We start from the raw sequence: 105,180 nt of genomic DNA on the forward strand, positions 1-105,180 counted from the left end.
TCGTTGACAGCGAAGTTCTGCACGTCTTTTAGGTCCTCCACAACACCAAAAAGATTTCTGTACTCAAGATTGTTTTGTAATTTCGACCCTGTTTAGTTCAGCATTATTTGAAACAAGTTATAAATTCTTCAAGGAGACAGTAAACAATTACAAATGACATTTTCCAACACACCCACCTGGCACACCTTTTCATGAATACACTCGCTTGTCAGTTTGCACGCAGAACACAGACGTGTGTCTTTGTGTGCGCGCGCGCCTAAGGAGACACAAGTGCACATCCCAGACTCTCTGTAGCACTCAGGCGGCAAATGAAACCTTTCCTTTATAATCAAGGAACTCACTTGTTTTCTTGTTTGACTTATCATCAAGTCTCAACTTCTTATCATCCGTGAATGATTTACAGGAGCTTCGGTGATTTGGTGCCACGGGTTACATAATCAGCTTTATACTACGCTACACTCAGTCTCACTGTGGCTGATGGTGCCAAAATTAAAAGACTAAGTTGAACTTATCGATCACACGAGAGCGAGCAGCATGTGAGCGGTGAGCACGGCGGTATAGTCATTAAGAGAGCGGAGTGCCGGCTTAATGTGATTCCGGCAATAATGTTCATTAAGGAGATGAACAAATTAGTAACGCTCAGTGGGAAGCCCGATCATTGCATGAGGAATCGCAGCCACTTGTCTTGTGTTGCCACCTGATCGTCAAGAAGAGTCCACGGGTGGCGGTGCGCGTCGATAAATCTGTCTATTTATGTGTCCATGAGTGATTCTGCAAATGTCGATAGGAGTGTACGTTGAACTGGATGACTGCTTCATCAGCAGGTGGTTAATTGTCTTGGTGGATGATGGCGACCTGGCAACTGCATGCAGACAGACGGTCCGACAGGACCACGGTGGGACCAAACAGACTGGATTGGGATGTCACACGAGATGACCATTAAAAGCTCAAGAATGGTTTTTGTAGCCGAACCAGACGAGACCGTGAGCCTTTTTGTCAACTCCACTTGTCCCAATCACATGAGAGTTGATGTTTTTACTGCCTATCGTGCTCATTTTGGCACATTTTATCGCACCCAAAATGTCCACATTAGAAGGAACGATGTTGGCAAAAGGAGGCAAAAAAAAATGACCAACACAAGAAGGGGACAAGTGACAAAGAAGCTGGATTTGCCAGTAGGCATACTGAAATAGCATGACAGCATGAGTCATAGTGTGTCAACGCAAAGAGACAGGTAAACACGTATTCTTTTTTTAAGGTAAGATATGATTGCGGCAGGGATGACGTTGCGAGTAGAGAGAGGCATGCGCAGTTAAGTTACACACCGTTTTCAGACGATGCACAGTTTTTGCTTATACAATATACAGCACATCATGCATATAAATAGATACAAGCCGCACAGCGCGCGCCATGAGTAGTCTGCGTGTCTGCCTCACAGTTCTGATGTTGGGGTTCAAATGTCGGCCGTGGTCATCCTGTGTGGAGTAACATGTTCTCTTTCTGCATGTTAGATTCATTGAAATTAGGTTATTATTCAAATGTATCGGTTTTCGTATGTGGTTGCAATTGGATGGGAACCAGTCTTGGGTCTACCCCGCCTCTCGCCCAAAGAGAAAGGCCTTGTTTTTGAAGGTGTAGATCTCACGCCTGCGTCAAGACACCCTCTAGTCTCTGCAAGACTTCTGTTGCTTATTAAAATAGATTGATGTGAAGGGTTTAAACTAGTGAAAGGCTTGCTTAAATAATAATGTCTGTGAATAATGTGTTCTTCTCAATCTGCAATCCTGAGAGAAGGCCGGGCGTAGGGCATTCCATAATCCAAAAATGGTAGCATGTTCAAATCTGAAGAATGTATGATCACTCTTATGCTGGGTTTACATTCCCCAAGTTTCAAAAACCAACAGGTGCATGTTTCTGCAGTGCACAGACAGTAACAACTGTCCCTGAAAAAGTACACGCATTTATGGCTTGTACAAGTTCATAGTTTCTAGATTCCATCATTTTCACCATTAACCTTGTTGAATCTAAAATCCATTTCAGACACGGGTCAAATTTGACCTTGAACAGACTAAAAATAATTCGTAATAAAAATATATGAAGTATGATATTTTTTTGTATATTTTGGGTCTATTCAGGAAGAGTCATGACATTTCAGGGTAAAAATGAATGACTGCACAACAGAACACAACGTATGAGAAAATTGTGAAGGTCGGCACAAAATTCACACCCAAAAAAAAAATCTATAGATAAAATGAATAAAACTAGGGCAGCATGGGACAGTGGTTCGCATATCTGCTCTACAGTTGAGCAGTCTCAGGTTTGAATCTCAGCTCAGACCCTAATGTAGAGAATTTGCATGTACTCTCTGTACTCTGGTTTCCTCCTCCTGCATTCCAGAAACTTTTATGTTTGGTTTACTGAAGACTCAAAATTGTCCAAATCAGACCAGTCCAACCCAAAAGACAATGGATGGATGCATATTAAAACTAAAATGTTAAAAGCAATGAACCACTTCTTTAAATATGTTGAGCAACAATGCAAAAATGGTAGCATGAACAAAGCAGCGTGTAACTGTGGCAGTAGCTTGAAGTGAATCCATATTTGTTATGATATTATGTTCAGAGCTGGGCATTTTACTAAAATTTCCAGGTCCGTTTAATGCCTTCCGTCTGCAGCCGGGGTACACTTCAGCCATCCGTCTATCCACCTTTTAGTCCGACCAGAACAAATAGTAATCGCCTTTAGGCCATTTGCGTTTCCGTGTACAAACTTTGACCAACTTCCACTCCGCCCCCATCTGGGCAATATTTGAAACAAAAGACTCACAATGGCATGGAAGCCTCACTGCGGCTGGACTAAATGGGTCTTTGAGGACCCAGAAGCCGTGGCCGTGTCCAACGGGAAACAGAGACCTCGCCTAAAAAAATGGAGATCCGTCATAGGCGGATAGTCAGACCGGTCCGCCATATAGATGGAATGCCCAGCTCTGGTTATGTTGCTAATTTTAATGTTTGCTCTCTTCACTAAATAGTAGGGCGGGGACGATACACTTTTGTCCCAATCCAATACGGATCCCGAAACTTGGGTTGCGATCCCATACGTATTATGGGATACTTGACTCAATTTAAACGGACAATGAAGTGGGGATCCCCAAAAAATGCAGAACCAGACAAATAGTGTCGATTACAAAAGGTTTTGTATCACAAATAAGGAAATCCGACAAAGCGTGAACATGAAGCGCTGGCAAAACGAAACCAGGAAATATCCATTTCAAACAAAAAACACTTGCAACAAGCAAGGATATTTACAGAACCCAGATCCATCCATCCATTATCTATACCACTTATCCTCACAAGGGTCGCGGGGAGTGCTGGAGCCTATCCCAGCTGTCTTCGGGCAGTAGGCGGGGGACACCCTGAATTGGTTGCCAGCCTATCGCAGGGCACACAGAGACAAACAAACATCCGCACTCACAATCACACCTAGGGGCAATTTAGAGTGTCCAATCAACTTACCATGCATGTTTTTGGAATGTGGGAGGAAACCGGAATACCCGGAGAAAACCCATGCAGGCATGGGGAGAACATGCAAATTCCACACAGGGAGGCCGGGGTCGGGATCGAACCCACGACCTCTGAACTGTGAGGCGGACGTGCTAACCAGTCGCCCACCCTGCCTCTAGACAAAAATCCAATAACACAAAAACGTAAAACGCTCAGTCAAAGTGATTAGGACACTATAATCAAATAAGTAACAAAAATTATAACAAGGAAAACGAGGGTATGAACGAGAACGAGAAGTCTACAAAGTGAGCTTGGGCTGTGAGGCGAACAAGGTCAACAATCCGACAAGGCAGTCTGGAGAACAGCATCATTTTAAACCCCGCTGATTATCATCCGCCACAGGTGCGCAGCTGAAGGGAACGTCCCCCACTCCAGCTGGGCTGCAGCGAGAGTGGGAGAGAGAGAGAGAGACAGAGAGAGCATGAAATCAACACAAAGCCAAACCATGACAATACTTAAATATAAAAGTTTAAATCTTTAAAAAAAACTCAGGCATGTGTTTCCAAAGTTTTTACTTAAAGGGATTAGAGAGCCGAGGCGCTCTATTTTTCAATAACAAGCTCAATTTATGCATTTTTTTTTATCAGGAAAATGATATTAGCTTGCATTTTAACTTTTATCAATTTGTTTTGGAGAAATAAGTATAAAACTAACGAGTCCACAAAAAATGAGCCATATGGCCACACCCCCTCCCCTCCCTCCAGGTCTTGTGTGACGTCACGAGGGGGCGCGATTACATTTTGCCATTCAAAGTCGTTGTAAATAACATGGCTAATATTGTCAAAACAACCCACTCCCCCCCCCAAGATCTTTCTGGCCACATCTTATACTTTAATTTTTCACAACGTTTAAGGAAAAACAACCAATTAGAGACAGAAGACATGGACAATGCGACTTCATTCATTTGCCGTGCACACCTGCTCCCTCACGCTGACCCGTTACATTGGGCTTCATGAAGTTGTCTGAATCGACAGCAGAGTACGCAAAAATCCCATCCCTCATTTGCCAACAAGTGGTACTTGGGACTAGAAGACTTAAAAACAGACTTAGCAACATCAGCTTGTTTATGACTATAAGCACTTTCACAGGCCATTAAAAATGACTACATCTAAATCTTGCTCGCAATTTTAACACTCCAAAATCCCCCTTTAACCAAGGGTGCATGTTAACAGGAGTAACAAACAAAACGCACCCACCAAAAAAACAACAACAAAAAGTCCAAGTGACTAAATAACACAGAGTACACGTCATCTTGAAGTACGATCATCATCATCATCATCATCATCATCATCTTACCAGTTGTGACTGTATTGCTTTGTCAAACCAATATGATGACACCCACACTATGAGCACAGTGTATTTATTTTAAGATGTGCTGCTAAAATCCACATGTGGTGCTTTAGAATTTCTAATCAAGAGGCATGTTCAAGGATTGTCGCTATCTGCTGTGCACTGTTGTTGTTATCACCAGCAGGAAAATGCAACACCCACACAAACTAGGCTGAATAGTGTGAAGGGTGCACGGAGTTATTATTACAATTGAATAGGGAGCAGGAACACCGACAGTTTTAGTGTCAATTCTACTGCAAATCTCTCTCCTCATGTGGGCAAAAGTAGACTTTTACAAGAACCAAGATTAAATAATAATAAAAAAAAAAAGATTTTGAAGGATAAAGCTGGTCTTCTGGTCTGCCCCATCTTCAAAAACATCCAAACGGGAAGGTTGGACTCAATAATAAATTTAGAAAACAGAAAAATAAGTGGTGTGTGCATTCTGTATTTACGGCACCATGCCTCTCTTCGTTCTCTAGCCGCATACCCACACATATTCCCACTTATACACACAGCCTCCAGCAATGTGAGCGTATATGATAGACCCCTATAATCCAATAAATTGTGCTTCTCATGCTAAACCAAGTCAAGTTTGGCACACAGTGAAAGTCCATGGAGACTAAACATCTCAAGTCTTGCTTGCAGGAGGGGGATTTAAACTGTACCATGGAATCATTTGATGACTGTTTAGGGGGTGCGAATATGAGGAACATTCTCATTTTACACAAAACTGCTTTATTTGAATATGATTGACATACTGTGTGTACATCTCTCTCTGAAAATTAAATTGTGAAATGTAGAATTTATAAATGTCGTTTTTGAGTATTTTATTGTCTCTGTGGGAAGCATGTAAAGTTGATCAGACCTGAAATTTTCGGCTCTTTTCGGTGTCAATTGTATATAGTGTTTTATATTAATTTATTGATCAACACTTCGACAGACTTAACTATTTTTTTATGCAAGCAGTTAAAAGGTGAATTTTCTGCAATATGTCCCCTTTTGCGAAAATGGCCAGGCCCCACCAATGTGCGTGCACACGCACTCACACACACGGTCGCGCACACGCACACGCGTGTGTTGGTTGTCCCCGCTCTGAATTGCACTGCAAGTTTGAACAGGACAGAAAAATACATTTACCTAATAAGCTGTCAAAAAGAGAGCAATGAGACAGCGGTACTTGATGTTTTCCCATTTATGATTTTACTGGACTGTGAATTTGAACCACAGACAGCCTGACTCCATTTCACTGAAGACACCCGGTTGTCTATTCATCCATCCATATTCTGTACTGCTTATTGTCACGAGGCGAATACTCACTGACTGATCTCAGTTGACTGGGGGAGAGGTGGGTCACACTCTGAAATGGTCGCCAGGATCAAAGTTTTATGGGTGCTACAGTATGTGGGGGGGATCAGGATCTGTATGCAGAGGTTGGGGTTGTGGGGGGAGTGTCTGTTGGAGGGGAGGGGGGGGGCACTTCCCAGTCCAAAAATACGAAAAAACGTGAATGAAAAGTCTGCATCCATCCATCCATCCATTATCTGAAGCCCTTGTCTTCACGAGGGTCACGGGCGTGCTGGAGCCTATCCCAGCTGTCTTCGGACAGTAGGCGGGGTACACCCTGAACTGGTTGCCAGCCAATCGCAGGGCAGGGGAAGTCTGCAAGTAAAGCAGACCTATAAAGGTTAATTATATGAGGAGCCACAGCACAAGAGAAAATCGACACAAAGCGATATATCGCTTTTTTTTAATGATACAATACCATAAAGGCGATTTCAATCAAATATTTTGACACAGTAACAATAAATGGCTTTTCTGTAAATAAACCGATATTCATTAATGGGGAAGTCAATCCCCCAAAATCTTTACAAGATTATGTTCTATGCAGCCCCATGAGTCGAAACATGGCATACTGAATAACATTGCGTGTGTGGAATATGAGTTAAGCAGTAAAATCCACCCATATTTGTCCATCTCAAGTGGCAGCCATTTTGCCCCACAGCAATATGAGACAGTTGCTCATATTGATGGGACAACACTAAATCCCAAATTTTACCTTAATCGAAGGATAGGTTTGGGAGCAATGTCCTGCCCAAGTTTAATATTTTCGACAAAAAGAGGTGTGGCCACCTTCCCCAGAACCCTGTTTGTGCATATTATGGTAACTTAAGCTTTTGATCTATATTTGCCCCTTGAAATTTACCTTCACATGATCACCTTAACAATATTTTTCATGATGTTAAAAGTTTCAGAGATTTCAGAGTAAATAATTTTGTTTAGCAGCAATAGCGAGTGGAAGTATCCATGCCCTCAGATTTTTAAAGAATATTCAATGACTACCCGATGAATATTGGAAGTTTCCCTGATTTGGTATGCTAAACACAACTCATGACTTAGAAAAGAAACAGATGTAAGAATTTTTAAATTAGAAGCTGTAATCCTCTCCCCCATTTTTTTGTGTTTTATTTCTTTATAATAGTGTGTGTTTTTAATTGTTTCTGTATTGCATTATATTTATTTTTAACCACACACTGGTAAAACAAGTAAATGTAACTTTGTAAATGTAATTTTGAGGCTGGAACGGATTAATTGCATTTCCATATCATTTTGATAGGAAAAATCACCTCGATTTCACTCTAAAAACAGTTGGGTTAAAAATAACACAATTTTGCGTCAACAAAGGACCGATCCACTACTTGGGTCAAGTTGACCCAACTTTCTGGGTTGCTTTCTGCAAAAACAGCCCCCAAAATGGGTAGTTTTGTACAAAACTACCCCAAAAACCGAGCTGGTTTCGTACAAAACATTGCAAGAAGGTGGGTCAAATTTTCCTAATTTTTGGATTGGTCCATTTTTGACCCAACCTTTTGTTATTTTTAACCCAACTGTTTTTAGAGTAGAACGTTTTAAGTTACAAACGGGTTCACGGAACCAATCAAGTTCCTAACTAGAGTTTCCACTGTATAAAGAGCTCTACAAATTTTAGGGGTACTTGGATTCTCTTTAGGCGTGCTTCTGCACCCCTAAGAATGGGGGACACGCCCCTGGTCGTTAGCCAATCGCTGGGCACATAGACAAACGACACACTCGCATACAAGAAAGCCAGGGTAGTCGGAGAATGTGGAATCTCCCTAAATTCTAACCCATTGCTAATTAACCACTCAGACACCATGTTGCCACATTCAGTTACATCAATGATTAAAATAGCAAATGTCGAGAGATAAGAGATTATGCTAATAAGAATAACAATAATCATTGCAAAAATTCAACAATCCATCACATTTGTTTGAAGAAAAACAGGTCTAAGGCAATAACAGGTCTAAGGCAATAAATTCACAATTGGCCTTATTTCAAAAGTCATGGTTAGCTGCTCATATATTTTTGTGTTCATCATTTCTGTCTGAGCGTTGAGGAACACTCACATTATGACCCTTAGTCATATATTCCCTCCAGGACCTGAACATTTCCATTTGGATTAAATGCATTATGTATAACTCATTCCAGCAATGTGTGTTGTTTTTGAAGCTCTGCTGTCATGGACGTGGTTTGCAACATTTCTTGCAAAGCATCATTAAACACGAGACACAAAATGAACAGCAACACGACAGAGGCCGTCAAGCACATGCTGCTGTTTGTCACAAAAGGCTGCACAAACATTATTAGGACCTTAAGTGCAATTTATGCATATCTATGATTGGAAATGTCCAGTTAGAGCAGTGCTTCTCAAAGAATTTTTGTTAGACACCCCACCCCCCACCCCCCACCTCACACTGCCTTATTTTACATACACGTATATAATTTCTGATTCAGAGCTCAAGATACACTTTCTATTGTTGGTCTAAGGAAGATAATTGTGTGTGCCTTGGAGGTGAGACACTCCAAATTAAAATCATCTTTCTAGGCCAAGTATGTGAAAAGCACACAATTTGTTGCATTTAGGATATAGAGTATGTACAAATGTATGAATTACTGAAAGACATTAAGAAGTGTACATGTGCAATTTCGCAGTAATACAGATTATCAACAGAAATGGACCATGCAACCATGGTGAATGCAGTAATAATGATTCAACATGTACGTGGAAAATGACGCTAAAGGGTCACTGCTACAGGAACAGTTGCTATGATTTTGAAATGCGCAAAATGACTGCTCACGGTTTGATTTTCGTGACCAGCGCAAGTCTGGTGCAAGGTGTGATCTAAATCTGCGCAGGGGCAGGCTAGACCTTCACAGATGCACAAAGCTTAGCGCTATTGTTGTCACGAACACAGATGACTTGACTCATTGGCAATCGAAGGGGCTCATCTCATCTTTAAATGCTGTGCACGAGAAGTGCACTGATAGTCCCCGACATGGCAGAAGCATTTCATTTTTTTTGTTCAATAATTTTCAAAATCATGATACTGACTAATTGGCAATTTTACCATAGAGTATTATGCTGATCATCCAAGGAAAAGATGTTTTCCCTTTCAGAGAAGTTTCCTATTTTTCCTTTTCACAAAAAAAAAAATAAGCCAAAGAAAAAGCCCAATGTATGGACTTTTGATGCAATTTTGGTTCCACACCCATACCTGTCAACTCCGTACTGGTTGTACTGAATCTTACAAAAGTTGGAATAATTTGCCCCTACATATCTGTATATAACTTTACACATTACACATTATTTTCAAAAGTAAACATGCTGTTGCGGATATTTGTGACAGCTTGTGTTGGTGTGTCGTGCGCATGCGTGAGGAAGAGCGCGGTAGACCTTTGTCTCCCTCTGACATGTGTTGTTCGGCTACCGGGCTCCCCTTTTTTGACGACGTACGACGGCCGCACCGTTTGGAGAAAGCTCTCCCCTACGTCGCCCGACTACGGTTAACAGGAACGGAAAACACTGATAAAATTGACATTGGCCATATTGATAAGCCATATATGGATGGATGGATTGACGTTTTTCTAGATATTAGTTTTCCATCCAGGGGGAAATGACAATGATGTAACTGTTAAGTGATAGTAAGCACAATTGATTAAAAAAAAAAACAACTAACAACAATGTTGCTTAAATTCTACATTTGTAGGATTGTAAAATACGACCTTTCAGTCAGCCTCAGTTTTCTACTTTGCATAAAGTTTCAAGGAAATGTTTTTCTGCTGTCCACAAATCACTTGACTAAGCGGAGTCCGTTATTCCTGTGATGAGTGCTGAATGAATACATGAATTCACATGAGCATGTCTTCTTCTACTATTTGTGTTTTTTAGACAGTTCAAATGCACACCCTCAACGTCCTGTGCTGATAATAGCATGTTACCAAGTCAAATGTTCGACATTTCCGGGCACGTCTTCAGTAAGCCCTGCAGACTTTGTACGTGCAGCAGACATACTGTGTCAAGCATGCTCAAGCGGACCACAGGACGCCAACAGAAACCATATTGCGTGTAAGATTTTTGATGAATGCATTCATAAATAAACAACCATACAGACAAACAATCCCATTAAATATTTAAAATGTCGATTAAGTCGGGCAAACACAATTGTCATTTCACATGATTTAGCAAGCGATCTACATACTACTATAGAATCCAGCCAAGAGTACATGAAAATGACATTATGATAGACCTATTTACATATTTTGTCTAATGTATTCAACAGGATTTCACATGCAACAATGATGAACTGTTGTATATTATAGCATTTTCTGTACCAAATGGTGAAAAGTTAGCATTGTTCCTGTCTAAAAGTTCTCCACAGTTTGCATCCACTGTCCAAACGACGCAAGTTATGTTAATGGGAGTTTTTACATTGCCTACACAAAGGATAAGGGTTATAGATGGGCTTTCGACATGATATTATACAGTCAAATACATATTCATAAGCCTGCCATTCATCATCTCATCATCTTTGCTCCAAATGATTAGTGTATTCCTGAACACTTTCAGATTAGTGGTGAGTAGAATAGGATATTTGTCAAATGATGCGACAGGCTGTGATGATGATGAGATTAATAATGATCACTTGATGAATTCTAATATACAGCAATTGTAAGGTAATCACTTACAATGCAGTCTCGTAATTTGTTAGTGACACTGCTACCACCCCTTATAAAATTTGTGTTCTATGACCTGACGTGAGATAAAGTGGTAGAAATGAATACTTATTGCAGGTTGCATCAGTATAATGGACAAATTCATTACTAACTAAATAAATAAGGTGGTCGACTAGTCAGGATAAGCGGTATGGATAATGAATGAATGAATGAATGAATGGTCGACTAGTCGACGGTGGTCGACTAGTTCGCGCGTCCATCTCACAGTTCAGAGGTCGTGGGTTTGATCCCGGCTCCGGCCTCCCTGTGTGGAGTTTGCATGTTCTCCCCGTGCCTACGTGGGTTTTCTCCGGGTACTCCGGTTTCCTCCCACATTCCAAAAAGATGCATGATAAGTTTATTGGACTCTCTAAATTGCCCCTAGGTGTGATTGTGAGTGCGGTTGTTTGTTTGTCTCTATGTGGCCTGCGATTGGCTGGCAACCGATTCAGGGTGTCCCCCGCCTACTGCCCGAAGACAGCATGCCCCGCGACCCTTGTGAGGATAAGCGTATCGATAATGGATGGATAAATAAATAAATAAATAAAACCATGAATCCCAGGTTATTTTGCTATCCACTTGTGTTTTTATTTAAGTAGTTAAAATTGCAAATTTGATCTTTGTTTTGATAGTCAATGAGGTTTTAGGTAAATCACATTGGTGCCTTGAGATAGAGTGACCCGACTTAAGGCCGTATCCCTCTGAGCAGCAAAGGTCTGCAAGTGTTGTTTTTTCAACAGGGTTCGCAAAAAGTTGCAAGGATGTTTTCCAGACAATCGCAAACAGTTTTAATGTTTGCAAACAGTTTTTCTTGTTTTTTTAAATTTTTTAAATTAAAAAATTTCTTGGTGGGATGGTGGTGGTAGTTTGTTGAAGTTGGTAGTTGGAAAGGCTAACGGAAGCCCATTTAAAATGACAGTCAGACTGGCCTATAGGCGATTACTATTTGGTCCGGCCGGACAAAATAGCGAATAGACGGATGGCGAATTTTTAGTAAAATGCCAGCTCTGGTGTTAGTCATTTACAGAGTAGAGAATAATGACTTCAAATACAGTTGGGGAAACCAGAGGGACTGCAATGCTCCAAGGCTGTCGTCTCCCTGTGATTTAATGTAGTAGATGTCAATTAAGCATGTATGTGACATTAATTATGCCACTCGAGATGAAAGCGCTGCCTCGGCGCATGCCATTTATTTTCATGTTGATTAAATTGAAGGTCATTTGGTATTGGATTACAAAAATGATGAGTCTCTTCTTCTTGTTAAGGAAGGACATTAGAGTAGCAGTTTAAAGAAAAATGAACTCAAACCCAATAATGCTCATGGGATTGAGTACCCCCCATGCTATGCAAAGTTTTAGACCTGGGCATTCCGGGACGGAGGGATGGACCGTTCCGCCCCCGAGAAGGACGCCCATTTTTGGGACGGCGGGTCTGTCGGGGAGGCGTGACAAGCAAATGTGTTAACATGTCAATGGAGGCATTATGTGCATGTACGTTTGTTATCTGCTCTGAAAAGCCCCCCTAAAAAAAGAGAGACTACGGACCTATTCCTAAATGGTGGGGAGAGGGCAGTATGGACTATCTATTCTCCAAAAAGAACTTAAGGGAAGAAATTTGTTTAATGACACACCACGTTTGTTAATCAGCTACTCTCTTTGCAGTTCGCAAATGTAGCATGGGTTAAATGCTATGTGTGTGTCTAATCTGGAATAGTTTTGTTAACTAACTGTTCACATTTAGTACCTTATCCCTCTGCTTGTGAAGTATGTCCTTGTGTGGGACATCTTTAGACTGTAAAAATCTCTACCAGCATATACATTTAAACGACCCGAAAGTGGATGTTTTCTACTTTGTTTCCTATTGTAACCTTGTGTTATATTTCAATAATTATTTTATAAAAAATGAAAACGTCCTGAGTTAAAACGCAAAACTTTTGCAATGAAATGCAATTTTATTATGTTGCAGCTGAATGTTATCGTGGTTAAACAATTGTAAACAATGCAATCCATTCACGCGGACAGAAAATTAGCCAGCTAATGATCTTTAAATATAGTTTATGAGTGCACAGAGTTTTTTCTTTTTTTTTGCGGCGATGGCGGGGTAGGGCACAGACCGACGGAATGCAAGGACGGAATGCAAGGACGGAATAAGGACGGAGGGACGAGGCCGAAAGGGTACCCAGGTTGCGGACGGAGGACCGGCAAAAAAGGGCCCCCCAGCTCTGAATATTTCTAGATCTTCAAGACAAGTTTGCCCTCTAAATCCGCTCCTATTTGTTCTATCGGCTGGCTCATGCGTCAAGCAGATAAGATTAGGCTGATTTCGATTAATAAAACAATACTAAACATTTGATATCTCTTTGTGCTGGTGATGTATTAATATTTGTGGAAGACACAATGAATTCCATTTTATCGTTGCTTCCTATTTTAAATTTGTCTGGCAGCATATCAGGTTTTAAGATTAATTGGCAAAAGTCAGCATTGCTTCCTTTGCCATTAAACGACACTTGTATAGCAAATTTGCCCATTTTAGTTCCGGTAGTGAAACACTTTACATATCCCGGAATAGAAATATATGCCTGTGTGGAGCATGTTGCTAAGAATAACATTATAATTGTTTTCAAGAAAGTTGCATATGACCTGGAGAGATGAATGAATTTGGCAAATTCATTACAGGCCCGTACGGCCATAATAAAAATTTATGTGGTACCTAGAGTTAATTTTGTAGGTTTACTGATACCGCTTGCTCCCCCAGAGGGCAGTTGGAATAAGTTGCATCAAAATACTAATACCGTACATTTATTTAGAAGGGCAAAAAACTTAAATTAAAAATTCAAACTCTCCAACGAAATAGACAGGACAGAGGGTTATCACTGCCTGATTTTCAGTTCTACTCTTGGGCCTGCCCTACCCTACGCCCTCTCATTGCATGGTTTAATCCCACAGTCAGTGAGTGTTTCATGGAGTATATTCGAAGAACATTTAGTGCAGTGGTTGCTAACCACTCAAAGGCAAAGTGCCAAAATGTTGACTGTGTTATCGCAAAGAGCCGCAGCATAAACATACACTTGGAAGCTTGATTGTCGAATGTAATCCGTTCCATCACCATGTTCAAACGAGCTCTCCACACACACCGTATTGCTCACTTTGTGTAAAACTGAAATTTCCCCTTTCGCTGGCCGAAATTACATTTTCATTAGACAAACCTGCTGTAACAATATCAAAAGCTCATGACTTGGTTGTATCACGGTACTGATGTCACAGTATGACATTTATTGCAATATTGTGTGAAAGCTCACCTTCACCCTAAAAACAGTTGGGTTAAAGGGACACTCGGATGATCTTAACATTAACACTTATATATTAGATTTGCATGTAAAAATGACATCAGTACTAAAGTGCCCCCCCCCCCCAAAAGACTCTATAGTGATTTAAGGTCTATTTGTGATAGATTTACAACATTGTGCCCTTCGGGGGGGTGGTTTATGTTATGTTTTCGGTCTCAGCGATCTCACGGGAGGGAGGCAAGCGTGGTAATATTGCTCGCTTTGTCAGTTCTGTTGTCTAAAACGATCGCCACCAAAATGCAAATGCATTACTGCTCTTGTCCACTTCAACCTGTGAAAGTATAAAAGTGTTCTACACAATACTTTGGATTTATTGACATAAAACGTGATCTCATCATGATCAGCTCCACAAAATCAAAAATAGCATGGCGATCGCTTCTCCACTTACACAGGCTGAAGCGGACAAGAGCATGAATGCGAACACGAACACGGTCATATTTCGGAGCCTGCGTCTTCAGGTCGCGGGGTTGCCTCCCAAGCAGTCGCGTGCGTTGTCTGACACCGCTTGCAGCCACGAGAGTAAAGCGGCATCAGAGTGAGGTAAGACCTCATCGAACACCGGTTGGGGGTCTTGAACGTGCACATTCGACTCCACAGCCGAGTGTGGCCGCATTGGAACGCACCATTTCGGCTGTTACCTTCCATTGGACGGCGTGTTGTCGGTCGAAAAACTGGGGCCATTACTCATCCAAATAAATGTGCACGTCTACCCATTCCCACTTCAGTCTCTGTAAATATCCTGACTGGTGTTTAATGCCTCGCCGGTCCTAATCGTGATCAGCAAAGAAGCAGTGTTTTTTTTGTTTTTTTTTAAGCAAAGAAGCAAGGTACCCTGGTTCCAGCCTATGTAGCTCTGCTGACTTCCACATTTCCTCATTCTCATATAAATCAGCCACGGAGAAGTTAATCCTTTTTATATGTTGAAGTGTGCATTAGTCGGGATGTCCACACAGATTTTGGTGCCAATTGATCGCCGTTTTTGGACTTTATAAGCAATGAAAGTATAATGATTTCCAATTGAGAGTTTGGAATCTGTTCCTCCCGTGACTCCGACCGAACATGGATAGAACGGTAGGGGACCATTGTCTTCATTATCAAGGGGCGTGATTCATGGAGTGACTTATTTCCTAATTTCTCCCAAATGTATTGATAAAATAGAAAATGACAACTCTTTTCATTTTCCCGATCAAAAAAATATATAAAATGAACTTGTTAGTTAAAACATGGCCGTACCGGAACCACCATCCCTTTAAAAATAACAACAATTTTGGGTAAAAAATGGAATGATCCACTAATTGGGTCAATTTTTACAAAATATCCCATTTTGTAAAAAATTACCCATTTTTGGGGTTGTTTTCTGCAAAAACAACCCAAAACGTGGGGTCAAATTGACTCAAGTAGTGGATTGGTCCATTTTTTATCCAAAATAGTGCTATTTTTAACCCAACTGTTTTTCGAGTGCAACACTGCAGTGAACCTCACTGTATTGCTGGAAAGTTCATGGTACACGGTCCCGTCACTAATTTGACGGTATTATATTTCTTATTTTTAGCATTTGAAATGTTATACTGTCTACTTCTTACTACTGGAACTTACTTCATAATAAGTTGGCACTGGTGCTCATGTTGAATTTTTCTTTTGGCATGACAGTCAGTACATATCATTTTATTTCAAGACAGATTCTACTACATGGGTTTTGCAAAGGTCACCATACCGAAATCCGGCCCAGCAGTTTGTAGGTTTCAAATTGTTAAATGTGTTTGAACATTAGTGGCCAAGCAGCTCAACATCCAATAAATGTTATTTATTTGCTAGTCTTTAACACCCTATGGTGTGGCGATAAAGATGAGATAGGCACTTTTGGTCTTTATAGGGCTGCAGCGTCTTATCTTGTTGTATGCTGCAGCTTTTCTCATGCTGTCATCATTCACAGCGAAAGAACGAAGCCCCCAGCAAGGACCTTTCAGAATGTCTGTCACCAGGAGCAATCTTTTATGGGTTCTCTCAAAACCGAACTAGTACAATGTGGTACCAGAAGGAAGGCACTGCAAAGGTAGAAAAGAGGCATGTTTTTGTGGTTATTCAAAAATGCTTCTTTTTTTTCAAAGCCTTCTATATTTTTGAAATTCTGAAGATCTAGTTCTCGTTTGGATCTGGGGGAGCTAGTCTTTCACCTGAAGTCATTTGTGGTAGGCTCCAGCTCCCCGGACCCAAATGAGGACAGAAGAATAGAAAATGAACAGCTTGATAGAAAATATGATTCGAAAGTTGAACAAAAATGTGTCAAGACGGGGCCGATGAGACAAAACAGCATCGCTGAACAATGAAGATTTTTTTTCAACAGTTCGGTCATGTGAGAAGCTGAAAGATGACGACAATATTACAGTACTTGTATCTGCACTTTTGTCCATATTATTTATGGAAAATTATAATTAAAACAATGACCTGTTCGATATCTAAACATTTTATGATGGGATAAATGTGAACCATGGAACAAATGAATTCATATCGTCATAAACTGATAGTGGCCACGGGTCGTTATTTTCCCAACTACCGAAAGTACAATGTGTAAGGCTTGCGTAAGGCTGCAGCAGATGTCCAGTAATTGGTCAACAGCGAATTATAACTATCACAAAAGGGAATGGTCACAAAAGAATTGGGTTACATTAACCATTAATATTTGCTTTTCATTCTTATTTCCCTCAACAATAATGCGTAGCATATTTTTTCCCATGGCGACAAATAATGTGATTATAGACGAGGTCAATATTCAAGTATTATTTGAGGATACCCGGTACTGTATATCTCTTGTTTTATTTTTTTATGGGGAAATCTAAATGACGTTAATGGTGGTGTGTAATTGTGAATGTCCCCTGCGAAAGGCATTACTTTGGTATGATTTCTTTCTAAAGTGCGTTGGTTGGTGATTTAAGGGTCTGATGTGAGTGTGGTATAAAAGAACAGAAGGGATGATCTAGACAGTACGCACTCATCTCCATTTATTTATTTCTTTATTTGCAGTTTTCTCAAGCCACTTCAGCAAGTGCAAATTAAAATACTTTCTATATGACACTTGGTATGGATGTGAGCGTTTAATATTTAATGCTGTAAATATTTTTCTTACTTGTACAGTGAATCACCTGTGAGATATGCCTCTATATTTTATGAAAGGCACAAATTAAAGGCAGTGTTTTATTGCACAGGATCCAGCAAAATTAATAGCCATATATGCTTATAAATCACTCGCGTTTAATTGTTGCGATTTCCCAGGCGTTGGCAGCGGAACTCGAAAAGAATCGTGGGAAGTAAATCACGGGAAAATGAAATCATGAGGTAGCAGTTATCAAGAAAGCAAAGTAATTCCTGTTACATTACACAGGCTGCAGGCACCACATTTGGGTGAGGGGGCATGAGCCTTCCAGTTAGTAAACTTGAAACACTGATCACCTTGCAAATGATTCTCTGATGCGAAATGAACCAAACACGCTGCGGCATCATTTATTGTGGATGGAACATCATTCACTCTAATGATGAGATGTATTACAGCCATACAGTCATAGCTCTTGTTACTAACAATGGCTCTATAAGTAGTATGATTCTGGAATGTTATCAGGAATTTTTAGATCAAAGATGTTCATTAATAGACCAAAAATCACTCCACTGGAAAACATTAACAGAACCTCCAAAGGAGAATTACATGCAGCTTATTTGCTTATTATAACCTTGGGTGCATGTTTTTGGAATGCGGGAGAGAGACAGAGTACATGCATGCAAGTACGGCGGAAAAACATGCAAACACAGGCACAAATTAAAGACAGTGTTTTATTGCACAGGATTCAATAAGCAAAGATTCAAACCCACAACCTCGGGACTGTGTGAGCTAACCACTCGTGTATTCAACCTGTTACAACCGTTCAACTTGGCGTTTTCAGTGCAGTGTCTTTGAATATCGGCGCTGTCCTGTGAAAAATGTCCGTTTTTATTTTTACGTGAATGGGGTTTCTGCATTAGACATACCATTAATGTGAAGATTTTTAAAAATGATGAATTTGGACGTGTGTTTTTCACAGGACAGCGACGATATGCTGTATCGTAGAGGTGAAGGCCAATGCTGAACAGTATACGGAAGAAAAAAATCATTTCCTTTGAGGGTTTACTGGTACTTGTAACAATGTCACTAAAGCATTAGTATTCAAATGAGTTTTACAGGTGACATGGGCGACACAAAAGGTGGCATAACTAAGAAATCCTGTTTTGCCAAAGCAGGACACAGGACACTATATACTTTCATACTTCAGTGACTCTATTTTCAACCAACTTTAATCATTTTAATTTCACAGCTAGGAACTCATTATTTTGACCAGGTAGCTTGAAGGAAGTAAATGTTTGAACATTTAAATTTATACAAGAGTGGCTGCAATTCCACTACTGTCATGGAGAAAATAGGACGTCTTGTCTATCTTGTGAGCTAATTTTGTCCAATTTAAGAATCAGTCATCCTTGGAGAAATCCCCTCCGGTGGATGGTAATATAAAAGCAGCAATGATAAATGCAGTGACCCGTCATAGAATGAAGAAACAGTTCAACTCATAACCTTTTGCAGACATACAAATGTGAAGTTATGTGCAGATTAAACAAACAACATGATACATTCTGTACATACAGCCACAACGTTGTGGTCACTTACAACTTGGTGTAATGATTTCTAAAACGAGAGCAGCACACTGAAAAAAAAAAATGCTGTGTTGAATGAGCTCAATTTTATTTTGTCAAGTGGCTGCACACAATAGAATCATCTGGATTTTTTTAAGTATATATAGTCTACTTAAAAATGTATCTCGATCCAGAGGACTTTATTTCGTGCAACCAGAGGTGTCAAAAGTATGTTCATTACTCAAGTAGAAGTATAGATATTGGGATTTAAAAAGACTTTAGTTGAAGTTGAAGTATCAACTGTAGCTTTTTACTTAAAGCGGAAGTCAACCCAAACATATTTTGTTCAAAAAAATGTTCCCAGCAGGCCCACTAGAAACATGGCATTGTGACAAATATTGCATTTGTGGAATATAAGTTATTGTCTGTCGGGCCGATCCTCTCCAGCTTGGTCAGATCAGGGCACACTGACGCTAACACTTTTAACTGATTATGCGATGTCCGTAAATGTGTAATTGCCATATTGTTTTTTTGTTAACCTGTTGGCTAATATCTAGCCATTCATATAGATTTACATCCTTCACTCCTGCACTAAAGTATAGATACCCCAAATTTCTACTTACAGTAAGCAAGGTAACTAGGTATTTCTACTTTGTTACTGGACACCTCTGCGTGCAACCAATTGACAAAATAAAACTAAATAGTAGTCAGACTTGACCCACAGTAAATTCAACACACCATTTTTTCACTGTAGGAAATGCTCTGCCTTTACAAAGATAATGATCTTTTGTTTTTACACTGCCAAAGAGGTATGAACTAAAAATATTATTATTTGGTTTGTGATGTACTGTACTGCAGCATAGTGAGAGTTGTGTCTGATATTTATTTACTCTGATTTAACTGATTCAAGTAAACAAAATGTTAGACACAGCACTAATTACGATGCAGTCCAGTTCTACACTAATGCAACCCACAACCACAGGGCATTGCAGTACAATAACATTTGATATCGGAAAATTAATACCTCTGTGATTGGCTGGCAACCAGTCCAGGGTTCAACCCGTCTGCCCGTAGTGAACCGGGATAGGCTCCAGCACACCTTCGTGGGCATCAGCAGTATTGAGCACAGTAATGCTGTACTCCGAATTAGTTCACAAGTACGTGCTGCGTGTGTGATAAAAAAAACATTAATGAAGCATTTATTCACTTGCTGTGGCGTTGTGCATGTATTATGTCCCCTGTCCATTACACAGTACTAGAAAAGGAGAAACTGTTGTTTTAAGTTGTTTAAAGTTATTTTCAAGCAAACTTTAAAACCTTTATTATTGCTGCAATCAATTCATGATACTCCCTCTAGCCTGACCTTCTCTCCAGCGGACACACTTGGCACATCATAAAAATGAAAAATAATGCATTGTGTGTGTGTGCACCCATACTTGTATACCAACATGGGGCCAAAAATCAGGACTCTTTTCTCAAGGCCTGGTATTTTTTTTTTCTTCCAGAAATTAAATGTAAAATTCAACAACAGAGTGTGTCTGAGTCATAGCCGGTGTGTTTACAGCATGTTACCTGTGTCCAAAGGGAACCATTCAGTTTGTCTTCACAAAGAAAGATTCCAGACTCCGGCATCACCACAAGAGTTATTCGGTTCTACTGATGACCACTTTGGCTAATATTGCGCTCGGAGTAAATACTGGCACATCTTCATTTTCGTCCCGGGGCAAGTCTAGTTTAACGTGTTTTGGGAAATTGGCAGACTGTGCTGACCATGCTGGGCATTCTGGCGGACCGAGGGTGTTTGCATTTTGACAATTTGGTGACAGAAAATAGACTAAAATAAATAAATAGGCTAAAAGTATGTCTATGATGTGGCGCAAGTGGCGTAACACCATTTTGGTCGAGGGGCAGGCAGAAAGATTCCGACCTTGTTGGACGCGTGTGGAGGATCTCATCGTATTTCATTTGTAAATATGACAACAGCGTGCATCAATCCCTCTGAATCAAAGGTGTCAAAATCAAGGCCCCGGGGACGGATCTGGCCCGCGGCATCATTTTATGTGGCCCGCAAAGGCAAATCATGTGTGTTGACTTGAGATGTTTCTTTCAAATTGTCTTCACTTTTTTCACCACATATGAGATATTGCAAGCATTTGTTACCAATCCCTCCAGAAAAATAAATTGAAAAAAAGTTGAGCAAACTATTTACTGGCTTTTGATTTCAAAACCAGTTATCCATCAATTTGCTGTGTATATGTGTTAATATAAGGCAATCATAAATTTATATGGGTCCACAGTTGTAAAGGCCCTCCAAGGGACACCAAAACTATGATGTGGCCCGCGACAAAAATGAGTTTGACACCCCTGCTCTGAATCATTGTAACCCTGGCACCGTGTCCGGTCACCAGACTGTCAAGTGCGCATATCAAGGGCAATGCCCTCGGTATGCCAGAACGCCCACCTTTGAGCAAAACCCGCAAAGCCCGTATCTCACTGAGTGGCGAAGGTTTGCAAGTGTGTGCTGCACAGGTAGAAATTGGTGTGTTTTTTGTCAGTTTGTTCAGTGTTACACTGATATTCGCAAGACAATGCCAAACCGTTTTAATGGTCGCAAGCAATTTTTTGTTTTTGTCACCATCACGTTTTGAACATGTCGAAAATTATTTGCAACAAGAAAAAGTGTTTGAGACCATGAAAATTGTTGCCGAATGACTTTGCCACCATTTGCGACTTTGAACGAACCCTGATGAAAAAAAACATTCGCTGCATTCACTTGCAGACCTTTGCCACTCAGTGAGATACATGCTTTGAAAGTTGAAATTAGGCTTGCACTGGCACAAAAATCAAGATGCAGACATTTTTGCCTTTGAATGCAGCTGCGCCCTCCGCAAATATGGAGCCATCTGTGTTAAAGCGGAAAACAAATCAAAAACGTTCTTTACAATAAAATATTTTGTGCAGGCCCACTAGTTCAAACACGGCATTCTGATTAATATTGTAGTTGTGGAATGTGAGTTAAGCATTAAAATCCACTCATTTTTGTCCATCTCAGTGGGCAGCCATTTTGCCAGTTGTTGTCAACTGAAAATGACATCACAGTTGCTCGGGGCTCAGGTAACAAGTCACGACCAATCATGACTCAGCTTCAGAAAACAGGTGAGCCGTGGTCTGTTGTTACCTGGGCAACTGCGATTTGTAGAAAGTGGCAAAATGGTTGCCCCATGACATGGCAAAAACGGGTGGATTTTGCTTCTCAACTCATATTTCACGAAAGCAATATTATATAGCCACGCTTAGATTAGTGAACGCTCATAGGACATATTATCATATATATATAAGGAAATATTTTTTTGGGGGGTTGACTTCCCCGTTAGGGAAAAAAAAAGAACATGAGAAGTCAGCAAGAAAAAAGAAAGCAGACTCATATTCAAAGACTCATTTCATAACATCTTTCAAAGACTCATTTCATAACATCTTTTTTAAGAGAAGAGTAATAGAACATCATTTAAAATGGCCTGTACAGTCGACCCTGAAAAAAAAAAAAAGTCGATCCTGGAAAAAAATTTTCTATAATGACTATAATAACTTTATTACTGGAACCTAATTAATCATTTTATTAATAAACAAATAGGCTTCCCAGTGTGTTATATTCTGGTCCTCTTCCATGAGATGAACGATTTCTGAGACATATCTAATGTCGCTATGTAACTTTAGAGTTCACAAAGTTTTATTTCCTTTTAATGGTCACATTGTTGTGCAATATGTACCACATTACCATGACAAGACATTGATTTTAACATGAACAAGACAGCAAAAAAGTTGGTTAAAAGTTATAAATGGCTATTGATTTTTTTTTCACCTCATATAATGGAAAATAAAGCAATGACCATAAAACCTTAAGCTGCATCTTTAATGGGATGTCATCACTGCCATGTTGACTTCATTTTACCTTCTAAATTAGGCTCTAACCTTTGGCAAACACAAGGATAACGTTGCACGGATGCTATGCTCGAAAACGAATGTGCGGTGACAGATGTAAATCAAAATTTCACGCCTGCCAAGTGAGCGCTGGCCTCTCACAGTTCGACTTTATAGGAACACACAGCAAAGCAATCATATTTCTGGACGTTTGCCGGCAGGATTTTTGCAATTCTGTTTTTCCTCGTCCTCTGCTTGTTTTTGCTGTCAGCTCTAAGATGCCTCCGTCAAGTCAAAGACATTCTCCATTTCAGGTAGCTGACAACATACAGACTTTTTTTTCTCCCTTGGTTTTGCACATAGAATGTGGCTGTATTTGTACCTTGTTGTTGCTCAGTCAATACTGTGCACTGCTGCAATATTTCACCCAAACAAATAACCCCGATAATGGTTTGCAAGATGCAGACCACAACTCTCTAATCAGAATTCTTCTCTTGACTACACACAGCACAAAAACATGGGAAAATTGCTTTTCATCAGTCATTATATGACAAATCAAAGAATAATTACAATATTTGTCAAACTCGGATCAACAAATCATTTATACTGTTCTCTGTATTTTCTTTTTGTTTTTCGCATTTGGAAATGTTCCCAATTGGTGTTTGAAAGAAATTCATCACAATCAATGCAAGCAGCAGTCAATTACTAAGCCCCATCAATCAAAAAAAACATTTGGGCTTATGCTGTATGCTGTACCGTCTTCACCAACAAAATGAACACCAAAATGAAAGTTTGACATGCATGACAGCTGGGATGCAAACCACATCTGTAGTAAATTGATTAATTGTACAGTCGGAGAAATCACCTTTTTATAGATTTCACATGCTAGAGCTTCAGTTAATCCTGCCTGAGTCGACGCGTGCCCACTTGTCCCCTTGTGCAGGTCATCTTCAGTGCTCAAGGAAACCTCGAAAGATACACGTGGAAAGACAGCAGCGGAAAAAGACAGATGAAGGCAGATAATGCCTTCCTACTGGCATAACAGACTTGACCCATGGCAACCGCAATCGCCATGGTGCAGGCCTCAATTCTCCTTTTCTTCTTCTTCTTTTTTTTTAATTCTTTATTTTTGGCGTTGTTTCTTTCAAAAGAAGGAGGAAAATTGTCAACCCCTGTCTACACGAACCAGTTTGTTTCAACACCAGTGACCCACATTCCATTAATACTGTTGTCAGTGTTATTAAAGTCAAGAGAGGAGTCACAAAAGAAGATGGAAAATGGGAAAATATGCCATCAATTTTATATGCGCCTTCACATCCCGTGAAATATGTAACTGCAGATAAAAAGCCTGTTTCCTTTCCTTTCCTTCACCAGCTCACGTTTTCACCAACGCTGTTTTTTCTTTAATTACAGTCATATTTGTTAGCAGGTTTCACAGACAATGCATAATCAATAAAACATTAGTCATAACAAATACACAATGATTGATGATTAATTGCACATTGTAATGAGGTACAATACAGCTAATCATAATCATGTTTTGAATTAGTTTTGAATGACGCTTCCATGGAAGTATTTCAACATGTGTAGGTGTAGTTGTAGTTGACAATGACGACGTTGCACGGAATTGCATCATACAAAGAGCTGTTTCTCCTATTTTGGTTGGCTCAAACTGCGGTAACCGAAATCGGAAACACTTTAGTTTGATTCCACCACTGCAAACTAATAACATTTTTATTAGTAGTCTAGTCATACCGTTGTGACTGCTGGATTAAAGGTCTTCATTCAAACCAGACATTTCTTTTGATATGAGCTTCTAACAGTTTTGGATCAGATTTTAATGTAGCTTTAAAAGGGAAGTCAATGCAAACATTTTTTTTCAAGAGTATGTTTTATGCAAGCCCACTCGTTGAAACGGGGCATTCTGATAAATATTGCATTTGTGGGATAAGTGTTAATCCACTCCTTTTTAGCCATCTCTGGGGACAGCCATTTTGTCTTCTGTGGACTGAAAATGACATCACAACTGCTCACAACGACCAATTACGGCTCAGATTCAGAAAACAGGTCAGCCGCAGTTTGCTGCTTAATTTGTATTCCACAAACGCAAAATTAATCAGAACGCCGTGTTTCAACTAGTGGGACTGCTGGGAACATATTCTTGAAAAAAAAATGTGTTTGGGTTGACTTCCAGTTTAAAAGTGATGATTCACTTTGGAGCGAATGAGCATCCTCCATCCATCCTACAGAGGATGAGACGAGTGTGGGTTGGTCTCCCAAATGGATGCGTCACCGATACCTATGACAAAGACTAAAATTAGCCGAGTATTATAACGGACAATAATTATCTGCCTGGAACTCATTCATCAGGGTAGTAAACTCCAACTCTTGACACACACTGTACATATTCAAATACATAAAGATTCTCCCCTGCAACCTGATATTTTACATACATAATTAACATGATATAAACAGGCAAGTAAAAAAAAATGTCCCGGTTGCTTTACAGATGATATAATGACAGTGTGACTAAGGAAAGGGCCAACGTATCGACGGAGCCGACTTGTGTTCAGTTTGTAGATTGGCTCATGCACAGGCAACCTGGTTGACGCTGCCATGCCGCAGCTCCCGTCAGTCTCGGTAATAATGAGCTCCAAAAATATCCCTGCGCTCTGCTCTGTCCACACAGATGTATTTGACTCTCTTGCCGTACGTTTCCTTCCATGCAACGGAGAGGAACATTTCCTGAAGCCGTTTATTCTAAAATCACTTATCTGATGACGGACCTACCCAGCGATGTCGCTTGTAGTCTCAGAAAGCCGAGTCAAACTCTATACTTCGCATTCTATGGAGCCCGAAATGGTGCACGTGCACGGCCTTGCCTCGTTCACCAGCGAATCCATGGTCTCAGAGTTTGAATGGTAGCTCAGATAGTACTCTTGCAACTGTGCGTTAAGGTCCTGCTCCTGTTTCCGGCCTTTTTTCCTGCGCTTGTGTTTGACTGAGTGCTGCTGCAGTTGCCTCATGGTGCTGGGGTAGTGCCTCCATGAGACATAAATAACCAAGAGGATCAATGACACTGACAAAAACAGGGCTACAGCGCCCGCGACGATTTTATGGAAAGCCATATGTTCGAACGGGATCTCTGGGAAGGATGAGGTGGAAGGGTCCGGGGAGGGAGGGGGTGAGGAGCTCACGGTTGTGGGCTTCGCAGTCTGTCTCTCTGTCTTATTGGGCCAGATGGCTGAAGGCAGCGAGGCCTTCACGGGAGACTCACTGTGAGGCAGCTGCGTGACACCATGGGAGAGACGGTGAGATGTGGCGCTCCCAAAGGGGCTCGAGGTCAACGCCATCGAAGCAGTGGTCGTGTTCACGTCAGACATCGTGTCCGCACAGGTGGAATAATTCCCCACAACGTCCACGACCCTCTCTCCCTGCGTAGACTTGGGGCTGCTGCATATCATGCTGATGTCTTTGGCGTCCCTCAAGGTTCTGAGCCATGCCATGAGTGGGCAGATGCTCGGTCTGCAGTCCCAGGCGTTGCCGGCAAGGCCGATGGTGGTCACTGAAGTCCACGCCGCCACGGCTTCCACGGGCACACCCCTGAGCTTGTTGGATTCCAGATTGAGCGTTTGTAAATTTGGCATCGAGTGGAAAACCAAAGGGTCCAACGTCTGGATTTCGTTCCCCGAAAGATCCAGTTTCTGCAATTTAAGCCAGGTCCAAGGTACGCCTTGACTGACGGCTCGTATGCGGTTCCATTGCAAATAAAGAGCCTGCAGGTTGGTGAGGCGCGGGAAAATGTAGAAATTAATCCGAGAAAATTGATTGTGCTCTAAATGAAGCTCTTTGAGGCGAAACAGTCCCAAAAAGGTTGTGCGGGTGAGGCTGCGCAAGCGGTTGTATCCTAAATCCAGAAACTCAAGGCTGCGGCATTCCAGAAAGGTACGGACGACAATCTGTTTTAGTCCGTTGGATCGAAGGTGTAGATTCTGGAGCTTGCGCAGGCCGAACAAATGTCCCGGCTGCAGGGACTGGAGCTTGTTGTAGGATAGATCCAAATTCCGCAGGTTTGGAATGGCACTGAATGTGTTGTTGTGCAAGTGGGCTATTTTATTGGAGCTGATGATGAGTTCTTTGAGCCTCCTCACACCGTGGAAGGCTAAAACATCCACGGCACTAATGGAATTGTGGTCCAAGTAGAGCCAGACAAGCTGGTTGAGATGTGCAAACTGGTAGGGCATCAGCACCAGCAGGTTGTTATAGCGCAGGGACAGACCTTGGCATCCCGTGGTGATATTCTGTGGAATGTCTTGGAAAATGCCCGATTCGCAGTAGACGAGCTTGCCTTCGCAGCGGCAACTGGCGGGGCACATCCTCTCCCCCTTGCTGAGCAGCAGCCACACAGCTGCCTGCACCAGAACACATGAAAACCTCCAGCCCAACATCACAGAACCTGTTGGAGGAGTAAAGTGGGGCACAAGCAATCAAAACAGCGCCTTGCTTTTAGAGAATTTGCGCTCAAAGACATTTGAATAAGTAAAGACAGGAACTTCTTTATCCTTTAAACGCTGGATGTTGAAGTGAGAAAACGTGTGATGTGCAGACCTGCTTCATGAAGAATTTATAACAGCCTGACATTCACTATTTGGAGCTGGTTTGCGCGTGGAAAACAACACCATTCAAATCAATAGCAACCAATGGTTGATATGTAGAAGAAAACGTCACTCAGTTGAATCAGAATAAAAGAACTGTGAGCATATAAAATACGTGTACTGACTTACCCATGGTTTCTGAGGGAAGGAGTAATGCTGTGAAATAAATGGATGAAGAGCATATTAATTTGCCCACAGATGTAAGGAAAACGCAGCTCGTGCAGGATGGGACACACTAAGCACCACCTGTGTCTTCAGCCAGTAGGAGAAACACAGCGGGAAGTTTTAATCCTCCGTGCAGCGTCGCAAATAAAGCAAAACGTAAGGGAGGCGTTGACGTCTGGTGTGAGGTTTGTCGCCGCTTGTTCAGCCTCCAATGTGCAATGCAATCATCATGTGGCGCGCCGATGGAGGGACAAGGAGCCATCTCTCTCTCTCTCTCTCCCTCCCCCTCTCTCTCTCTCTCTCTCTCTCCCTCTCTCCCTCCCTCCCTCTCTCTCTCTCTCTCTCTCTCTCTCTCTCTCTCTCGCTCTCTCACCACATATACCGTTTTGATTTTGTAGAAATCACTTTCCTTTAATGCTCATCACTTTCCTTAACTAATAATGCTTTAATAACATTTTGCATTCGCTTTTCTAGTTTGGTGACAAAAATACAGTAGTCCTTGAGGTATTCTTGTCCTAATAAAAGGGGTCCTCGTTTTACGACGGAGCTGCCTTCCTGTACTGCTGCGGCGACGTAATCGGAATGCGCGATTACCATAACCTAAATGCACTATGGTCATAATTACAAACGTGCATGAAAAACACTTGTCCATAAATATGAACCAATCCAACGAGTAACAGTAGTTTAGCGTACCTTTTTGTGCCGGCCGGATGACAACGTACGTCTTTTTGACAGCTATAAATGTACAGTATTCTAGACTATCGTCACCCAACTAATATAGTCCACGGGCAGTGGCGTAGCCTAATTAATCATATTGGGCCATTAATTGCGCACCGTTTGTAACCTCGGAACTGTGTGTACGTCAGAAGCATCGTAGGGACCCCTGCAGTAGTTCTAATTCACGCTCAGGAAATAATGCATAAGTATGACCTCTAAAGGTAGTCTGTCATATACCATTGAGAATTGAGTTGGCTATGTTTGGAAAAGGTTACATCACAATCGTAAATAAGTTGTATACTAGTTGACAGTAGAAGTACTTTAGGGAAGAGATACAGATGGAGTCCATCGGCCCCGACTGTGTTGAGAGCATGGGGGGGACAGGTCGTGCCGGCGTTGCACCTTAGCTCATAACTTTTTTTGTTTCTTTTTTTAACCGTAGAGAGGGGTAGAATATTGGTAAATGGCTGTATTTACACGAGTTATTTATTTATTTTAATTTAATAAAATGTGTTCAAATTAACAAGGCTACACTCAAAGTCTTCGGATCTCAAATTCACCAATTATCTGGATCACTTCTGAAAGTTAATGAGAAAGTTGTGCGTGTTAGTTGATTGCTCTATCCACTTAAAAGTGATGCTGACAACACATCCATCAGGCTGCACTTTCAGGCACGAGGAGGCATAAATACACAATCATTTAAGCCTGAAGGGATGGGAACCCTGGGAATGGGATCAATTTTAAGAGGCGAGTGAGGGTAAATTTGTGCTAATCGCATGTTTATTTTTCCATATTTGGCTCATTTTGCTCGAAGCTAGAGTTGAGAATTAAAACAGGCAACAATTGTGTACCTGCGTTTGTACTATGTGGTAACAGCGACACCTCGTGTGCAAAATTAAATGTTCTGTTACGGCTGATGCTGATATTCAAAGCAATAAGGGAAGACATCTGAGATTTTTTTTCGATTTTCATCACTTCTATTTTACTTAGTTGCTCTCGTTTTTTTCCCCCAGTAAAGACAGTTCGATTTCAAATCAGTTTTAACTGAATTTGACCAAAGGCGGCACGGTGATCGACTGGTTAGCACATCCGTCTCACAGTTCAGAGGTCGTGGGTTCGATCCCTGTGTGTAGTTTGCACGTTCTCCCCGTGCAGCCAGCAAATTAAGTGTCCACTATTCAGATCACAGGCTCATCACACAGAACTTGAAAATGTAAATATTTCATTGGAACATATAACAGTGAGGCACGTAGCATAGCGGACAGTGTTAGTCCCCTCCAAAAATGTTGAAAAATTCATGTCATTGAGGACACAGAGCATATTAAGTAAAACATGAGCTACCCAGAGCATGTCCGCCTCACAGTTGAGAGGTCGCGGGTTCGATCCCGGCTCCGGCCTCCCTGTGTGGAGTTTGTATGTTCTCCCCGTGCCTGCGTGGGTTTTCTCCGGGTACTCCGGTTTCGTCCCACATTCCAAAAACATGCATGGTAAGTTGATTGGACTCTCTAAATTGCCCCTAGGTGTGATTGTGAGTGCGGATGTTTGTCTCTGTGTGCCCTGCGATTGGCTGTCAACCAATTCTGGGTGTCCCCCGCCTACTACCCTAAGACAGCTGGGATAGGCTCCAGCATGCCCCGCGACCCTTGTGAGGATAAGCGGTATCGATAATGGATGGATGGATGAATTTGACCAAAGACCATTCAATAAAATAGTTGAGCTACAGCCTGGGCAATGGAAAAATCTTTCACCTAACGCGCAAGGACCATGAATGAAAGATTCCCCTCGCCTCGCCTTGCCTTGCCCCTCCACTCCCAAACACAAATGGGTGCATGTTACTTAGTATATAGATATATAGTTGAGTTGAGATGAATGATATTGATATTATAGTCTATAGTCCGTGGGCACATCGACACAGGGATTGGATTGCACACAGGGATTGGATTGGAACTGAATGGCTACTTCGGAACTTTTTTATGTGTTTAAACTTTATTAAATGAATAAAAATATTCAAAAATTTAAAATCTAGTGCTGGAAGGTCTTTACTGGGGCTGCACATATTTCTGACGACACCACCTAGCCCCGGTGTAGCGCTGAGCCTGTCTGCACCACACACACTAGTTACAAAGTATCATAACTTGGCTTAGAATGTACCTGTAATTTAATTTTAATTGATTAATTAATTAATTAATTAACAAACATTTCTTAGTGGATAAGTGTTCCTAGTTTCCCCGTAAGTCTTTATATGCCTTCCTTTTATCCAGGGGCGGAGCCATGAGTGGGCCTGGGTGTGCACAGGCCCACCCAGATTGGCAGAGTGCCCACCCATTGAGATTCATAGAAAAAATCTATCCTTTTAAATTCAAAGTAAATTATTAATACATTATTTTTGAATGTGTGTTTCTTTGTGTTTTTTATTTTATTGAATATTAAGAATGGCATAATTGTGGTTGTCTGAAGAACACAGGAGGATTGTGCTCTGCGAAAGAAATATTCAGGCCCACCCTGATTTTTCTAGGCCCACACATTATCCACGTTCTGGCTCCGCCCCTGCTTTTGCCTCTGCTAGAGTCACTGATGGTGTAGTGGTAAACTTGCCTGACTTGTGTACGGGCAGCTTGGGATCAGTTCCTGCTCAGTGATGGTGTCTGTCTATACCAGGGGTGCCCATTACGTTGATGTGATCGACCGGTCGATCGCAAAGGCATTGTGGGTAGATCGCCAGCCTATCATCCGTCCTCACTACTGTATTGCTACGTTCATGCTACGTTCACACCAACTGCGTTGGGAGCGTTTCTGGCGGCGCGTTTGAATTGGAGTCAATGTAGTTTGCACGGACGAGTGCGGTTGCGTGCGGGGTGGCGCGAATGAGGCGTTTGGAGCGGTGGGACGAAGCGCCAAAAATCCGCCCATTCACTCCATTCGGCTCGTACAAAACAAGTCAACTTTTTTGCCATTTCCCCTTGCGGCAGCCAGTCAGCATCGAGCATTCTACGTCACACACAGCCACACATCGTCCTGTTCACTTGGCGGCTTTTTTTTATTTTTATTTTTTTTTTACAGTTCTTAAACTTTACCAAGAAAGAATAGTGTGCAAAGAAGTTGACTCGTTTTATACACGCCAAATGGAGCGAATGGGCGGATTGTTGTTGCTGCAAATCTGCTTGAGGCTGGCTATCAGCAGCTACTGTCCGGACTATGCGTCCCTGGCTGATTCCATTCAGAGCAAGTCATCAGAGTAAGGTAATTACAAAAAAAAATTGTTGTTGTATTGTGCTATATAGGTTGATGCAGTCATGCAAGGTACACCAGCAGATACGGTACATATAAAAATAATTCTCAATGTATTTATAAATAATGTGTTTTGCATTTTTAGTAGGTGGTAGATCATTTTGACTCGGTCATGTCACAAGTAGCTCTCAGACTGAAAAGGCGTGGGCAGCCCTGGTCTATACCCTGCGACTGGCTGGTGACCAGTTTAGGATGTACTCTGCTTTTTGCCCAAAATCAGTTGGGATAGGCTCCAGAACCTCCCTGTGACCCTGTACGTACAGGATACATGGTGTTGATGAGGACACACACATGTATCTCTGCTTTTAGCCGGCAGCTGGGATAGGCTCCAGCTCACCTGTGACCCAGGTGAGGACAAGAAGTATAGAAAATGGATGGGTGGATGGAATGATGTTATTATCTTTACATTATCAATGCAGTTTGAAAAATTCCTACTTTGTAGGACCAGTTTGGAGAGGCCATTTTCTGCACCACTGAGTCCCATGTGCATAAAGCGAGATCCATTTAGGCATAGTTGGATGAGTTTGGTCTGAAAGCACTTACGAACCCTGACCTCAACCTAACAAACTACAACAAAGGGTGTGCGCAATCTAACCTACAGTATATCCTACTGGATGAATGCCTAAAAATATTGAGCATTTTTTCAGGTGCTATAGGTGTCCCGATACTTGTGTCCATCGTCTATAAGTTTCTTAAAAACCACAGTGGGAGTCAATCTCAGACCAATCTAGCTCCCCTTTGATTCTGAAAGAAGGTGTTCCTTTGTGAATTTCCAGGCAGAAGGACACTGTATCACTTCAAAAAAAAGCTTTCATGATCTTTTTTTTTTTTTATCATTGGCATCTCATCTTTTGTGTGAAAACATCCGAAATTAACTGACTGCGTGCACATAAGAGACTGCTCTGGGGAATTTACAATGCAATCATCTTCAGAGAAGTGATAACCGCTATCTATAACTGCCAATAACAGAAGGCTAAGAGAGCAAAGAAATGCATGACACATCACACTTCTTTGATATGTAGCACAATTAACCTGTTTCAACCCCATTAAGTGAGATCAGGAGGTGAATTCACCTTTGCTAAATGATGTTAATGTAGATGGTCCCAATGTCATAGAGTGGATAGACAGAAGAACCTCTCAAAGTTAATTTTGAATGTGTCTTTGTGCACAGATTTGATTCTGCTGTTCTGGGCTGTCACACTGTCAGTGATACCAAGTGTTATACAAATGGACAGGTACAGTATCCCCTGTTGAGTTCCATTCATGCACTCCTTTGAGGGAGCCTAAAAAAAATAGTCTCCCAAAAAAGGAGAGTTGAGTAAAGTCAAGGCATTCAAATAACTCTACTTTCTCATGAACGAAACAAGAAACCAATGCAAGCAACCCAATGCTTTCGATCAAAATGTCACTAGGATAAAAGTGTAGTCAAGTTATCTAACAAACAAACTCCTACTTTCCAAATGGGGATCCAGTGCTCTGCCAGTTTGTCAGCAGTAGGCTATAGTGCTGTATTTGGTAGGAGGCCATTATAGTTATATCTTTTTACAAAGGTTTCCTTGGATGGCATAATTTCATTGTGACCATATAATGGGGAGAACATAGACAACATACTGTCGCTAAGTATACAAGACGGCAGTCTGTTCATACTAAATAATCAGTCAACACTTGAAAATTGCATTCAGTCATTTAGAACTGTACAAAATCAATTACCAATATAATAATATAATTTATAAGTTGATTGGACTCTCTAAATTGCCCCTAGGTGTGATTGTGAGTGCGGATGTTTGTCTCTGTGTGCCCTGCAATTGGCTGGCAACCAATTCAGGGTGCCCCCCGCCTGGGATTCCAGACAGGAATCCCGGTCTAAAAATGCACTGATACCAGTGCTTTCAGCCAAAAAACAAAAAAAAAAAACAAAAGTTGTCGGTAACAGAGGCAACGCAAGATGGCTGCCCTTTGCCTTCAGCCGTGAGAGTCCCCTGGCAGTCCAGGTTATTATATGTCTGTGGTTCCGGCGCACCCATGCGCCCCTGACACACCTGACAATGTGGTCAGAGAAATTAGACTGTGCTCGGCGTAAAAATGGTTGCGCATTCATTTTTGTGTCAGAACAAGAAGTGTAGTTGAGCGTGTTTGTGAATTTGGTAGACCACGCTGCGCGTCGCAAGATATTCCAGTAGACTTAGGGCATTTTCTGTTACACGCCACGGGCGCACCTGTCACTTTGGTGAGAAAAGTAGACTACATTTCTAATACCAGGTCTAAATGGTGTGGCATAAATCTGACAACAGCATGGGACAGTCCCTTTGAATTATTGTAGAAATCAATTCATTGAACGAATTATAACCCATCCCATTATCTACACCGTTTGTCCTCACAAGGGTCGCGGGCGTGCTGGAGCCTATCCCAGCTGTCATCGGGCAGTAGGCAGGTAACACCCCGAACTGGTTGCCAGCCAATCGCCGTAGCCGGCATCGAACACACGACCTCTGAACTGCGAGGCAGATGTGCTAACCAGTCCATCACCGTGCCGCCCTCGAATTAGAACCATAATCACAAAAATATTTGGATAGCACCACCCTGACCACACAACTATCGGTGGTTCACACACGGGCACACTTTCATGGGTGCCAGGCAGTCTCCAATCCCCCACATCACATGCACAGCCGAATCGAACCTCCACAAGCGGAGATCTTGCTGTTAATCTGTATTTATGCACTTTGCGCGTGCCAATGTCATGCGCGGACTCCCCAGGCCCAGGGGGGCCCGCTTTGAGAAGGACCCCTCTAGACTAATATAACAGTGAAACCCGTCAGTAGTGACACTGTAGCTTGTTTCCATTTTATGTTGCGTTTTGCACAATGCTGTAATTTTTACAGTGCATTGTATGTAAATATATGTTGAACCATTAAATATATAAATATAACAATACATTTCTAGGGCACAAGGAAGTGTTTATTCAGGAGGGTATTGGTTGTTTCACTTTAGATTGAAATGCCAGAGTCAATTATTATCATTTACCCCAAATCCTTCCAGGGTGGAAGTGTGTTTTACTATGCAAGCAAGAAAATGCCAAGTTTTTCCAATGTGGACACAAATAAAGATTCCTTCGACAAATATTGTGTTTAAATGGTATTCAAAGCAGATTTCTCTCATTAGCTTAATCATTTTTGAGTTGCCTCTGGTTCTGGTGCCTCCGCAATATGGCTTCATCATAAGAGATTAAATGCTAATCATAGACTCCCCAAAATAAAACAGAATATGGTACGTATCCAGGACAGGATGATTTTTCAGCTCTCCATCATCAAAAAAGCTCAGGCCTCATTCTCGTCAGTTCCTGGAGTTTGGTCAAGCTGATGTTTGAAGAAGCATAAAAAGCTTTAAGAAGCTGATCACAGAACTGTGGTCAGATTGGGATCAAGTTGAAGGCATCAAGTCCACGGGTTCAAGCAAGATATAGCTTTCTTTGCACCAAAGTCAGAAGAAAGTGAACGCGGCACTCTTTTCCCTCTTATTCTCATTAGGGGCTTAAGGAACAGATGTTTTGGCGCAACCCTCTGTCTCAGAAATGCTTACCTGCTGTTCACACATTTTGTAAGTGTAATGCAGCAGATAATGAGTTTACATATTTAGAAATCAGGTTCAGAGTAAATAAGACCGGCTGCTACAGTGCTTGAAATCCTTTTTTTTTTTTTTTTTTTTTGCTCTAATTATTAGGCTATTTATACAGTTGTGCTCCCTGTTTCTCTGTGAGTCATTACTCTGCAAAAAAAAGCAGGTCCCTGCTTGCTCTATTATTCAGGGCTCAGTCAGTCACAGATAGTCATTAAAGTTTCATGGGAAGCAATTTGGTGGCTGAGTTATTTGCAAAGTGTGGCGAGTGCGTGTGGTGACACTACACTTTGTTTGTTGTGCTAGGAGCTTGTGTTCTTCCCATGCTGCGAGAAGGCAGCAGTGCTCGTCTTTGACAGGGTGAACTTTCCCCTGATAGGCCCTGAAGGAAAATCATCAAAGACAGAGCAATGAGCATGGATTAAGCTCAGGTCACGCAAGGCAAGCAAAACCCCAAAATAACAATTTAGAGCAAATTAGGTTGAAATAAGTGTCAGGAATCGCTACCAATTTCATTCATCGGTTGCTACAAAGTCCACTACATTTTATAGTGAAAGTTGATGATACATACTGTACATTCATGCCTTGTTCACCTCTGCCAATCACAGTACTGTATAAAGACCCTCTGATGGGAAAGTGGGTCATGGCAGATTTGTTCCACAAGATAAATAAGAAGACATGCATTGAGAAGAAGGAATTTAACGGAACTTTGTGACGCGACTGCATGGCGACAGCATGTTGCCACCGGGAAACATGGGTTTACCATAGCGGGTGATAATCTTGGATTGCTTGCTTCCGCATGGCATTAAAAAAAATGGTAAAATATACAGACAAAAACATTGATTGCTTTGATTTGCGGATAAAACAGGGGGAGGCAGGTTTGCGATTGACGTACTTGAATTGTACATTAGATTATATAATTACCACCTCTCAGTTATTATTTGCAGCAACAGTAGAGTTGTGCTCGATCCAGCCATCATCCATGTCAATTAGGAATTGAAAAAGTTGGGAAGTAAATACCAAAAAACACATGAACATTTCCAGAATTCTCATTGAATTTGAATTGGTTTGTTTTTAAATGCTAAAAGTTGGAACTGATCTTCATTTCAAAGTATGTAGGTATGTGTACTTGTGAAATAATACAAATTTACAAATTAATTGTAATGCACAAAGCGTTTTAAAAATGTTTTCCATGGCATTTCCATTTGTGTGACTCTACAGACATCACAAGTCAGCTCTTATTTTTGGTTGCTGGTTTATACATTTCAGTCCACACAAATTTGATGGAGAAACAAAATTATATACTATGTCATGTATTCTAACAAGAAATATCTGCTGTGATTCTGCCCAGTACATGGTGGTACTGCCGCTCGTAAATTGGATTGAGAGGAAAGTTGCACTGAAGTAAGTCTGCATTGCTTGATCATACCTTGTGTTTATGTGTGTGATTACTGGGCCTTCACATCCAACCGTGGAAATCAAATCAGTGGCTGCCACTGATGTGTTACATACTGTACATCCCTTTAATTTTTGTTACCACTGACGATGAGCTATAGGCACTTTGAGCATAAATGTTCATTAATGTTCATTACTGGAAATTATGTTTTCCATTAAGTATGAAGACAGAGGGAGCCATTAGAAGTGACGACTTTGAACCCGGACTCAGATCCCCATTATGAGGCATTTGCTGCAACCTTTGTTTATGCATCATCAATTTTATTGTCAGCAGGTAACAATACACCATGATATGTGTGTTTGTGCGGGGGGAGGGTACGAGTTATTTGCTGTTCATGTATCTGCTTGATAAAAACATTCTCATGTTTTGTATCTAATGATGATGATGAAGAACGATGACTAAATTCCATCCATCCATTCGATTCTGTTTATCCCAGGTCGGATTGGGCAGCAATTTTAAGAGGAAGTCAACCACAACATTTTTTTTTTTCAAAAATATGTTCCCAGCAGGCCCACTTGTCGAAACAAGTCATTCTGGTTAATATTGCATTTGTGGAATATGAGTTAAGCAGAAAAATCCACCCGTTTTTAGCCATCTGAGGGGGCGGCCATTTTGTCACTCTGTCGACTGAAAATGACATCACAACTACTCAGGGCTCAGATAATGACCAGTCATGGTTCAGCTTCAGGAAACATGTGAGCTCTGATTGGTCGTTACCTGAGCCCTGAGCAACTGTGATGTCATCAGTCGACAGAAGTGACAAAATAGCCCAGAGATGGCTAAAAATGGGTGGATTAACTCTTATTCCACAAACGCAATATTTATCAGAATACCTTGTTTCAATAAGTGAGCCTGCATAACATTCTGGAAAAAAATGTGTTTGGGTTGACTTTCCTTTAAGCAGGTAAGCTCACGTATCCCTAGCTATTTTGCCCAGCTCTGCATAAGCATGTGTTGAAGATGACACACATGACACTGCAGGAAGGTTTGATTTAAAGCATCATCATTTTTACCCGGTTTTGAACAAGTTCATTTTTGGCTCCTCATGTCATCCACCTGGTCCATACTTTCTGAGACCCACCCATTTATAAATAAAATACGATGACATCCACCACACACGTCTGCGGAGCACCAAATCTGTCTGCCTGCGCCTCGATCAAATACATCAAAATTGTGTTACACCACCTGCACCAACATTTTGACCTGCTTTTAGGTAGTCTAAGATTTAGTCTATATTTTCTCAGCAAATTGGCAGGTGTGCCAGGGGAGTGTAAACAAACACATTGAACTAGACATGCCCTCAGAGCATCGTCTATCCGTCTATATAACTACTGGGCGGTATTTCCGGCCGACCCACGTGGTCCCGGTCCGTCCCAGTCCGATTGGCAACAGCCAATCAGCATCGAGAACAGAATTTTCACGTCACACACAGGCACCGCACAAGCAGACACGCCACCAAATAGAGAAAAAGTATGTCTACCAAAACAGGCCCATCCAAGTGAGTGTATTGGTTGTAATGACGATAAGCAGTACAGAAAATACATCAAATTATAACAACTTTAAATCTTTCACCTGAGAAAACTTTCACAATTTGTTTGTATGATGTAAATATGTTCAAGTTAAACTGAAAAGATGATTTGTTATCAGTAATATGGCCAAAATAAAACATTTTAATTTTGGCCAATTGAAATAATGGTGGTCGACTGGTTATCACGTCCACCTCACAGTTCAGAGGTCGTGGGTTCGATCCCGGCTCCGGCCTTCCTGTGTGGAATTTGGATGTTCTTCCCGTGCCTGCGTGGGTTTTCTCCGGGTACTCTGGTTCCCTCCCACATTCCAAAAACATGCATGGTAAGTTGATTGGACTCTCTAAATTGCCCCTAGGTGTGATTGTGAGCGCGGATGTTTGTCTCTGTGTGCCCTGCGATTGGCTGGCAACCACTTAAGGGTGTCCCCCGCCTACTGCCCGAAGACAGCTGGGATAGGCTCCAGCACGCCCCGCGACCCTTGTGAGGATAAGCGGTATCGATAAAGGATGGATGGAAATAATTGGGTTGCGTCATCTTAGGTTAGGTTAAAAATGTCAGGTTGCACTTGATTAATTATTTACAAAGGTCAAATATTAGGTGTGACAGATTACTTTTTTTTTTTTTAAAGTTCATCCAAGGCTCCGGTTTTTTTCAGTGTAGCAGTTTAAACAAGTCAATGAAGATCAAATGGTTCACTTGCTATTCAGTGGCATTTGTGCACTTGACTGGTTGCTTGATATAATTGACTGGCGACCAATTCAGGGTAAAATCTGTCTTTCCAGGCACTAACACACTGGTATAGGCTGCGGCTCCCCGAGGAAATGACTGGACAGATGGACATTACATGAAATTCAAATATATTTATTTATGATGGATAAATAAATACAAGTTTCAAAATGATAGAGGAATTGTTTGATGAAGACAGTTAAGTAGGCGTCTGCTTGTAAAGTAACACTTTTATAGCGTGACTAGCCATTTTCCCGCTTTACTAAAAGACAGATGTGATTTCTCCCAGCCAATTAATTATGATAAATGTAGTGATGATCGTGGAAAGGTTGCTCAAGTACTGCCCTGAAATAATAAAAAAATAGAAGACATATAGAAATACAGTAGTACAGTAATTGTCAGGGGCACCAGGGATTTGGAGGCCTGTGAAAAAACAAACAAACAAACAAACAAACAAATCAGACACACCCATGCATGTCAGAAATTGGAAAGAAACCAGCATTTAAGATATTTACATACATCATATTCATAATTACAATCTTGGAACCTATCTAATGTTGATTAGTACTAAAGAATCTGAGGAAGCTATTAAGGATCTCATGTATTTTTTCGCTTGTTATTGCTGCAAAGGGGGGCCGACTACAGTTTTTCATTTCCCTTCCTGTGTGTCGAGTGTCCAAATACGTATAGGCTCTTTTATGTATTTTTGCCGGTGGGGATGTAGTTGGGATGAATTCATTTCAAGATGATCTGAAGTTTGACATCTGCTATTTGTTTGGTCATTTCTTTTCCAAAATAACAACGACGACTTGCCACAAGTGGCAATACACCAACAGAAGACCCCCCGTCCATCCATTTTCTAACATACTTTTCCTAGGGTAACCTATCACAGCTGCATTTGGGCGAGAGGCAGGGTTAGTCCTGGATTGGTTGTTAGCCAACTGCAGGGGACATAGACAAACAACCATTCACACTCACATTCATGCAATTTAAAGTCTTCAATTAATGTAACATGTCTTTGGAATTTGGGAGGAAGCCGCAGAAGAAACCGGGGAAAACCCACACAAGCACAAACTTTTCAGATTTTCATAAGCCAGGCAAACCACTTAACTCAATCAGTCTTTTTTTTCTGATATACACTTTGTATTTCATAAGATGTGGTTTAACTTGTAATGTATTACCATAACAATATGCTAAGTCTTTCATTGGCCTATGGGGCTCCTAAGAATGATCACAAACGTGAGTCTGAGTGAGCCTGTTGCTCTACATTTCTCTGTGTCTTATTTACACTACTAGTGCCACTTTTGGCTTACTTGTACGCAATTAACTACTACTTACTAGCAGGGGCGGAGCCAGAACGTGGCTAATGGGTGGGCCAGGAAAAATCAGCGTGGGCCTTGATATTTCTCTCACTGAACACAATCCTCCTGTCCCGACACATCATATATTCAAATAAAATGACAAACCGAATAACATGAAGTTCAGATTTTCCTCAGACAACCACATTCTTGTCATTCTTAATATTCAATTAGAAAAAAACCCACAAATAATTTCATAATTTACTAAAAATGTAAAAGTATGTATTTTTTCATGACTCTCACTGGGTGGGCAGTCTGTCAATCTGTGCACAGGCTCCGCCCCTGCTTAGTGAACTACTGTGCAGCACTAGTAACACTGTAACAGTAGCTACTGGGGCCAACTAGTTGGCTGTGTCACACTCAAGTAGGCTCCTGAACCCTTCTCGTAAAACCTCATCACTAGTAACAGGTTGTAACACTATCATATCCCAGTTTTCATACTTGTGTGCAGAAATGTCACATAGTAATGGAATGCAGTCATAGCAAAAACATTACTAGTAAGACACAGTCGTTGTACTAGTGTGCTGAAGCGTCTTAGTAGTGAGAACAAACAGCATAGCAGTACATGGATAACAAGGATATCGACCGATTCAGCTCAAGCGGCTTTCAATAGCCGGATAGTAAGTAATCAGTCAAGACATCCATGTGTGGAAAATGAACAGTGACCAGCAGGGGGCAGTTCAGAGCCAAAAAAAAAAGGTGCTCGAGTTTGTTCCGCTGGGATCTCCGCCGACACAATTCCTGTTGCTACTCAACTGATTCATTCTCGATGACACGGTCATCGGCTCTGATCCCCGCCAGGCTGCGTCTTGACGCTGGATGTTGATCCGTTCAACTTGTCCGCCTCGGACAACACTTTATTCCACTGCATTTCTTTTCAAGCGCTCAGTCGTCGCTTCGTGTTGTGCCACCTAATTAAGACAGATTCAACAATTGGCCGCCGGATGTTGAACCGTCTTCTCCCCCGAGCCCAGGCGAGGCTTCGGGCTTTACAGCTCCAAGGGCTGTGCAAGGTGGTCGTCACAAGTGGGCAACATCCAGAGCATCCCTTACGGTAACGTAGCAAAGTAAAGTCTCACTTCTGGAGACGCTGTCGTCTCTGACAGGTGTGCGTCTGCATACGCAAAAGTGCGTCTTTGCCACCCAGTGCAAAACAAGCGTTCTGGGTACGTGTCCCACTATTCGGCCGGCTTCGTGGAACATGTGGAGCTGGGGCGCATGCAACAGAAAGCTGTAACATGAGGAGGAGCCGACACCGCGCAAGTATGGGTATGTGCGCTGTCCTTACAAGCTACTTGTTACATTTGTACAAATGTTCATTTTCAATAACCCAATTTTATTAGAATTTCACCTCTACCAACGATGCTGGGGTCTTTGCACCCCTCGAGGCTTCTAACAGATGACTTGGGGGGGGGGTTACGGGGGGTGATGATGCTGAGGTTTGTCCCTCATCAGCCATTTGACGGATTACCTGATGCTTTTTATCGCCAACCGTTTTTCTCGCTCGAGAAGACGAATTTGCCTGTGCAGTGAGAAAAACACTGGAGATGCAAATAAACGAATCTGGTGCTAACAAATACCCATGACCACTTGAACAATTAAATGAATATATATTACTCTCTATTCGTTTTTTTTGTACCCTTTCACTCATTGACGTGCAGTTTCTCTATAATCAGGCTCTGTTTGTGCGTGTGCGTGTGTGTGCAGGACTTCCTGTGCTTTGCACATGGCTTGTATTCATAGCGGTGGTGCCTGCCTGGCTGCTGGCTGCTCCTAACCCCATGCGTGAGCGTCCCTGCCCGCAGAGCTGCAGATGTGATGGCAAAATAATCTACTGCGAATCCAATGCTTTCCGCGATGTGCCGAGCAATGTGTCAGTGGGAACACAGGGCCTCTCGCTGCGTTACAACAGCCTGATGAACCTGAGAGCCCACCAGTTTGCAGGCCTCGGTCAACTGGTTTGGCTGTACCTCGATCACAACTACATCGGCTCCGTGGATGGACAAGCGTTCCACGGTATACGAAGACTCAAGGAACTGATTCTCAGCTCCAATAAGATCACCTTGCTCAAGAACAACACTTTCCATGACGTTCCAAACTTGCGAAATCTCGACCTTTCCTACAATAAATTGCAGGTACTGCTACCAAATCAATTTGTGGGCCTACGGAAGTTACTCAGTTTGCACTTGAGGTCAAATTCTTTAAAAAATGTGCCAATGCGGGTGTTCCTTGACTGTCGCAACCTGGAATTCCTAGATATCGGCTACAACAGGCTACGGAGCCTCACACGTAACGCCTTCGCCGGACTCTTTAAGCTCGTCGAGCTGCATTTGGAACACAACCAGTTTTCCAAGATCAACTTTGCTCATTTCCCTCGCCTGACTAATCTGAGGGCGCTCTATTTGCAATGGAACCGCATCAAACTGCTGACCCAGGGCCTGTCTTGGATGTGGACCTCCCTGCAAAAGCTGGACCTGTCCGGAAACGAGCTCCAGACCTTGGATCCGAGCACATTTCAATGCCTGCCCAACCTCCAGACCCTCAACTTGGACTCCAACAAACTGAACAATGTGTCTCAGCAGACTGTGGAGACTTGGATCTCCCTCACCACCATCAGTCTGGCTGGTAATCTGTGGCACTGTAACCCCAACATATGCCCCCTAGTGGACTGGTTCAAGGCCTTCAAGGGAAACAAGGAGTCCACTATGATTTGCACGGGCCCCAAAGAGGCACAAGGAGAGAAAGTCACCGATGTGGTGGAGACGTACAACATTTGCACAGTAACGCCGAGCCCCATTACCTCAACAAGGGCGCCTCTCACTTCTGCATTTCAAACAGAACTGCTCCCCCTTCCCACACGGCCTGAAGTGGACAAGAAGCTGGCAGAGAACAGGGCAGCTTCTCCTACTCCTTCGCAGGCCTCTCCTACCATCCCTTTACCCGACTCTGAGTATGTGTCCTTCCATAAGATCATCGCCGGTACCGTGGCCCTCCTCCTGTCCGTGGCTATTATCCTACTTGTCATCTACGTCTCGTGGAGGCGCTATCCCAGCAGCATCAAGCAGCTTCAGCAACGCTCCACCGTTAAAAAGCGGCAGAAAAAGGCTCGGGAGACCGAGCGCTCCTTTAATTCGCCACTGCAAGAGTATTACGTGGACTACAAGCCTTCACACTCCGAGACAATGGATGTGCTGGTTAATGGCACAGGACCTTACACATACACCATCTCAGGCTCCAGAGAATGCGAGGTATGACCGTTGCCCTCCAAAAATCCATTTCCACTGCGAGGCATGAGAGGTAAATTTTCTAACAATCTGTGGAGACAAACACTATCACCCCACCCCCCTGCCCTTGTCTGTTTTGGGATAAGGAAGTAAAGGTCAGTGCACTGTGATTTGCTTTGCAACGCTCGAAGTTCGTCTGAGTCATGCAGTTTTGTTCCGAGAACGTACAGTAATCCCCATTAGTTGCAAATCCAAGTGGCAGCTCCACGTGCTGGGCCACACGCAAGGTAAATTATACACAAAGTAGCATCATCTTTCATTCTTGACATAAAAGAGGCTATTGATGTATCTTGATCTTGTCAGCCAGTGTGTTATTTATTCACAAACGGCTGCTGTCCCCCAATGGAATAATTAAAGTGTTTGCAATCAAGTCACTGTGCAGGTGGTCCTCTGCTATCCTGTGTGTTTGCTACCTTGGCGGCAAACACACCCATCATGTCAATCCCGATATATGTTTTCTGTCACGTTGCATATGTAAATAAGTCCAAAGCGATATCCATCGGAAATATAATCACATTCATTGGCAGCGTAGATTCCATTCTCCAGTAATGCCGACAGCAACAATCGCATGCTTAGTACATTGCTCATTGGTGGGATTCATTAAGTTCAGTCAGTGCAAGCTGCAACACATACAGCTCGCAGTGAAATGATGAAAAACCATTTGCATTTTGGCCTCAATATGTGTACATGTGTGTACTATCGCCACACCTGTTTCCTAGATGAATTAACTCATAGATGCCATCATGTACGCTGCACAAACAAACTTTTTACTCAAAGAGTAGAGTGGGTACTAAAGCTTGGCTCTTTTATGCGAGTGACTTTAAAACACTGTCTGGCACCGAAAGATTGAGACGGAAAAAGCCTTGGCGGGAAGCACAGATCAATTTGTTCATGCTTAATTGGGCATTTATTTTTTTTTGCATCTGTAGCCTTTTTCTACATGTACTACACATCTGTCTTCTTTTGTCCTGCTGCTTATCATCATTGAGTCGAGCGTGATTTAGAGCTACTGTTCCGGAAATGATTGATGTCACTAGGATCTTGGCTGAGCGCTGCCTGGGCCAGTATTCTCCACAAGCCTCATCTCAAATACTTTCACAGTATAATCAGTAAACAGTGTCAGTGTGCTGTATGCTACTTTGGAGCCTATAAATCATGATGCAATAAGTGTGTTTATTGAAGATGTGCAATGCGTTTTCATGTGCAGTTCAGCTCTGCGGGGTAAAAGAAAACACAATAATTGGATACTTTCACTTTTCAAAATTATGCGTCAGTCGTGTTTAAAAATAAATGAATAAATAAAATAATACCGATTTTTTTAAAAGTAGATGAGTCAGATCTCGACATTGCTAGCCAAGACATCAGCAAATTGTACACACAAGGCACACATGGCTACAAAACAAAAACACCTGGGGTAAAAATGAGAAACAAATAAAATCAAATGCAAATAAAAACTCTTAATGGTTCATAACTACAGTACATAGATAAGATGTGAGCTGCATAGCCAATTAAATAATGAAAACATTGGCAAAAGGTAAATGGTGGAATAAGGCTGAGATTATACGCCGCTGAAGCCTAATGAGTGAAGAAACAGTAAATTAAAAATGCTTCTTAAGTCATTCAATTCTGAATCTGATCCAGAGTCCTCCCAAGTCACAAAACTTTTGACTGCAAACTCTAAACTTCAGCTCAGCAAGCATCAAATGATTAACTAGGCATGTGCTGTGCTTATTTTTCTGGATTCATTTTTTTTCCCCAGACCATTATGCCAAAAGATTGACCACAGTCATGTATGATGTAACAAAAATCTTCAGCATGCCTCATGTGAGCTCAGTTCAATGAGCAGCACTCTGTGCATTTTGCATTTTCTTTTGCTTTTTGTATCCTCACTCCAATAGGAGTGTATTAACACCCAACAAGGAGTGTTGAAACAAAAGAATGTCTACACCGGAAGTGAGCTTAAGTATGTAAACTGGCTCAAATTGATTCCAGCAGTGTCCCAATACAGGATTTTCATCCAGTCTAACCCACGCATGTTATCACTTGTTGACAAAGTTTGCTCTTACTTCCTTTTTACACTTGTCTGACAAGTAACAGTGTTAAAAAAGGAGATGAACAAATATCACAAACACAATGTGCCTTTATAGAAGTCAAACACTAGTTTACACAGGTATGACTCTTATATGTGAAAAACAAATTGGAAATACCAACCAATCGGTGGTCAATGATCATTCAGCAATGTATTGTGTTCAACTTCAGCGGTTGGACTGTAAAGTTTGTGTGTTGCTACGTTGCTGTTGCTCGAAGCATAAGTGACTTCAATTATGCTCCTGTATCACTATGTGGTGCATTATCTGCCGTTTGGGTGTGTTTCAGGTGTTCAGTATTTGTAAACACAATGATACCCGACATGGGTCACGTGAAAGTGCATAAAAATGAAATCACATATTAAGTGAGACGTGCAGAGTAAATCCAGCCAAGTTCTGCCATGCCTTTTCACAGACCTTGTGGCTTCTACTAATATGACAGGTGAGACATAGGTACACAAGCAGCTGAATTAGCTGTTCATTAGGTAGCTGTGGCAAAGCCTTTCTCAAATACAAGGGATGCTTGAGGTAAAATGGCCAGCTTTTCAATCTTGTAGCTTTCATGTGTGACTGTGGCATGGGAGCATTAAATGGCAGACCTAATGGGGCTCTTGCTCACTAGAATAACTAATAGCCCATCAGAGGTAAGGAGCCGCGACTTCCCTCAGCTTTGTTATTCCTTGCCCTCTACAGCTCAAGGGAGCAACCCAAGATGAAATGGGATTTTTTTTCCTCCCAGCACCATCTATTGGAAATGCAGCAACACACAGAACATAAAGAGACTGTTTTTAACATGTTCAGGTTTTGTGTTAGAATCACACGTTCACATATAATGTCGAATTATCCAGTTCCATCAAAACTTCCTTTTCCCTGTGAGGTGCCTGTTTATTGGCCATTGTGACTTGCATCAGAACACGTCGTTGTATGACAGCATGCAAAGAAAATTCAAGGGCTGCATCGCAATAAAGGCCATGGAGATGGCTTTTCACAGGAACTGAATTGCACGCAGAGTGCCGAGATGGATGAAAGTCAGAGTCAAAAGTAATCCTCCTATTCCTTGTTTTTTTTCCACATAGCAAACACATAGCTGGAGTTTGCAGAGGAAACTATATATATATATATTAGTGCTGTCAAACGCTAAAAATATTTAATCGCGATTAATCGCATTTTTCATAGCTAACTCGTAGTTATTCGCACATTTTATTTATTGCAAAAAAAATCCCTTGATTTTTGTGTTCCATTATTTTCTCGAATTTTAATACGAATGAATAAGAGGATTGATTTTCTTATGCAAATACTTTATTAAATTAGTCAACCCAAACATGTTTTTCAAGAATATCCTCTATGCAAACCCAAAAGTTGAAACAAGGCATTCTGATAAATATTGCGTTTGTGGAATAAGAGTTAATCCACCTGTTTTTAGCCATCAGCCACCAGGGCGGCCATTTTGTCACGTCTGCTGACTGAAAATGACATCACAGATGCTCAGGGCTCAGGTAACGACCAATCACAGCTCACCTGTTTTCTGAAACTGAGCCATGATTGGTCGGTATTTGAGCCCTCAGGGCATCTGTGATTTTCAGTTGACAGAAGTGATACAATGGCCGTCCCCTGAGATGGCTAGATTTTGCTGCTTGACTCATATTCCACATTTTGGTGCTTGACTCATATTCCACAAACACCATATTAATCAGAACGCCTTGTTTCAATTAGGGGGCCTGCATAGAACATATTCTTGAAAAAAAAAAAAAACATGTTTGGCTTGACTTCCCCTTCAATTGAAAAAACAAGCATTGGATTCAAAAACAAACAGCCCCTCAGCCCTTTCAAACACACACACACCTACACTCGCACATGCACGCACGCGAGTCAACGCACCCACGCACACACACAACACAATTTAGATTAGTGTTGTTCTGACAGATACAGTTATTTCTTCTTGAGGGCGAGTTGTTGCTCAAGCGACGCTTGGATTTAGAACTATACGAGAGCAGTCATTTTTACGCACGTCACTTTTATTGCGCTCATGGCTGACTTCATCGACTAAAACGATGATTACTCGCTGCTCGAGTGTCTAATAACGGTGTTTTGTTTATTTGTTTATTATAAAAAAATGGATATATATATATATATATATATATATATATATATATATATATATATATATATATATATATATATATAGAGAGAGAGAGAGAGAGAGAGAGAGAGAGAGAGAGAGAGCGAGAGAGAGAGAGAGAGAAATTGAAGCTTGTTAAATATTTCCCATGGCCAAACCAGCATTCGCATTTAAGCGTTGCTATGGATTTCCACCAGCCGGCTGGTCCGCACACTGAAAGCTCGACCTGAACAATTTTGAATCTGATCAACACTTTGAACTGCCGAGATCCACAGTCTTGCTGTGACACATCCACTCCCGTGGTCACACAGCAGCCGCAGTCTAGTTGACGACGTCCACCCACAGATCAACCCCTGCGAAAGTAGCACAGATAATATTAGAGAGAAAAATGGCCTTGGTGTCTGTGATTGAGGTGTTTGCAGACTTGGGAATAATTTGCAGGAATTAACCAATTGAGCATAGCTTGCTAAACAATAATTAACCTACGAGGACAAGAAAGAATTGCCACTGCTGTGAACAATGAACAACAATCGGAAAGCTAACCATTAAAATAAAAGGAACTGAATATGGAAGGAAAACGGAGCTGCAGCCAAAACAGATTCGGCTGTTCTTTCAAAGGGAAACTTTTTAGGGAGTTAGCATAGAATAGGTCTTATTTGAACATGCTCTTCCGTGGCTTTCTGGCAGCTTTTCTGGTCCTTGTCAGAGGTGGTTAGTGACCAAAGATGGGTAGAGTATTCGAAAATTGTACTCAAATAAGAGTACTGTTACTTTGGAATAATAAGACTGAGTATCTGGTGAGTAAATCTGGATATTCATGTTCAGCCATGCATTCAATTCAGCCATTGTCCAACACCAACCTTGTAACTAAAATAATAAATACAAACTTTATTATGTATAAAAAAAATAAAATAAACAACAACAATTGATTTAGTCATTTTTGCATCCTTCATAGCATGTTCATCTGAGAAGGAGAACTTACTTTGGGAATCTATTTAGTCAGTGTGCTCCTTCAGCTTGTAGGGGTGGATCCTCTGTTAACAGAAATAACACAGTCTGCCAAATTCCCAAACACGGTAAACTAGACTTTTCCTGGCGTGAAAATGAAGATGCACCATTTTTTACAATGAGCGCCATGTGCCAGTCTACAAAAATAGTGCCCACAGTCTTAGAAGTAAAGAAGTGAATTTTCCAAACTGGTTAATTTATGTTACGCATGGTCAGAGTTGGGTAGAGTAGCCAAAAAATGTACTCAAGTAAAAGTATTGTTACTTCAATGACTTGAGTAGAAGTAAAAAGTAGTCATCCAAAGAATTACTTGAGTAAAAGTAAAAAAGTACTTGGTGAAAAAACTACTCAAGTACTGAGTAACTAGCAACGTCTCATTTATTTTTTTTTAAAACAACCCTTCAATCAGACGAAAATACAAAATAATCATCTCCAGGCAAATTAAAGTACATCCAATCGATGAAATGAATAACCAGAGCTGGGAAATCCGTCCCTGGGCCGGACCAGTCGGACCTTCCGGCCCGGCCGGATGCCCATTTTTGGGGTGGGGGGTTGGGGGCTGACAATTTTTTTAAAAGGGCTGGACTAAGCATGGCCGGAAGTGGATTTTAGTCCAGCCCACTAATCGGCCCTCATGCGTGTGAGGCGGCCAAATTTCATCTCAGCCTACTCGGTGAAAGGCTTCTTTTTAGGCTTCTTTCTACTCCCGCGTCGGCGCGAGCAACAACTGCCGCATTGATTCACGTGACTGATGCAAAAAAGGGTCAAGTGCCCAGCTCTGGAAAACACATTATGGTTTTCTATGTAATTTGCCTGGTGAGCCTATTGTATTGTTAAGACAAATAATGTCAAATTAAGACCATGTCTTGAGGCTGAATTTGCCTTAACATTCCTTCTTTTATGAAGAACTGTTATCCATCCATCCATCCATTATCCAATCCGCTTATCCTCACAAGAGTCGCCGCGGACGTGCTGGAGCCTGTCCCAGCAGTCTTCGGGCAGTAGGCGGGGGACACCCTGAACTGGTTGCCAGCCAATCGCAGGGCACACAGAGACAAGCAAACATTCACACTCACAATCACACCTAGGGAAAGTTCATGTAAACAGACAGCGTTGAGATTTAACATTTATTGAGATTTAACAGATTTAAGTAAAGAAACGAGGTATTGAATATATTTCATTGTAAACAGTAGGTCAGCTACCTGTAGTTTGTTGAAAAACAATGTAGGAGCTCACGCATCTTCAATATGCATGCACCTTAAAATGCATTGTTCAAACACAAACTTTATTAAGAATTAATGACCACAATGTTTTTAGTGTTTCAAACATTGCCAATGCATATAGTTAGGGTATTTCATAATTGTACCTTTTTTTGACGGTTGCTAACATACGCACATCTATAATGCATAATTATGTATAATTATAATTATGATTTCCCTGCGCTCCACTTAAGAACAACTGAAGTGGACTTCTTTCATTTTTAATTGATTACCCCATATATACCAATTTGATTAATGTGAAGGCTGTCTGACTTTACAGCAAATAGTTACTCAAACACAAATTTACTTGACCAAGATTACAGGACCGTGTGCAGTAAAATGTCAAGGCTGTGACAAAATAAACAGTCAGAACAAGCCTCAACATGCTTTCCATTTCTTTCCCTTTTTATTGCTTTGGCGAGCTTTGAATTTTTTGAGGCTCTGACAGGTCTGAGATCTCAGTTCCAAAGTGAACTTATAATACAATTATAGCAGCCAGTAACTAAATCTCTGTGACCCCCCCCCCAAAAAAAATATAAAAATATAATATATATACTGTATATATCTATCTATCTATCTATCTATCTATCTATCTATCTATCTATCTATCTATATATATATATATATATATATATATATATATATATATATATATATAGATATATATAGATATATAGATATATATAGATATATACTGTATATCTATATGTTGTTTTTTTTTGCAGGCTAACGTATGTGCTGCTACGTTTTGCCTCCCCCATTGAAAATTCACAGGCGTGTGTTCTGCTTTCAGAACAATGGATAGTTCCATTTGTCAACTGTAGCCATTTACCAGTCACTCATTTCATTCTCGCACTGTCAGCCTATGCAAATGAAACTTGCTATTTGACATTGCAATTTTTCAGACATCTCAAGCGTGACTTTATGTTTGCGAGCGTATGTGTGTGTGTGTTTGTGAGCGTGCGCAATTTTATGTGACCTCATATTGAGCAGGGAACAAACTTTAATATACTGTAGTTCTAATACTTTATTTTATCCCTACCCCAAAGCTCAGGTATTTTCAGGGACCCTCCACAAAACTTGGACACAACTGTGGCAACCTGCGTCCTTTTTCTGCGTGTATAAAACATTATTGCCTCCTTTGAATATTGTGGTATTGAATCCTTTCAATAAAGTGGTATTTGCCTGTAACACAATGTGCAGCTGTGTGCATATTATATTGGCCAAGTATTTATTTTTTTTCCTTGGGCACTAGATACAAGCTGTAGATGATTTAAAATGTCAGGAATAAGAAACAAAGATCAGCCTTCACAACATTCTACTTTGACCAGCCAAGACAGCAGCTTGTCCTTCGCCACTGCAAAAATGCACAGGCAGGCATTCGCATGACATGGAAAACCCCGTAGGAAAACTGCCTGGAAAAAGGAAATGTGCTCTGTTGATGTGGCCTTGAACTAGGGTTCAGCGCTAGTTGAACAGTTGTTTTTTTGTCCCACCAAAATGTTATTTCCAATTTTAAACATTATTTTTTTTAAAAACGTAAACGACATTATTCAAAACAAGTTTACCTTTTTTTGTCCTTCTGGGATTTGCTTTACGCCTCCTGATACCAAATAATTTTCGAAATAGTTTTGTCCCCAGCATTTATTTGCATCAACTTCCACGGAAATAATCGAAATACTTATATTCACTTTACCGATGATGGAAAAACAACTTAACTTCTGTCAATACATGTACTTAAAATAAAATCATCAAATTAAAATAAACATAAATTAACACAATGTAGGGCGGCACGGCACGGTGGTCGACTGGTTAGCACGTCCGCCTCACAGTTCAGAGGTCGTGGGTTGGATCCCGGCCCCGGCCTCCCTGTGTGGAGTTTGCATGTTCTCCCCGTGCCTGCGTGGGTTTTCTCCGGGTACTCCGGTTTCCTCCCACATTCCAAAAACATGCATGGTAAGTTGATTGGACTCTCTAAATTGTGATTGTGAGTGCGGGTGTTTGTTTGTCTTTGTGTGCCATGCGATTGGCTGGCAACCAATTCAGGGTTGACAGCTGGGATAGGCTCCAGCTCGCCCCGCGACCCTTGTGAGGATAAGCGGTATCGATGATGGATGGATGGATAACACAATGTAACACAATGAAATAAGTTGTTCATCTGCATGCTTGACTGGTCCATATGTGATCATGAGGTAGACTATCACAGCTCTTTCCTCATATAGAGTTGAACAGCAGGCAAGGCTTGGGCCTCGACTTGTGAGTTTCCAACATATAAATGGGCATCATGTCTTTGTCAGTTTACTCTGTGATTGCCTTCCACTCGTCCTTGCGTTTTTTGGAACTTGTCGCTAGAGGGGTCAGAAAAGTAGCTAATTAGACAACACTGACTGCGATTTTGTTCCTCACTGTTTGCAGCAAGGACGCATTTTTAACTATCGTACACAAAAACAAAAATGTATTAGTTTGAACAACAACATAAAATCACCCTGAGCAACAAACTCATATTAGTTGATCAATTAATCAATCATGCTTACTTTGAAGGGAAAGGAACCTTGAAATGCCTGTGAGAAGCCACCGTGCGTGGCAGGGACATATTATTAGGCAGGTACACTGGTGATCACTGGTTCTAGACAGTTTTACCTGCGGTGGCAAGTGGGTGGCAGGAGGATCAGTTGGGAGGGCTTCAGGTTTCATTTTTTGCATTCCCTGCATTTCCAGTTCTCACCTAGAGCTGCCACAAATGATTATTATGCTAGTCGACTAGTCATGATAGCAAAGGGTGGGTAGCAAAGACGGTACTTTTTTTGGTATGGACCGATTTGAGTTGGTACTACCGAGCCCCAATTCACGTGAAATCAAACAGTTCCATGTTTCGGTTCCAAAGCGCATTTTTCTAAGTTGTGACTGTGCGGGAGTAGAAGAGTTGGTGATTTTCCATGACGCACACTAGTGTAATGACGCCAAACCAAACAACCACACACCGATGGTGGAGCCTCGCACTTCCTAGCAAGCTTTGGTTGAGTATGGTGTGCATCGTGTATACAGTAGTTGTTGTACAGCAGCACACCGAACTGGTTCAAATGTGAAAGATGCCCGTCCCTTCCGCCAGCAGTTGCAATTAGTTGATTTATCGGATCAAATGAAAATTGCAGCATATCGCACCAGCAAGCAGCAGCTCTTATATAACCATCATTAGTTTACAGCCTGAATTCTTTAAGGTATGTGCAAACTAAAAATAAAGACAATTAAGAAGATAGTACATTCAACTTTGATTAAAAACTTTGCAGCTTTTACCTGCATTCCTTACGTTTATTCAGTAAATAATGGCACAACTTAAATTGAAGGTGATACTGAGGCCTTAACAGTTTAAGCTGTAAATGCCCTCATGAGGATGAAACTGTATAGATGATGGATGCATGAATGTTTTCTGTATTTTAAAATGGAACCAACAACTTCTGTATACACTATGCACACTTGCACTATGAATACTATGAAAGTATCCATAAATAGGAAAATAAATACTTGTAAACATATTTCACTCTTCTCAGTTATCAAGCATTTTATTTATTGTATTGGGTTTCATTTATGCCCAGTGCTCGGTGGGACTTTGGCATTTTTCAGTTCAATTTGCCTCCGAGGTGATTCCCTGAGCTGGTAATGGAAAAATAAGGACCGCGAGCGGCTTCCCCATCAGGGGCGGGGTGGCCATTGGGAATGCTGTGAAAATATGGGAATTTTCCCTTATTTTCCCCGGCATGTTTGCCATCACGGCTGCCAACAGCCATCCTATATTTTCAGAAAGGTCCTGAGACAAAGGGTCCTCTTTTCATTCTAGCGCAATACGCTAAAGGAGGCTTTCAATTTTGGGTGTTTTGAGTGCACATAAATTTCATATCATTCAACGATTTTACTAACTGCAGAAAAACACTTTTTAAATGCTTAACTTTCACTGTCATCTTTGATTCTGAAATTGCCTACTTTTGTTCCCATCATGTGTCCCTTGTCATGTGGCGATATAAAGAAAGAAACATCTATAAAAATGTTCAAGCAAGAAAGTACAAGATGTCTTGTACCACAGGCCCTGTTGCTCAAGGTAAGAAACATATGAAAGTACAAAAATGTGTTTTCTTTCCTCAGCGCAGATTTGAATAAATTTGCATGAGGACTACTGTAGCTTACAGCTCATTGAGGCAGCAGGTCCAATGTTATGAAAGCCACATTTATCATTTATTGCCACTTTCAAATCGTGTTCAAATCAACTCATCTGGCGTTTACTGGCCCAAAACAACACTTTTTACCACAAGAAATACCTTCAATAAACAAACACAAGATAGAATGTTGACCCTTTCTGCTGAAAAATGTTGCAGAGGGAGTCATTTGCAGTAATCAGACATCGGCACCTCACTTGCATGACTGTGTGAACTGAGCTCTGCCGCAAAACAAACCCACTCTTGAGATGTGTATGATTCAAACCAAGGTCAGACATTTTCTTTTGGAGGTGTGATGTCTGCTTTCCCGAGGAGGAGGTGGAATACGTTTAGCAAAGTGAGAATCTGCAATCTACAGTAAAAGTACAGTGACTTGTTAAAATGAATACGGGACTCTTTCGTAAGCACAAGCTTCACTCATGCTGCTCGTGCGCTCTCTAGTATTCTTAATGGATAATGAAGTTGGAACTAATAAGATGGTGCGATGATAAACACTACATCTGTCTCTAGCAATAAAATATGCAATAAAGTTACTCCATGCTTCAGCCTATAAAAGTGTTGTCTTTCGCTCCAGGTTAGATGCGCTTGTTTACACCGTTCGTACAATGTGATGCCGTCGGTGTCTCTGACCGATCATTACTCACTCGAGCAGCCAAGTGATTGTCGCAGGTGGATCACCGAGGACGCGTTTTGCCGCAAAGGAAAAAGGAATGAAAGTCATTGCTTTGTTAACCTCCAAACCTCCGTTTGAAATTGAGGTCGGCACTGATTGACAACATCATTAACTCTGCGAAGCAATTGATATTAGACGATTACCTAGTCCTTCACTTAAAGCCAAGATCAAATTAAGCTGTCCGTTCTAAACAAATCATGTGAGTCCGTCGTCTGCGCTGGTGCAAAGTTTTCAAGGCCACAGTGCCAACGCGCTGGCGATCAGCTGACACCAATTTTCTGATAATGAAAATTTGACACTCCGGGCAGTGAAAAGAGAGGATTTCAATAATCAGCTGGATGATGTTGGGGGGAAGCATCCCTCAAATTAAACATCAAGAGGCTTGGGTTGTATTTTGCCTGCAGAACAACAACAATGTTTGCTGATCTCCTCTTATCTGCAGGAAACACTGCAATCATCTACAATTTAAAAAACAAAGCAAATCATTTACACATTTACATAGCTAGACTTAAGGTTTGCTTTGAATCAGCCTAAAAAAGAAACCAAGTCCAGTGCAGTAGGAATGCAAATTATTCACCGCCATAGATACTGCATCAGTATTTACAGACTCTAACCACATTTCAAACCTCCAGGACCTACTGTCCGCTATCTAAAGGAGAATACCATTTCTGTTTGAGTTTTATACAATTCTCAACTTAAATATGTACATTTCCTTTGAAAAGTACACCTATTAAGCTTATAAGCCCTTGGTGTGTACTAATTTCTGCAACATGGTGACAAATCACGTGAAATTGGTTCCCAGAATTTTTGTGGGGAGCGCATCTTGACATGCAAATGGAGCCTATCAAGATAAAAAGAATCAAGGTGTTCATTTTCTTAAAAAAAAAAAAAAGAATATGATAAACATTAGAATCCTTCAAGGGTAAATTCAACTCACACTACTGCTTCACCTCTTGAGATGAGAACCGGAGACAGTGCCTTGCTCAAGGACACCTCGGCATTAGCCAGAGAGCAGTCTTGCATCTGCCATTTTTACATTTGTCAGCTGCAGGACTCATGTGTCCAACTCTCGAGATAGTCATTACAGATGAACTTCTGCCACCACCATACAGATTAGTTAGAGTGAACTTATTTATGGTGAAAACTGTACAATGCAATAGGACCAAAATAGCTGAGGGATAAGGTCAAACTTTTTTCACAGTTTCCAACAGAAGACATTAAAAGGACTGTCGTTCTTTGTCGTAATTCAACTCCTAAAAATGTAGGGCATATCTCATTTCAAGACGCAAGAGCCTATAGGCTTCATCCATCAACAATTGTATTATGGCTGTACTTTGCAGCGGCATCGAGCTATAAATATGCATTTCTAATATTTCAATCTGTCACACTCAAAATATTAGAAACACCTCTCAGTATACTGTACTTCATACCAAGGATATAATTATCCACTCTTTGCAAAGGCCTGTTTTTGATCCATCTCTTGTGTTGGTGATATTGCGTTGTCTTCGACTTTACTTTCGGACACGTTGGTGCACGTAAAGCTTCCCTTAATTGCATGTATGAACCTCATCTGTGACAGCATGCCCTATGACATCCTTCAGTGTGCTCGCTGTCGCTCATCAAAGACTAAATGAGCTGACGATGAATTAACCACTTGCCCATAAGAAAGTACATGTCGAACTTTGTGGCTTTGTGGCACTTTATGACGCTTGACTTTGCTGTTTGAAGCGCCAATGTCTCATCCACTGAAACATTTCCAGTGTGCAATAACTTCAGGGGAGCACATCTAGTTTTGGTGTCAGGCACGCTGAAAGATTGGCTCACAGCTTTACAACGCAATTCAACGATCCGTCTTAAAAGAGAAATGCATTATAGAAGAGGCAGTGAAACCAATGTGTCCACTGACAGGGGCCTCAATCGAGTGTAATGCAATTCGCCGCCTTGATACGTGGCGAAGTGAGCGAGGCCGCGTGCGGCTCTCATACGCTCACACACTGCTGTTGCCTTCGAATGTCGCCGGCTCACTTCTCCTTCTGGCAGCTGTTGAAATGCATTCGGGCAAACAGTGAGAATCACTATCTGCAGTCCAAGCAGATGCGATGGTGTTGGGAAATCACACCTGGCGTGCAGCAAACAAGAGAATTAAAGGTTGCATTTTCCCCAGTAAATTAAGGCCAAGAAGTTATCTCTCCAATGAAAAAGGAGTTTTAGACGAAATGTGTATATTCCAAAAATGTGGATCCCATATCGTCTCGTGCTGTCACAGCACACATATCAGTCAGCAATCGCATGACCTGAATTCCCCCTGATGATGTTCCTGCTCACTCAGTCACTGACTCTTTAGCTTTCATGGGATTTGACAGTTTATATGCCAGTTATCAAAAAGTTTGGCTTCACAGACAGAATTAATAATGCAAACTAATAATAATACTCGGCATTACAAGTTGTTTTGTTCACACTCGGCGTTCATTTTCCAACTCAGCTTGAAGCACTTCATGCTGTTTCTACCTTATTACTTACTTCATATCCATATGATTGATTTAATTGGGATTATGACGTTAATACGGCGGAGCTGCTGTTGTTCTGCCTCTTGAGGCCCATTCACCCGCTGCAGAGCAATTTTAAAGGAGGAAAATGAAGTGTTGAAGTATTACACCTCACTGCATCCTAAGAGGCTGAGAATTGCAAATGTGTCTACCGTGGTTTTGAAACTACGTCATTTCTGTTGTCATTTTTTCTCACTCTGAATTATATTGTCTACTTCAATGACAGTATTCAGAAAACGTTTTCATTATGTGTAAATGGATGAATGAGACAGATTCATGTATGTGTATGTGTGAGACAAACATTTGACATGCATGTCTCTAAAGACTCTAAAAGGTGTGAATGTACCTGTGAATGGTTGTTTGTCAATCTGTGTCCAGTCCCCGCTGTAGGCCTACCCATCCTGTCACCCGAAGTCAACTGAGAAAAGCTCCAACTCGCCTGCGACCTTAATGAGAGCGAGCACTATAAACATCTTTTTTTTATTAAAATGAAAACAGGATACTACTACCTGCAGGAAAAAAAAAGAAGAAAAAACAGAAACAATTTTAAGTGAACTACTTAACTCATTCACTGCCAGACAATTTCAGACCCTCTTTTACCCTAACGTTTGAAAAAAATTGAAATTGCATGTACGTTCCCACCCGCATCAGTGTCCCTTGTCGTAAAGGTAAAATTAAAAAACACACCTATTAAAAATGTTCAAGTGAAAAAGTACAAGGTGTTGTGTTCCAAAGGTCAAGGGGTACAGACAGAGTTTTAGAGCATATTTCTTGCCATGATGAATACTGCTAGGCTAATGGTGAGCCCGGCTTTCGTTAGCATGACAACCAGAAGGCTGGCTCTCGTTGGCGCGTTACAGCAGGTGTTGCCCATCTCGGCTTGCACCTCGTTTGGCGGCAAGTGGTTGCGGAAGCCGGCCTCTTGCTTCAACCACCAACAGCTTTATTGAGCAATCAAGAAATTGTTGTCTATTAGAAGCTGCCGCTGTTGTAATGCTAATGCTCTGTGAACCCTGGAAATCTCAATGCAGCTCTGCTTACTGCACTGGCTAATGTAACCATATCACAACCTGCATACACACTTAAAGTGATCGTCTCTAAAGATTCCATTGCATTGTCACATGTGGAGGCAACTTTTCATCACACAAGCCACCAAAATACATAAATATCCCGACCTCCACATTGAGAAACTAGCCAAACATTTGCTGGTGACATAGTTAGCTAACGCTGCAGCTCTGATAACCTTTTGGATTGACATGATAGTGATAGTGCTTCAATTGCCTTGTCAAAGAGGTTCTTTCCGTTTGGATCTTTGCTGATCATGTCATTGATGGAGAAACTCAGAGTTAATTAGATTCACTGTTTCATATGAGCGGGACATTACAGACACATTTTCAGAGATAGCGAGAGAACTAAAAATGTACAGTACTTGGTTGTTTAAATTCACACTGGATGGTAGGAAGGCACTCCATAGACACTATTATTTCTATATAAAGATTAAAGACTCAATTCTCCATATGTTCTCTTTAAAAGAAAAATGGCAGTATGAACAAAAGCGTAATTAAAAATTGTAGCAGTTTTCCGCATCTTGTTGATATGTTACCTAAATGTTACCTACCTTTTTTTCGATGCAGGGCCATGCATAAAATCACTTTAAAAGTTGTCGGATAAGAAAGGTTAATTTAGAAATCTAGGTGGCGGAGCGGGGGCTTTCAAACCCCTTTGACAAGATACTTTGTGCAAAGGGATGACATAACATGCATATCTTAGGACAACACACCACAATACTGCAACATCATTTCATGCATCTGTCGTGAGGGATAAATCACAGCAGCCCTTTTCTACTCTCTTATTGTTTTCAAATCAGGATACCTTCAAATATATACTGTATGACCAAAAACACATCACTTTCATCGGGCTTCATTATTTTCACAGCGCAAAGCCCCAATATGGTGCTTTTAGTAAATAAACCAAATGTAATTCAATTTTTGCTAACCTCGCGCTTGCTCACAAGGGAAATGAGGCTGTGTAAATTTATTAAGAGGGTGTTCTCAAACTTGTCTATACGAAGCATGTCAGAAAATAACTACTGTTATGATTCACCTCTATAAAAATACAGCTGAGTGAACGTAAAGGTTAGCCCAAAAGGGCTATAAATCCTTCCCAGTTATGACAGTGTATTGCTCTTCAGTGCGTTCGCCTTGTTAATATGGGCTTGCCAGTGTTAGTAATTATAAATACTGTGCTGTGTTAAGTTAAATATGCGCGCACGAGCAAGGAACCACAGGGCACAGGACCATTGATTTCCTCCAACATCAGTGAGTGAACATTGACAACTATTACGGCTAAAATGAAGAAACGTTGAACCCAGGGCCAAGAATGAAAATAGAAGCCAGATTTTATTCTGTTAATGTCAAATGGGACTTCTCGTGTTCCTTTCAAATCACTGCAAAATTCTTGGTGTGAATCAATCATTGACATAAGAACCTTTTCACCTTGCATACAAAATGACATTTCAGTGAACACATTCGATTCTAGTTGTCTGTCGACTGTGTGTTTTGTGAGCAGCTGAGTGCAGAACACGGGTCAGTTTTATTTGCATCAAATGTTATGTGTTTGTTTATGTCAAGTCTCAACTCAGCAAACAATGGTACCTCTTCAGCGTACAAATGTGATTGATTTATTTTTTAAATAAGGTAACACTTCAGGACTGGGAGGGACAGCTTTTTGTATGATAGAGTGTAGTGCTGCACCACAACAAATTACAACCACGCTAGTTGGCTTTCAGCACCTCCTCACCACAGCAAGTCAATCGTATAATTTGTTTGCCACAGTTTTTGTGCTGAATGCCCTTCCTGACGCAAGCCTCCAATTTATCCAGGCTTGTGATCTGTATTGGAGAAGCTCCAGTGGCAGGAGCGTACAGCGCTGGCTGGGAATCAACCTGGGCTCTGTTTCACAAAGCAGGTTCAACAAACTCTGAGAGTAATCCTGAAGTCTGACTTGATCTAATCTGAGATAGGAAACTCTGAGTTTCAGGTTCCAGAAAAGCCGATTTGAATCAGTTTACTCAACTCGGAGTATCTTCACCTGGAGTTACTATGAAAATACAGCATCAATGGAGCCCCAATTCGCCATGGCAATGGGGAAGGGGGCATGGGAATGTAGTTCTTGGCAATCATAATAGTATAACAGGGGAAAACTGCTTGAATAGCAGCCTACTAATTTTTTTCATTTAGGTGAAATCTCGTGGGGGAGACCGCACTTGGCAACAGCTGAAGATAAAATATAAAAACATTGTTCAAACAGTTAAGACCTTGGCATAATCTCATGGGGGAATATAGTTGATGGACTGTTACATGAAACGGTACCGGTCAAAAAGATAATTTTCTGGAAATGCTAAAATATCACTGAGCGGTCTGATCTCCCGATGAACATTTAATTCTCTGCATAGTAATGCTGCACTTTCATCCTCGGGATCATTATCAAAAGGCAGCGCCATGTTTGTCTCACTGAGAAAATGTTGAATTTACTCTAGTGGTTGCACAAAGTAAAATCATCTGGATTCAGATACATTTATTTAGTAGATGTATGGTCTACTCAAAAAAATATCTGAATCCAGATGATTATATTTCATGCAACCACTTGAAAAATTAAAATTGACTAAATTCAGCAGCGGCACGGTGGTCGACTGGTTAGCACGTCCGCCTCACAGTTCAGAGGTCGCGGGTTCGATCCCGGCTCCGGCCTCCCTGTGTGGAGTTTGCATGTTCTCCCCGTGCCTGCGTGGGTTTTCTCCGGGCACTCCAGTTTCCTCCCTATTTCCAAAAACATGCATGGTAAGTTGATTGGATACTCTAAATTGCCCCTAGGTGTGATTGTGAGTGCGGATGTTTGTCTCTGTGTGCCCTGCGATTGGCTGGCAACCAGTTCAGGGTGTCCCCCGCCTACTGCCCAAAGACAGCTGGGATAGGCTCCAGCACGCCCCGCGACCCTTTTGAGGAGAAGCGGTACAGATAATGGATGGATGGATGGATGGATAAATTCAACAGAAACTTTTTTCTGTATACTGTGCTTAATGGACTTCTCATATACTGACTCCGCCAAAACGCGCCTGCGAACTGAAGAAGGAAATAAAATGGTGTGTGGATCTGTAAGAGGGTGGAGACAGATAGAAACTTGAGGTTCATTGAGCGAAACCTGGTCGCGACCAGGTTAGGTTCAGAGAGTCTGTTATTGCGGTAACTGACCGAGAGCTTAAAGAAGGAAATCAACTCAAACACGTTTTTTTCAAGAATATGCTCCCAGCAAGCCCACTATTTGAAACACGACATTCTGATTAATTTTGCCTTTATGGAATATGAGTGAAGCAGCAAAATCCTCCCCTTTTTAGCCAGCTCAGGGGGCGGCCATTTTGTCATTTCTGTTGAATGAAAACGACATCCCAACTGCTCAGGGCCCAGGTAACGACAAATCACAGCTCAGCTTGAGAAAACAGGTCAGCCGTGATTGATGGATGGATGGAACTCTCCCAATGTTTTTCCGTGTAAAATTTATTCTGAATATTATTCTCTTCCAAGTGTAAAATTTACTCTGTTTAGACTAGGACCAAAATAGTCTTCTTAGAGTAAACTGTACTCTATGAAATTTACTGTGTGGAGATGGATTCATTGCTGTGTAATTTGGTGTGACATGCATCTTGCACAGGTGGAAGCAGAATTCAGGTAATTAACTAATACTAGTAATACTAGTACCTCTACTTATGAAATTAATTGGTTCTGGAAGAAATTTCTTAAGTAGACAATTTTGTAAGTAGAGACGCGTTTTCCATGTAAATGCCATAATCCGTTCCAAGCCCCCCAGTATTCAGACATAAATGTTTTATAAAGCATAAAAATGAATGAAAACATGTAACAAATACATGTTGCAATTAGATTATTGCACAATAAATGAGAGTTGTGCTTAATGTAAAAAACGAAGAATAGAGTAAAGAATAAAAATGATGGTCGGTTACCTTTTAATTGCTGTCCTCATTGCTTTTTGCCCTCTTTGGTTCATGTTCTCTCTCAGAAGTGTTTTTTGCCTGGCGTTTTGTAAACAACTGATTTAATAACGTGGCGACTGTCGATACATTATGGTCATATTATTTGGCGAGATCAACCAAACGCATCCTTTTTCATACTTTTCTATTATATCTTGATTTCCTTGCATGGACAAAAAAAACAATTTTCTCCTTTTTTTCTTTTCCTCGTTTCTAATACACGTAAAACTATCGGTACACCTCATGGCCCGAGGGGCGAATGACGAGGACGCTGCATAGACATATCTATCACATATATATCTATCTACTTGTCTATCTACACACATAGACACATACAGGTCCATTTTAGCCAATGGAATGCCAGGAAGATCCTAGGAAGATGCTAGGTAATAGCCAATGGCAGAGCAGCTATGAGTATGTTGCGTTCAGGAAACTCCGGAGCTGCGAGCAGCAGCCCATACTGTATTTTTACCTCGTATCTTGAAATTTCTTTCATAACAAGAGGCAATATTTTCCTGTTGAGGCATTTCGTAACTTGAAAATTTCATATGAAGAGACGTTCGTAAGTAGAGGTACCACTGTAAGTCTGTTTTCACTCGGGATGCCAATGTAACCTTTTCAACAAAACAAATAAATCAGGAATTTTTCCAGGGACAATTTTTCTCTCACAAGCCTATCTGAGAGTCGTGTAATACACACTGATCATTGAAGTGTTTCCGTAGCAAACATGTGGAATGCACCAGATTTGACTGAGCAGACATCAGGCAAATAAGAAGCCTGAGCTCTGTGCTGGCAAAGAAATGAAAATAAATTTGGACTATCGCAAAGGAAAAACAATGGTGTTTACAGAATGTGAGGCTGCTCATCCAAGCAGAATTAGATGTACAATGACTGAGCGGAATTTAAACAGACCTCAGATTTCAAGCTTTTGTCTCTTCAACTCTCCATTGCCTTCATACTCCCACTCTATGTTTCAGTACGGAGTGTGTTTTTTTTTCTCTCCAATCACAATCTCTTCCAGGCATTTTTCCTGAGCAGAAAAATAAGCAAAACAAAACAAACCCGATTACAAAGAGTAGATGGGCAAGGGGTCAGAAAACTGCTGATTGTCTTGTTTTGGCCATAAACGCAATGACTGTAAAAGCAGTGGACCTTTACACAAATTCACAAAAAGGTACTTTGAAAATGACTACTCAGGGAAAAACTTGATAAGACAATCATCTGGGAAATGAGTTTTTCATTCCCCACCATTGTTGGAAAATGACTTTAAAATAAGTCAAAAACATAAATAGACAGGAGATCTGAAATTGAAACTATTGAATGTGCAGCATGTTATCATGTAACTACGGAAAGAATGACTTGACATGTCAAACCCCAAGAAATGAACACACTTCTGTGATTTTGACATGGTAATTCATTTTAATTCAATTCAAATATAGTTTACTAAACTATAAATTAATAACATTAAAATGCTCTGAAAATTCCAACGTTGAACAAGCAGTTGAATAGTACAATTTGAAGTTAAACAGAATTTTCTGGAATAATGCCTCAACGGTCATACATGATGTTATTAGAAATTAAATGTTGGTAGCGTAGGACACATGTATCTGTTCAGGCTGTTTAATACTGTATACTGTATGGCTAAAGCGACAGTATGTTGACATCATTTAAAAAAGAAGAATGAAATATACAATACACAGAACAGAGACATGTCTGAACAAATACTGTATGCAAGGATTCCTCGAGCATTCCTCGGAGGGATAAATCAGTGGGGGAGATTCTTTCAGAGCCAGGGGCAGAGACATCTCATCAATTGGAGATCAGTGCTCTGTATTGATCCTGCAACCCATGCGTGTTTGACAAGATTGAGACCTCTGTGCTTTTTTCGGATCACGGTCAATCCCAATTTCCATAGAGCTCATAGGTGTGGATTTACCACAATGGCGGGCCAGAGAGGTCATGTGATTGCATTGATCTAAATCCTCTTTCCATTTTTTGTAATTTGTCCTTTATTTAAATTCTGATCAATCGAGAACATCGGTTAGGTTTACATGGACAAAATTTCTTTAATCCAATCAGAGTTCGGATTAACATTATGATCGAATGCACTCTTTTCATGGACACTAAAAATATTGATCCGATTAGAACTGTTCATGCGTCACACCTTCGAGCGGAACAAATTATTTTGACATTTGCAGATTGACCAAATATATCGGAAGTAGTAGTAGAAGCCGTAGCGACGTTCATGTCAACAAAATATCGCTCCGTCCCTTTCTACTTTAAACCTTAGCGTTATTTCACGTATTTTTCCTGTTTGCACTGTTACGTCGAGTTAACACTTCCTAATGGACCTGCAAATGTACCAGATCAGTCTTGTGCCGGCCATGTTTTTCGCTCACTCTACTTTTTGTCCAAACTTTATTGACACAAACAATAATGGCTTTGCTTCTACTAACTCGCGGGAAGAACAGAAAGGCCTATTAAAATGACATCACAGACATGCGCAGTAAAGACGGGTTGCTCCGAAATGTCGGAATAATACAGTGTTTTCATGTGCGCCGATCGGTTTAACAATCGACATAAACTACCTCTCTCCTTCGGAATCAAATCTTGATCGTAATGTGCTTGGTCGGTAATGTTTATATGAAGCATTTTTATTTCGATCAGTCATTGAAATGCATCCAAATGCGTCCGTGTGAACGTAGCCAATGTTAGGTATTTAAATAAGACAATTGTGGTTCATTGTATGTGCAGATAGTATTGTCCCACCAGAGATATTCTGACATGAAACACTTTTTTTTCCCTGCAGTACATTTTGTTGCCCACAATGCATCTTTAATAGAATGCCTATTTTTTAATAACCTCATTTTAATTTAAGATATTTGGTGATAAAGATTAAAATGTGTTTTTCTTAGTTTCAGTGCTGCAACCCAGTTGAAAGGTCTCACACATATCTGTGGATTATTTCTGTTGATGTGCTTGAGCAAGGTGTCAATGATTGCACAGTGAAGGATATTTTTCCACTATTATGTTTTGTGAGCAATTTCTACACAATTTAGTCCTTTTTTTCAGGCCAGTTAAGTGGCAGATTCTAAATGAGAGATTATTCACCCGCGAATTCCTCTTTCAATTGACTAATTGCGTTACAAGGTCAATAGTTTGTTTGTCATGTTTATACTATCCCAAAAATGTTGAACAGGATGAATGGCAGGAATAATTGGCTTTATTCAAACGAGTCAACAGTCTGAACGTGGTGAAATAGAAACCACACTTTGCAAGTGCAACACTGATCTTTGAATTTCCTACCAGATTATGCAAAGTGAACATTGATGCTCTGAAAAGAAATCTCATTGGGCTATATGTGTCAGTAATGGCGGTGATTTGGACCCTTAAAGTCCCAGATTACAGGCAGGATTAAGTGCTGAATCTACAGTTTTGAGTTTGAGCTCATTAAATTAATGTTGCCTTAAATTTTACCACGCCCAAGATAAGAAATGTACAGGAGGCACACACAGTCACTGAACACTTCACTTGGGTCACCTACACATTCCTACTCTAGCTCTAATAGAGAATCTGTATCAAATATGATGATTCAAACAAATAAATTATCAGTTTTAATTGACACTGTAAGAGAGGTATTAATGTGCTGTATGTATATTTGAGTTGGGAAATATTATTATTATTAGTAGTAGTATTATCAGCAGTACTAATTGCAGCAATCTATGAGTTTGAATATTTGTAGTTTTGCACAGTGTTTGTATTTGTACAGTCCAGATAGATAGATAGATAGATAGATAGATAGATAGATAGATAGATAGATAGATAGATAGATAGATAGATAGATAGATAGATAGATAGATAGATAGATAGTACCAGTCAAAAGTTTGGAAACAACCTCTAATTCAGTGTATTTTGAGTACGGTATTTAAAAATGTCCTGAATTGGAGATTACAACTTAAATCATTGAGGCAACCTTGAAACTGCCATTGCAAACAAAGGCTTTTGTGCAAAGTATTAAATAAATATCAATTTGCTTCTTACTTACTTTTTACCTGTGTCATTTCACATTATTACACACAACTTAATTTCTGATCTTATTTGTTCTGCTTTCTTTGAATGTATGGAGTACTTGGGTTGTTCCCAACATCTGGTGAAAATTACATGTCAATAGTACCTTTGGAAATTTATTTAATAATAAAAATGGTGATGTGTTAAGTACTTCTTTCAGCCGCTGTGTGTGTATACATATCAGAGCTTTTACAATTTTTTTTTTGTAGTTTTTACTAAAAATTGAGCGTCCGTTATTCGACATCCGTCTGCAGCATGGGTACCCGTCCGTCGTTCGCCTTTTTTTCCAGGGGCGGGGGGAATAGTACCCGTCTATAGGCCAGTCCGCCTCTAATTTTAAACGGCCGTCCATCGACGAGTCCGCCTAAACTTTAACCCCCCTCTTTCTTAAAAATAGAGATGTAAAACTTAACTCACAAGAACTTCGCTGTTATTACTATTTACGCATCCTGAGTAACTGATGATTCTCTCTTTGGTGCATACTGCCACCTGCTGTACACATACAGTCAATGCAGTCTTGGTCGCATTTCCGTCACTCTTCAGCAAAATGGTCAATAATGGACTATGAGGTCCATTTGGACTCGACCAGGTTAGTTATAATTACAGAGATGGATGAAAATCCACGTCCGTTAATGTTTCGTCCGTTTTTTATGTATTTATTTATTTTCTAAAGTTTCACGTCTATCGTCTATTGTCAGCAAAACGGGCGTCCATCATTGATGGATGGACGGACCGGTCCGTCGGTCAGATGCAATGCCCACCTCTGTTTAAAAGGTAACATCAATGCAAAAAAAGAGCTTAATCACACCAGTTGTCTCCCTGCCACCAAAAATGACAAAGATCCTCAGTGTAGCACAAGCCCAAGTGTCTCACTGAAATGTCTCACTAAATGCAAAAACACTCAGTTCAATGCAACAATGCAATATTCAGTGTTGACAGTTGGTAATATTTTCAGTCTTCTTTTTAATTATTAATTAGGTATTTTCAGATCTCTTTTAGCATTTTATTTTATTTATGTATTTCTAACAGCTTTTATTTCAGATTAAGTCAAAGATCAAATATTTCTTCTTGAGGACTGATCTGTGCTATGATCCCAAAATTACTTCATATGCACAAATCATTATTTATAATTCTTTCTTTCTTTCTTTCCTTTTAGTTATATCTTTTCAAATAGTTCTAGAGGTACCGGTACAAATTAAGTTCTAAAGTTTAATAAATCACACCGTGATGGCACAGCACTCTCTCAAACTTTTCTCTCAAACTTTTGAAATCTTTTGAACTGGAAAAAAAAAAAGTAAAAAATATCTCCCCCCCTCTCTCTCTCTCTCTCTCTCTCTCTCTCTCTCTCTCTCTCTCTCTCTCTCTCTCTCTCTCTCTCTCTCTCTCTCTCTCTCTCTCTCTCCCTCTCTCTCTCTCATTCTCTCGCTCGCTCTCTCTCATTTTCTTTTTCCATCCAAAAATGTTTTGCCCTGGTTAAGGAGTACTTGGCTGAAAAATATTTCACAGGGGATACATTGTCACAAAAGAAAAAGAAAACCACTGTTCCAGTCAATAAAGCATGAATAGAACAGACCATCCTCCAGGATTCCAAAGGCACCACCTCTTCTGTTAGTCATCCTCTAAGTTGCCTGCCAACTGACTGATTTTACCCATTGTTAGCAGTTCAGGCTTGGCAAAGGTCTGTGCTCCATCGAGTGGCATTCTAGGTATTTAGGGTCATTAGCATGGCTGCATGCCTCAGGTGGTCAAGTGATCCACTCCTACCCTGAAGGATGTGGGTTTGCTCCTCAACCCTTGTGGCCATGTCCAAGTGTCCTTAAGCAAATTGCTGATGCTCCTGATGCTGTCATCAGTAGGTAACCACATTTGCCACATTTTGCTTGACTTTGTAGTCACCCTGGTTAGTACAAATTAACAACCACCAAACATAAAGTCCGATTTTAGGAAGCCACGCACATAACTGTTGGTGCCAAAAACAAACGATAAAAAGCACCATAACATGATGTATCATCATTGTAACTTACTTACTTACAGTAACTCATGACAGGAGTGACATGAAGGCTGTTATCCTAATTACAAGTTAAAAAAAATGGCCTTCATATTCTTACAATGCCTCCATCAAGCAGTGCTCAGTGCATGCAACGTAATTCATTATAGATTTCTGTTTGACAGCTGAACTATGTGAACCTCCTGACCTATGGATGTCACCTGCCTACTGACAGTTGTCTCTTCATGCAGGAGCCATGGTGCTTGAGAGCCTTGGTTCAAATAAGGCCACTGATCTCATTTCATGGGGCAATGAGATGATTATGGATGCAGGCCACAGGGGCCTCAGAGATATTAAATGGCTTCCTCAGAACCACACTAAAGACCAACTGGACTTCAGATGCACAGGGGAAAGTGGCGGGTATGAATCGTTTAGAAAGTGAGGCTGTGATGACAGAGAAAAAGAAAGAGCAGAGTGTTGTTGAAATTGGAGAAAATCATACCCTCATTTGGACACACACAGATAGACCGGTTGCCATGCAGAAGTGATTGTCATAGCTAGTACAGAAATTAATATGATGTGAAAATCTTGGTCCACTTGGACTGACTTGGCACTGAACAAATATTTGGTAACCAAATTAATTTTGATTTTGAATGTTAATTTAAGCTTAGGCAAATAGGGAATGCTGTTGATTGTCTGGGTAAGAGACGCTTTACAAGTTAAAGTTATTATCTGTTATTTAGAGTTTAAACGTGGAATTCTTGTTCTGCCATCTTTATTCAATGTTTACAATAGTCATGTTCTCACACATCCTGTAAGATCACGTCATGGGTGAAAATAAACACCTCACATGTAAAAAGTATTTATGACGTGAAAACAAAGAGGAGATTGAAACCCTCATTTTTTTGTTTTATTTTTTTTTAAATTATTGTTGAAGGTGATGAACCACATTTCAGAGAGATGTTTGGTACATCATTGGAGAATGAATCGTAGTGTGTATCTTTTTCGGAAGTAAAACCTCACACTGATCCGCTTCACTTTCCACTTATATAAAATGTTAGAAATGGAAGCAGATATGAAGTCGTACTCAAAGATTTTTGAGTGCACTTGTCCATTTTTTTGCCCATTCATCCAGAAGAAAAAAGTGAGACAATTCAGGCTTGGATCAAAATTTCTAGTTGCACTCTTTGATGGGATTGAAGTCAGGGTTCTTACCAGAGCTGCATCATAGACGGATAGACAGACCGGTCCATTAGCTAGGCGGAATGCCAAATTCATCCAAACAAAACTCATCCAACCATGCTTTATTGGTCCTTCTCCTCCAAGTTACAGTCATGCTTGGACAGAAAACGACCTTATCTAAATCATCCCCCTCTGCGTTGGAATGATACAATTATCCCAAAAATAAGATTAAGGGACAACCTTAATCTTAATCTTAATTGGGGAAGAGGTGTGCCTCAATAATTTTGTCTCCTCATAAAAGGTTTGCAAATGTTATGCCAATTGTTTCTCCCCTCCAGTAATATCAGTTGATACTATATATTACGCATATACTGTACATATATTTATGACAGATTAGTCACCTTTACAACAATGTGTAAGGATCATGATTCTGTGGATTGAGGACGATAGCTACAGCAAATGGGTGGAGAGTAGTGTTATCACAATACCAACATTTTGACTTCGATACTATAACTGCATGAATTACCTCGATACTGGTACTGAAAAAGTACCCCAACAAAAATCTAAAATCAGCAAAAGCAGCAAAATTTAAAACAAAAAAATATTATGTTTATTTATATATATATATATATATATATATATATATATATATATATATATATATATATATATATATATATATGTATGTTTTATTTTTTATTAAATAACTACAATGCAAACATTAACAGTATAAAAAATAAAATACTTCTACTACAACAACCGTTTCAGAACAAGTCAAGAGAGTCAAACCAAAGAAAGCAGCAATGTAACAAAAATACAACTACAAAAATATACACAAAAAATACAACGTGACAACTAAAATACATCTCATTGCAAAATGTTTTGAAAATAAAGTCAGTAGTTCAAATAGTGTAAACAATACAATGTAAAAACATTTAACAGTAGAAAAAAAACTTCTACTACAACTGTTTCAGAACAAAAGTCAAGAGAGTCAAACCAAAAAAGCAGCAATGTAACCAAAATACAAATATAACAATGTCAAGTTGACAACTATGATACCTTCCATTGCACAATATTTTGAAAATAAAGTCAGAAAGTGCAAATCGAGTAAACAATACAATGTGAAAACCTTTAACACTATAAAAATAAAACATTTCTACTAAAACAATTATTGTTGATTTTTTTGGGCTGAAAAGCCTCTGCCAGAGTAGGTTGTCTCTGTGTACACGGGGGTGTTCTGGCTTGGGGATCTCCCCCCTCCTCCTCCCTCAACTTTGCTTGCAGCTTGTTGCTCTTGTAGGGTGAGCTTTTTTCATATGTTTGTGTAAATTTGTGGTGTTACCACATTAGCGGAGCACTTTATTACACAAATCACACTTGGCACTGTCCTTTTCTGTTGTTATAAAAAAAAAGTCCCCACCACGCTCCGCTTCTTGTTTGGCTCTGCCATTGCTTTAGGTTCCGGCCGCTCTCTCACTCTCCCCTCGCCCTCTCTGCCAGGGAGGGGCTAAAAGTGTGCCTGAGTCACTCACTCAGGCAGAGACTCGGAGCAGGAGGAGCTGGGCAAGACAGAGAGGGCGGGAGAAGCGGTGCTTTGAGAGAAGTATCGATCCCAGGACAATAGTATCGATCCGATCCAAGTACTTGCTTAGTATCGATATTATCGATATTTGGATCGATCCGCCCACCCCTAGTCGGTAGACAGGCGCCATTAGCGTATGGATACTTGACTTTAAGACAGAGTTGGTGAGGTCCGTGTGCTTTTTTTCCTTCCTTTTTTTAATATCGGTGTAAAAAAAAAACGGTGGTATCGAGCCGTTTTTGACGCCGAAAAATCACGGTACAGTACTTCACTACAGTGTTCACTTTTGTTTCCAATTTGGTTAAACCAGTCACTTCTGAAAGACTGATCAGAATTACCGGTACCCTGGAGTCTTGGCTTGATCAAAATATGAGCTATGACTCGCCTCTTCTTCCAGTTCCAGCAAGTGTGTGTAGTCGAGTTTTGCCAGCATGCAAGATTGTGCAAGACCAACACATGCCTCGCTCTCATCGAGTGGCTTTGCTTCCCTCAGGACGCTCCGCTGCCCATGCTGCAAGACTCAAAGAGCGACCTTTGTACCAAGGGCTGTTCAGCTCCTCAACTCCCAACTTTCACTGCCACCCTCACCGTCACACTAGACCTCTCATCCACTTCTAACCACGAGCCTCAAACTAACCAACTCCTCAGTGAGACCTTTTGTGTCCAAAATCTGACGTGAGGCCTCATCAGTGAGGCATCCGATAAAGATAACTTAGTCATTTCAACTGTCTCTACCCCCTGTAGGGGTATGAGTTGCCACCCTGCAGTGAAAACTCAGTTCAGCCACTTGTATTGGCAATTTTGTCCTTTCAGTCGAAGCTCATGACCACAGGAGAGGGAATTTACATCGACCGACTTGCCCTCAGCTTTCACTTAACGACAACAGTTCGCTATTTTATTTACTCCATTACAGTATTTCAAGTAACTTTTGGGATAAAAATGATTTTTCTGTGTAGTTTTATTGCAACAAACGTTTTACTTTTATTTACCGTAAATGCTGTTGTTAAGTAGAAACACCACATTTACCCTGTTACATTAAGCTAGATTCGTATTGTTACTTGAATTTTTATCTCCAGATATTTATTGTTGCTTGTGTGGTCTATTTTGGTTCATCAGAGAAATGGCTGGTGGAGTTTTTTTCAAGGCCGGGTGATTTTGCCTTAGTTTAGGTTATCTTAAGGTTATCTACATTATCTTAGGTTATCTTATCTTAGTAAAAAAAAGGTGTTGTTTAAAGTGATATTGTTGGGAAGTATTGGAATTTTCACATTCTCATTTTACATTTTTGTCTATTTAAACATCCCTGCACCATTAAAAAAAAAATGTAGAACTTACTAATTATTCAGTTACCACTAAATATTTACTTACTCGTAAGTAATTATTTGGATGAATACTTCTTACTTTTACTTGAGTCATGTTATTGTAATGTAATAGTTCATTTAGTTGAGTCAAATTTTTGGCTACTTTACCCACACTCTAGCCTTCGATCACTCGTGAGTTGTGAAAAATATTTTCATAAATGCTTACTAATCTCCATCACCTGAGGAAGTACTTTTTTTTCACAACCCAGAATTTGCAATCCACCACGGAGATTTAAACAGGAAAGGAAGAGTTGGGGGGGAGCTTGCGTGTCAAGCTGAGATCCCGCCAAGGAACCTGCCCACCCCACAACATACTGTGTTTGAGAATGGCTGTTTGTTTTATGCATGACTCGAAGCAGTGCAGTGAGAATGTACAATAAACACACTTCCCACAACACGTCGCACGGGGCCTAATTGTGCGAGGTCTGGAGTGTATTAATGTTAACCACCTGCATGACAACAGTGCAGACAGTGGAGTGAACAGGGTGAAGGACTCAAGTTGCTTGGGTTTTCTTATCCATTGCAGGATATTTGCTTCAGAATTACATTCTTTCTAATACCGGCTCATTAATTCTTTTTTACCATAATGGCCAAACAATTTGATGCAATGCAAAGAATGTAATCGTGATTCAGTATTTGAGATTGCAAAGTTATTATAAAGGTCTTGTAGCAGCACTCATGCTTCCATATGTTTCACATTGCGCTTTTGCATTAGTTTCAGCCGTACTGTTGCCATTTTCTTGTGCTTCACTGAATTACAAGCAAACACACTTGTCTTGGTCTCCCACAATGACAATAAACATCTGTTGTCATTGTCCTACATTCTAAATCTCATCCATGTCCAATGACTGGAGCAAATCCCAGTGTGCATTGGGTGGAAAGCCGGGAATCACTGTGGACGAGCACTCGGCATGCACACGCAATACACACACACGCACGCACACGCACAAGTTGCAGTCATCAATACACGTTACCTTCTGATTTGTGTGGGTGCGATGCTTATGTTTATCCAGCTCATGTTTAATATCGGCCAGGTATTTACTGTGTGGGTGTAAACATGTTGAGAAAAACAAGAAGAGATGCCATTTGTTATACGTTCATTGTGAAAGCTATTTACATAATGAGGTGCACTTGGAATTCAGAACAGCTGCGTAAAAACGGAAGTGGAAACAATTGTGGATTTGCAATAATCTGCACATCGTTTGTTAGATCACAATATTCTTAAAAGTCACAGACAGCCAGACACTTGTATATATATATTAAAAAAAAGTTCAAGTGGGTCATCTTAAGCAGTAACACTGCAAAGGATGGTCTATTTCAATCCTGAGGCCTTCATATGCATCCATTACTGCAAGGCACGTACTGTAGCTTCTGTGGGCTCTTCATTCATTAAAATAGTTGTTGGAAAACAAGATAACTGATCAAGAAAAATATATATCAGAGTGAAAATCGGGAGAAGATGACTCAAATGCATACTTGTTGTTCAGTGTGTGTGCGTGTGTGTGTGGGCAGCTGTGAGATGCAACAACCTCTTGTCAACACCAAACAACAATGTGGGCTGTCTGTGATGTGTCACAGTTTTAAATGAGAAGAAAAAAAAACAGCCAAATCATGACAATGATGTACAGTATGTGTGTGCTAAAATACGGACTTAAATCTGACACGACTGACTACGTAACATACTGAATGATTTTAGAGTAAAAGGCAATACGATGGAAGACTCTAAAAGCATCAAGCATGGAGAGGCTCTGTCACAGAAATACTTTTAATGCTGAAAAAGAATTCAAAATGAGTTACTATTTGCCCAAAAAGCAATCAAGATTATCAGTCTGAAAATTAAATATTGTTTTAGTGTTTCCTGTTTTTATTTACTTTTTACACAAGGTCCCAACTTGATTGGAATTGGGGTTTATGCATAGTTTTCTAAATTTTAGGCAAATAAAAACCTAAGACTGTGGTGTGCATCTCTATTCAACTCTCTTGTGACAATACTTTGAAGAGTTACCTTTCCCTTCAACTACAGCTGCAAGTCATTTGGGGTATGTCTTTCCCAGCTTTACACATCTGGACACTGACAATTCTGTCCATTCTTCTTTTCAAAAAAGTTCAACTTTAAATTGTGAACAACAATTTTCACATCTTGCCACAGACGTTCAATGGGATTTTAGGTCTTGACCGTCCCAAGCTCAAGTCTTTTGCAGCCTTCCCTAATTGGACTTCTTATGCCTTTCTCTCGACGATGGCTTTATTCTTGTCACTCTTCATATGCCAGTCCTGAGCATAGGCAAACCAGGCGGTCGCCGACGACGCCATCTGCTTGAGGGGGTGCCGGGCACACATGTATGGATTTTTCGAATCTTAAAAGATGTTTTAACTTTGTCAAGACCGTACGTACACATGAAGATAAAAAAACAGGCAGTTAACCCATGAAGGACGGGAGTGCATAACCACGTTTCTACCACTAGAGCCGGCCGGGAGCGCTGTTGCGTCTTTCTACCCTTAAAGCCGAGAGAGCGTAAACATCATTTTCTTTTTATTATGTAATTATTGGTCTCTTAACCAATCAAATGCATCAGAATGTACACGTGACGGTGTTGTAAGCACGCAAAGGATGTTTCGGAATTCTTGCGAGTCATTATGGCGGTCGCCCATCGATTGCGGGAGCTCTGAAATGAGTAACGGCAGTGATATAGACTTTGAGCCACAGTAGAACCAGTCGAACATGATATATGGTTAAGATATATGTTTGTAGACAATGACAATATCAACGTCTTTGTAACAGAATAGAGGTTGGTAATCACCACTCATTTTTGACGTTGAAATAGTGCTTCTCTTGCACTGACACTTTATTTTTACATCTTTGATTGAAACAGTAAAGATGAATAAACTCGGGCATGTGTGCAAGGCACATGTCGAAGGTCTCAAATTCTTTTGGAATTATGTTTCTGTTTGCTACAAGGGGTGAGATATAAATTATTTTGTAGGTGTTGAATATCTGGGAAAACGTCAGGTTTTCAAGGGTAATTCCAAAGGCGACCTTTGGTTTTGGGGAGCTGTTGAGCCAGGCGCTTTAGGCTTTAATGGGTTAATAGTTTTGGTCGTATTGTGCGTGGGGTCCCCAGACAATCTCAACACTAGCGCCCCACACACAAAGATTCTCTTCCACCACCGGTCAAGAATCCAGCAACACGAAGACAAACAAGTGTTTCCAAAGAGGAGTGGTTGTAAGATGACAATGTCGGCAAAGAAACACATGCTTTGGAAAATACCAACCCCTCACGTTCTTATCTTATGTCATTTACACACACACGCGTACATAAAAACATTATGTCCAACATTATGTGTAATAATAATTTTCCTTGTCAGGTTTATGACATAACAGGGTAAATGCTGTCTATGGTTCCAACTAATATCCTTGTCACCGGAACTTCAGACACGTTCAAAATTAGATGTTTCCAGCCGAAGCATGAAATTTGATGCAAGTTATAAATTGCGAAATTTAAACAAAGTTTGAAAAAGGAAAATTCAATAGTCTCAAATCTAACTTTAACGTCATGAATTGGGAGTCTCACCTGAAATTCGAGCTGAGGGGCGGAAACTTCGCACCTCTGCCTGCTTGGAGAAGATAAAAGGTCTCCCCTTTTTGTCTGCTCTCTCTCTCTCTCTTCGCTGCTTTTTGCTCAACTCTCTATTCAAGCGGCCTTTTCAAGAACAACAACAAAAAAGGGCTCCCTCGCTCTTCGCTCCCGCTTCACAACCGAAACATCGTTCGCTTCGCAAGCTCTCTACTTTTTAGCCTCTCTTCAACATCTTCCTCTTTTTGTTGTTTTGGGCCTGGGTGACCCGGGTTCTCGATGCATCCAACCACCACGCTCGTGGCAGGTGAGCTGAGAAAAATCCGGCACTTGTGAGCAAACGCCGAAGCATCACGCCGGCTTTGCTCCATGCTTGATGGTCACGAGGGCCACCTCAGATGGTCCTGACAAAGCTCCAATATCGCACAGGTCTCACCGTTTTTCTTTTTTCTCTTTTTCCTCTTTTTCTCATTCGCAAACAAGTGAAGTTCCTTCCGCCTGTGCTTCACGTGAGACTCCACTGATCAAACATAAGTGCCAACTTTGCAGCTCACTAGGGCTTCAGTTTGGTGCGTACAAAAATTGTAGTGAACGCTAGCAAACTGTGTGCATCTCATAAAGTCTGCCACTGTCACTCGCCATCATTACACCTTCTTACGCTCATTAAATGTCCCATTTTCCCCTTACCCCCCAATGATTTCAGATATTTGTTTTTTCTCTTTTTCTTGTATTTAGCCTTGCCATAGAAGAGAATATCGTAGTATATTTTTTTTTTCAGTGAAGTTGGTTGTCAGAATGTCTAACGGATGTCCGTTTAAAATGATAGTTGGATCAGCCTATAGACAATTACTATTTGGTCCGGTCAGACAAAATAGCAGATTAACGGACGACGGAAGGGTACGCCAGCTGTAGGCAGAAGGCGATAAACGGACCGCACATTTTTTTTAAAAATGCCCGGCTCTATGTCTGTGTGTGTGTGTGTGTGTGGGTGTGCGTAGGGCTGGGTGTGTGTGTGTAACGGTATACGTGGGTGTATTAATACGGCATGTTTGGTTCTGTCCACTTGCGTACCGTTTCTGATCAGTTTTTATTATTAGCGCTAGCTTACAGGCGAGGTGGCGAGTTTTCACACGGACGCTATTAAGTGTTGCACGCGTAGGAGAGTTGGGGCACAGATGAGGAGCCAGTACGCCAGAAGCCGTGATAAATCATAAATGCATTGATAAATGGCATTATTATGGCATATGCAAACAAGCCAGAGCCCGAAGGTCCCCCTGTGCACTGCGGTCTCCTGTTTGGGGCCATTTTGGCTTTCCTGTTAAAATTGGAGATGGGGAAAGCTACATGGATAAGTCCCAAAGTTGTGTGCCGACATTGCTACATGCAGATCGGCGGCTACGTTGCAGGTAGCACGTCTTACATAATAACACACTTAAAACGGCATCATCTGACTGAAACCGAACCTAAATGTAATTTAGCGTACCGTTACACCCCTAAAATATATATATATATATATATATATATATATATATATATATATATATATATATATATATATATATATATATATATATATATATATATATGACGGGCCAGCAAACTTTAGTAAAATACCCACCTCAAAATGACCACTATGAAAAAGGCAAACAAAATAACAAAGCCAGAGGTGGCTTGACATGATTAGTGACTGGAGAATGTGACCTGTAGGAAAGTGCTGTGATGAAAGTGGCCAGAGTGAGCTAAAGCCGTACAAAACAAACAATGTACGGTAATTCTATTAGTGCAGGAACTTTAATCAGCTTTGTCTGACGAGGACACAAGTTGCTCTTTTTACGGTCTCCCCACTGTCCAGGCTAAAAATAAGGCAGCGGCTTTCAGCCGAGACCTCTTTTGGAGTTAATGTGATTGGTGAATGTAGTAGATTAATAGTTATCCCTTAATCTGCTTGTTATCAGTGCTCCACTGTGAGCATTGTTGAATCAAATGGAACTCTCTGGATGTTGTAATCATTCAGTGTCTCACAATTCTGCAGCGCTTCAATCGCACATGTTCGGGTGAGGTTTGTCCTAAAAAGACAGACTGAGTAACTGAGACATTCTTCTTTGTCACATTTACCAAATATTTGCACTGGGACAGGGAACCTGTTGTCCAAGGTGACCTCCAGGGACATGCTTGTCAGGATTCTCAAGGTGCACCTACCTACCTACAGTAGCTATATGACAAGCACACGGGCTGGATAAGAGTCATTTATCTTAATAAAGTGCACCATCAAACTGATGTGGCTGCAGAGCAACTAGTTAAGCAGGGGAAGGCATACAAGGAGACAGAGGAGGAGAGGAGCACACGGGGCCACGGACAATCATTTTAGCTGAAAACTAAATCTGTCCTCTGATTAGAGCAAAGGGTGTCTACCTGTTGGCATCACATTCACAGAAAAGCTGCAAAGCGTATGATCATTCCCACCCAAATATTGTGCATTACAGCGACTATATTTTCCTTCATCATAACGTGACATAAAGTTCTTTAGGAAATGCCATCGTCAACTTGTCATCTGCCGTGGCAATGATGCATTTCAAGGTGCCAGCAGTTTGCCTATAACAAAAACAACATGTAGTTGGCACAGGCAGGGAACAAACAAGGACAATAGCATCGCCCACAGTTTAACAATTCATTGTGATGAGGAAACCCAAGGGGGGAAAACCGTTGACGACTAATCTCTTGCAAGTGCCATGCAAAATCACCACAGCGATGACAATGTCTGGCTGAAAGCCACAATGATTAGAATGCTGTGTGAGTGATGAGTGTCGCATTGGCAAAAAAAAAAAAAAAGTTGTAGGCCTACTGGGTGTTACCTGTGGCTCTTCATGCTACCATCTGCTTCGTCTCTAATATTTAAGACAGGCCTGACAATGCAGCAGCAAATATGCCCGTTAAGTGGGTGCAAAGTGTTTTTCTTGTTAACGCTGCCATTGCAGCTGCTTCACAACAAATCACCTTGAATGTTTGCTTTTCTTTTTTTTTTCTCCTTCAAGCTGTATATCTGAAGTGACCAAGTAGCATGGATGCATGAAGGGCGTTTGACATGGCAGAAACAAGATATGGCCTACTAATTTGATTTCACCTACTGGTCTATGATAATGGTGACAACCAGTCAATTCTGGTTGGTAGTTGCGCACGTTTGCTGAACTGTACAATTATCAGTTACTTCTGTTGACTTTAGCTGCTATAGTCACATGCATTTTTGGACACCAATGTTTGACAACAAGTGCAGCACCGTATTTGTATTAGTGTTTATTTATATGTGATAGTTTAGTCTGTCCATATGTCAGGCTACTAACATACTTAAATGGAATGATTAAAATAATAGGAGCCCTCACCTTCTTTCACAGTTTCATGGAAAAGCTAGGGTGGTCCTTTGACGATGCTATGGTGCTTATGAAAGGTGTACATACAGTATAATGAACTATAGTTTGTGTGGCTGCATAAAAATATGTCGTCACAATGCATGAAACAACATCTTTTTGACTGGATTGTTATATATCTGTATATACAGGAGCCCCTGTAAAGGCAATTCCCTTTGAGTTCAGAGGTTTTTCCATACAGTAGCACTTAAAGTAAGCAGATAGCCTCTTGGCCCTTTCAAGGTCGAAGACGTGTCCCAAAGGGATCAAACAAATCAGATTTCCGCCCCCCCCTCCCGTGTAGTTCATTGTCTCGGCTGTACTATGTGACCAAACGTAAGCATGTTGGATCTTCAACTAATCCGATGTTTGAGAGGAGATCAGAATTAGAGCAGGACAATGATGTGTGTGGTTGTTAGTGTGTGTGTGTGTGTGTGTGTGTGTTTTCTGGTCAATAGTAAAGATTTGATGTCAGAGAGGAAACTAAATGCAGTGTCCACATAATGAGAGTGTACAACACATAAAATACACGCACTCCCTTAACACACGGTCTTCCACAGCATGAAGAGTTGGACATACAGCCCATTCTTTTCAGTTATTGCCATGGCAACTGGACTGGAGTGAAAAGCCTGCACTCTGGTACTGAGAGCAGTGGCTCCACAACATTCGCAGTCCTAAACAAGGAGACATTTATGCATTTATGTAAACATTTAAAATACTGTATATCACTGTAAATTTAAGTATGTCACATAGATAGATATTGTTAATGCTATACACTAAAAAGTGTTCCTTCAAAAATCAGTTTTTGATATTGTTATATCCTTATTGCGAAGGTGGGAAAAGAACTGACACTCTATAATAAAGAAGGAATACAGTTTGTGTGAAATCAGAAAAACAGTAGAGGTAATGATTGAAGTCAACTTATTAATAAGAAAAACTAAAAATGTGCAGACTCTGAAATAAACTTCAGTACAAAAAGTAAATGTAAAACTAGCGCTGTCAAACGATGACGTTTTTTTAACTAATTAATCGCAAACTTTTCCATAATTAATCACGATTAATTGTATTTTTTATCTACAACTTTTTACCAATCTTGGAACCGTTATTTACATGAGTAAAATCGTTTTAATTAATGTGGAAAAAAAGTAGATTTCGATTCAAAGTCTGTTCTAATAGCTTTCTTTGATCCTTGAATACGATTCTTTTCCTGTAAAAGACAACAGTTGAACAATACACCAAAGACATACAACGAATATGCTATTTGAATTTGGCTGTGCAAATTGTGCAAATTATTTTGGATTTCTCCAATGAGCTGCCAAGCAACGTCTTAAAGTAAAACTACGTAAAAGTCTGTCTTTGCGACAGTGACCCTCCTCTAAATTTGGCTGCAGAGTGAGCAGACGGAAGCAGCCACAGGAAGTAAATAAAATGAGTTAAAAAAATGTTTTAGTGCATTTAAATTAATCTCCATAGTTAATGCTTTAATTTTGACAGCCCTTGTCAAAATACATTTTTACTGTCAATTATACTATAGCCATTTTGATAACTTGGCACAAGGTAAATAAGAACTTCTCTGTAAACTCCCTCTTTTATTAACTTATGTCGTGCTCATACTGAGAAAAAGAAGAAAACAATCACCTAATCTGTGGCATGTTGTTTAAGAGCACTATTTAAGTCTTTTTTCCTTGATGTTGTCACCTGAGATAAAGGAAAATAACCATCATATATATATATATATATATATATATATATATATATATATATATATATATATATATATATATATATATATATATATATATATATATAAGGAATACAATGTATAAGTGTACAATGTCTGTTTTTAAATGTAGGCGGTAGAAGTAAATTGTGATCAGATTAATACTCATGTCACTGTTTCCATCATGTGATGAAAGTTTCTATTTAGTGCTAACCTTCTTCCGATCTTCTTTTAAGTTTTTTAAAAATAAAATTCAACAGAAGACGGACATCAGCACGTTTGCACTTTTCAGTGACCCCTTTTCGACCATTATTTTTCAAATTTTTCAGGATTATTGGGGATTGCAGTTGGATTAAAGCAGATTCAAGATGCTTTTTATAGCAGAGGAAAAGTTAATAACTGTACACTAATTGTAAAAATACCTTTCCATTCTATACCGGACAAAAATCAAAAACATAGTATTCCCTTTTTGAAAGGACTCTTTAGAAAAAAACCTTTCAGTTATTTGGAGCGGTTTGAATACTGCATGAAATGTGCATGTGAGAGGAAAGGTCATATCAGTATAAATGTCAGAGCTATTTTCTATACTGCTAATTAGTGATTGAAGGATTGCACCTCAGCAACAGCAACCCTCGAGCTTCAAAAGGTAGTTAACTTGTTCACTTATGACACAAAGTAACAAAAAGTAGTGTTGGGTACATGGAGATACTGACACCGGTGGAGCTAGAGGTGGGGGCATGGGGGCACTGGCCCCCATTGAAATATGTTTGGACCCCACAGCTGCCAAGCCAGATAATTTGGGTATTTTCTGATTTTTCCGGGATTGTTTTTCCACATTTCCCCCTGTTGTCTGTAAGGAATCTATAATGAATGTTATATAATGAGCATTTTCTGGAGAATATTTTGAGTTTGTAAAAGAAAATATTTGGAGGCCGGGAAAAATTAATCAAAGGGCCACTCAAAGCGTTGCCCACCGTCAATTGCCAAATCCCTGTTCTATAAACTCCCACAGTGTGTCAATTAGCTGAAAGGTTTGAACATCTAATTAACCAATGACATTGGTCTATTTTCCCAGGCATTTTTAAGGTGAAAGTGGAGATTTTATAACATTGTGTGACTGTAAGTAGGTAGTATTTGTAGGATGGTCGGAGGACGTCATGCACTTTATCGTCGACGGGAGGGGGACTTTGGGGGACTTAAGAGTACGGAAGTTATTTGCCGACAGGGGGTGGGGTTGGCCATCACACGCTTAGACCGATTCTGAAATAGACTGGCCGTATGGGAAAATCAACACATTTCCCTTTTGCTGCCACTTTGCAGGAGCTCCTTTTAAATGCGAACAGCCTCCCATTTGAGGAGTACTGTATGTGCATTCTGTATATTGTTGTAAGCTACATAGTATAAGAAGGCCTTTATTGATCCCACAGTGGGGAAATTTTCACTACTTCATTACCGTATAAGTGTTGTTTTTACAACAGAAAACTACTCGTTAGTAGTGTGATGAATAGATCTCCTCTCAGTCTATCAATCACAATCACATTAAAATACTTGCTCAAACTAAATCAACGCAATCTGCAAATCATACCTGGTATTAATTTGTTCGGCAGGCAGACAGTCCTCTAAGGATTTGATCGGACCAGAACGAGAAAGAGAGTGAATATTAACCTGCCTTTGTTTTGATGTCTAGACTCTCAATGAATGCCTTCAGTATTTATGGCTCAGTGTTTTTATTTTATGGGATGGTTATGGCTGTTTTGCTCTCACAGTGCTGCCCATTGCTCCCACGTGGAACAAAATGATTTAATTTGACTCATGTATTGGGAATCTTACCTCAAGGTTAAGTAGAGCATATTTGTTGCAAGGGTCCCCAACAACGGTGCCACGGCCCAGTAACGGGCGTAGATCATTTACTACTGGGTCGCAGAGGAAAGAGAAAATAAAAACATAATTTCTATTACATGCGGCTGATCTGCCAGCTATTTTATTCCGTAAATAGAAGTATGTCTAGTAGAACTTCAATTGTCTCACCCCAGTAGGACCACAAGTTCTCACAAACTCATACTCTCTTCACTGCACGAACTCTGTTTATTCAACTCACACGTGAATAGTGTTACATCTCATCTTTAGCACGTCATCCCTACACCCAGTCTTAGTTTCCAGGCATGATCAATCAACCCACACTTTATCTAACTGTTATAGTCAACTAACTGTTGGTCAACGTAGGTGGCCAAGTAAAGGTTCTGGTTCCTCCCATAATCCCGCCTTTTCCAAGTCGTGGCATTCGCAACCTATACCCAAGCCACTTCCCCCAGCAGCTTTTTCGTCACCTCGTTCACTGTGTACTTCTTCAGTTATCCCATTCGTCCCGTTTCTTCTAGTTTACCTTCTCTCGGCCCCTCTTGTGTGTCCCAACCTTTATGGTGGCAGGCTGATGAGGCAGGGCCCCATGCCAGCACCTCGGCAGCTGCAGGCACCAATGCCGGCTCTTCGGCAGTGCCAGGCCCCCGTCCCAACGTCTTGGCAGTGCCAGACCCCCTTCCCATTTCCTTGGTACCACCAGGCTCCAACCCTGCTCCAGTAGCGCAGGCCCTGCGACCGCCCTCTGACTCCGCTAACACTTTGTATCTTGTCCAGGTGTTCCTCGTTGTCTCATCAGTTTGTATTTAGCTCCTCGCTTTCCTTCAGTCTTTGTTGGTTCATTGTCTTTGTCACGTGTTTGCTTTCTGTTTTGGTCCAAGTGAAGCAGGTTTCGTCCACCTGTGCTCATTTTCCCGATCCCTTGTGTTACCCAATCAGCTCCCTCTATGCACTTTGTGTCTTGTCCAGGTGTTGCTCGTCTCGTCTGTTTGTGTTTGGTTTATTGTTCTCTTTCGGTCTTTGTTGGTTCAATGTCTAACTACTTTTATCTTTTTTTGCTGTCAAAATCCTAGTTTAGCTGGTTTCGTAGTGTTTGTTTAGTTACTTTGATTCTTGTTTTTTTTGGATTCATGTTTTTTTCAATGCTTTTGATTTTTGCCCTTGTCTTTTGTTCCTCTGGATACTGGGCCCTGGTTGGTGCCCCTTCACGGGGTGGGTACTGATGTGACTGGTTGTTCCTTGATGTATCATTTGTTATGCAGTTGCTATTGTCCTTTTATGCTTTGTTCTTTATTATGTCATATAGTGCAGATGTCTTACAGTTTATAAGCTCGATTGACTCAGTGACACGTCAGTACGTCAAACTTTCTTTCAAGTGAGGACGTAAGCTTTCTTCCAGTCAGAATTCCTCCAGTCCTGCTCTCTGTAGTTACTTTGTTTTCGTTGATAAAGACTTATACTTTTAAACTTCCGTGTCGCATCTGCTATCTGCTAGTCCAAATCCCGCTCCTCACGTGACATCGACGCGGCTAAATTCATTTGCAATATAACGTTTATGATAAAATATCAATAAACCTTCTCATCACGGGCCGCACCAAATGGCAAATAATCTTGTGACACAAAATTCTTAAAATTTCCCATTGCAGTAATTTGACATCATAAAAAACATGCACTCCTACACACACACACACACACACATGCACACACAATCAAATAGCAACAATAAAACAAGCAAACCTTGGCAGATGATGCCTCAGGAAATTAATTGTAAGCTTAATGGGATCTTCAAAGTTGTTTTGAGGTTGAAATCATCATTTTTGCCCCATTTTATCTGTTGAGATGTCAAACCTCTTCAGATTTTAAAAGGTTAAAGTCTCAGATGATGTTCCTACTTGCCATTGGAATTTATTTCCTTGTGGTCTTTCAACACTTCCTTGGGGGTCAATATCTTTTTCCTCAGGTACTAGTTGCTAAGGATGAATTTCAAAGAAAGATGTTATGTGACAAAACTTCAACCCGTGTTTCTCAAGACTGAGGCATGTTCAGCATGCCAACATTGAAATTGCTGTAACTGACAATTTTTTATGTACTTCCATGGATTATACACATATATCATATTTGTGCTATAACAAGTGGAAATGTGTGTTGGTATGACAATAAAATTCATTGAATATTTGAGTGAAGATTAAAAATATAGAGAAACACTGTAATAAATATTTGGTCGCTGCTTTGCAGATTCTGTCCATGGAGCATCGTCCGCATGTTCCCTCGTAAAGATGTAAATGAGGATTAGCGCTCTACTTAATTTGAACATAAATGATATACTGACCAACAGCATCTGAGACCTCTTTTGTGAAAACAACAGCTCTGCACATTGTCTCAGATCACCCAAATGTTAGATGCAGCTCTTACGATGCTGTGTAGCTTTACACCACTGCAAACTACAACCACAATAATGATCAAATAGTTAAGTAAAAACCTTTCTGACAATGTCAATCAATTCTGAACAGCAACATTACCATTGTAAAAGCAGAACCACCCTGCCCAACACCCCCCCCCCCCCCCCCCCATCCTCTATTGGACAGATACTGTACTACCGGATAGAATTTTGGTTACAGTACATCCCTGGCGAGAAGACATGTAATGAGAGACCTGTTGAAAAGATCACCTCTCAGAATACAACTTGCAGCCTTGATTAAAGCACTTGACAAGCTAAAACAGTGTGCACAAACTGTGTGGTATCTTGTCTGTCAAACAAAATAATGCCTTTTTTTTCTAAAGCAGCCAAGCGAGTAAACAATGAGCATTCAATCTGAGCAAAGGTGATTATACTGTTATGTATTATCATTAAGCATGACTCTGTGTCGGTCTAGCCCTCATAATGCTTTTGTGCTTGCTGCATTATCTTTGATTTGCTACATTATCTCCGTGTGGAATAAATGAGACTGGTAAATGAAATGACTTGGCCTTGTGCAATTTATTAAAAACAATACTGAAAGATGGATGTCCATATCATAATTTCTTTTTGGTCACTTTCTATTACATGTTGTTCCTTATGCGTATTCTTTTTCGGGGTAGAAGCGGGGAAGGTTGAGTCTGTCAAGTCTTTCAAGGACAAAGTTCCCTCTCTTTTCTTGTCTTTTTTAAAAAAAATTTTTTTTAAAAACCTGTATGGATTCACAGAGGGCGGCATGGTGGCCCACTGGTAAGTGCATCCGCCTCACAGTTCAGAGGTCTTGGGTTCGATGCCGGCCCCGGCCTTCCTGTGTGGAGTTTGCATGTTCTCCCCGTGCCTGAGTGGGTTTTCTCCGGGTACTCCGGTTTCCTCCCACATTCCAAAAACATGCATGGTAGGTTAATTGATGGCTCTAAATTGCCCCTATAGGTGTGAATGTGAGTGTGTATGTTTGTCTGTCTCTGTGTGCCCTGCAATTGGCTGGCAACCAATTCAGGGTGTACCTCGCCTACTGCCCGATGACAGCTGGGATAGGCTTCACACCCGCGACCCTTGTAAGGATAAGCGGTATCGATAATGGATGGATTAACAGAAATAAATGAATAAATAAATAAGTGCAATCTATGTACCTGTAAATCATAAAGTAATCTACAGTATGGATAACATGTATACATATCTTTCTGTCAACTATAGGCATTTAATAATAGTTTTAGCTCTTGTTTTCACTCTCATTAGAGTGTGCATGTTGTGGCCAGTAAGTGTAAATTGTGATAACGGTAGTCACTTTAAAGACAAGAAGTGACATGTTCATGATTCATTTTACTGCTGCAATGATAAAAGTGAAAAGAAACACAAGCGTGGTGCCAAAGTAATCAAACATGGGGGAGGCCAATGCTGCACTTTTTTTTCCAATTCAAATGGAATTTTGTTGCTGTATTGTTTGACTCAGCAAACACACAACAAAAAAAAAAAAGACTCATTTTATGTAAGATGGTTTAATACATTTGTGCATGTAAACAGCATCTGGCATATGATCAAATTGGATCACTGTAGGTTCCAATCCAAAGACAAAAAGCCTATGCAGCAGATTTATTTTTCTTGTCATAAAGATTAGCGGGATGGCAACTGTATTTAATGCCAAAAATGCATGTTAGTGATTGAAAGCTGAATCTAGCTCAACCAAACATGCATGATTTGTCACTGTTGTTAAAAAAAAAAAAAAAATCAAATGACAAAAAAGTCTTGTGCGTTGATGATGAAATGTCACACATTACACCAATCCAAATATACAACTGCAATTGCAAATGATTATTCAACTGAGTTTTGTTATGAGATGAGCATTTAGACAGATTGTACATGAGTGTCCCAGCCAGAGTGCCGCAGAGAAAAAAAATAACCACAAACGTGGAGTGAATCACATGCATTATCAACATATTGTATAATATTTTGTGTGAATTCATCTGCATAACTATCTTTTCGGGCACCAAATCGGGGTTATTTCTATCTACATTCACCAGAAAAAAACACAAGAGTTGGTTCATACATGGTCCATCCAGAAAATAAAAGCAAATCTCATCATGGATTGCTCACATTGATGAGCAGAAAATAGGATGAGCAGCATTAGGAGTTGATAAATCCCCCACATCTGTGGGATTATGGTTATTTTGACAAATGCTTTAGAAAGTAGATGTAATTACATAGTAAAAAATAGTCAGTAAAAATACATTTTGAATACTATAGCACATGCTGTATTACAATATAAAACATTTTGGTTTTTCTTTAGATATGTGTCAGTTTTTCCACTTTTTGCTATTGAGACCACGTGTTGTTATGATAATGGGTTGCACTTGCCATTATATTTCTCCCTCTCCCTCTCTCTCTCTCGCTTTCTCTCTCTCTCTCTCTCTCTCTCTCTCTCTCTCTCTCTATATATATATATATATATATGTATATATATATATATATATATATATATATATATATATATATATATATATAAGGGCGGCACGGTGGTCGACTAGAGCACGTCCACCTCACAGTTCAGAGGTCGTTCGATCCCGACTCCAGCCTCCCTGTGTAGAGTTTGCATGTTCTCCCCGTGCCTGTATGGGTTTTCTCCGGGTCCTCCGGTTTCCTCCCAACATTCCAAAAACATGCATGGTAAGTTGATTGGACACTCGAAATTGCCCCTAGGTGTGATCGTGATTGCAGATGTTTGTTTGTCTCTGTGTGCCCTGCGATTGGCTGGCAACCGATTCAGGGTGTCCCCCGCCTACTGCCCGAAGACAGCTGGGATAGGCTCCAGCACGCCCGCGACCCCTGTGAGGACAAGCGATATAGATAATGGATGGATGGATAGAGAGAGAGAGAGAGAGAGAGAGAGAGAGAGAGGGGGAGATATTTTTTACTTTTTTTTTTTTCCAGTTCAAAAGATTTCAAAAGTTTGACATACCGCCAAAAGGATTGATATTTTGATATTGATATCAATAGCCCTGACATCCTCTGGATAGAGGCTGAGCTGCACTGTATTTGATTTGTTTAAGGGGTACTTGTACGGGCAGTTTCACTTCCTGTCCCTGTTGGAGCGGGTGTAGCTCAGCCGTAAGGACTTTGCGCTCCGGGTAAAAGAAGAAAATGTAAATGTAGAGCTTGGATTTTTTTTGTTTTCATATTACTGTAATTCGTCATTGCTTTAATCTACAGGCCGACTATCTCTTCAATTTTAAGAGTTAATAGAAACTAATGTAATTAATATTACATTTAGTAAATATGTTTCGGTTGACTTCCACTTTTAGGACTCTATCCAGTTTAGGAAATAGGGCAGTATTCTCAAATTCACACTTTTTAGTTGATTATAATCATTAATATTAAACATTTTGCAGTACAGGGATGTGGAGGGAACTATGAATGAGTTTGCCATCAAATGACTAACTATGCCCATGTGCAACGGCTAAATTAATCTGCCGGAATAGCTCCCATAACGCGCAAAATGAATGTGTCAATTTTGCGTTTTAATCAGACATTGTCCTGGTGCATCTGGTCGGTTACTAGATCAGCTTCCACATCCTTTTGCACGAGTAATCAAGTTTGTGTCCGTTTTGGCATGCATGCTCAAATCTTTAGTAAATCAAGCCCATAGTGTTATACAGTATGTAGATAAACTCTTGTTGATCTCTTGCATGTACCAAAACTGTTCTTAATTTAGAAATCATCCTTAAGAGTCCATACTTTGGTGGCATTGATGGCTTGTAAGCCTCTTTGTGACACTTCATGTCGATGTCAGGAGCAAGTGCCTGCGGGGGTGAGTTGCCATAGCAAATGATGAGGGAGATGATGTTCATACTCAGCATACGAAAGGATTTAGTCCCACCATCAATGTGTAAACAGATTTTATCAACGAGATGTACCAACATTGTTTACAAGGTGTTAGGTGCTTTAAAAATAAATAAACAAAAAACAGCCTAATTGAGATTTCTGAGTACATTTCACCTCTAGGGAATTCAAATCCAGCAATACTAATGAGTCATTTGAACTGGGGGGCGCATGCAGAAGCAAACTCAGGGTGGAGGAAAAAATAAAAAAAGACATGCATCATAAAATTTTAAGGAGATATAATGGCGTATTACAATCTGAATGTATATAGCAGCACTTGAAAAAGATTTTGGGCTGCAGTTGCCAGATCTGGTTTATTACCCTGGCCAATAGCCAGTGACTCACTATACAATGACTTATTGTTAAGAGGAATGAAGACTATTGTTTGATACTGTAGTTATTGCATTCTGTATGTATGCGTACTGCACACCTGTCCATACTGCGTAGCCGTAGAACCTCCTCTGCCATTTAAGTTGTGGGTATGATGATTACGCCTCAGGCAAAAGTGAATGTATGCATCCTTAAGCCCCTTGCAGCTGTTGGCCGCTCTCCAACGTGGAAGCGAATGACTCACCTCTCTGAAAGGTCCTCCCACAACAGCCAACATTCCCCTATATTCCTAATTAAAACCTAAATGCACACTCTGTCGGCTAGGCCAAAAAGGCTTTTATTCTACTTGCACTAAGATGCACAAGAGTCTTGCAGATATGAACACTTTTAGTCATCTTGAAAATGGGAAATGCAAAACAATGTCATTTACAAATGTGTGTGCATACAGCATAAAACAAAACCACTTTAATGATCCTCATCTTCATTTGACTATTTCCCATATGAAAAGATTGAAAATGCCTTGACAGTTTGTAGTGGATGCTCCGTCATTGAAGCGTTCACTGAGACCAAAACAATTGATATTGCTGACAAGAACTCAGTAGCTATTTCTGAAACAAATAGTAGGAAATGGAATTATGTCCTAGTTGTCAACTGATTTTCAACGACTTCATAAGTCAATTGAATGTTTAACACTACAGAGGCATTTTGAAAGTCAGTCACCTATTTATATGCAGTGCATTTACCTGCTCTCGCTTGGCAAACATCCGTACTCAAGGTGATTTACAAGTTAGGAGAATCACTTGGGCTTCAACAGAAGATCCTGGAATATTGAGTACTCAGTCAGGCAAAGTGCAAAGGGATCAGGTAAAGATGTGAACAGTAAGTGCGAATTGGGCATGTTCAGCAGTTAGAGGTGCTCTAAGAAATCAAGTGTCAAGAGATCATTGAATAGAGAATACACTCACACTCTAATAGCATTTGGCAGCTTGACTGCTATTACTTCTTCCATTCCTGGCATTTGATCCAACCCTCAAGTTTTTCCACTGGGCAGTGTCATTGGAGTGGCCATAACGGGGGCAGCATTTTAAATGGAATATTTGTATTTTATTCACTCATTTTAAAGAAAAAAAAAAAAAACACAACTCTGGACTGATGGACGCACTTTAGGTCCAGACGTTAGGGGGTGCAAAGACTCACCACAGGCACAGTGTGCCATTGTTTTTCTGAATAGAGTACAACATAGATAGGCATCATTTTTACTGTACAGACTGTTGATATACTGATTTAACTATAAATATATACTATTATGTTATATAAAATATTATTTTTCTCTTTTATGAAATCAAGTGGATAAATGTGCGAGTTCTTATTTTTGGCAAACATGAACTGAATGTCGTGTATTTTTGCTTCGTGAACATTTTTATAAACAAGCACATTCTGGGACCATTGAACAGTTTTTGAACGGCAGTTCATTTTTGTTCAAGTGTGTCACGTTTTCTCTAAAAACTCGGGTAAACACCAGAGATGGACACTTTACCCTCATTTCCCTCATCCTTTTAAAGTGGTGCATAAAGTGCTTCCATCCTTACATTTCACCAGTCCACCCCGCTCCCCACCCCAAAAACACAAAAAAAAGCGTCAGTGTATGACACCCACGACCTCTGCACTGTGAGGCGGACGTGCCAACCAGTTTACCATCGTGACACCAACTCGGGTTTAAATAGTTAAAAATGGTTCCCCCACCAAAAAAAAGGCACGCAAGGAAGGTTTAAGGCAGTCAGGTTGGCTGTCTCTGCTGATGAGATATCCCTTATTTATTTTACAAGGAGTTGGCAATCCTAATTGGCGGATTACACAGGCAAGACAGGCTGGGCGCGTTTCTGTCAGTCATCAGTGAAATGGGCGTCCGTCGGTACTTGACCCGATTAGGGACGGACAAAAATCCACTTCCATCCTTTCTTAGTCCATCCTTTTTAATAAAAACCTCTCATCCTCCGTCCTCAAAATGGGTATTCGTCCAGGACCGTCCTTGGAAAGGAATGCCCATCTCTGCTAAGCACTGTAAATGAGCTTTAATTAGCCGTAAAAAAACATTATTTCGCAACCCAACAGTGGTGCATGCACGGTGCATGCATCATCAAAATGGGATGCGTATTTGGATGGGGGGGGATAAATAAGTGTGATGACAGCAGCGCTTTGAGCAGCCTCACTCCCTCTGACTCGGCAAACCTTAAGGTATCCTCTTACAATAATAGTCGGAAAAAAATGTATGAGAAAGTCAGTTAGGATTCGGGTATGGGAAAAAAATCTGACATTTTTGTGGAAGCTTTGCCCGCCCAGTTTGAAAAAACAAACTGACTTCAATTACATCAACAGCGAAACTGAAACGGATTCAAAGAACCCTGCTAGCCTTTCAAGGTATGAGCAGGTGACTAAAAGCAAAACAAATAGCAACCACTAATCGAAGCAGATCATTTCCCACCCCAAAAATATTAACGGCATCTGGAAGACCTGGTTTTGACGTGTACTGTATTGTCAGACCTGCAGCCTTTGAATAACGTATAATCCAAATTTCATTTAATGAAATTCATTTTAATAAATTAAAGCAGGAGTCAACCCAAACATATGTTGTTCAAGAATATTCTTGAAAAAAAAATGTTTGCATTGACTTCCACTTTAATGAAGGTGTGGTTCTTTGGGCAAACAAGTACGGAAATAATACATTCACAAAATGAAGTGACTTAAACAAAATGGGATGTTACTTGAAATGTTTTGCACATTGAATAGTGCACTTTGAGGTACATACTTAGATTCCTACCTCAGCCTAGTTTCGAAAGCAGATTATGTTTGCACATTCAGTACCACAGCTGGTGTAAAAAAAAAAGAAGAAAAACAAATCAAGAAATCAGTTTTTCCTCAAGTGGCTGAGAGTGCCACCTGGATACTACACACTTGGGTCAACAATAACCCAATGTGGGTCAAAAACTGACCGATCCACTAATTGGGTCAAATTGATTCTTGGTTTGTTTTGTGTGAGTACAAAACAGCCCAATTTCTTGGGGTTGGGGACTCGATAACATAACGAGACAGACAGACAGAGGAACACAAGGAAAACCCTGAAACTAAAGTCAAAAACTATTGCCGCGGCCCGCCCGGCGGTTGGGGACCGATGCTTTAAATGATACCCGTCCACATAACTGTACAATAAAGCGGGTTGAATCTCTGTTTCACCGTGCACAAGAGTATGATACGTCTTTTTGTGTTGTTGGGACTACTGCATTCAGAGTGTTTTATGACTAGTCCTTTATAATAGGAGAACGTCATCTTCCAAAGGCGTGTATTTATTCATGTATTTACAGATGTGGAGAAGTCCTTTCAGTTTAACTGTGAGAGGCAAAAAAAACAATTTATTGTCTCAGTACCAGCAGCTCAGGTGATTTTATGGCTCCTTTGGATTACATCCGGGATTCGCTAGCAATGTAAAAGCTAAACAGACAAGGCAAGAAATGTTGAGGAGATAAAGGTAGGAAGTGCATCTACAGTTGTAGAGCAAGCGGGAAAGGCTGATTGCTTCAAACAAACACATTTATAGCGACTTCACCACTTACAGCCTTGACTTTTACGGTTCCATTAATTGGAGAAAACAAGCCCACAATGTCCTCTTTCCTCAGCAATTTGTACAGAGGAAGCCCAGATAAAGACACACCGAGACTCTCCTTATTTTACATCTGCGTATTTACTTTTCATTACTTCTTCGAAAAGCGGTGTGCAAAGTTCAAATGTAGACAAAAAGGTGTTTCCGACTAATCTCCCAATTTCAGCAGCGAACAAACAAAGCCAGATTGGGCTGCTGATGGCATTGTGAATCTTGACCAACACTAGATACAGACAGAATGGGGAATGAAATTAGTGTTAAGTAAATCCCTCTGAGATTTGAGCAAATGATTTCAAAACAGAATATTTAATAATAGATGATCCCCCGGTGCAGTTGTGATAGTAAGCAGTGATTTTTACTTTGTACATGTGGCACTTTGAAAAGTCTCTCGAGACTTGTACTGGTATAATACTGGAACAAAGAACAAACAATATCACGGATGTAGTCATTCATCATTCTCTATAAAAGGAAACACCGCTATTTAATAACTGAATGGCCGACTCCAATGATACAATGATACACTGAAAATGTCCCCACTGTGGGATCAAATAAAGGCCTTCTTATCTTATCTTATCTTCTTCTAATGTTCTATTTAAAACTATATGATACGTTATTGTGTGTGTCTGTGATTGTTCATCCCCTTGTTATGTACTTAATGTTGTATAGCGTATGATGTGCCTTATATACTGTCCAGTACACCGCTCTGCTTTCAAATGAATTTTGTATAATATGCAATACTGTGAAAAAAGAGCTTTGGCCACCATTAGATATCTTGTTATAGCAATGGTGTTAGGACCAGATAAATATTTCTCTGGCTAAAATAGAAGAATGAAATAAAAGTCACGTGTGTACTTGTGTAGCATGCGGTGAAATGTACAGTACCCAAGGATCACAAGTGTCAAAATGGCATACAATTAAGGAAGCATTTTAAATGAAGGCAAACCAATTGAACAACAAATTTCACAATAATATGAATCAGGAGGCATCGATTGTTCTAAAACCTACGTGACTGCTCTGAAAAATATCATTGCAACCACAAAGCTAATAGCATCCTAAGACTTGCAGATAATAATAGTGTGCCATTATACTATTCAGATACTATTCTACATATACTCTGTCACAATGTGTAGGTGAGTATAATAGTTAATTCATTTATATGCATAGCATCTGCAGATACATTAGACCTCATTGCCATTCAATTGATACAAGTCCGACCTCACTTGCAGGTAAACCTAAATACCCCCTGTGCAGGAATCAGCTAAGTGCTAATATAATAAGCACTCTCTTCTAAATGGAGCCTTGATTCCATTTAAAAGAGGGCAGAAAGTATGTGTGCACTCTTGCTCAAGGCTTTCATCTTGCATATAAATCATTCTAGTTGAAAGCTGGTTTTTGAGCAGCACATATTTCAGGTCTTGGGGCGTGCTCCATATCACCAGCCAAGACTGTGTTAATGACAGCGCAGTGCCATGAGCAAATGAAGCCAATTGGAAATATTCTTGGAGTGGATAAAATGTTGAAATGGAGGCTTTGCGACTGATTTAAAGAGCTCATGTGTGTGCCACTCTCTTTTTTGCGCTTCCTCTGCTCTTCTAGATTCCGCTGCAGTTGAGAGCGCTGACGTACAGTTGTGAGCCGTCAGTGCTGGACTACTGCCATGCTCACCTGCACGTCAACCTGGGGCGCCAACTTCCGGAGATGGATGGTCTGAGGCCAAGCGGGTACCGGCCGAGCCCAATGACCGTCCTTCCCCCGTACCGATTCCCTCCGCCAGTGAGCAGCACGCACTTTTAAATAGTCAACGGACTTTTCAAACAAAACGACGATGAACAAGAAGCAACAGAGACAGTCGATGAGAAGCCGGGGTAATGAGAATGAAATATTTCTCCATGGAAATACACTATGAGGTGTGCAGTCGTATGGATTGATGAGCTTCTGACCCATCGGAGCCTCGATATCCTCAATTAGCCAAGGAGGCTGAACGGCAGCTTGACTTTCAACGTTCCGCTCCGCTTGTTGAGGAGTATTAGAGGTAATACTTCGGTGATTGGGTAATCCTATTAAGGGTTCTGTATTTCCGTCACTTCTCCTCGTCTGGGTACCTCTGCTGTGTCAGGTAAAATAATCAAATGGCTATAAATGGAGCAGGGAAACAGAGGAAAGAACTGCCAATTCCAAGTTTTCTGCTGCTTTTTTTGTTCAGATGTTATGATTATTATTGCCATTCTGATGTCCCTGTAGAATTTTCATTTGCACTGAACTAACCACTCAAGTGAATATAGAAGTAAAAGTGCAGACACAAAAGTGCTACAGAAGATAATATATGAACTTTTGGTTTTCTTCATGATTTGTGAAGTCCATTGCATTATAACTAACTGCACAGAGAAATAAGGATATACAAAACAAACAGAGCTGGCCACTTGACCCTTTTTTGCCGGTCCGGCCGCGACCCTCCACCCTTGGCCTGGGTACCCTTCCGGCCGCGACCCTCCGCCCTTGTTCATAAAAATGATCACTTGGCCGCCTCGCGACCACGACAAACGCATGAGGGCCGATTAGTGGGCCGGACTAAAATCCACTTCCGGCCATGCTTAGTCCAGCCATTTTTTAAAAATTTGTCACCCCCCCACCCCTCCGCCCCAAAAATTGGCATCCAGCCGGGCCGGAGGGTCCGACCGGTCCGGCCAAGGTTACGGACTGCCCAGCTCTGAAAACAAACAGCAAGTACAGACCTTGTCTTACTTGAACACTCATACAGTATATTGAGCCAGCTTTTCGTGAACCATTTAATGCATTCCTGTATGAAATGTTTATTTTTCCTTCCCGGATGTGCTCTTATCGTGTGCTCACATATATACATGCGTGAACTTTTTACAGGATGTTACATATTATATTGTAAATAAACTGTGGTAAATCTGGTAAATTTTAGTGTTATTCATTATGATCGGTGACCTTAACTCAAGTTTGGACTGTTGCAGAGATGATTGAGACTAAAGAGCAGCACCGAACATTTAAAGGGCACCCGTTCGGCTTCGAAAGTTCATGTGAGGTCAAGGCACTCGTTGGCCACAGCATTAGGTACACCAGCACGATCTGCTGGGACGCAATACAAGAGATGGTTCAAAAAGTCGTGACTTGAGAGCAATAATGAAGCTCAGTTTTTATTGACATTCTCAGAAAGATAATTTATCAAAATGTTTGTGCATGTGTGCCTAATGTTTTGGTCGGTGAGTACACGGAAAGACCTCAGAGTGCCAAGGTTGATTTTTATAAACTCAAACACTAATTATTGCCTTGGATATGAATTGGCATCAATGCTATGTTCTTCCTTTTTAGACACAGCTACAAATGCAAAGTTACCTCATCAGGAAACATTCATTCCCTTGGCTCAAGCGTGGTTGTCTCCTATGCCGAATGTTGTGGATTTGATCCCGAGCCCCTGGGATTATCTTGAAGTGTCCTTGAGCAAGATATTGAACCCCTAGTTGCATCAGATGCTGCATCATCAGACAGGACGGCGTTAAAGCACCTTTCAGCACCTTGACGATAGAGAAGCACTATCCAAGTAAAAGCCCTTTTACCAGCTGACAATCATTTGCTAATAGTAAGGTCAGAGCAAACACAACTATTAACTATGACATCAGGAATCACGAAGGGGAAAAAAACATCTTAACTTGATCAACAATAAGAAAAATTGTCATATTTGCCAAGAACTAAAAGTACTGCGCTGCACACAAAAAACAGCAGATGTATGTGAATCTATTGTGTAACCCAGGCTGCCCCTGTGAGATGCATTGAGGAATGGTGAAGCTTTATAATAATAATAATGATAATAATAATAATAATAATAATATAATAATAATAATAATAATAATAGTAATGTAATTTTATTTTATTTTTGTCCAAGCAGTAACCCAACACACTGAGTGTGTGGTTGAGATTGATACTCTGAATTTAAGAAAAAAACAACAACAGGATTTCTCCTCTTCTCATGCTATCTAATAGAAAAATACATTTCCATGCCTTCATTCAGCATGTTCAAATGCAAACTAGTGTCTCGCTGCTTGGTATAAAACCACAAATGGGCCACCGAACTGTATCTGCTAATGGCTAAAGTGTTCTGATCCATGATAGAATCATGCTGCTTGACGATTGAGTGCTCGGAGGCCAGAGCTATAGCCGTACACAGCGGTTTGAACAGTTTAACGACACTGATAGATTGCATGCTGCACTCACTTGGAGTGTTCAGAATAGTGTTGGCTGAGAAATTGAGGACACGGAGAAGCAGCAGATGCTGCATTGAAACTTGTGTGTTTAAATGCATTTATGCAGAATGGCTGGTGGTGACTCATGATACTTCAGTCAATAAGCGCTTCTGGAGCCATTCTGACTTTTAACCACAAAATGAGACATAATCATCTCCCACAGCTCATTTTTAATCAGCTCTGTGACTCATAGACAAGATATTTGCTGTCTGGAGTTTGCCTAAACCAGGTGATGTTGAGAAAGTATTTTAAAGGTAATCAAGAGATGCTGCTGTTCGTAACTGTGAAATTGTAAAGGAATAAACTGCTACGGCCCTTAAAAAGGAAATCAACCCAAACACATTTGTTTCAAGAATATGTTCCCAGCAGGCCCACTAGTTGAAACACGGCATTCTGATTAATATTGCCTTTGTGGAATATGAGTGAAGCAGCAAAATCCACTCGTTTTTAGCCATCTCTGGGGGCGACCATTTTGTCACTTCTGTCGACTGAAAATGACATCACAACTGCTCAGGGCTCAGGTAATGACCAATCACGGCTCGGCTTCAAAAAACAGATGAGCCGTTATCGGTCTTTACCTGAGCCCTGAGCAATCGTGATGTCATTTTCAGTCGACAGAAGTGACAAAATGGCCGCCCCCAGAGATGGCTAAAAACGAGTGGATATCCACAAACGCAATATTTATCAGAATGCCTTGTTCCAACTTTTTAAGGAGGCTGATGGACTGTTGCGTATTTCCACTTCTTTCACAGGCTTGATCTTCTGAAAATGAAAGTGTCACAGCATGAGATATTTTCTTTGTTTGTGTTGTTTATTCACTTGACAGTTTATCCATGTTGGTCCTTTTTACTCTTAAGTTTGGCACATTCTTAGGATGCAGACACAAACTATTTTCTTCCTCAGTGGAGGTGTCAAAGTGAGCCAGACATTGTAAACAGTCCAAAATATGAGGGAAAGTTTTCTCATTGCGGTCCATTGATTTTATCTAATGAACTAATTTCGGTGGAATTTAGGATGTCATCAAGAGAGTACTCTGCAATTCTACGACTCATAAAAGCACATTTTTGCACCCGGTAAGGTGCATACTTGCACCAGGGCCAGACAATAAGTACTGTATTGAAACAACACCACATTGTATGCATTTGTCGACGCCCATATCTTGCATGTCACACGTGTTAAATTTCAGGATGAACCTAAAACGCACCATAACCTTTATAGGTTAGCTCAGGGATTCTCAAGACCTGTCCTCAAGAGCCCCTAACCGCCCTGTTTTCCACGTCTCCCTGCCTGCAACACACCTGATTTAAATGATCCGCTCATCAGCAAGCTTTGCACAAGCCTGATAACGATTGTGATCGTTTGTATCAAATGTGTTCAGGTAGGGAGAGATGGAAAACAGGCTGGATAGGGGCTCTTGAGGACCGGGATTGAGCACCCCTGGGTTATCTTATTTTTACCATCTCTAAACTTTTGAATGCACATGTCCAACTGTTCAATGTTTTAGCATTCCTCCTTGCACACTTTGCTGTTCTCTAACAACGAGCTGTTGATCCACAAACTTTCACATTTCTAAGGATGCCTTTCATTACTTGCTGCAACCTGCTGATGACACTCTGTGACACTTCCTGTTTAAGTCTACACAGTGGTGAGGTAGACTGCTGTTGATCAGTCGTTAGATCTTGCCTTGGACTCATGACGCCAAAATGTGATCAGCATTACCAGGATGATTTTGATGTTTAGATGTTTAAATACCAACTCTAATTGAAGCACGAAATTCATTGTTCAATGCATGGATGAAACGCCTGTTGTAAATGCTAAAAGTTGGAATCATGTTGTGCATATAGACATACAATTTAAGTGTCTAACCTTTTGTGTTTGTGTATGTGTGTGGGGGGGGGGCTGTTCATGTGCACAACCATCTATATTCCATCTATTTTCTAGACTGCTTCTTCTTTTCAGGCTTACTGGGTGGTGAAACATATCCCAGCTGACACCGGCATCATCAAGGCAGACTACATCTTTGACTAGTTGGCCGGCCCTTCACTCACAAAGCACATAAAAAGACAAATGAGACAAACCATTCACACACATATCAGCATAGTCATATCAGCACTTTATGAAATTGATATTTCAATTTAGAATCGAAATCTGGTTGTGCTCTTATTTCAGGGTTGTGATGCTGCAGCTAGAATGTGAGGCAGCTGTGATAGGTTTTTTTTTTTCTTTTTTTACAGTATTCTCCCTGAGATTCACCTTTAGCATCTCACGTCCCAACTATACTATATTTCTAAACTGTCTCTCAGATCACTCTCAAGGCAACTGACCTATTTCTTGATGCCAGGATCAAGGCGATTGTCACAGTTTTAATTGTGTCAATGAATCAGTGCTCTGTTTGTCTCATTAGATGCAGCTGCAGCGATAGACTGTCCTCAAAAGGTCGATAAATGTACACCCCCAGACTGCCCAATTAGCATGCAAGTGACAACTGTTTTGACTTGCAATAAAAATAGTAGATACAATACAATACAATTTTATTTGTATAGTGCATTTCACAACAGCTACAGCTGTAACAAAGCACTTTACATACAACAGCAAAATAGCCATAGTACCCAGTAGCCAAGTGAAAGAAAGAAATTAACACAAAACACCATATCCAATAGACACGGGAAAACAAATACAAATAGAAATATTCAAATATACAACTATATTTTGTGAGGACCTAATTGACTACTTTGGATAATGTAAAGTATTGCTTTTCAACAGGTTAGATCAGCGATGTGAAACTCATTTTTGTTGTCGGCCACATCGTAGTAATGTTGTCCCATGGAGGGCCTTTATGATTGTGAACCCATATGACTATAAACATATACAGTAAGTGAGTATGATCGCCTTATTTGATCACAAATGCGCAACAAATTGATGGATAACTTGTTTTGAGTAAATATTCAACTGTTTCTTAATGTATGATGAAGGTAGAATTGGAAACAAAAATGCTTGCACTGTAAAAACAGTTGGGTTATTTCATTCACCCAATTTTTGGATTGTTTGTGTTGGGTCAAAATTCTGGGTTATTTCTTATAAATTAACCCAATTGTTGGTTCAAATTAACTATATATTGGGTTATATGCCAGTAATGTTTTATGTTGGGTCAGAAATCAACCTTACAGGCCCATACGCAGGTGCCAGATGTACAATTGAATTAAGTATGACTGGAAGCCATGGCAGCCACCGACATACTGTTCATGTCGACACATCGTGGTCAAGTCAACGACACTTTTGACATTTGGATTTCTTCATTTATCACACTGTTTTGGTAAGTACTTCACACATTGTAATGTTTTGAAAACAAGTTGCTTGTAACTGAGCGTGTGTGTTGGACAGGACGAGTGCTGGGGAAAAAAAAAAGGCATTAGTCTGCTGCCATTGTAGGATGTGACACTTCAAAAGAACTGTGCATTGTCCAAATAATCTTCCATATTAACTTTATGTGTTTACTGTAATCCACAGGAACATTTCTATGATTACCAAAGTGGCTCTGGTTACCTTGCTTGGAGATTGAAAACTGTTGAGCGCAAATCTCCTCAAGAGATCAATATATCTCAACACACTTTTCAAGATGGACCCACAACTCATCACAGCCCGTGTGAAAGTGTGAGGCAGTTGTCTGGCAATGCTTGGTTTAAAGAACTGAAATAAATTGTATACCATTTTACAAATTTATCTCATGCATTGATTTGCATTTCCTGGCTGACAGCCAATCAGAGTTATTGTGCCCTTTACCGTCACTGACACTACTTTGCAATTTTGTGTCTTATTCATTCAATTCATATAGCACCATGACACAAAATATATGACTTTGCCATAATTCTAAACACTACTTTTTCATTCAGATTTGTTCTCACTTCCACCATGAATGTGCTGAACAAAATTCTGAACACGTATGCATTCTACTTTATGAAACCATGACTGAGGACCGCACAACAAACAATTACCTCCCTGCCATGTTAACATAAGTATATCACTGAGTAGGCTGAAATTAAATTTGGTCACCTTGTGACCATATCACACGCATGAGGACCGATTAGTGGACCGGACTAAAATCCGCTTCCGTCCTTGCTTAATTTGGCCCTTTTATTCCAAATGTGCCACCCCTATAAATTGGTGTCTGACCAGTCCGGTCCCAGGAGGGAGTGCCCAGCTCTGACCAAATGTACATCATCCGCTACCGTTATTATTGCTGAAATTATGTCAATATCAGGAGTGACGTACCTGAAGGTAAATACCGATTTGTAAACTTTCACTTATTAATACATTTTTGGCGAAGGGGCAATATCCTTAGCATTATAAATAAAATGAATAAATAAAAAATAATGGAATAACCCAATTATTTGCATTGGTTTGACCCAATTTGTTGTGTTCATTAAACCCTTAAAGTTAGGTCAAAACTGAATAACTCAATTTTTTGGTTCAAATTGACCCAAGTCTGGGTTGGTCCTTTTTTAACACAACAATTGGGTTAAATTTAACGCAAAAATTGTTATTTTTGACCAAACTGTTTTTAGAGTGTGCAATATCTCATATCTCAGTGATGCTAAAAGTGAAAACAATTTGCAAGAAACATGTCGACACTCACGATTTGCGGTCCATATAAAATGATGTCGCGGGCCGGATCTGGCACCCGGGCCTTGAGTTTGACACCTGTGGGTTAGATGTTTACTAAGGTAAGCTAAACTTTATATGGACTTCATAAAGTGTATCTTTTAATTTGAATATTTGCAGGTTAAATAAATGGCAGATGGTGAACCTTATATGGACGTCATAAAGTAAGTTGTAATTTGAAAAATGTGCTCTGTCGTCCACAATCTATAAAAAGGATTCATGATGGACATTTGGTAACAGTGCCACAAGGCAAGCATTGTTTCCTCTCGATGAGCATTAGGAAATGTCATTTGCGTCTGCTTGTTGACCGTAGCCACAGCAGTTTCAGCCTGCCGTCTCGGCTCTCGCAGCGAGTAAGAACTGAAGGTAATAGACCGTCTTCATGAATCTGTCTCTCTAAGTGACACCTTCCTAGTTGAAACGATCGCAAATGTGATAGACTGAGACATAGTTAAGGAAACGGTGCTCTGTTATTATTGTGTACAATCTTGCATGTACGTAAAGGGACAAGCAGCCACTTCAGGGTTGCATCCACATAAATTACTCCGTGATGTGAAAGCACGCTTACAAACCACCTTATTGCCTCTCACAAATCACTATTTCTCGTAAAATTCTTGTTAGCTTTGTTGTTGTGGTTACATTCAAATTCATACAATAAAAATAATTCAACTATACACGCCGTCCTTCTCAACGCTCAGGCAGGTATTTGGACTGAAGAAAAAGGTTGCTAGGCAATCCATAGAGATCTAAGAAAAGGTCTGCATGAGACACAGTGAAGACAGAGCGCCGGCAGTTGCTGGGCAAATTGCAAGTTGACAATGAGAGCCATATCATGCTGAGCCGAGAAGCAGAATGACAGAAGCTGAGTAAAGCTCTCTCCAATCTGTCACTATACGTAGCTGCAAGTTATTGTCAACAGCGAGCAGGTGACATTTAATTCCAGCGTTCCATCCCACACTATATATTAGTCCGTGATTGAAAGTTTGATCCAAATTTGGACTCGAAATCTTGAAAGACATCACAGTCCACCAAGGACACGACATGCTTTCGTCGCATCTGTGAACGGCAAATAAGATGACAATGTGGCTCTCCGCGATCTGCTCCGATTCTGTGAAGGACATGTGAAGGAAATGGCCCGATTGGCTTCTCACACACACTGAGCCAGAGTGACTCCCCTCTACGAAGCATCCCTATTAAATGATGGATGCTGACGTAACAGCGCAAATGTCCCACGCTTGACCACAGCCCCCAACCGAGATGGCACGGTGGGAACGGGTGAATTTGGAATCTTACAGCTGAAAGCTGAATACACAGGTGTGGCTGTGTGCCCTGAGGAGCATGTGCCATGAGAAGGGAGGGAGGGGTTGAGACTCGCTGTCATGTCCCTGCAGCGGCAGCCCCGGCACATCTCTGCCAAGGCGCAGTTTACTCTGACAGCAACGTCCTTGCATCCCAATGAGCTGCATGCAAGAGACGGCTAATGTTACAGACTCTTGTCTCGTATCCTGGGAGATGAGCTCAATTAAGTCAACATAAGCACCATTAATGGGAATCAAAAGAGGGACAGACCTTTTATCCAGCTATGTCGATAATAACACTAGATGAAACAGACTTGCAATGTGACTGATAAATGTAACTTTGGCTGGACTTCTTTGTTTCTCATCTATGGGGTACCTCTGTGTGGGGCGGCCACGTGTACAATACTTCCATGATAAAAAGCAGAAACACTTTTACACGTGTTGGGGAATCCATCATGCGAGATCTCATCAAGAACCTCAAGCCTAAATAGAAGTCTCCCCTTGGTCAAGTTTAATCACTCAGTGTGTACATTTAATCAAGATTGGATTAAAAACCAGAAGGATTAAAAAGGGATGCCCCTATTAGGACTGAATCTGATGATGAGTTATTTGTGTGTGTGTGGGTGTGTGTGTTTTGTTTTTTTCTTGGACCACAGTACACTCATGCCAAGGTGAATCCATTGGAGACATAACAGGCTATGCGCACTACCACGAATGCCTCTGTGATCACTATTAGTTATTACTATTACTACTACTTCTTTTTTATATCACTATTACTGTTGTCCCTTTCAACTGGGGCAATTTAGCAACATTATTGTAAAAACATTATTACAATTCTTTCAAAGATGGATGTTGAATATGTTTTTGTGAATTGATCTTACTGTCTTGTAATCAGTGCATGCAAATAAAATGAAGCTATAAAATGCAAAAATGAATTTCACATAAACATGGTAAGGCTTTCAGATTTTTTTTTCCCCACGATAACAGGTGTAATTTGTTCTTCAATTACATTGTGCATGATAATGTTTTGCCTCATTGTACTTCTATGACATTTTAATTATTTGCTCACTTAATTAACCCTTTGATACACAACATGGATCAAAAGTGACTCGGCTGAGTTTTAATTTTCTATATTATTGCAATTAATTCATTTTAGCATTCGGTATTCAAGGTATTCCTCAATTAACTTGTTTTTGATCATCATACATCCTTGATTTATTTTTCATTTTTTTACTTTTTGAATAAAAAACTTTTTGATTCACAACCACTCTAATGTACAACATGGGTCGAAAATGACCCA

General features: G+C 40.6%; 2 protein-coding genes across 5 annotated transcripts; one reads left to right on the forward strand and one right to left on the reverse strand.

Moving 5' to 3' along the window:
- Window positions 1-22,534: 22,534 nt before the first annotated feature.
- On the reverse strand, window positions 22,535-27,919 carry lrrtm4l2 (leucine rich repeat transmembrane neuronal 4 like 2). Its single transcript, XM_086030636.1, has 2 exons — window positions 27,666-27,919; window positions 22,535-27,337 (listed from the first exon to the last, which is right to left on the reverse strand). The coding sequence occupies exons 1-2, from the start codon at window positions 27,667-27,669 to the stop codon at window positions 25,713-25,715; spliced, it is 1,629 nt and encodes a 542-aa protein (XP_085886762.1). The 5' UTR covers window positions 27,670-27,919; the 3' UTR covers window positions 22,535-25,712.
- A 13,202-nt stretch (window positions 27,920-41,121) lies between these two features.
- LOC147147725 (leucine-rich repeat transmembrane neuronal protein 4) lies at window positions 41,122-96,575 on the forward strand. 4 transcript variants are annotated; one of them, XR_015086950.1, is made up of 4 exons: window positions 41,122-41,656; window positions 42,095-43,684; window positions 54,166-54,237; window positions 95,255-95,389. XR_015086950.1 is itself a non-coding variant. In XM_086031757.1 (3 exons), exons 1-3 carry the CDS (start codon window positions 41,626-41,628, stop codon window positions 95,450-95,452), a joined length of 1,770 nt encoding a protein of 589 aa, XP_085887883.1. In that variant the 5' UTR covers window positions 41,122-41,625; the 3' UTR covers window positions 95,453-96,575. The 4 variants fall into 4 exon arrangements, 3 of the variants coding, with proteins under 3 accessions (XP_085887883.1, XP_085887884.1, XP_085887885.1); XM_086031757.1 differs by lacking the exon at window positions 54,166-54,237 and having other exon boundaries at window positions 42,095-43,635; window positions 95,255-96,575; XM_086031758.1 differs by lacking the exon at window positions 54,166-54,237 and having other exon boundaries at window positions 95,255-95,402.
- Window positions 96,576-105,180: the final 8,605 nt, after the last annotated feature.

Source organism: Filicampus tigris, chromosome 5, assembly GCF_054856515.1.
Source record: "Filicampus tigris isolate MCC_2025a chromosome 5, RoL_Ftig_1.0, whole genome shotgun sequence".
Lineage (NCBI taxonomy): Eukaryota > Metazoa > Chordata > Actinopteri > Syngnathiformes > Syngnathidae > Filicampus > Filicampus tigris.

Coding starts and splice junctions, on each gene's coding strand:
- LOC147147725 (XM_086031757.1), top strand. CDS start 41,626: ATGAGGAGGAGCCGACACCGCGCAAGTATGG. Junction 41,657..42,094: donor CCGACACCGCGCAAGTATGG/GTATGTGCGCTG, acceptor GTGTGTGTGCAG/GACTTCCTGTGCTTTGCACA. Junction 43,636..95,254: donor CAGGCTCCAGAGAATGCGAG/GTATGACCGTTG, acceptor CTGCTCTTCTAG/ATTCCGCTGCAGTTGAGAGC.